The 144179-nt window shown below is 39.8% G+C and overlaps 2 protein-coding genes and 1 pseudogene across 9 annotated transcripts; all 3 read right to left on the bottom strand.

Annotated features, from left to right (window-relative positions):
- Window positions 1-344: 344 nt before the first annotated feature.
- On the bottom strand, window positions 345-56241 carry Btbd10 (BTB (POZ) domain containing 10). 7 transcript variants are annotated; one of them, NM_133700.2, is made up of 11 exons: window positions 53913-54053; window positions 53586-53672; window positions 49619-49683; window positions 36495-36652; window positions 20036-20232; window positions 17324-17609; window positions 14569-14671; window positions 13053-13173; window positions 10492-10689; window positions 7394-7504; window positions 358-1453 (listed from the first exon to the last, which is right to left on the bottom strand). In NM_133700.2, the coding sequence occupies exons 4-11, from the start codon at window positions 36593-36595 to the stop codon at window positions 1143-1145; spliced, it is 1428 nt and encodes a 475-aa protein (NP_598461.1). In that variant the 5' UTR covers window positions 36596-36652; window positions 49619-49683; window positions 53586-53672; window positions 53913-54053; the 3' UTR covers window positions 358-1142. The 7 variants fall into 7 exon arrangements, with proteins under 7 accessions (XP_006508223.1, XP_006508224.1, XP_011240192.1 ...); XM_006508160.3 differs by lacking the exon at window positions 49619-49683 and having other exon boundaries at window positions 345-1453; window positions 53913-56241; XM_006508161.3 differs by lacking the exon at window positions 36495-36652 and having other exon boundaries at window positions 345-1453; window positions 53913-56241.
- Window positions 56242-70289: 14048 nt separating this feature from the next.
- Pth (parathyroid hormone) lies at window positions 70290-73386 on the bottom strand. 2 transcript variants are annotated; one of them, XM_017322045.2, is made up of 4 exons: window positions 73312-73386; window positions 72042-72054; window positions 70909-70999; window positions 70290-70792 (listed from the first exon to the last, which is right to left on the bottom strand). In XM_017322045.2, the coding sequence occupies exons 1-4, from the start codon at window positions 73384-73386 to the stop codon at window positions 70531-70533; spliced, it is 441 nt and encodes a 146-aa protein (XP_017177534.1). In that variant the 3' UTR covers window positions 70290-70530. The 2 variants fall into 2 exon arrangements, with proteins under 2 accessions (XP_017177534.1, NP_065648.1); NM_020623.2 differs by lacking the exons at window positions 72042-72054; window positions 73312-73386 and adding an exon at window positions 73165-73287.
- Window positions 133054-133634, bottom strand: Gm18780 (predicted gene, 18780; annotated as a pseudogene).

The raw sequence follows: 144179 nt of genomic DNA on the forward strand, positions 1-144179 counted from the left end.
GAAAATCTTGATCAACTGCTTTGGATTTATAGCATTTTTCCTGAACTTATAGGAAATCTAAGTGCCTCTTGCAAATATACCAAAGCGCTTTTAAAACTGTCATTTGAGCCGGGCGTGGTGGCGCACGCCTTTAATCCCAGCACTCGGGAGGCAGAGGCAGGCGTATTTCTGAGTTCGAGGCCAGCCTGGTCTACAAAGTGAGCTCCAGGACAGCCAGGGCTATACAGAGAAACCCTGTCTCGAAAAACCAAAAAAAAAAAAAAAAAAAAAAAAAAAAACTGTCATTTGATTTCTAGTTATACATAACATATATGACACAGAATCTAGCCAAGGTGTTCATAAAGTTGGTCAGAAACATTAAAACAATGAAATTTTATTTTGATGAAAAACTCGAGTTTACAATCATTTAGTAAATGAAGAGCAAACAGTTTGTTTTTCTATCCCATAACTCTTAAGAAAAAAGCATTAGTAAATAAATATATGAACAGATTAAGGATAAGGCAGACTGGACAGTAAACCACCTCTTGACGTTCACCCTCCCTGCATGTGACTCACTCTAATAGGGCTGCAGGGCTCTGGAGATGAGTGAACCAACACTATAAGCATCAAATTTTATCCTAATTGTTTAAATAAACCCAAGATAAATATGTTTTTGCTTGATGTGGGCCAACTATACATACTGTACTGAGGAATACTCTGATAGAAGCACTTATGTTATACTGTGCATCACAGCTCTAAAATGGCTTCAACAGCTCCATTTAACCACCATCTATAAAGTGCAACTTTGTAATATTCATCTTACCTGAGGCAAGATAAATATCAATCTACACTTAAAGTACCCCAGCTGCCAAATTCCCACCACTTCTGAGAAAACCTAGATATGTGAAAAAGGACTGTCCCCATACAAAGAACCAATTTCACAAACCTACTGGTAAACAAATACATTTATAGAACTCGAACGAGGATGCTAAAGTTGTACTCATTAAAAAACCATTCAGCTACCTTTGGTCTTTAAAAAAGCCTACACTGCAGTATCCTAAACATGTGCATCTCACAATGAAGAAAAGTGGCCTCGCAGTGCAGAAGGAGGAGTACGACGTCACTGTGAAGAGTAGCATGCTATGGTTTCAGGAACATCAGCATCACAGCATTGGATTCTGTGCATCAGGATCGAGGTCATTGTTGCCCGAGGCAGGGTGGCTGGGAAGGATATCCAGCTCGTCCACCTGTGGAGTAGGGTGCATGACTACTAGCTGGTCCTGGGGAATGTCTGCAGCAGCTGCTGCCAGATTGGTAATGGATTTACTCTTTACACACTGAAAGTCTACATGCCGACTCTTTCCTTCCTCCTTCTCCCAGGACATTCGAATGAAGGGTCTTTGGACATAATTGTAAATGACTTCTGGACGGCCCCCTGGCCTTTTCTTTACTTTTTCTTTGTAGGTAGGATAGCCTGGAGGAAAGAAAGGAATTTTAAAAGGGGACACTTACAACTTCTCATTCAAGTTAGCTGTTGAGAGCTTTTAAGTTACTTAGTACTCAACCCCCACAAAACACTTTTAAGTGGGACCATGGAGGGTGGCTCTCCATTCAGTGGTGTGTAATCTGCAGTGGGTCTAGGCTTTATCCGAGTACCAGCAGCACTCATTCTCCTCACGGGATGACTGAGCAGAAAGGCCCGAAATTTCTGGCTCCATTAGTCTTCTAGCTTCCTTAAGCTCCAGCCTTATCTTTATATTGCTTTAGAATTTTTGTTAAATAATAAAGAATAATCAGCTCTCTAACAGGTTCTTAAATTCTGCAGCTAGCTTAGCAAGGGCAATATTTTAATATTACACCATTTTATTATGACTTTCGACAGTGAATTAAATTTCTATCTACAAAGAGCTTTACTTAATTATAATTTTTTTGAATCATAGTCACTAAAAGTAACAACTAGTAAAAACAACCCAAAGTTTCAGAAAGCTTTCAATTATTTATTAGTAAAGAGACTTCTCCAAACACATAGAGTCCTAGGAAAATACTATACACAAGTCTTCCCCTCCTTTCTATCAGCAAGAACTAAACTAGAGATCAGTAAACTTTTCTGTCACAGGCTACAGGACATCATCTTGTAAATGACACAGTTTCTACTGAGCCTACCTAACTTTACCACTGTGAAGTGAAATCAGCCACAGAGAACAAAGAAATGACTCTAATAAAGCTATTAAAAAAAAAAGGCAACAAGTTGGAATTTGTATCATAAAAAGGTTATCAGAAAGAGAACCGAAAAGATGATCTGTACTGTCTAAGGGCATGTGTAAGTCTATGTGTGAGGAAGCCTGGAGGGGTTTTGGTCAACAAAGCCACAGGCCTTCTTTCTCTTACACTTCCAGTCCCCAACCATTAGAAGGTGCAGCCCTGAAGGTCTGAAGGGTTCTTTGGATTCCCTTGTTCTCTTTCCTTCCTAGGCTTTTTAGAAGATTCAGCTTCCTATGTGACTGTATTCCCATCATCCAAACAGAATCACTTCTATACAAACGGAATCATAATGCGTGCTTGCTTTAAAACGGCTAATAATTTTTTTATGCTTCAAGGAGAAGGATGTGTATGCCTTAGTTCTATCAGGCTGTTTTAAAACCTGGTTCCAAATGACTCAATCTCAACTACCTTTATGCTATATATTTCTTCTCATACTATAAAGTCCCAGATGCCAGAAAAGCAAGAGGTTCCCAGGACCCAACAGGGATGATGACATTAGCTGAAATACCCAACAAAGGGGAAGGAGAACCTGTAGAGAGACCATATCCCGAGGTTAGGCACAGCCCCAGTTGAGGGATGGGGCCATCCACTCATCTCCAAAATTTTAACCCAGAATTGCTCCAGAGACTGCCCTACCTGGGGATCCATCCCATATGCAGACACCAAACTCAGACACTATTGCTGATGTCAGGAAGTGCTTGCTGACAGGAGCCTGATCAACACAGATGAGATGCTCACCATCGGACTGAGCACAGGGACCTCAATGGAGGAGTTAGTGGAAATGAAGGAGATAGAAGGGTTTGCAACCCAATAGGAAGAACAGAACCCCCAGGGCTCCCAGGGACTAAACCACCAAACAAAGAGTACACATGGAGGGACCCATGGCTTCAGCTGGCATCAATGGGAGGGGAGGCCCTTGGTCCTGTGAAGGTTTGATGTCTCAGTGAAGGAGAATATTAGGGCAGTCAGGCAGGAATGGGTGGGGGGGGGCGGTCGTACCTTCATAGAAGTAGGGGGAAGGGGATGGGGGTTTGCAGAGGAGAAACTGGGAAAGGGGATAACATTTGAAATGTAAATACATAAAATATTCAATTAAAAACCCATAAAGCTCTCAAACAGACTGATTAAAACAAACTTAACTTATTCCTGAATATGCTTTGTGTTTTTACACAATTGTTCTAGAGTTGGATTCCCTCTGGAACTTCTGTGATTCCAGTATTTTTTTCACTCCTAATGGCAAAACATTAGGAGTCCACACAGAGTTCATCTTTTGCTGCTTATTCTCCAAAGCACTCATTTTATTACAGTATCAGCAACACTAAGTGGTAATTACCTTTGTTCACTCTGACTCCCAACTAAGCAGAGTTCTCACATATATTATTTATATTTAAATATATTTAACTTTATGCTCCTCCTTTGGGGAATGTTCTCTATACCAAGGTCAATAACTCCGTGATAATCAGAGACAGCATGCATCTGGGAGGAGAGGGTGTCTAGGTCCTTAGCAAAAAATGGTAAATATGATCTTCAGTATAGCTATTAGCACTGTTATTTATATTTCAAATGTTACCCCCTTCCCGGTTTCCCCTCTGAAAACCCCCTATTCCATCTCCCATGCTTCTATGAGGATGCTCCCCTGTGGGGCAACGGGCTATGCACAGACAGGCTGGTCTCCGGTCAAGTTGAGGTCGTGAACCCCGGTGAAACCTGATGGTGGTAATTTTCACCTACAAGGGACAGAAGGCATTCCCTCATGTCTCCTAAACCCCTGGCTCCTGTCGAAGTTATTGCCCCCACAGGACCCACAGGAGAGGCTCGTGGCTAGCAGTCATTTAAAAAATGTCCCAAGCTTCTGACCTTCAGGCTAGATGCCTCCCAGTTACCTAGCAACAGCAAAATAACAAGCCCACTATAAGAGGGGCTGCTTGGCCCCACCTTGCTCTTTCCCTTTTACTTTTTCTTACTCTCTTAAGCTTTTACTTTCCTTACTCTCTAAGCTCTCTCTCTCTCTCTCTCTCCCACCCCTTTTCTCCCCCCCCCCTTTCTACAATAAAGGCCCATTGTACTTGGATAGGATACAATGGGATAGGCTTTCTTCTAACAAGCTGTTTCTAACCTCCCATCAGAAGGCCTTCCTGTGCTCCAGTCACAGACCAGACTTAGGACACTCACCTGCATGGGAACCTCTTCCTGTGCCCTCTTCCCCTATCTCAGGAGCAGAGAGTGTTGCCTCGGGGCCCCTATTCTGTTCTCAGCTCCTCTGCCGTATCCAGCATGGAATGCCAGAGACTGAGAACCTGGTACCGAGGGCTGCCCCTTGTCCACCTCCCTGCTGTGTGGGGTCAGTGGCTTCACACAGCCAGATGCCCACTCGGGGCAGTGTGGAAAGTATGCGCAGTCTTCCGTGTCCACCTGTCCCGAGCACAGGAACTCTGGCTGGACATGGGCTCTCTCCCTCCCCCCTCTTCCCCTACACTAACAGCCCAGCACTCCTCCACCCACCCACTCCCACCTCAATGTCCTAGTACTGGGAAAGAATTCTGAAAACATGAGTACAAAAATATATAATTTCTCAACTATGCAAAATATAAGGATGCAATATTAATTATGTAAGGGCTTTGTGGATCTAGAAAAACAAAAGGCACTATGAGCCAGTTTGTCAGAAAGATACAAAGATTTCTGAGTTCAAGGTCAGCCTGGGACAGAATGGTAATCTCAAAATGGGATTCCCACCCAGTTTATTGTTTGTGTTTACAAAGGAAAAGCAGATCTCTGAATTCATTTGCCAAGCTAAAAAAAAAAAAAAAAAAGTGTACTTGCTGTCTTCTAAGAATTTAGGGGCTATGGTCATAGATTGCTGATTCATGGAGTGGTCAGAAGGAGCCTGGAGTAAATGACCAAATTGATATGTAAATAGAAGACTGGAATTTTAGTAGGCATGAGATAAGCTAGTGATGGCAATTCGTTTGTTTTAATTTTTTTTTTTTTCCTAGCAAGAGCTGAGCTATCTATCTGTAGCTCTCTGGGAGAGCAAACACGGCTTGTTTACAATGTTTTCTAACAGGATTTCTTATTTTGGTTAGGAAATCTATGGAGAGTGAACACAGCTCTTTTAGAATCGTTTCTAGAAAATTCAAGAACTTTTTCTAGCAGCTTTTCTGATTTTGATCAGAAAACTCACGAGCTAATGGAGAGAGCGTTTAGATTTTTTTCTAGCACGAGAGAATGGTTTCTAGCAGAGAGAGAGAGAGAGAGAGAGAGAGAGAGAGAGAGAGAGAGGTGTCTCGAGCAGGGAGCTATCTCGAGCAAAAGGCTATCTCAAGCAAAAAGCTATCTCGAGCAGACTATAGAGCCAGGAGAGCTTTGTAGGGAGCCATCTCAAGCAGACTACAAGGCTGTCAGCTTGCACCCCATCATTTGACTTTGAGTCACTCTCAAACAGCCCTTCTCTCAGAAAACCCTTTCCAAGATGAGGCCGGTCCTTGGCAATGCTCAGCTTCTTACTTTTCCAAGAGGAAAAACTTACAGACTTGATGGGAAAGTTGAGGGTCTACAAATCAGTTAAAAGAAAGAAATGCTTCAGAATCTAGAAGCAGTTATTGAAATAAAAGCACAGGAGCATAAGGACTGTCTAACCAAAGTCAAGATTAATTTATTTAAACCTGTAATGTATCTGGACAAATATTAAATACTGTTTCCATTTAAGGAAAAAAACAAAACAAAATAAAACACTTTCAGAAGTGCTTAGATTCTGACATCACAAAGTCCGGAACCAGACCCCTGCCTTTATCACATCTTCTTAGGGAAACTTAAAAGATAAAAAGAATCAAAAAATTAAAAAGTGAGATTTTTTTTTATTTCCTAATGTGATTACTCATTCAAATAAGAACTATCCATTAGTTTTTATAACAAGGTATTGTTCAGTGGAGAGAGTGCAAAGTGACAAAGGCAAGCACTGGTGTGTCTCAATTCTACTGTCCTTCACCCAAGTCCTGTTTTGTACATTCTTTTCATAAGCTTGAGCAACCTATTCCTGGTGACCCTTCAGTACCCCAACTAGGTTCCTAGCTAGCACAATTCACTATCATCACCATAAACGTATATGCTGATACTGTTTTAAGTGCTTTTCTTCTCTTCTCCTCTCCTCTCCTCTCCTCTCCCTCTCCCTCTCCCTCTCTCTCTCTCTCTCTCTTTCTTTCTTTTTTTCTTTTTTTTGGTTTTTTCGAGACAGGGTTTCTCTGTATAGCCCTGGCTGGCCTGGAACTCACTTTGTAGACCAGGCTGGCCTCGAACTCAGAAATCCACCTGCCTCTGCCTCTCGAGTGCTGGGACTAAAGGTGTGCACCACCACACCCGGCTTTAAGTGCTTTTCTTACATTAACTCAGCTCATGCTTACAATAGCCATTTAAAGTACTTATTAACATTCCCAATTCCAGAAAAAGAAACTGGTTTAAGTGCTGTGGCCAATGTACAACAATTAATATGTAAGCAATCTGACTCCAAAGCCTTTACTCTTGACATAATCCACTACAAATATTCAAGAAGGAGATTTGGTTATGTTTTATTTTGTTTTAAGACAGGATCTCACTATGTAGCTCTAGCTGTCTTGGGACTCACTATGTAGACCAGGCTGGTCTCAAATTCAAAGAGATCAGCCTGCCTCTGCCTGCCACATATTTTAAAATAAAAGACACCCCTGTCAAGGCTATCTAAGGTACATGCATTTAAAAGATGAAACAAGTCTGTAACTTGAATATTAGCATAAAGTGAGCCAAGCATTGCTTCTACATACATTTCCAAAAGGTGCTTGTAAAACATATTAGACCTTATTGCTAAGCAAACAGCCCTGTCAACTTTTTGGGAATGTACCCACGTGAGCCAACAAATACCACATAGACTTTGCTAAAAATGAGTCAGGGGATGCCATGAGAGGGAAAAAAAAATCCCATAAAGGAATCTTATGGGATACATACTAACTCTTAATGGCTTTCATGTTACCTCTCAGAAGAAAGATTGTCTCTGTTCTTTACATGTTTATACCATCATCATCAGGTAACTGTTTGAGAGGGCTTCCCCACACAAATTATTTAAACTACATAAGGAGATCCATTTAAAACACTTTTTAAAGAAAATGAATTGAAAACATCTTACCTTCTATTCCCAATCTAATCTTCTTAAGACCCCTCTCCTTCAAAACTGATTTGGCCACATCTCTGTTTTCAATGTACTTGAAAAATCTATATAATTTTGTGCTATAAATAACTGGAATAAAAAAGACAAAAATATTTCACATTAACATCAAAGTACTTAAGAAATTTACTTCAATTTACCTTGATCATGAAATGGACCTGACATCCCTAAAAGCCCAAATAATGGATGCACTAATGCCAAAGGAAGACTAGCCAACATGACAGGACAATATTCAGTACAGTTAATGTAGAAGCAGATATCTACTTAAGTGGAAACAAGAAAAGCTTTGATAACCAGTCAGGTAACCCAATCTACAGGAGGGATCTCTTTTTCAAAGATACACATCTACTTATTTTGATGGGATCTGTTCCAACTTTCAGTAAGATAACCAAAAGATCCTGATTACACACTATTATCTAGCAGGCAAAGTAAAGAACTTGACTAAGATACCTAAATGGCCTACTCTGGAGGTGGGGAAACTGCCTTGTCAAAGAGCACTTCACACTTTATGATTCATTGATTGAACAACTATTAACAATTTCCCAAAAGGCAAAGTCCCTCCCCACAAACTGCTTTCCATTCAGGCAAAGAGCCCCAATTAATACTGATGTTAAAAATGGCAGATTCGAGCATTTTCTGCCTAGGTTAGTCTGTTTAGAGCAAACTGGCTTTGCAAAGGGCAGACAGTCCACTGACAACATGTTGAGTCTTCCAAACGTGCTGGGAACTTCAGGGAGTTAGACTGACGGGCCTTCCTCGCCTCCTCTCTTTCTGGTGGAGTTATCGCCCTTAAAAGGTGAACTGCAAGGTTTTGTCAAAAAAAGAAAAACACACTCACAAACCAAACATGCTGGTTTAAGAGTCAATAAAGGAAAATATGTATACAAATTTTACCCATGGGATCAATCTGTGCTTATTACTAAAGCTTTGAGACTACTGATATTGTAAGGTTTTCGTTTTGTTTTGTTTTCTTGAACCATTCAGAAAGGAAAGAGTAACACTTAGGAAATCAGTCTGGGTGAAAAAGGCCATCTTTGTATGCTCCTTGAATGTATCTTCTTTAGGCTGGAACAGCTTTGAAACAAAATGAATCTCATTTAGACAAACTAAGTTTAAAAAGCTTTTGCTCCCTTTAAGCTGTAAAGCTCAAGACAAAGGAAAGACAAAAAAAAAAAAAAAAAAAAAAGACCAAAAAAAAGAAGGAAGGAAAGGAAAGGAAAGGAAAAGGAAAAGGAAAAGGAAAAGGAAAAGGAAAAGGAAAAAAAGGAAAAGGAAAAGGAAGGAAAGACAGAAAGACAGAAAGAAAGGAAGGAAGGAAGGAAGGAAGGAAGGAAGGAAGGACGAACGAAACCAAGAAACAGAAATGAAACTTTAACAGTGAAAGAGGAAATGTTGGTCTAACTATAATTTAGTCACCACAGTAACGTGTGACCTCTGCCCTATAACTGCAACTCCTCTCTTGGAGCTAAACCTATTGAAAGCTAAAATAATAGCATCCCACAACCTCCTACACCTGTCCTTTCCAACTTGGGCCCAAAAGAACAGCTCTTGCAAAAAAAGATGGCGAGAAGAAAAACAGCTGTTCTGCTATCACCAAGGTTATGATGAGAATACACCATCAACATTCATGAGCACATCTATGCGTAGGCTTCAAGAAGTGTGCCCCTTGGGCACTCAAAGAAATATGAAAATCTGCCACGAAGGAGATCAGGACGCCAGATGTGAGCATTGGTACCAGGCTCAATAAAGCTATCTGGACCACAAGAATAAGGAATGTTCTATATTGCATGTGAATATGTTTGTCCAGAAAACATAATGAGGAGGAGATTCCCCAAACAAGCTCTACACACTTGTAACTTACGTGCCTGTTACCAGATTAAAAAATCTACTGATTGCCAATGTGGATGAGAACCAACCTGATGAATGTCAAATAAAGTTGTAGAACTGCCTCCAAAAACAAAAATAAATTATATATGATAAACTCTTTTTAACCAAAAATAATTTAGTATGTTTATTCTGCATTTGGGTACCTTTTTGTTTTTCCTGTATTGCTCAACTTTTTATTCTACACAATCAAGAAAAATCACCATCAGAAAAAATGTCAAAGACTGAGGAAACAGCAACAAAGACACCTACTATATCTCTACAAAAGACTCACAAAACTAGGTATGAGATATGATCAGATACACTGTATGAAGTTCTTAAAGAATTAAGTATTTTTAAAGAGAATCATAACATTCATGTAAGTCTATCATGTAAGCGCAAACCTGCCTGTTGTGGAAAGTGCTACCACAGCAAGTCAGAAAACGCTTCTGAAAATGGGTGACAAAGTGGCCATTTGCAATCTTTGCTTAGTTTTTGGAAAAAGATTCATAAAATGGAAAAACATAAGAGATTAGAGTTTTCATACTTTCTGTATTTCTACAGCTTTTACCTAAACTCAATGGAGTCTAACCCTTACCAGGTTAACAGGCTAGATTATGCTAGCTCACCTATGACACTGTTTAAAATGCTTGTATTGGGTTCATAAAACTACATAACAGATCCTTTCTAACAAAAACGAAACAAAAAATTCTAACCACAAAGTTTGGAAGTAAAAAAAGACCTCAGTGTTGCTCAAGAAAAGCTAGTTTGGTCAGAAACAACTGGAGAACTACAGTTTGGTTCAATAAAGCTTTGGAAGAGCTACTATAAAAGCACAGATGATTTCAAGAAGAAATCTTGGAACTTAAAGTTTCCTATAGTCAACAAAATTCAAAACAGTTTCTGTGCTTGACAGGCAGGGCTGGGCACTTTTCTGCACAGGCTCAAACAGTAAATACTCTGGGCTTTGCGAGCCATGCAATCTCTGTTGCAGCTACTCAGTTCTGCCATGATAGCACCAAAGCAGCCAAAGGCAATACAAAAATTTATAAAACAGGCATGGACTGGATTTAACCAAGAGCTAGTTTGGTCCCTGGGGTAGGAGAAGAGTCTCAGCCCCGCCCTTTGATTACTACTAAAAGGTAGAGATTATTTATATAATGAACCAGGAAAGAGAAGCATGACAAAACACTTACTCTGTGAATATTCTTCTCCCATCTGTGGTGGATACTCCTCATCCCAATCAACTACATCATCATCTGTAAGCACTACGATATGGCACTCTCGTTCCCCACTCTGGGCGCTTGCTACCATGAGAGGGAGGATCATTTCTTCCAGATAAAATTCAAATTGTCTACGAGCACCATCATTTGATAACTCATGCATAAGGGCACCTGAAATGAAACCCACAAAAATATCTTGACATTTTTGGATGCCTGATAAAAGCAGAAGCAAAGAATAAATAAATAGAACATCACAATAAATCAGCATCAATTTTAGAATTTCATGTTGGTTATTCTTCAGCTATTACACTTTACCTAAAAGAGTTCATATACAAAACACAGTCTGAGCAAAATATGGACAATAGTAAAGAGAAGCTGCATTTAATAGGTGAAGGACCAAGGAGCAAGGGAGAGAACGGCAGGCAGAAAAGTAAAGAAGGATGTGTATATGTATATGTATGTATGTATATGTGTGTGAGAGTGTGTGTGTGTGTGTGTGTGTGTGTGTGTATGTGTATCAGGTAGATATTTTTTATTAGATATTTTCTAGACCAAGGGCCTTTCCTCCCATTGATGGCCACCTATGACATATATATGCTACATATTCAACTAGAGACATAGAAGAAGGATATTTTAAGAGGAAGTGTTAACAGAGGTGCTCAGAAAACTTAGCAGTAAAAATGAATGCCAGAGTTACCAATACATTAATTAGCATTGCTCATAATCTTCTAGTCAGCTCAATGCTACAAAAAAAAGAAAAGACTCTGTTAAGAGTACACATGATGCATACAAACAGGGCTCTGTGAGGGTAGCTAAAAACAAATGTACAAATTCAGTAACTTACCTGTTTTAAAAAATATTTACAGGCGTGGTGGTGCACACCTTTAATCCCAGCACTTAGGAGGCAGAGGCAGGCGTATTTCTGAGTTCAAGGCCAGCCTGGTCTACAGAGTGAGTTCCAGGACAGCCAGGGCTATACAGAGAAACCTGGTCTCGAAAAAAAAAAATATTTTCTGTGTATGAGTGTTTGAGCACCATGTGTGTGCACGCATCATGCCCACAGAGACCAGAAGAAGGTGCTGGTTCCTCTGGGACTGGAATTACAGGTGTTTGTGAGCTTCCATGTACATGCTAGGAACTAAACCTGAGTTCTCAGCCAGAGAAACAAGTGCTCTTAACAGCTGAGCCATCTCTCTAACCCCAAAAAGATCTTTTAAGTTTTTTTTTTACGTTTATTTCCTTTTATTTTGAAAAAATGGGGTGTCTCAGGAAGTCCACAGTGGCCTCAAATCTACAACATAGCTGAAGACGACTTTCAACTTCTGAACCTCCTGCCTCTTCCTTTTGGTACTGGAATTGCAGGCATGTGTTCCTATTCCTAGGTTTTTGTACTTCCTATTTTTGCTCTTTTTTCTTAAATAAATCCTCACTTAATATTGCATATCAGGTACTATTTATTTAATCTTCCTAACAACTCTGCAAAATAACTGTTTCCAATTAGAGATTCTAAATATTCAGTTAAGACACCTATTTTAAGGAAAAATATTAAAGTTTAGAAAGCCTTACTATACCTATTTTATGTAATTCCATAACAAATAAAAGATCTTTAACAGTGATGATAAAAGAATGGGGCATGATCAGAGATGTGGGTAATGCCAGCACTTGGGGGATAAAGGCAGGAGAACTAGGATTTAAGGCCATCCTCAGGTATATATTGAGTTTGAGGCTACCCTGGGCTACATAAGATCCTGCTCCAATAAACACACATGCTTGTGTGTGTGTGTGCACTCGCACACACAAAGAGAAAGAGAGAGAAAGAGAGAGAGAGAGAGAGAGAGAGAGAGAGAGAGAGAGAGAGAGAGAGAGAACGAGAACCAGCAAACTATGTCTGAAGGAGAGGAGAACAAAGAATTCCAACTGTATGTATATGTGGTCTAGGGATGCAATCTTTGATTTCTAATGCCAAGTATACCTTGTAAGAATTATTTATATCTTCCATGGTGCTCAAGATACTATCTCACATAGAGATAAAAAAGATAAAAATTTTAGATGATATGATATAAAGAGTGAAAATAAGTCACACTTTAGGAAAAGGGTCAGGGTTCCCAAGCTAGGACATATTAGTAACAAATGATCCATGAAACAGTAAAAGAGAAAAATCTCTAAGAGTTCATTAAGAAAATTATTAAAGTTGAAAAAAGTTGCTGGGCAGTGGTGATGCATGCCTTTAATCCCAGCACTTGGGAGGCAGATGCAGGAGGATTTCTGAGTTCAAGACCAGGAGTAAGAGTGAGTTCTAGGACAGCCAGGGCTATACAGAGAAACCCTGTCTCAAAAAACAAGAACAAAAACAAAACAAAACAAAAAGTTGAAAAAAGTTTAGAAAATAAGAGCTATCTAGAATTCTTCAGCGTTCAATAAATATTTTTTAAAATACCAGGACGCTTTATAATTGAACTAAACCAATATCTGTAGTCTATGTAAACAACATATTCAGACTTTACAACACTATTAAACACAAACCTCATACTTACTGAGATCTCTACATTTAATTGTACTGTATTCAAAAGAGATACAAAGGTAATCACATGCTTCTCGCAGTTCAGGAATCGATATGCCATCAGGACAGCGGATGATTCCTGTCTTATAGTAATCCTGGAGGGAAAAAATTAGAGAAAAATGTATTAAGCACTTGGGTAGTCCAAACCCCATTATCAAGGCTGTGTTGGTAGCACTTTCAAAACTAACTAGTGCTCTGATTTTTTTTAATATTTTTATTAGGTATTTTCCTCATTTACATTTCCAATGCTATCCCAAAAGTCCCCCATACCCTTCCCCCCACTCCCCTACCCACCCACTCCCACTTTTTGGCCCTGGCGTTCCCCTGTACTGGGGTATATAAAGTTTGCAAGTCCAATGGGCCTCTCTTTCCAGTGATGGCCGACTAGGCCATCTTTTGATACATATGCAGGTAGAGTCAAGAGCTCCGGGGTACTGGTTAGTTCATAATGTTGTTCCACCTATAGGGTTGCAGATCCCTTTAGCTCCTTGGGTACTTTCTCTAGCTCCTCCATTGGGGGCCCTGTGATCCATCCAATAGCTGACTGAGCATCCACTTCTGTGTTTGCTAGGCCCCGGCATAGTCTCACAAGAGAGAGCTCTATCTGGGTCCTTTCAGCAAAATATTTTTAAATTATGGAACAGTAATGTTAGATGGGACCTCAGTTTACCTAACAATCTTTAAAATTTTACTTATAAAGATAATTCAGTGCCTCTGTACAGGGGAAGGCTAGGGCCAAGAAGTGGGAGTGGGTGGGTAGGGGAGTGGGGGAAGGTATGGGGGACTTTTGGGATAGCATTGGAAATGTAAATGAGGAAAATACCTAATTAAAATAAAATTAAAAAAATAATAAAAAATAGGGAGGCGAGGCCCTTGGTCTTGAAGATCATATGCCCTGGGGAATGCCAGGGCCAGGAAGCAGGAGTGGGTGGGTTGGGGAGCAGGGTGGGGGAAGGGCATAGGGGACTTTCGGGATAGCATTTGAAATGTAAATGAAGAAAATATCTAATATAAAATAGAAAAAGAAAGATAATTCAGGCCCAGAAACACAGTTCATTTCACTGAAATAAAATTACAAATATATACTCTGTAACATCTGAATAAAAAGTCCTTAAAATAAAAGGTTAAGGCTTCAAAGAAGAAAAGCATCTTTTAAAAAAGAGCTAATAAGAACAGTAACAACAAAGATCAGTAAGACAATGTTTAGATGTTTATAAATTTCCATAGTGCTAGTTTGGGACAATAAATAATGGTTCAAAATTTAAGAGAAATTATATGACTTTAGAAATGTTGGAACATAAACGCCTGAAAGAACTGCATTCAGGGCTCAGAGATGAATCTTTATATCCTATGTTCCTGAGGCCATAAACACAAATATGAATTTAAAAACATTTAAAACAAAATAATAATATATGTCCAAGAAGAGATCTAAACACTTACTGAGGAGGGAATCTTATGCCTAAGTTATTAATATAAACAAACACACTCACCAAAATAGCTCGAAACACAGTAGAACCAATTCCCTCTGCCACCTCATATTCTCCCTTCTCATTGGGACGTGTGAAATTATGTTCCCGGCCAGATCCAAACATCCTGTGATATTAAGTAATTAAGATGCTTTAAAAAAGGAATATCAGTTTCACATATAGGCATAAAATATTACTTAATCATGATATTCTTTCATTATATTAGTAATTATAAAAAATTTGGCAAATGTTATAAAGAGAACATAAAAGGTCTGATAGGAACAATAGTATGGATTACCTTTAAGCAATAATAAAACCAATAGCTAAAGATGTCACCCAGAAGTAGGGCACTTGCCTTACATGCAATAAGGACCTGGGTTCTACCACTAGCACACAAAAAATATTATCATCTGATTGAGGTACAGTAGCTCACACCCGTAACTTCATCACTCAGAAGACTGAGGCAGGAACACTGCCACAGATTCAAAGCTAACATGGGCTACACAGGAAATTCTAGGCCGCCCTGAAACTACACAGCAAGAACCATATCAACCCTCACCCGCAAATGGTAACAGAAAGTAAGCAAAACAATCATTCTAGAGAAAGGATGATTGGGAGGGGTATGTTTAATCTGTGCCCTTCCCATGAAACTACTGCTCATCATCAAGTTGTAGTATATTAACAGAACATACAGCAAACTGAATTGGAAAAAAGACAATATAAGCCAGTTAGGCTACTTAAAATTTCACAAATTCTAAATATAAGGAATCCTACTCAAAATTCTTAGCCTTGTATCCTAGAATAGAAAAATAAGCCATTATATGCGAAAATAAGAACAGTGGATGACTGGGCAACGTGGTGCACAAGTTTAATCCAAGCATTTGGATCTGCTCTACACAGTGAGTTCCAGAACAGCCAGAGCTCCACAGTGAGATCCTGTCTCCCAAAAATAAAGATAAGACAGAAAAGAAAAAAGAAAATCAACCAAGCAAGCAAACCAGTAACAGAGTCTGGAGAATGAAAGTATGGAGACTGGCTAGACATGGTGGCACATGCCTTTATTCTTATTAGCACTTGGGAGGCAGAGGCAGAGGCAGGTGAATATCTGAGTTTGAGGGTAACTTGGTCTAAAGAGAAAGTTCCTGGACAGCTAGGGCTGCACAGAGAAACCCTGTCTCAAAACATATAAACAAGCATGACCCAGAAAATTTTAATTAAATGGGTTAAAAGGAAAAAAAAACCCTCTTAACCTTTATTTTAATATAAGAAAAAGTAAAAAAACCAGGAATTTTATGTTTTTCAAGACATTATTGGCCCTACTGGTAACTAATGAGAAAAATGAAACAATTTTTAAAAAGTGTTCTTTGCAATAACGTTTCAAGCAGTACTAAGAAATATCTTAAAATTATTAATTAAAAAAAGTTGAGCCTCTGAATTTAATAATGCCACTATTTCCAGAGTAAATACAATTATTTCAATTATTTTACTCAGTAGTTTAAGTAGGTTATTCTTTGTTATAACACAGAAATCCATGAAAAACAAAGCGTTTTTTATTTTAAAGTTTCCAAAAAGAATGCCAAGTGCTTTCCAGTTCCTATGAATATTAATTTTCCTCCCCAAAGATAAGCTTCAGTCACTGCCTGAACAGAGGCGTCCACTGCCTGAACAGCATCAAGAATAAAATGTCACACATCTCCTCAAACGCTTCAACTTTTTACAAAAGGGATGCTACTCTTTTCAATGTGAACACCAACTTAAAACAGTTGAAGCAAAATTTCAAATACCTACTTTCTCCCCAATTTTTATATAAAAATAAAGTAGAACAATGTCAATAGCTTCTACTAATCATCTCATGATAGTAAAAAAAAATACATACTCATGGAAATGCATATTCAAGCCCAATGCTATTTAGAAAAATCATTTAGTTACTCAAAATGTATACAATATCACAACACCAGCATTGATTCTGTACTTGGTCTTTCTCTCTTTCCCTTTATCCCCCTCCTTCCTGGAGCCCCTATACCCATCACAAAAACAGAGTAGGAACATACTTCAATACTTCAAATTTCTGCCTCATGTAAACATCTATTTCAATGATATCCTCCATCTTAGTTATAGACAAAAATACTGATATTACAATGAAGTGTGGAACCCTCATTTTAGGCATTTTGAACAAATCCTGAGACTGTGGTTCTCATTACTGCAAACTTTAACTACTCAAGACAACTACCTACTACACATTTTCTAAGTGACAATTACCTTTACTCCCCACCTTAAATATTTACAACAAACTGACAATTAAAATTTATGTCAAAGTGACAATTCAAATTGATTTCACAGTTAATCAAACAGTTTTCTTTTAAACAAAGTTGATAGGTATTCTTCTATATCTGCTGACTGGCTTTAGGAATTCATTTGGGAAATATATCAATGCTAAGATTCATCTGGTTAGATTCAATTTACCAGATCAATCTGTAGAGATCTTTCAGTGTTCTGACTTTAACAACAAATTTGATATTACTATTTGCTATCGGTACAGGTACTGCAAAAGATCATTCAAAATAAAACCAAATTTAATGTTGGCTCTACCCACATTCTATTGTATTAACTTAGACAAATTATTTAACTTCCAAAATTCAGTTCTTTTATGTATAAAATAGGAATGTTACATCACTTTCTACAGCAGAAATTTTACTGTAAAACTTAATAACCACACACAAAAAATGACTGTGAAAAGTGCTTTAAAATTAGTAATATAATGAACAGCAATGAAACAAACCTGCCCAACATTGTATTTGGCTGTGCAGTAAAAATGGACGGGTCCACAACAAATCTGGTGTTATCCACTATCAGAGTCACTCGCTCAGATGTCCTCACATTCCGAGCCCCTTCTTTCGCATTCTCATACACAAACACCATCTCCCCAGATGTTTTACAGCTACCATCTGAGCTTGACTGGCTGCTGTTCCTGCTACTGTTCCCAGCACTGCTCATGGAGCCATTTGGGGATGCTCTTTGAGGACGAGGACTGCTTGGACGAGAAGAACTATGGTCTTTTTCTCGTTCTGAAATAAAAATATTAAAGTCATACAAATTTTCTTTAAAAAGATTTGAGCCAGGAGGTGGTGTCACACACATTTAGTCCCAGCACTAAAGAGGCAAAGGCAGGCAGACCTCCATGAGTTCCAGGCTCACCTGGTCTACAGAGCAAGTTCCAGGACAACCAGGGCTACACAGAAAAACCCTATGTTGAAAAAAAAAAATTTGAGAACTGAATCTTCTAAAATGTCTGATAAAGAAAAGTTCATTTAAATTGCAGAATTTTTCTATTTCAAATACCCTTTTCAACAAATCCACGAATAAAACCCAAAACATAAAAATGTTTTTTAAAATATTCAAGCTAATTGATGTTGACCCAGCCAAATATCAAAGTTAAGGTAAATCTTTCATTATCATTCTACTGAAAAATATGCAAAAATCAAAATATTCTTTAAGTCAAATAGATGTGAAAAATCAGTGAAAGGTTAACTAGAATATCAAATTTGACAGAGCTATTTTGGTTTCTTTTTGTTTTTGTTGTTGAGACAGGGTATTGCTACATGGCCCAGGCTGGTCTCAAACTCATGACCTCCACTTCAAGGTACTAAGCTTCCACATGCCCCCACTCTTCAGCCTGAGAGCAACAATTTAAAATAGTTCTAATTACTAAAAAGGGTTACCATTATACAGAACCTGAAGTACAACTGTAGAAATATGTTGTATTAATAACATCACACTGAAATCAGTAATTTTTCTCATAAAAAGGAGATCTGGAAAGAAAAAACTCAGCAGGGACAATAAGAAGTAGACAAACAAACAAAACCATAAAACTTTAATGACTACCAAAGAATTAAGCAACACATGGTATACTGCTTCTTTTCTGTTTGTTTTAGGCGGGGGCCTCATGAAGACAGGTTGGCCTAAGATTCACTATGTAGCTATTGATAACCTCCTTAGTACTAAGATTCACTATGTAGCTATTGATAACCTCCTTAGTACTAAGATTCACTATGTAGCTATTGATAACCTCCTTAGTACTGGGTTTACAGGACTGCACCACTCTGCTAAGCTGACACATTTTTCTTCCAAACCTCACCTTTTTAAATTATTATCTATTATCTATTATTTTTATTGACAGAAAATATTGTTAAACTTTTCTTTAGATGTTCTAATACCCTATAAAAGGGAAATAAAGATTGCATGGTAAGTTTTATTTCAAGGCTAGATTGCTAAAATTTAAAGGTGACCTAAAAATGTACCTCTGTCTCATCAGTTTTTGCCAAATTTTATGACTCAGGTTACTTAGAACACTCTGTACAGCATGCTGATTGTATAATTAGGCTGGCTATAGCTCCAGAGCTGTTCTGACACCCTCCTCCTTTAATTCCTGTTTCCACAAGGCTGGCAGCATCCTGAAAGCAAAATTTACTGGAGTGATAAAATAACTGTATTCTGTTCTCATTTCTCAGAGACTCAATGAATCATGGAAGAGACTATTAACTCTTTTTGTTACTTCCATCCAATTTTTGCATATGATTGACCTTGTTAGATATTGTCAACCTCTCTGCCTAGTAAGACCTAACTTAAATGATTCTGAGTTGCCTCAAATTATCAGATACTATCAAATATAGTTAAGTCAATTTAGGAGTGGAGCCTGCTAGGGATTCAAAGAGTCTTGCAATGCTTAATTAGTACTCTACCAGCAAACTATATATATATATATCTGCAGTCTAAATATGTTCTCACATACACAGGTGGTAGAGTCTGAACCCAGGGCCACATACATGCTAAGCACAGATGATCACAGAAGAAGCTATAAATCAACCCTAAATCAAAGTTAGTTATTTATACCTTTCCTATGAGGAAGTTAAAAAAAAAAAACTCAACATTTCCATACTGCTTAGGCACATTTATGTACTTCATAGTGATACAGTGTGTTGTCCTGGGCTAACAGTGCTGCTCATGTATGAGGAAGGAAGGAAGGAGAAGACCCAAGATGCTAACAAAGTATAACATATGCCTCTTTTGTCTATTTTTATTATTAAATTTGAAAATCTGTCAAAAATCAGAACAAATAATCCCACAATGGTTATTCTTTTACACTGTTAGAATGATTAACCAGAGAAGTCTAGCTATAATTTGCCTTAATATTTTATAATAAGCCACTGTTATTAGATAAAAATTAACTTGAGAATTTTCTCTTAAAAAAATCTGTATTATCACAGCTTCAAAAGCTTTTCATGGTATTTCTTTTATAAGATTGCTCCTAAACTTAAAACATACCTCTATGCTTGATTTATAAGCTGTCTTTTTAAGTATTAAGATTAGCTAAAATACGAATGACTGAATTACAATAAAGAAGTGAAGTGTTATGCACAACTGAATATGATCACAATTGTAAAACGACTGCTGACTGCTGACAGGACTGGTGGGGTAAGACGACCTTACATACCAATATGATGCTGCCTTGTTGGTGAAGTCACATTTCGAATACAAGGAGTAAGCTGAGACTCTGCTCTCTCATGAGATGAATCTCGTGATCTGTCACTTGACCGGCGTCTATCTCTTGATCTCTCATGGCCCCCACTAGCACCATGCAGACTCATTTTGGTGTGGTCGACTCCTCCCTTAGCAACACGTGAGGCAGAGCTGATAGGTTAGAAAAGAAAATTAATCATAAAAGCAGGGAAAAAAAAGGATAGCAAAATATTTTAAGTGAAAACATGCTTTAATATACAACTGATATTTTAAAGCACAAAAATCAAATATTACTTTTTGATTATGAAATCTGATTTACCTTGAACCTTTATGTTTGACAGATTCTGGAGTATATGCTTATAAAAAAACATATTTAATGTTTTATAGATGAAAAAAATTAAAACCCCAAAAGGTTAACTATTTTTTGTCTTGTTTTATAGAGACAGACTCTCTCTTGCCACCCAGTACTGGTACTACAGGCATTCACAATCATATACAGCACAACCTGACTTCTAAGATACAAATAAGCTTAGTAACAGGAGTTATACAGGTATTTTAAATTTATTCATAATGGGATCTTAGATGAACAGAGCACCAAATTCCAAAACACTAAATAAAATAAAATAAAAATTGAGGTTTGAGTAAAATAACTGGTCTCCTTATCAAACAAGTCTCCAAGCAAACATTTAGAAAATTTTTATAAATGTATTATTATGACTATGTTATTACAACTTTTATTTTACTTTCTGATTATAAAAAATGAGAGAATTAAAAAAATTCAGGAAATGTTACATAGATTAAATTCTACTGTGAGAGGTAACTGAAAACACTGTCCTTTAGCTAAAATAGTCTAGTAACAGAATTCACTCCCAGTATTATTAAATATGCACTCTACAGGCAAAATGATATGTTAAATGACAATAGTGTTAAGATCTAATATTAATATTAACATATGTTCTTATCAGTTTAAATACCAATAAAAAGCTTTCTTGAGCTTATCAATGTAGCAATAATACATTATTAATACATATACTGAGAAGTATAAATAATTCACTTCTAGATGCAAAATATGTACATCACAAATATATAACTACTGATTGAGTGGTAAGACAACAAATGCTTTAGAATCTCAAAAGGTGAAGACAAAGCCAATGGATAAATCAACCCTAAATCAAAGTTAGTTATTTATACCTTTCCTATGAGGAAGTTAGGGGGCTAACTTCGGCTTTTTGAATAAGAGCATTCACTGGCTTACCAAGCCTGACGCTCTGAGTCTGATCCTAGAAACTACATGGTGGAAGGAGTGAAGCATGTCCTGCAAAGCTGTTCTCTCACCTCTGCATGTGAGCACCACAAAAACAACGCATAAGGTTGATGAATGTAATTAAAAATTTAGATTAGATTTTGTCACAAGTTCCTAAAAATATGTAAAATTTTAATAATGAAAATGGAAACAAACAGTAAAAAAAAATTAACAATGAGATTACAATCTAGGTAGGTATAGAAAAGGCAATGGTAGTAGCCAGACCAGAGCCAAGGCAATCCGGAAATGTAGCATGTTAGTAAGTATATCTGACAGTTTACAGTTTAAAAACTATTTTATTGCATATTTTAGAAATAGAAGGTACTTTATGGTTTCACAGAAATAAAGAGTCAGACTCAAACTCTCTTTTAATAGTTACGTAATACTGTGAGTTACTTAATATCTGGAAACAGGTCCTCTATCTGTAAGATGTAAGTTCTAAGATCTATTTACTTTCTATAATCAAGTATAATAACCGGAAGGGCTAGCACAGCTGCTACAATGCACCTTTTAAAAGCTAGCTGTTTAGTTATAAGAGATGAGGAGAGACAAGTTCAAGCTTCCGTTAGTTATACAATACTAGCCAACATGGTAGGAACACTGTAAGCTAAGCCTTGCTTCATCCTAATGTCCTCTTTACACTCTAGTGCTTTCTTTTCACCAAAACCACACTGGTTAAATTGTAATCTTATAATTCCAAAAGCTGATTTAAATCCTGTAGTGACTCAAGGTCATCTTTTTTGTTAGCTTATTAACTATACTGCTTGTTATTTTTGTGGTTTGTTTTACTATGGAAATCAATCACCATCCTGTTATAACAGAGATTACAGGTACAGAAGATAAAGTAGATTTAGTTACTCCTAGAGAAATAAAGGCAGTCTGTTAGCCATTATCAGTCATGTGTTTTTCATAAGCCTTATGAAGAAAAGAATTTTCCACTCTCATGTTCCTTCTAGAAAGGGAGGGGGCAGTTATATTCTTAGAACATAATCATTTTCTTCAAATAGAACCAAGAAATTCTACTACTGGAATAGGAATACCAGAATTTCTGGCTGATTTCTGAAGTAGAAAAAAGGAGTGCTTATTAATAGAAGGATCAGATATGGGGGCGGCAGAACCCTCTATTATTCTCACTGCTAAGTTTTAATCATTTTGAACCACAAGAAAGCAAATTTCCTAAATGTGACCCAGTAATTTAATAGACTGTCCAATCACAACTATGGCTAAAGGCAAACACAGGCTAAATGTTCAGTTTGAATAAGGGCCAGGCAGACTAATTAATTGAAAAAGTGTTTTTACAAGACATCATTTTAATGAGAGAGAGACAGAGAGACAGAGAGACAGAGAGACAGACAGAGACACAGAGAGAGATTGCTAAGTGTTCTACTGAAATATTGCCTTCATTTCTAAACTGATTAGATTTTAAATAAATGCAAGCACTGTCATCACATACAACCATTTTTTCTTTATAAGCCAGAAAGGATGTATGCTGAATCAATCAGCCTTCAAAAATCAGATGTTATAGAAGACAAATTACATTCTCCCCTATTTGATTAAATAACTTTAGATCAGGAAAACACTCTAAAAGACAGAACAGCATGTGTAAGATAAAGAACAAGGACAAGCAAGTTCAAACTCTGCTCCAGGCTGCATCTAAACGGAAGTGCACCTTGTGAACTGATACAGGTGACAAAGAAAGTAGTCCATTCCCAGTACCTGCCTCTGGCCAGGGCAGTGGCAGGACTGCAGTTATTCTCCAGTCCAAATAGCTCCATCCAAAGACTGTAAGAAGCAATATAAATAGAGCTTGATATGATGTGGATCAAATCCAAATATGGCCTCTTGGATGGAATCCACAAAGGAAAATGAAAAGAGAAAATATGGAAGAAAAATGTCTAGCCTTCTCCCAAATTTGATGAAAATTACAAAGCCACAAATGTAATATACACAGTAAGTTGCCCATACACTTTAAAGAAAAATGCAACAATAAATACGTTCCCATTGGTTTAGAGCAAAACTCTCAAAAACAAAATGAGAATACTGACATTTTATGACAAAATGGCAAATTTATTATGAGTATACCTATTCAAAAGACAAAAGGAAGTAATTCTTAAGAAAAAAAAAGCTAAGTAACAATGTGGATCTAATGCAAGGAATGAGAGACCCTGAAAAGAGTAACTCATTGGAAAATATTTTTCTTACTGTTTTAATCTTCTTCTTCGTTTTTTAAAAAAGATTTATTTATTATTCATTGGTACACTGTAGCTGTCTTCAGATGTACCAGAAGAGGGTGTCAGATCTCATTATGGGTGGTTGTGAGCCACCATGTGGTTGCTGGGATTTGAACTCAGGACCTTTGGAAGAGCAGTCAATGCTCTTAACCACTGAGCCATCTCGCCAGCCCTGTTTTAATCCTCTTAAAAGATTAGCATGAACAATAATTCTAGCAATATGGCACATGGTTTATAGCATACATATGAGTACTACAGAACAAAATTGGGATGGAAGAAATGAGGCTTTTATACTACATAAATAGCAGCATATCACTGGACAGCAGGTTAAAGATAATATACTATACATGTTAAAGCAGCTATTCATATAATAAAGACTTTTAGTTAAAATGGTACAAACTAAAGTAAAACAACCCCTATCCCCCTCACATACACACACTTTAGTTTTGGCTAGAACAATAGCTCAGTGGATAAATGTATTTTGCTGTACAAGTATGTGACCTTAAGTTTACATCTCCAGCACACATATAAAAGGCAAGCAGAACAATGTGTCTGAGTGGGGTAGATCTCAAAGTTCCCTGGATGATCAGGTTTGGTAAAGAGATCCTTTTTCAAAAAACAAGGAAGAGAGTGATAGTCAACATCAATCTCTGGCCTCTACAGATCCATGCGTGCAAGCACACACACAATTAGTTGTGGCAAACATACACACACCAGCTAATCCAAAAGATGACAAGAAAAAAAAATGAGAAAATGGAAGGAAGAAAAGAAAATAATACCAAGGTAACAGACATATTCATACATAAATTATCTAAGTATCTTACATGTAAATAAATGATCTACACCATAAAAGACAGAGATTATTTGATAGGACACAGAGCCAAACCTAAGTATTCTGCCTACAAGAAACACACTTTAAATATGAAGGTACAGAGACAAGAATGAAGAAAGGCACTGTGTAAGCATCAGTTCAATGACAGACAACAGCTAAGAAGAAGTTCTTTGCTGATGTTCCATTAAGAACATATCACAACTCAAATGTTTTTCTGCCTCATAACCAGACTCAAATTATACAAAGCAAAAACTGATAAATGAGAAAGAGCTAACCCCACAATTATAAGAGGTTTTTAACACCCTTATGTTATTTTTATATTTACCTACTTGATTGCTTACATACTACAGAACTAAAGATTAAACTCAGCTCCACATTTAAGTGGACATTTCACCTCTGAGCTATACTCTTCCCTACTGCAATATTTAGTAGAGGAAGCAGACAGAAGTCAATTAGAGATTTTAATAACACTATCAACTGTTTTGACCTGACATAGAACACTTCACAGAAGAATATCAGGAAAATCATCGTTTTTATGTGCACACAAACATTTACAATGACAAACCATATTCTAGGCAATAAAGCAAATCTCAATAATCTTAAAAGATTATTAAAGACTTATATAAAATATTTTCTGATTACAACAGAACTAAATTAAAATTCAAAACATTTGGAAAATAAAGATTCAGAAATTAAATAAACACCTTTAGCTAAAAGAATGAAAGGAGAAATTCTAAAATTCAATACACAATAAAACTAAAACTCACCTGACATGTCACAACTCTATGCTATGGCATGATAGTACAGTGGCGCTTAGGGGGCCAGCTTCAGCCCTGACTCCCTATAGCAGTGGTTCTCAATGAGACCTCTAATAAAGAGCAAACTGAAAATGAACTAGAAAACAGAAGAAAAACCAATGAAACAAAGGCTCAGAAGATCAGTAAAGTTGAGAAATGTCCACCCTAGTCACGTGAAAAGAAAGATTCAAATGGCTACTGCCAGAAATGGTGTTCTGAGTCTACTGAAATTAAAAGAATAGTTAATAATAATTTTTAAAAATCCTTCATTCCAAAAAATTCAGCAACCTGGGAAAATTACAAATTCAAACCTGCTGCAGCTCACTCAAGAATGCAGACACACCGAAAAGTTCTATGTGTATTAAGAAAATTTGAATTTATAATTTAAAACATTCCTTCAAAAAACCCTCCAGTTCCAGATGGCTACATGATGAATACTTCAAACAGAAATAATACCAACTTTATGCAACTTTCCCATAAAACTGAAAAGGCAGAACTTTCTAACTCACTTTATAAGGTCAGAATTATTCCAACCAGACCAAAAAGTATCTCAAGAAAACTATAAACTTTACAACAGATATTCTAAGTGATTTTGATAATTATAGTAATACGATGTGAAGATATAATTATACTACCACCTAAATTCAATTTGTCTAAAAACAAAAGACTGTTGCTAGGTATTTGGTCATACTGTGAATCCTGAAATTGTGTTGTTTACTGGAAAAACATGTTTCTAGTTGTGGTGTGGCTCAGCTTTAGCACATACCTTTAATCCCTTTGGTTGAAGTACAGACATACCCTTATTACACACTTACGTAATCCCAAACAATGAAGGTAAAATTAACTTGTAGAAGGAAACACCCATGTTTGAAAATGATGTTTAACTGAGTGGCAGATAAAGCGATGAATCAGAGAAAGATTTGACAGAATGGGATATGCTCAACTCTCATAAGAATAGAGAGAAATATAGACTACTTCAACAAGCATTCAAAAGCAATAAAAGGGAAGAAGTGTATTTTATCAAATGGTTTTATAATAGATAAGCAATGGACATTTCGCTTCTAGAACTGGAAAGAACAACAGGATTCTGGTGTGGACAGTAGTAAACTCAAAATAGACCACAGACATAAACCTAAAACTATAAAACTTTTAGAAACAAAAGGAAAAATTCATATGAGTGAAGTGATGATTGACCACAGAATTAAAAAAACTTGCTCTTCAAGAATCACCATTAAAGAAAAACAAAACCCACTGATAAGAGAAAATAATTCTGAGTTCTCAAGATCATGTACATGAATTAAACTCTCAAAATAAAAACTATATATAGACAAAATGAAATATATGAAATAATATTAAACATTATCAATTATTAAAGAAATACAAATTAAAATGACAATGGATCTCAGAATGGTTAGACAAAAATCTGACCATGGGCCAGCAAAGTGACTCAGCATGTAGAAACATTGGACCTGCTGATCTGAATTTGTTCAAGGATCCCACAAGGTGGTATGAGAGAAACAACTTGAGTTGTCCTCTGACCTTCGCATGCATGCATGCATGAAATAAATATATACTAAGTACTCATTGGGCATGTATATGAAATATAACTCACATATATCTATGGAAGGACTGGTGTGGTATGAGTACATTGGAAACTGTTCTAGAAGACAACTTGTTTTTGAGAAATAAAACGTATACTGGTCATATACCCCAGATACTTAATTTTATTTTATTTTACCTCTGAAAAGATATGAAAACATATATCTATAAAACTTAACCTATATATACAAATATTCTTTTAAGTTTTATTTGTAACCACTCAAATTTGAAAAGTATCTGGGTGTCCATGGACAAGTGGATAAACTATTGTAGTATATTCCTACAGCTGACAAAATTCAATAAAATATGAATATTTTTCACAAGTTATACAAATCATAACAAAGGAAAATCTCAAAATAACTATGCCTAGTGAAAAAGGCAGACATAGTAAATATGTAAAATTCTAGGAAATACAGCAATTGGAAGGGAAGAGAAAAGGGCACTTTGGAAATTTTTGTATGTGAAATATATGGCAATAGACTCATGGTAGTTGAGGTTTTATGGGAACATAAAATATCTAGACTCATCTAACTGTACACCAAAACTGGCTTTTCAGCCACAGAACCTGCATGAGACTACTATACCATGAAGCCATGTTCATTATTCATTATGTGTACATAATCTCAATCTAGTTTTTCCTCATGGTTTTCTCATTGGTCGACATTAAAGCTTTCCCCACCAGCCTACATAGACTCTTGCATACAGCAGTATAGTTCATGGTCTCAGGAACCAAAAGTATTTATCTCAACAATCAGATTAAAGACAGCTACTAAATCAACTGATGACCATCTACAGAGCTCACAAACCACCACTATCCAATAAAGCTATGGCAAACACCCAAATCAGATTCCTCAATCATGAATCCTTCTAGATTGGTTTTTTTACCATTAACTTCTACCACCTCTCACTATTAAAATAAACCCACTTTACATAAAGTCACACTACCTGCCTACATTTACATTTTTATAACTTTAACTTATAATCTCTACTTATTTCTTTATGTAATACTAATTTATCACTTAATTTCAAAGTCATGCAGCAAACTCTTCAAAACTGTTGAAACCTAGGGCTGAGGATATGCCCTACTGGTTAGAGTGTTTACATAGTATGTAGTGAGGACCAAGGCTCAATCCCTAGATCTGGAGCATGGGGTGGGTTTAAGGATTTTACTAATATGATCACACTTAAAAAGCAAGGATCTGTTACATCAAACCTAATCAATACCAACATAGTGTAAATTTATGCACATAACTTGCAAATTTATCTAAATATTCTAATGAATTCTAGTTTATATGGAAGGCAGGTTCCTTAAAGACTGAATAGGAATTTAAGGGCTCAGTTTTGTGGGACTTATTATAGAAAGCTTGGAGTTCAGCCCTTTCAAAGGATTAGAATCTCTAACCATCATGGTGGGGAAGATGGCAGCCGGCAGGCATTCATGGTGCTGAAGCAGTATATGATAGCTTATAACTGATCCATAAGCACCAGGCAGGCAGGCAGGTGAGGGGGTTGGGGGGAAGGAAGCGAGGAGAGAAAGAAAGGGAAGGAGGGACTGACAAGATAAGGGAGAGGGAGAAAGAGAAAATGTCTGGGGTGAGAGAAACTACTGGGAATGGCATAGGCTTTTGAAACCTCATGGCCCACACCCAGTGACACACTTCCCCCAATCCATACTTCCTAATCTTTCCCTAGTTCTACCAACTGTGGACTAAGCATTTAAATACATGAGTCTATGAGGGCCATTTCCATTCAAACCATTAAAAAAAATCAAAATCACAGTCATAATAATCTTTAAAAGATTACAGCAGAACTGAAAGACAATATCTGGAGTATCCTCAAAAGAGAAAAAAAATAAGTGAAAAGAAAATCAGATATAACAAAACTTCAGAAGCTGCTGACATAATAACATTCATATCAGAAAACTGTTAACACACAAACTATATCTACAGTGTGACTGGTGTTCATTTATAGATAATGACCTTATAAAGCAGACAGACTTAGCACAAATATACATGACAGCAATAATTGTTAGTTTGAGGAGTTATCTTACCTATTTTGAATACTTCTGTCTTAGGTTTCTATTGCTATAAAAACACTATGTTCCAAGTAAGGAGAGAAGATTTTATTTGGTTTATACATTCTGATCACAGTTCATCACTAAGGAAAGTCAGGGCAGGAACTCAAGACAAAACCAAAGCAGAAAGCCAGGAAGGAATGCTGCTTACTGTCTGGCTTGCTCAGCGTGCCTTCTCTATGCAACCACAACCAGTGTTGCCTATGTGAACTCAGTCTTCCCACATCAATTACTAATTAAGAAAATGCCCTCAGAGACTTGCCTACTAGCCAACCTAATGGAGGCAATTCCTCAATTGAGGTTCTTCTTCCCAGACAACTATAGCCTTTGTCAAGTTGACAAAAATAAACAAACGATCATTCCCTGGTATATCTTAGTAAGTTTGTGGATTGTAGGTAAGATTTCAGGATATAAATAATAATCTAATCACTTTACTAGTTATCTGAAATCAGAGTCAATTAAGTCCTAGGTCTAATATATGAAGCAAAGCTCAATTTCAGAGTTCATGCTGCTAACCTCAAGTAAGTCTGACTCAAACCAAGTTTAATTTATTTACCAAATTACTCTTCTCTAAATATACAAAAGCAGTTATTATTATAAGAGTCCTTAATAACTGAGACTGGTGGTGGTGGGGTATGGGGGTGTCAGAGGCCATACTACACTGTTGTTTCGTGTCAAGTTTACTGACACTGTACTCACTCTTTCATGCTGATGTTTAAGCCACACAGAGTAATTTAACAGACCTTACATAGACTCTTGAAATTCTTTTATGTTTAGTTCTCTTACCTACTCTACATTCAAGGGTATCTTAATCAAAACTTAAAAGTTCAAATATATTCCAAGAGCACAAGTTATATTAACTATCTAAGAGAAAATTTAAAGTTGGTTTGCTTTTTAAAAACTCATTTCACATTTTCATCTGGTCTTCTTTAAGTTAGTAATCTATTATCCTTCCCATTTCTATTCCAAAATGTTGTGTCTGCAAAATTAGGCCCAGAATCTTTCAGCAGTTCTTATGCTCTTATAAATCTTCAAAGATCACAAGAATTGCCAATAATTTGAAGATCTTGACTGAATGCAGCTCCTCCTCCTATAACTTGTACCTCTACGTTTCTGTGTCCTTAACAATGCTTGCTTTATTGTTACTGTGTTTACAGTGGTCTGCTCTTCCTAAGAAGCTTCCAAGGTAGAGCTGAGGTCTCTCCCTCATTGTTATACTTCCTCCACTAACTTTTTCTCTTAATGTTACAGAAGAAACCCTTCTGAACAGTGTTCCTATTTTCTAATGTCTCAGCTCACTGAACCCCAATATTTCTGATTTTTATAAGGACCTTTAAAAATACTTTACAGCCATTTGCTTCATTTAAAATACTGTGTATATCTTTAATAAGCTCAAGGTGAAATCAGACCAAGGATCTTTTTACTGTCAGAAAATAAAATAAAATAAAAATTACTTTTTTTATTTAACTCCTTAAGACAGTCCTCTTTTTAAAGAAATTTATAGTATGAAACCATGCTAATCTTTTCTACAGCCAAGTTCCAGAACAGCTACAATTGATTAAATGACAAAGTATATATAAAATACTGTGTAGCCAAACTATGCTATAGAAGACCATCACAGAATGTCCATAATTTTTAGATAATGTATCTTATATAACAGAACATCTAACAACTCTGGGAGTCATTTTAAGTGTACATGTGAGATATATACATATGTGTGTGTGTATAAATATTTTCATATGTGCATATATACTCACATCTGGCTAAATATGAAATGCCTAAAACATTTTCTTTTAGAAAATAACATTTCATCTATATGCTTTTCTGTGCTTACCAAATTTATGTAATGAGTATGTATCACTTTCATAATAAGACAAGCAGTATTATCAGAAAAGAACCAGCAGAACTTAAGAAAAGTATTCTACAAAGTGTAAGGTAAGAAGATTAACCTTGAAGTTGTCCTTTTATAATTTTATTATAGTAACAAGCTTATAATATATATGTATCTCAAGATAATTGAATAATCATTCATATTTTTAGGGGCTAGGCAGAAAAATAAATAGAAGATGTTGAGATAAGGAAAAGATATTACAACTATTTACATTAAAATAATTTTAATATTCTGAATATATTAAAAGTCCCTACAAAATAATTGGTAATAAAGGCAGAGTAAAATTTATTAACATTTTAAATTGTGCTAAAATTTCCAAATAAAGCAAGTACTTTCACCTACGAAGAATATCATAGCAAGAGCACTTATCCTGGTTTACAAATTTTTCATCTAGGTTAACATTAAATTCACTAACCCAAAAAACGTGCCTAGCGATCTCTCTCAGCAGCAGCATTTAGTTTTTCTACTCATATCCTGTAGACTAGACAGTCACTTACCCAGTCAGGGCTTCCCTCATTCAAAACAAATTCAGTCTTGTAGAAAAATTACTACATATTAGCAGTTTCATTCTCTTTAATTCATTCCAAAGCAAAATCTCCTTAATTCTATCTTTAGGTAACTATTTCATTTTTCTATCTTGAATTTTATTTTCAATGTATGAAACTGCTTCAAAATTTGTTTCCCTAGCCAAGTTTTGCATTCATAAAATATAATACTAAATATAATGCATTCTCAAGTCACAAGAAATAACAAAGCACCAAACCCATGAAAACAATACTAACATATCCCATTTATTTTAAATGTGCCATTAAACTGAAATCAGAAGTACCATCTTTTACATTTAGAAATGCAAATGACTATTATAAAACAAAGGCCAGCATTTCACTCTCTACCTCTCATATTCATTCTTGTATATACTTATAACCCAGAGATAGCATGTAAGAAATGAATACACACCTTCCTTTAGTGTATGCCAGGGTAGACACACAAAAACAAGAGAAAAATTTTGAAATCAGAGTGTAAAGGGACTCTGCTTTTTCAAACAATGCAGCACTGAAAGCCAGGTCAGCATCCTTGGGCATTACTAGGAAACTTTAGTTCATCTGGTTTTTCCATCATCCTCAAGATTCTTCTGAACAGTCAGAAAATCTTCCAGTCTCCTCCTACCTCACCTGTCCAGACTTCCTTTAGCTTCCCTCTCTCTACTGTGTAATCCTGCTGTTGCAGATATTTAAGCTTTAAATGTTCAGAGATTCAACCCCCTCTAAATATTAATTCAGCTCATTTTCTCACAGACACTGACTCAGCCGTGTGGGTTGTGCAGCACTGACGTTTCTAACCAAACAGCATCGTGTGAGCTGTGATCATCCCACTTCTCCATCCCTGAACAGTGATTGGATATTGTAATTGATAGGCAGGTGGAAGAAAACGCAGGAGATGAGGGCTTAGAGATATGTAGACATGTTGCCAAATGCCATCTGTAAAGCTAATTCCAGCTCTGACAGCTTGCCAGGTTTTAGGAACTAGGATGCAGATAACTCCTTCCTTTCAGTATCACTGTATCCCTTGTAGACAGTAACTCTTTTAAACCACAAGGAAAATACCTGCAACCTAAGGATCCACCCAACTATTCTTTTAAGAACCAAACTTTCTTATTCTAAATTGCTGCTGGAACTATTAAAGGGAAACTGGAAAGCATGCTTTTCATGTAGTGTCCAAAAAAATGAGCATGCGTGCTTCTGGGTGGAAATGAAACCTTGCGGCAAATCTGATATTGGATGCATGTATGCATTTATCTTTAGAAACCTAAGCAGACTGCAGACAGCAGTTTTTACATAGTCATACTGTATGTATTAAATCCAAGAGCTTTTAGTGTCTTTTAGTCAGACATTTTAACATTATATATAAGAGGTGTTAAGGTTTTTTTTTTTTTTAGAATAGTAAAAGATCTCTAATTTGTAATTAAAAAAAAAAAAAGCTGTCATATTTTGGGCCAAGTATACTTCAACTAAAATCACTGTTAACAACTTCAGCAAGCTAGGAAGTTCCTCTACATACATATTAACTATACTAGTTGCATATATGTATATGACATAGAAGCAAAGCTCACTGAATTTAACCTAACTTATTTGTACACAAACTGTAGGTCCACCACAGTATATCTGCATTAAAAAAAAAAAGAACAAGGAAATTTTATATATGCTTGCAATAACAACTGGTTAAAAAAAAAAAAGCCATGGATTTGAAGGAGTCTGGGGAGAGAGATGGGGGAGAATTTCAAAGGAGGAAAAGGAAGGGAGAAAAGCTTTAATTAAATTATAATCTCAAAAATTAGAAAAAAATTGTATTACCTAGAAATGATTGCTACACCAAGCCCTTGACTATTAACAAAAGTCAGTACATTTAAGAGAATAATACTATCACTTTTATAAATCCACAGTATTTGATTATAGCCAAAGAAGGCAGGGGGCATTAAAATAAAAGTATAAAATTATTAAAATATACGTAAAACACAGTAAATTTAACAGGACAACATTTACATTACTTACTAAAATTGCATGAGGAAGACTATGCTCACTATTAATAAACTGCCAGTCTTGCTTGAGGCAACAACATACCTAAATTAAGACTGTATTTCTTTATTACCAGTCTCCCTGTTCTAGAGACAGGCATAAAAGCAGATGCCTGTTGGAAATTCGCAAAAATACTCATTTTCTCATTCCCTTTTGCCTAGAAGGTGAAGAGCAGCTAAAGCTACATAGCCAACTTCTGATTATGAGATAGGACATACCTATCAGAGGATTCTGATCCTGATATTCTTTAGCATCTAAGGTACATCAGGTATCTCTTAACTTCTGGATTTAAATACCAAAGAACAAAACAAAAACCCAACTTAAAAGATAGGGGCTTTTAATCAAATACCAAATAGTCAAGAGTGAAAGGGGGCGGGGTTGGGGGTCGGGAATAGGTAGAGACAGAGTTTAAAAATATCAGCCATGAATTAGTAACCAGTCTGGGTGATAGGAAATGAGTTTATTATACCTGGTCTCTTTGAAATGATAAATTATTAATATTTTAAAGATAAAATTAATGAGAGTCATGTCTATAAGTTAGAGCTTTGTGATTACATATGCTGGATAGTCTTGTGCAAGACTATTAACCTCAGTTGTTTTTTTTTTTTTCAGTCTTATCTAATGGAAACAGTAGTGCTATTCAAAGCTGCTTCCTCAGATCCAGGCCAGGTAATCTCCTAGACACACCCCTTATTCACTCTAATGCTTTAAGCGCCTCAGGACTAGACACCTTATTTCCCACTAACACAGGCTGACAATGACCTTTCCTCTGAACTTCATTTACAAGTCAAGGTCATGATTTATGTGTTCTACAATTTTCTAATTAGTCTTTATATGGATATTTAAGTGTTCTGTAATAATGCCCCCAATATCCTAACATATTTTGAATATTCTCCTGAAATGAAGGCAAGTTTTTTTTTGTTTTGTTTTAAAAATTATAGAATTCTTTCTTTAAAGTATCTTAAGTGAAATTCCTAAAAACACAGGACAAGAAACTTCTCAAAGTAAGCTGTTCTTACTTGGGCATATCTTACATAAATGGGGCTTAATATAAATCTACTCAAAAGGTTTCCTGGCTTTTTCCTTAACATTTAAAAAAATTGTTTATGTGTATGTATGTATGTCTGCATAAGTCTATGTACACCATGATCATGCACATGCAGGTGCCCTCAGAAGCCAAAGGACAGGAGATTTTCTGGGACTGGAGTTTAAAGCAGCTATGAGCTGCCAGATGTAGATGCTAAGAACTGAACTCAGGCAGGTCCTCTCTCGCCCACTAACATTTTGTTGTTTTAAGACAGGTTCTCATATAGCTCCACATAACCTTGATCTCTTGATCCTCTTGACTTTACCCTCCAAATGCCAGGACTACAAGCATATACTACCACATCCAGCTCAAAAGAAATTTAAACTAATTTCTTCCTCTTCCTCCTTCCCCTCTTCCCTTACCCTTGCAAAGCAGAGCCCCAGTTTATAGCTCTAAATGGCCTTGAACTTGAACTTGAAAGATCTGCCTGCTTCTGCCTCCTGGTTCTGCCACTACACTGCCCTGCCTTACAGCTTACCCCAAAATAGCACTAAGAAGTTGCTAATGAAAAGCATAGTAGCAAAGTACTTTTTTAGCATATGCAAAAAGCCCTGTGCTCAATTCCCAACATCACACACAAAAAAATTAAAAATATAGATATTGAAGATATAGAAATAAAAAAGGTTTCTGAAATGAAAACATTACTATAAAATTTTCCACTGAACGCATGAAGCCTTTCTAAAAGCAAACAATGACTCTTCTACCCTTGTCACTTCATTAAATAATGCTCTATTTAGTGCACATCAGCAGGAACAGATCAAGAGTTAGAAAGCATAATACAAAATTCACTTGAAATGTGTGAGTGTGTATATATATATATATATATATATATATATATATATATATATATATGTGTATATATATATATGCATACATACATATATATGCATACATACATATACATACAATATGGTGTAGCTAGCTATAATCCCACAGAGTAGTAAAACTCATATATCTTTAAAGCCTCCCTAATAAGGAGAAGATAATTACCTAGGAAATAAACAAGAGTTTTACTTGAAAGATACACAGAATAAAACAAACCAAAAAATATTTACACTGTGTGCCACGTACTTGTAAATTAAGAAATCAATATCAACTTAAGAGAACACATGAAATTCTACAATCATGCAAGTATCTTCTCAGGAGAGTTAGGAAGTATCAATCACTCACTCATATTTTCTAAATATTTACTTTAAGGTATTCAAATCAGTTTTCTTCTTCTTTCTTTTTTTTTAGTATTACAAAAAGGATATCAAAGTTATGGTATTATTTTCAAGAAAGCATGTATTTGTTATCAGTAGTCAAAAGAACTTTTTAATTTGAGTAAGTTACACTTTCAGTAATATCTTCTACATAATATTTATATAGCAAAATTCTCTATGAAAACATGCTTACATACCTGTGATATGTGGAATTTAATAGCTGTCAGTTAACATATTAAAATATTAGATTACAAAGTATTCTAAATGATTCATTTTACCACAGTACAAAATCAAAGTTAAAAAAAATAACAGACAAGCCTGAACTTTTGAGATCAATTTCATTTCATGCATCAAACTCAAAAAGAACCGGTAGAGGGCTGCAAAGATGAATTTTCTCATTTGATCAGTATGCCCACAGAATACATTTTGCATACTTAAAGATGTACTGAGGCAAGTCCTGACACAAACATATAAACTGTCAACTTAAACCAGCACACATAATATATCTACATAGCAAAATTTATATAGCAAAAACCCAAGAACTAACCTAACTTGCCTGAATTCCAAACTGATCACATTAATAACAGCTCATCATTGAGTCAACTAAAATGTTAACATAAACAAGAGACAAAAGTATTCAAAGAAACAAAAATGCTGAAAAATTAAAAGGAAGAAATGTTTCTCTAGAAGCTATTTCAGGAGAAACACACATGCACAGTGCTTTGTAAATGAGGCCACATCCCGACAGGACTTACCACAATCAAATGAAGCAGTGGTTTTTATAATCAGGTTGTTGAACAGAGCTTTGATATGGGAAATATATATATATATATATTCTACCTACCTTGAATGTTTATAAAGTTTACGAGGTCTACTATGCAATTTCCGATCCCAATTCTCTGGATCACTGGAGTTACTGTCATAGGGATGAGGCCGTCCTGCCATCCCACTTCAAGTTTCCTCACACTACTGCTCTGAAAGCACACATGTAGCACCCATAACCTACATAAAAGAGTAGTGTTGACCTTTAAATCTATTCCATGCAGAATAAAACAGCCATAGAATTTTATATACTAGAGATTACTGTGGTGTACTTGTGATAAAGTGGTTAAGTAGATCACAAAACACTAAACATCAAATGTCACAAATCAGATTAAAATAAACCCCAGAAATCGTTTAAATGTACTTTGCACCTGATATACCAGTAGAGGTCTACAAATTAGTAACTGCTAAATTTACTACCCCTGTGTAACAGGTTAATAATACAGCACTTACAGTGAGCAAGTATACATCACTATCTAAGTAACTCATGCTGTCAAATATCAATCAGTACCCCTAAAACAAAAACAATCCATAGAAGGACTATTTTACATAAAATTTCAGTTGGAATATGTCTTAACTGCCAAAAGTTAAGATGCTTACAAAGCAATTTTTTTTTCTTCTCCAAATTTAGGACCTCGTGGAAGCTAGTCAAGTGCTCCACCACTAAGCTCCCTCAGTGTCACAAAACATCTCAGAACCAAATAACAACGTTATTATTTCCTTAACCAAATTGATGCTGAACAGAAAGTTAATTTTTACTGACAAATGTGTGTATACAGTTATCCTTACAGTGCAATTACCACAAAATTCTGTATCAATGAAACCTATCAATATTTTTTTCTCATATATGAGGCTTATGACTACTAAATCTACCAAAGTTATAAAGAAACCCCAATAGCTTTACATAATATTTAATATTCTCAATCATGTTGCAAGAGTGGCATTATAATCTCATATATAGAACAAAACAACCTCAGAATTTTGGTAATTTTGCTTAAGTTAACAATGTTGAACAGCTGTAGGATCACAAAAACAATGAGAATTTGGTATATAGTCCTGGTCTTGAAAACAGATCAGATTTTACTTACAGGTATTGTGAAACCTCCACAGACTTCCCCACACCACCACCACCATAAAACCAAATGATAAATAAATGTAACTTTTCAAATTGTCTAGCTAAGTTATGTAAATCTGACTAGAACCAGGTTTTCTGACACTGGCTCTAGCATCCTTTCTCTAGCCTCACTTCTGAACTGGATTTGATAGAGAAGTTGTTCACAAAAGTCAAAGACTGGGCAAGATGGTTCCTTGTGTAAAGCACAGATGTAAGTCTTGCAGCCTAATGGGTAGAACTGACTCTGAAGACTGTACTCGGACCTCCACATGCATGAGATGACTCACACACACTCACACACACACACACACACACACACACACACACACACACACACACACACACACTACTACTACTACTACTACTACTACTACTACTACTACCAATAATAATGGCAATTATTATTATCATCTTTTTTCACCAAGTTAAAAAATCTGAAGTCATCCTGGACATCTCACTTTCCCCTATCAAATCTACTTCAAAACTTCTTTTTTGTTGTTGGTTTTTCGAGACAGGGTTTCTCTGTATAGCCCTGGCTGTCCTGGAATTCAATCTATAGACCAGGCTGGCCTCGAACTCAGAAATCCACCTGCCTCTGCCTCCCGAGTGCTGGGATTAAAGGCGTGCACTACCACACCCGGCTCAAAACTTTTTTGATTCCTTCTTTTCCTTTCATCCATAAAGCTGCTGCTGCCTCCATTCTGAACCAACCTTTTCGTCTATCAATAATCCTCTTGGTTAGTCTCCTTACCACCATTTAATGGAACATTTGCTTCAATGAATTTAAAAAAACAAAACTGACCAAACAAACAAACAAACAAACAAACCTTTCTAAAAAACATTTCATGGCTTTCCAATTCCTATACCTAAACTGCTTAAAGTTCCTTCAAAAATTGGCACTTGAATCCCAAATATCCAATGTCACAGCAGACAAATTAAAGTGTACTATTGTTGAAGCTTCAAAAGCAATTATTGGAGTACTGAAAAGAATTTCTACAAAATACATCCCTGTTCATATTTAAAGACAACAGAAATGGTCTATGTTCCAAATAACTTAGAAATACTCTATTACAGAGGCTGGACCTGTTGGTTAAGTCTGTACACATTTTTTAGGAGACTACCAAGAGTCAACTGGGAGAAAGGTGATTCAATGACTTTTACATTCCTATCTCTTGGATGGATACTGTTATGTAGAGAGGAGGTTAAAATGTTATAACAGAAACCTCAAAAACAACTCTAACAGTAAATATGTGTTCCCTGGGACACTATTTCCAGGTAGTATGAATTAATGACAATGACCCAAAGAAGAACATTAAAAAAAAAACAACAACAACAAAATAAAAAGTGTAAGGAGACAACTTACTGTTATCACTATCAGTGAGCTAACAAGTTCATATGTTTCCTTCTACTTAGTAAACAGCCCTACTTTATCTTGTTTGTATATTATGAAGAAATTTTAGAGCTAAGATTAAAATCCAATTTAACCAAAGCCCCATGATCTTCTCTAATGTACCCAGCTGCATATATAGGAATTAATGTTTGCTCCTTATTACCAGCAGATGTACCTTTAAACCTCAGCCCTCTTGTGTCTTATGTATTCTTTATCTCTGTAGGCTCAGTTTAGACAGGTTGCTACATGAGAGATTTTCTATTAATGTGAAATTATGGGGGGGGGGGGCGCACGTGTGCGCATAGATGCACATGTACACACATATGTAGGTGCACACGCACCTGTATGCACATGACTGTGGAAGACAGAGGTTGATGTGAATTTCCTTCAATTGTTCTCCGCCTCATCTTTAGAGACAGTTTCTCATTGTATTCACTGACAGGATAGACTGACAGGTCAGTGAACTCTGAAAATTCAGCTTCTAGTGCACTAGTGTTATAGCCACATGCTCCTATTCCTGCCATTTCACATGTATGAAAGAGATGTGAATTCAGGTCCTCATGCTTTCACAGCACGAAACTTATCAATTAGGACATCTCCCCAGTGCCTATTTTTGTCCTTCAAACTAGAAATTAAAGTGTAGTGAATATTAGAGAGAAAGATCTTTTATGCAGGAGAAAGTAATGAAGGCTGTAGGTAATGGTGCTCTGGGAGTCATGTAATGAAAGGAGGAAACTGGATTCCTGCAAGCTATCTTGACACCTACACACACACACACACACCCCAAACAGAAATCCAAAGAACAAAAACTAATTTGTTTAATAAATGTAGTTGGGTAAGCTTCTTTATAGAAAGCAACAATTTAAACCTGGAAAGACTATTTTTAAGAGCCTGTTTAAAACGGGCTGGAGAATGGCTCAGTGGTTAAGAACACTGGTTAGATTCCAGCACCAACCTGTCACCAATGGATTACAAGCATCTATAACTTCAGTTCCAGGGAATCAATGTCCTTTTCTAGCTTCCATGTCACCAGGCACCCAAGTGTTACACAAACATGCATGCAGGCAAAACATTCATACACATAAATTTTTTTAAAAAATTAAGCCTATTTAAAACTAGAAAAAAATCTCAAAATCAAATCGCAGTGAAAGAAAAGGAACAGAGCCTGAGTTCAGCTACAAGATTTTCTGCTTAGATTCTTCTATTTCACTCTCAAATAGGGTGAATAAAAACCAAGAAGCCATGCAGCTCAACATGGAAGAGAATTCTCAACACTGCAAGTGCAGGTAGAAATTTAAAGCATATATAATGAAATTGAGGGGAAAACATGAAAAGGTAAAGACCCAAAATCTGAGTATAAACTTTGTTTAGATCATTGGTTTATTGTAAATTCTACATGCAGGGGAGATAGACCTGGATAATCCCAATAATATCCCCCCCCAAAAAAATGTAGACCACAGAAGAATCTTCACTAGGAAGAATCTACCCTCCAAAGTTGCATAACACAAGATCTATGATTTGATATTTCTTAACTTGTTGTATTCCTTAATCGTATATAACACAAGCAGCAGAAAACTGACACCTTTACTGTTAGGATGTTAATGAACAGAGACCACTAGCAACTAAGCTGGAAACAAAGGGTTTATTTCCCACTCACCACCCGCTCCCCCCAAAAAGGACACAGAAAAGGTGAATTAAAAAATCTGACTATAATCTTTGTCCAAATTCTTAGCTAACATCAAATAACAATAGGTACAGGAAGAAATTTCTTCCACAGACTTGCTCCCAGATCTGAAGCCAATGAGAAAGAAACTTTAAAAGGGAAGAACTGGCCTGACAGAACTACTATACAGTACAGGGGAGGTAAGTCTGCCTGACTCCAGGCTAAATAGTTGTCATTAGAACAACAACCCTTATGAGAATACCTTAACAGCCAAATTTCAACTAAAAATTGTAGCATGCCAAGAAACATGACAATAAAGAGGATATGATAAAAACCCGACTCCATGTGGACCCAGATGCTGTGTTCCAAACTTCAAAGCACTCTTTATGACTATATTCAAACAAAGGCTCACAGACCCAAAGATCTGAGAGAAGAATCTTGATGAGTAGCAAAAGGAATCTCCGGAGATAAATGACAAGTATCAAAAGTAAAATGAAAAGTCAGCTTGAGCTAAGAAGAACACTAAAATGAGAAATTAGACAGTGTTAGAGCAGATGGCAAAGAGAAATGAGCAGTGCTGCAAAGAGCTGGGATACATCTAATAACATACATAACACATTAAGTATTTGGAGCCACTACTGTCACACATGAACTATTATTAAAAGCTTTAGAGAAGCCAGATTTAAAAGAATGTCTGGAAATATCAAGTAGAAATCAAGGGGAAATTTAGTTTCCGTTGTATTCTTTCTTATACTATTTGAATTTTCTAATAATGGTTTATATAATGATAAATTAACAACATCTGGTAAATAAAGTATTTAGAAGTGGCTTTGTCATAGAAATTTTCTTTAATAGAATTTTTCTTCTTTAATAGCTGCCTAAGTATAATCCTGTTTTGTTTATGTACAATGATTAACACATATAGACTAGCAAAATGTTTCTGCCATTTGTCCCTCAAATACTTCAAGATCCTTGAGGACAAAAACAAAGTATAATTTATGTTTGTCCCCATGGCTTAGTACAATTTACTGTAACCTGAATATAGCTTTTATAAAATGTTCTAATTAAGTAATTATGACGAAAGAACCCAAAGGGCATGTATTATGATCCACTAATGCAGAGGAAATACAAAGTATAAATATTTATAAGACTTCTTTATAGTGGCTTATCTTAAAAGAGAATTATAATACAACTGAACCTACAATTCAGTCATGGCAAAGAGCACTGATGGAAAAAAATTATAATTCAATTTAAATCTAATGACAATACCTGCACATAAGCATTATAAACCAAAAAAGGAAAAATAGGGCTTTGGATTTAGCTCATTCTTGTCTGAGTTCTATCTTCACACACACACACACACACACACACACACACACAGAGGAGCAGAGGGAGAGACAGAGGAAGAGAGATAGATATGTAGGGTGGATTTAGCTCATTCTTGTCTGAGTTCTATCTTCACACACACACACACACACACACACACACACACACACACACACACACACACACACACACACAGAGAGGAGCAGAGGGAGAGACAGAGGAAGAGAGATAGATATGTAGGGTGGAAAGTAAGTATAAATCCTCTGAAAATGTTTTTAAAGATATCAAATAGCAGCCGGGCGTGGTGGTACACACCTTTAATCCCAGCATTTGGGAGGCAGAGGCAGGCGGATTTCTGAGTTCAAGGCCAGCCTGGTCTACAGAGTGAGTTCCAGGACAGCCAGGGCTACACAGAGAAACCCTGTCTCAAACCCCCCCCCCCGACCCCCCAAAAGAAAAAACCCAAAAAAACAACAAAAAAAGATATCAAATAGCCCTAGGTTTCCCCAATATCCCTCAAAGATGGTTGCCTACTTCACACAGAAGCCCTTTCAAATATCAAATTGAGAATTTATTCAATTTCAATTCAAATAAGAAAAGTTTATTCTTTTCTGATTTGTTGCAATCAAAGTAAGAGTTTATTTTTACAGTGCAAGGGATCAAAGCTAAGGTGTGTGTGTGTGTGTGTGTGTGTGTGTGTGTGTGTGTGTGTGTGTGTGTGTGTGTTTTTCCTGGTATAAAGGGGGTTTATTTGGGGGAAGAGATGGGAGTGAGGGGCTAGAGATGGGGTAGAGGCAGACAGACGGGAGCAGAGCCATGAGGGCAGAGAAGGAGTGAAAAGGGAAAGCTAAGGTTTTATTCATGACAGGAAATGCTCTACCACTGAATTACACCCTCACCTCAGCCTCCAAGCTATATTTTTTGTGTGTGCATGCACTATGAATGTGGAAGATGGAGTTCAAACTGCCACTCCACAGGACACAGTTCCCCCTCTTTTAAGGTAATCTCTCTCAGTTAGCCTGGAACTGTATTAGGTTACACTGGATGGCCAGCAAGCCCCAGAGAGCTCCGTGTCTTCAACTTCCTTGCACTAAGATTATAAACATGTAATTTTTTTTCTTTAATGGGGCTTGGGGACTGAACTCAGACCTCAGGCCTGAATGGCAAGCACTTTGCCAGCTGAGTTTTTTCCCAACACCTAAAGTGCTGCACTTCATAGATTTTGTATTAAAATTACTTGTTCACTTATCTCTCATTCTCTGCCTCATTTCCTCCCCTGTGTCCCACTTGCATCCCCCTTCTCTCCTTTCCTTCCTTCCTCCCTTTCCCTTTATTTTGCTTTTTTTCTTGACAGGGCTTGCTATGAATCCCAGGCAAGCCTAGTCCTGGAAATCATGCCTCGATCTTCAAACTGCTAAGGCTGTATCTATTCCTTGTTGGCCAGCTTGTGTTCCTTTCTGTGTGTGTGTACCTAAGCATGAGATTCATTCATTTCTTAATCAAGATATTAATACATTTTAAAAATTGTTCTTTTCCTGTTTCGACCAGTACAATAAATATTTAAAGTTTTTTTCTGAATTCCAACTATTTCCAAACATCTGTGTATCATGTTCAACATGTTTATAACTAAATGAACAACAAATCCTATGTAGTTATTTATAAGATCTTTAACTCACGAAAAGATTCAATTTTAAGATAAAATATCACTTTGTTTTCTAAATGATTCTATTTTTTCTTCTTCTTATGTCCAAAGAGTTACACCTACAAAACCAGAAATATTTTAAAATCAAAGCAAACCAGCTTGACATAGGATTAACAGACAAAATTCCTAGAAGGTACTGAAATACTTACATTCTATTCAACTCTAAGAAGCAGCAGGCTCTAAATTACTGACATTGTTTTTCTTTCATGATGCTTTTCAAATGCTATGTATTTTTCAGTTTTTATTAATGCAGCTTCATTTTGACCTAATTATCATTTCCTTCTCAACTATCATTCCTTTTGTATTTCTTGCTTGTCTAGAAAGTGTCTCATGATGTGAGTGCTCATGATTATAGATTATAGTGCTCTACAACAGAAAGAACTATATGAAAACAAAATGTTTTAATCTATCATGTCTAAAGAGTAAGCATGGAGCTATTATGAAATTTGGCTACTACAACCTTCCTATATACTAGTAACAAATTGGGAATGAAACAGGTAAACAACCTCATTTGCAATTGCTTCAAAAAAAAAAAAAAAAGACATGCATAAATACCTTGGAATAAAACTAACCAAAAAAAAGGAAGACTTCCTTATATTAGAAACTTAAGCTAAAGAGCACACTATGTGGTAGTTTGAATGAGGTGTCTCTCATACAGGTTCAGCTGTTTGAATACTTGCTCCCCACTTGGTGATACTGTTTGGGGAGGTTTAGGTGTGAAGGAAGTATACCTCGGCTCTCCCAGCCCTGGGATGAAGGGTATGCACCACCACTGCTCAGCATGTCTGTATTTTCTTTTCACTTTGTTTTGTTTTTAAGACAGGATCTCTATGCAACTCACCATGTTGAACAGACTGGCCTTGAACTCACAAAGATCCTCTTGCCTCTGCCTCCTCAGTGATGAAATTAAAGGTATGTGGCACCACACCTGGCTCAAAAAGATAGTGTCTACTTCAACTGAATAATTTGGTTTGGTTTCTCTAGACAAAAGTATCACCATGTAATCTAGGCTAGCTTTAAACTTACTATGTAGCTCAAACTAGTATCCATCTTAGTGATTGGTCTGTCTCAGTCTCTTTGGTACTCAAAGATTCCAGACCTAGGCAACTATACCTAAATGAAGTGGATTTTTAACTCTCTCTTAAAATTAAATAGCCACATGTGCCTATGTTATAGCTATTTCTTTGGGGTTTGACATGGCATCAAGTTCTTGAAGTTGAGCAGCTGTAATGACCAGGAAGGCTGGTAGCTACTAGATTTGCCAGTACAGAAGCAAAATATTACAGCCTTTTTCATAAAAGAAGTTATGTTTTCCTCTTCATTTTAAACAATCCAAAAGTTGACTTGGGACAAAATACATGATAACAGGAAAACACTCTCTAGATATCTTCATAACTTAGGAATCTGGGCAATGTTGCATTTTGAGAATAAACAATTTTTTATACTCAAAGACATTTATTAAGATTGAGTTCAGTAAAATTTGCTTTAGCACCTATTACATACCCAATTAAAGCTATGATCCATGCCTCTACAGTCAAATTTGGTAATTTTTCAACTATACTATACCATCTCTCAGACTTAATACACAACTCATCAAAATGTCAGACTCAGCTAATACAAAGTAGTGACATTTCAAAACAGTGAGAGAGAAAAAGATGACAAATAAAATTCTAAAACAGAGCTAAGGACTTGCTTTCCTAAGATTCCAGAAATCAAAATGTTCAGAGTAGAACATTAAAAAAGGAAAAACAATGAGTAAACACTGATTTTCAGAATAAAAACCAAAACCACTAAGATTCACATTTAAAACAAACAAACAAACAAACAAACAAAAACCTTCTAAGCCTTGGGAGTTAAAGAGATGGCTCCCTGGTTAAAAGTACTTAACCATACAATCCATTTGGATCCCAGCACCCACATAAGCCAGGCATCCAACAATCACCCTTAAGTCCAGCTCAAAAGAATGGGGTGCCCTCTTCTGTCCTCCATGTGCATATATGTGTATCAGTGCACAGCCATGTATACATACACTCAAGAGACACAGAAACATGCAGACACACATAATTAAAGTAAGTCTTTAAAAAAAGCTAACAACAATCTTTCAAAGGCAAAGAATTCTTGTATAAGAAACAAGAATGTACAATCAGTACCCATATATTCAAGTTTTTAGCAAAGACCCACCAAAGAAATCAAAAACTGGAACTGAGAATACAGACTTCCAAGAATCATCTGATTAGATATCATAAAAAGATAGGTAGTAAACTATAAATTTTATAACACAAAATAAAGGGTTTATTTTAAACATACAATTTACAACCACACACCCCCCACACACCCAAAATGGCCAAAAGTGGGAAGAGAAGAAATTTTAAATCAGCTGTTTAACTTATCAATGTTTCTGTTTAACGATAACCAAAGTGTTTGAATGATAACCAATGGTAACTGAAGTATTAGAAAAATGAATACTTGAGTTTATGAGATAAACTTTTAAAGTAGTTATCATATACTTTAACACAATTATTCAAGCAAAGTTTGTAGAATAAATTTTTCATCAAAGCATTTCATAAGTTCTCATCATAAAACAATTTCAAAAGTAACAGCGATTTAAGGCTGTTAAATAGTATCATTCACTAGGGATGCATAGATATCTAAAATATAGCAGCTTTTACCTTTTAATGCGTTCTAGCTCAACTAACACAAAGCATATGTATAACTCATACATCCTATCATAGCAATAATAAATATATGGTAAGAATTTTTTTAAAAAGGAAAATGAAAAAATCATGCACTAAAAGTCCAATATAAACAGAAGTTTTAATGTCTCCTTCCTACATGATAAACATTTTTCACAAACCTCCTAAAGTAGCACATGCAGCCCACGAGAGACAGCACTGGAACAAAACACTCAGCAAACTTTCTATCTATATTATAGGCTCAGTCTTCCAATTACTAGGTACAACTTACTACCTTAATCAGCTAAGAGGTATTGATCCATGTTTGCTTCAGTTTTCTCTTCCAATTTTTTAAAGCATTAAATAATTTAAATTTTGTCTATTATAGTTTGATAGTTCCACTAGTCTTTAATAACTAAATATTGTCTTTTAAAGGAAAAACTAGCAATGTAGAAGAACTTAATACAAAGACTAAAGAGTATCCTACAGTTAACTATCATACAGGAAGTTATAGTATTCTATAAGCAGCTGTATCTATCTAGGGATGCAGCTCAGCAACTGAGGCTGCTAGCATGTCAGAGCACAAGGCCCTGGGTTTGATCTTCAGCACTGAAAAAGCACACATATATATATACAAACACACATATAGCCTCTAAATGAATAAATGAAGAGTTTAAAGAGCAGACACCACCATTTGCTTTCTAGACATTAGAAAACTAAATTCAGACCCATGCTCTGTAAAACAAACTACCTTGAATGAAATAATTACTTTAAAAATAAATCAGCACTTTGTATGCCCATCCAAAAATGAGAAAAACATAAAAATTATTTATTGTAAAAACTTTTACCTGCGATTCTTTCTTAGGTAACTGAGCTTTAAAGTTTATTTTTATGGGGGGTGGAGGACAGACAAGAGGGCTCAGTGAACAAAGGTGCTTATACTGCAAGCTTGATGACCTGAGTTCAACCCCCAGGACCCATGTGAAGGAGGAAGAAGAGTACTAATTTCACATACTACCCTCTGATCTTCACATATGCTCTGTGTATGTTCATCCTCTATAACCCATTACCACCTACCCACCCACAATAACAGCAAACTTAAAGTTACTTTTAGGTTGGCATTTAAGATAATCTGCAAACAAAAAAATCCAGAATGTTCTACTCTCTACAAGTAATAATAATCAAATATCTTAAAGTGGAAAATAAAATAATTTAATAAATGTTTTGGTTTAAAAAAAATTCTAATAGACAACTTTCAAAATACCCCTCTTCTTTTCTACCTGGCATTCAAATTATATAGACTAAAAATACCAGAAAGTGAATACCAACATTGAAAACAAGCAGGGCTTCCTACTGTTCAATGTTTATCAGAATAAAGAAAAAGGAAATTTGTATAATTACAGTAGAAGAATTATACTATCAAATGCTATAAATAAAATTTTGAGTGTGTCCTTTTTAAATATCAGCAAATATGTACATAAGTTAATTGGTGGATGTGTTTCAAGAACACTGGTAGGTAGGCAGGGGTGTAGGAGCAACAATGCCAATATGCTATCTTCTGTGCACAAATCAAAACCAAAGTGCTAAAAGTTTATATTAATATATTGTTCTATTATTTACATATTTTAGAATACTCTTCCTTTATCTTTAAATCCCTAACTATTATATTCTGTACACATTTTCATGTGAAGAAACAAATTATTAAAGAGATTAAGTAATTTTAGCATCAAAGAGCTAACAGTGAGCTTTAAACTCAAATCTAAATGATTCCAAATAGCTCAATAAAAATATGACAATTTTAAATTACCTTAGAAAATTATTATTCATAGTATCTAGTCAAGTAGTACTTTAATCAGTCATTCACTATGACAGACTCTCATACCCAGACAAATACAAAATGTTAATTTTTTTATGTCCCTAAGTATTAATATGCCATTTCTTTCATCTACAATGAGTAGTTAACCTTTTGTATTCTCATGTTCAATACTCACAGATTTAACCAACTCAAGATTGTACAGTTTTTGTCATTATTCTCTAAATATAGAACAACTATTTGCATAGAATTTACATTGAGTTAAGCATTAAATAATCTCAAGATGACTTAAAGAATATATAGGATTTATTGTGTGTAGGTTATACAGAAATATTACTCTATTTTATAGCAAGAGCTTAAGCAGCTAACGACTTTATATTCATGGGGTGGTTAGCACTAATCCTCCTGGGACTTTAAGGTCATATAATCAGGTACACTACATTTTTAAACAGAATACAATTAAATTATTAGTAAAGAAATGTATCTTTGCTTTTACTGGCAAAGATAAAGCAATGATACCTCACAATCTTCAGAAATCTGTGACATAAGGTTGTATATGTAACAAGCTCTTTCCTCTTTATGATTTACTGTTTCAAATATGAGTAAAGTAGCTATTAACCAAAATACTTGGGATAATAAATGTCCCAGATTCTGGAGTTATTCAGATTCCACAACTCGATCACAGATTCTAACTATTCTAATCTAAAAAAATCTGACATCCAAATATCCTACAGCTGTATTTAACTCACTGCATTCCCACTGCCTGTAAACTCCCACCCTTTTAATCTTTCCCTAGAGAGCATCTCTAGAGAGTTGCTTTGAGTTCTAGCTGTTGACTTTCTACCTCTGAGTTCTAGTTTGTTACCTGTTTTGCAAAGAGGTTACCAGTGTAAAGGACCACAAAGTAAACTAGGAGGAAATAGTAAGGAAACTGCAACATTAGCTTGAATCCTATTAAACATTCAACTAAAGAGAGAAAAACAAAACTCTAAAACAGGTTAAGTAATCCTTATCTGAAATGCCTGGGCCCAAAGTATTTCAGATTCCAGATTACTTGTGGATTTTTTTTCTAAAGGTCTGGGATGTTTGCATATATGAATTGAATTATCTTGGATCCAACAAAGACTAAACACAAGCTCTTTTACATTTTATAAATAGCCTACACACATCCTCTTAAGGTAATTTAATACATGAAACAAACCTTTAGATTGGTGAATAGGTGGATGCTCAGAAGGACTTAGATTTTGCAGCATTTCAGAGTTCACATTTGGGATTAGGGATGCCTAACTTGTAACTTCCTCTATAACAAACATCTGTAGCTATCTCTTTCCCCACAGCCAATGACGGCCACAATTTTACTTCAGACCAACAAAGAAACAATAAAGGAGTTAGATAGATGAGGATTAAAAATATAACCCAAACCACAGGCTAAATTGTAAACCACTTCAATTGTAAATTACACTTACCCAGTTAGAAATGTAGGTGTTCCATTTCCTTCTCCCTCACAGAGGTCCAGCCTGCTCAGATAAACCTACCATACAGATGAATATATTGAAAATGTATCTTCTAAGAAACAGGACACCCAAAAAAAAGAACCAAAGGCACTGAGGAAAGTACATTCAACCCCTTCTTCTAATCCTCATTGGAAAAATAACTTCAGAGAGTGGAAGGGGAAGGGGGATGAAAGCTACTTGCAAACAAACATTTCCTTCTTCATAAGTTACCATAGAAACATGGGGAAAAAACGACGTTCCACTCCCCTCCCCCGACAGCAAGACAATCCACACAAATATATGACAAATCCCTAAAACAAAGTTTCCTAACCTGGGCGTTTAGGAGCTCACAGAAACTGAACTGACAATCAGGGAGCCTGTATGGTCTAACCTAGGTCCTCTGTATGTTATGGTTGTACAGCTTGGTGTTCTTGTGGGACTCTTAACAGTGGGAGCAGGGGCCGTCTCTGACTCTTTTTCTTTTGCCTCATTTTGGGACCCTTTTCCTCCTACTGGGTTGCTTCATTCAGGTTAATATGAGGTATGTTCCTAGTCTTGTCTTGATATTCTATGTACAGCTGCTATCCCTGGGAGCCCTGTCCTTTTCTGAAGGGAAACAGAGGAGGAGTGGATCTGGAGGAGAGGGTAGGTTGGGGCCAAGGAGCCAGGAGAGCAGTGAGGATGTAATAAATGAAAATAATAAACAAAATAAAAAATGGTTTTAAAACTCTCAGATAGGAGTATTTTATAAATGTAACACATCTTCTCTTTTCACCTCTTGCTCTAGAGAGAAGCAGGGAACTGATGAAGAGATATTAGCCTTGCTGAACTTAAAAAGACTGGATTAAACATAAGAAAATCTAGTATATGACCCACCCCCCAAAGTCATGACTTAAAAAACAATATCCTTTGCAGACTTCATACAGTTATAATTTATAATAAACTCAGTTGTGGAAGTCAGTCCAGTGTGTACAACTGCACAGTAACAAAGGAGTATTTAGCTAGTCCTTCTTCCTTTTTGAAACTGTTCCTTACCTGGCTCTCATGACTTTACCACTAAGATAAAGACTCTTACTTTGCAAGATCGACCTCTTGGGACTTGAGTGACCTATAAACTCCCATTCCTCACAGCCCAACAGAGCTTGAGCAGATTATGTGATTAAAATACTTCCTACTAGTGCGTAAATGAATTTTAATCCACAAGGTTCAATTCCACAAATGCCACTAAGTCATACTATGACACAAAGTTTAATCAAAGTACCCATTCTTCTTACTAGAAAAAACAATTTAAATCAATGCTTTCTGTAAAGAAGAGGCACCACAAGAATGTCTGTTTCACATCACACTTTCTTTATCCCATTCCCAAGCTTCACACTCTCCCCACGCACCAGGGGATCCATATGTCCTCTGGTAAAAGTCAATACCCAGGGACAGTGTGGTAAGGTATAGCAAATACTAAGTATTCAAATCCTGAGATGGACTATAGAGGGTATCCTGGACTTAATTTTACATATTAGGTACAAGTGTAATAAAGACCTTCTAAATAAACTAATATACTCTTTTAAGATACTTATAAATCAAATAATAAGCACAAATCAATAAAGTTTCTTCAGTTATTCCCGTAGTAAAATGTTAATATAGTCCCTCTTAAAGTATATATTTCAAGGTTATCAGTATATGCTTGCAACTGTGACAAGTACCAAATGAATTCTCATGTATACATATCTATGGGAAACTTTACTGGTTAGGCACAGTAACAATAATTAACAGTAAGATAGGAAAATTGTAATATACCCTAGTAAAACATTTCTGTGACTAGAGTATACATCTTAGCAACTTTAGCATGATTTTTTTCTTTCCCTATAAAGTTAGGGATGTTCACTTTTCTCACATACAAGCAGCATATTATGGCTTCTTGTTGACATAGACGAATTAGTAACAGCACTACTTTTGTACTGTGGGCCATCATTAAATAAAATAAGGGTTCTTGACCACACTGTAAAATTATCAGTCAGTCTGATAAACAAATTACTACTAAAGTAGCAGATGGATGGGAGCATATCCTAGTCAGATTCACTGGAGAAAGGGGTGGTTTACATTCCAGGCAGGGTAGTGTGAGAAACACGATTTTATCATTGAACTTGGAATAGTATGCAATTTAAAAATTATGTGCTTCTTATTTATAGATTTTTTTTTCCATTTAATGATTTCAAACCAGCAATAAACTACAAAAAAAACAAAAGTGTAGACAGACAATGAGAGACTACTTTAGAAATTATCTGTTTAATCTGTAGCCCTATATTTAAAGGGCACTAAACTATTTTATTAAGAGCTGACATTTTTTCACAGTCTTTCTAAAAATTTGTAATTCCAAACTGACATAGTTGACTTAAGCTTGTTTCTAGTTATAAAATTAATTCTGACCTATATACAGCTTCCTAAACCAAGACATAAAACATAGCTCTAAAATACTTTTATGTTAAAATACAACTGGGTTTGGCTGGGTCACATGAAGGTATCTTTGTTTTACTTGTCAATATTTCAAATATCAGGAAGTCGCACTTAAAATTCTAGAGTTCCTATATTCTTTTAAGAAGGCTGACAACTGACTGCACATTCATACAATTAATCAGACGGACTGAATACGGCTCAGAGGAGAGAAGCTCTCTAGCGCACTGACATGCTCATTATCTGCCTAGTACCTGAAGGCATGTGAAACTTACTCATTCTTATCTCTCTGAGAGACAGAGTATCTCCAGTTCAGTTGTACACTCCATGAGACCATTTAAATGTAAATGGTCACAAAGCAGACCACAGTTCTTTGTGATTTCATTTAATGTTTAAAAAAATACACAAGTCTTTGTGAAGAACAGAACAAAATTCAGACTTGTGGGAGGATAATACAGGAGGTAAAAAGCCTACCTGGAAGTTTGAATAGTGTGAAAAAATGTCTAACAAGCAAAACATCTCGCAGAACTTTCTGAACTCCGTTGCTCTGGGTCCTAACCACCCTCATGTTCCTGAAGCTTCCTTCTTACCTTTTCTCAACCCATAAGAATAAGCGCTGAGTACTAACCTCTGTGTTAGAAAAAACGATTAAGCCTAAAATCTCCAAAATTAACTGTCCTCGAAAACTATATTAACTCATCTTTACCTCCCATTTAGTAATTTTCCAAGTACTTTCTACTGCTTTCTGCTTAATATTCAGCATCAGTCCTTGGTTCAATGCCCACGGTTGAGTTCTAGATGGACTCTCCAGCGCAGAAACTTGTTCAGTCTTTACATTCACATGTCTTATTTTATCTTTCCATCCAATTTCTACAGTCTATTTCATTCAAAATTCATCCCTAAACCCCTCTCTAAAAAGTTTGGATCAAATTGGGCTGGTGGGGCAAGAGAAGAGTGGGAGGCAGGCAAGAACAGAAAGAAACCCAACTGCCAATCAATACACTGTACTGCTTCATTCAGATTGTTAGCTGAAATAAAAAGCGTGCAGACTCTTACATGGCTATAAAATAATTTCCTATACTAAATGCACAAAGTGGAAAACTTTTTTATAGCCTGGTCGTGGACTCCAAATACCAATAAGAGGCTAAGACTCAAAATTTTAAAGAGATAAAAAAAAAAAAAAAAAAAAAAAGACATGGGAACCCGGGAAAGACCGAGGTTAGGCACAGCACACTAACCCACATTGACAAACTAAGTGAAATCTCAGGTCCCCTCCAGCCCATACCCCAAAATCAGGGGTGTCAGAGGGCTTGTGACTCACAGAGAATAAATCTGAACCTTTTCTGGGCAAGTTAGAGTGGGAAACCAAGCTTTACCCTCGTTGAAACGGTTACAGAATAAAAGCACACAGCAGCACATCACAGGTGTCTCATCCTCCATCCAAAGGGCAACTCCCCCACCACCTTATCCCCAAACTGGGAGCCTTACTCACCGCCCTATTGTGATGCGCCTTCTTCGGTTTGTCGCCGCGGTGACCCAAAGATGACAGGAAAGGGGCGGGGCACTGGGTTACTCTGCCCTGGAAAGGAGGTGTGAGAAAATAGCTTTTTTTCCCCTGGGAAAAGGCCTCCAGACTCCTAACCCAAAAAGCAGCTCCCTTCCCCGCCTCTCCGGACCCGGTGCTCAAGCGGGCAGCCCCGAGCACCGCGCCCCACGCTCCTGGAGCCGCCGCCAGCCTCCCGGAGCCCGGTTCACAGCAGCTAGCCTCGCCCTCGGCTTCCACTACAAACCCAGCCGCCCGCACCCGGCCCGCTCCAACCTGCTGGCCCCTGAGACGTCCACCGAGGGTCTTGGGGAAGAGCTCCAAGAGAGAGCGACGCTCCGCTCCCTCCGCCCACTGAACCGGACCCCTCCGGTGCTAGGTGTGAGGCGGCCGCTCCACCGGCTGCGCCTACCAGAGCCGCCCCGGCAGGTTGCAGGCCGGCTCCTTAGCTGCTTCTCGCGAGACTTCGCATTAGGAAGAGGTGAGGCGAAGCGAGTTCTCGCGCGAAGGACGGAGCTCCTCCCACAGTAGGCGTGTCACCGGGGCACTGAGAGCCTGAGTAGTGTCTCCGCGGTCTCGGTTGGCAGTGCTGTCCCGTAGCTTCCCCGCGAGCGCTTCTCTGCGCGGTGAGCCAAGAGCAGTCTCAGGCCACCTCCACACCTCTGAGCACACCCTCACTCCACGCTTCCTGTCACCGTTAGGCAAAAGCCGGACGGCGTCTCCGGGCCAGTAAAAGCAGTGCCTGGGAGTCTTCTTCTAGGAGAGCGTTTCTGTCAGCAGGGCGAACGCCCGGGTCGCCTTCCTCCGCGGGGTCCGCGAGCTGGTACGGGCAGCACGAGGCGTTGGCAGGCGGTGGTCCGGAGGTCGCCGCTTCCCCGCGGCCGCCGCTTGGTTTGCAACGCTCTGCTTGGTTTGAAACCCTCTGTTGTTGGCGGGAACCGGTGCACCAGCTGACACGCCTGCGGTGGCGCCACCTCTGGGACGCGGAGAATCAGCTGAATGGGTTGAGTTTCTGGCGGGCAAAAGCTCGCCAAAGTAGCACTCCGGTGTCACCGAACCCACCGTGTGCCTGATGGGAGGCTCTAAAAGAGATGGAAAAGTGAGGAAGTCACCTCCCCGGCGCTCAAAACTCTCCCCTCCCGGGACTCAGACCCACAGAGGAACGGATAATCCTCTTTATGCTTGCTACAGAACATACTCCCCTTAGTGAGTGAGCTGTAGGAGCTGATCTGAGACAATCCTGTTGAGAACCCCTCAGTGCAGTTGCTCGCTCCTCTGGTCTTGGGATTGCGAAGGGTGGCAGAAGCTGAAAGATTGAGTTCCAGGTGTTTCTGGGCTAACGTGAGATCTCATCTCAAAAAGCAGCCCTCCACTAGGGAGTGGCATTTGAGTCCAATTTTAAAGATCAGTAGAAGTTCCCCCATTTTGAGAAGAGAGGGAAGGGCATAAACAAAACCCAATACATGTTTCAGTATTTTGGTAAGAAAACTGTTTTGTGAAAAGAACTTTGTTTAAAATCTAGTTACTGTAAGAAAAAATTCCTTGGGTCCCATATGTGATACCACGTGTTTTTCAAACCAACATTTATGCTAAGTAAATTATCATTTGAAGTGGAAAACTGGTAGCAGGCATACTTTCCTCCTGAAAATGCTTAAATATCAGAGACCAAAGGAAGACAAAGATTATTGTTACATAGTGTACACGTTTTTTTATAGCCAACATTCTACATTCTTGGAAATTGCTGAAAATCTTAAAAACATTGTAAAAAGAGCAAGCTAATGAGGCTTGAATATGAATAATGTTCAAAGAAACCTCAAGGAAACCCTCAACAATAGCAAAGTCCTCCCCAATCTTGATACAGTTTTCTGTAATTTATCTCAAATAAAGTAACTGTAGCACAAGTTGGGGGTAAAGATCAAACTGGATTCTTCATTCCCTTATGTCTAAATTGAAGCTGTCATTTTTCTAATGAAAGGTTTTGACCAGGCCATGGTGCATGCCCTTAATCCCAGCACTCAAGAGGCAGAGGCAGGCAGTTATGTGAGTATGCAGTTGCATATGTGTGCATGCTGTGGAGGCCAGAAATTGATGTTGGCATTTCCCAGTAATCCTCCACTGTATTTTGGGAGACAGTGTCCCTCACTGAATTTGGAGCTCTTAAATTCTGCTAGGCTGGCTAGCCAGCCAGCTCCAGGGATCCTCTTGTGTCTGTTTCACCAGCACTGGTTAGGAACTCAGTTCCTAGTGCTTGTGTGGCAAGCACTTCATCAGTTGTGCAAATCTCACAACCTAAATAACCTAAGTTAATTGATTTTTTTTTTGTTGTTGTTGGTTGGTTGGTTTGATTTTTGAGGCAATCTCAAATACTTCTAGCCTAGGCTGGCCTAAAATGCACTATATAGCTTAGCTCAGGTTAGCTTCCAACTTGAAGTAGTTATTCTGCCTCAGCCCTCTTGAGTACTGGGATTATATCTATGACCAATTGAAATCTATCCCAAATCAAGGTTCTTTTATTACACTGCAATCCTAATTGCTAATATTAAATCTCTAAGTCACACTTGTCACACAGCAAAAATGAGCTACACAACAGAAAAGAAAAAAAACAAAAAACGTCCAGTGTTGTGTTTTATAAAAAAGAAAGAAGAAAGAAAGAAAGCCAGCCAGCCAGCCAGGAATATTCTTGGCCAGGGATCTATATGGTGAGGTAGAAGGGGGGTGCCTCTGTGGGCCCATGCTGAGTCATCCCTTCTCCCTGAGGTACCAGCTATAGTATAATATATATGGATATAGTATGGAATAGAGTTTATTTAGGGCATGGAGAGGGGAGTTGAGGGAGTAGAGGAAGAGAATGGAAGAGAAAGAGGAGAGGGAAAGAGGCCATCCAGGAACATGTGGAGAGAGCGAGGGAGGGACATGGGGAGAGAGGAAGAAGGGGCAGAGAAGAAGAAGATAAGAGAATGAGGAGGGGGCAAACAGCCTTTTTAATAGTGAGTTGGGCATACCAGGCTGTTGCCAGATAGCTGGGGTGGAGCCTAGAAGGAATGCTAGCACACAGAACTCTAAGGACCTTTACTGAAGGCAACCAGGCTTAAGGCTCATCCAAATGCAAAAGAGAATCATAATAGATAAAATAGTAATACAAAGAACCCAATCCCAGAGCTGTTCTGTGACAAAGCTGCCAAACCACCATTGGTTCAAGGCCTCAAAGCTGACTTAGGGCACAATGGATCCAGATGAATGGAAGTCCAACAGAGAAATAAACAATTCTGGAGACAGTCTACATTTGTTAATACTTGTTGATTCATATAGCCCAGGAATTGCAGAATTCCTTGGTCTGGTGTGTTTGATAAACTCACAAACCTGGTTTCTCTGATAATAATGATTCTTATATACCTAGGTGTCTATGTGTCCCTGGTTTATAAAGTTTAAAGGTGGTGGATTTTGAAATTTTATTTTAAAGATTTGTTTTAGTGTGATTGTTTTGCATGTTTAGCTGTTACCCACAAATATCAGAGGAAAGCATCAGATTCCCTGGAATTGGATGGTTGTGAGCTACCACATGGGTGTTAGAAATTGAACCCATGGCCTCAGCAAGAGCAACAGGTGTTTTATTTGCATTAATTTATCAGTGTAGTGCTTGTTTACTTGCACAAACAAAATGTAAAGCCTTTCTGCCTCAAAATTGAGCAAACTGCTGCTTAATAAAATTACAGGACAGAGGATGGGGGTTAGAGGTGACAGAGTCGAATGACAAATCTCAGGGAATCCTGTTCTGGAGAGTGTCACCAGCATCAGGGTGAAGATTTAAGCTTCACCAGCACATCAGCTTATATACAGTGTTTGAACCCATCCCATGCCCCTAAATACTTGACACACCATCACCATGCTCTAATGAAAGCCCTGTCTGGTAAGGTTCCTCAGAAGGTGGAGGAAGTACTGTCACCTGTTAGGACATCTGTGAAGATGGGGAAGCAGCCATCACCCTGCCTGGTTCCTCTTTGCTTTCTCTCTGGTGTTCCAGGAGCCATCTTAGATATAATACCATGAATGGCAGATCAGGACTCTTTGGAGGCATCTCAGGGGCCTGTGGAGCCTCGCTCACCATCCTACTTTTTCCTTCACAAGGTCAACTTCCATATTCCTCACAAAGCAGGACAAGGCATGGCCTGAAAGCCCAAATCTTTCTAGTATGGAGTAACTTAGGATATACCCTGATCTCCACAGTTGCCTTTATAACATCCTGCTAAGCCAAAACTGTTTCAAAGCAGAAGATAAGGCTACCTGTTTCCTTGTGTGGCAAATTAATGATAAACCATAGACTTAGAGTCTATTGTATTGTTTTTAAGTTGCTTTGGAGACAGGGTCTTCATATCCCAGGCTGCCCTTGAGCCAAGGATAATGTTGAACTTCTGTTCACCCTACCTCCATCCCACAAGCTGTGCCAACACAGCTTTATGAAATTCTAAAGATCCAACCCAAGGTTTCATGCATGTTAGTCAAGTACCCTAAAAACTGAAGTACATCCTCAGCATCCTGTTTAGATTTTAAAACCTGGGATTTGGGGTTGAGGTATAGCTTAGTGACCCTTTGTTCACTCTCTAGCATCATTTTAAAAAATTAAACATTTTAGACGAAAATCCTGAGATTTCTTTTTTTTTTTAATTTTATTTCATGTATGTGAGTACACTGTAGCTGTCTTTAGACACACCATAGGAGGGAATCAAATCACATTATAGATGATTGTGAGCCACCATGTAGTTGCTGGGAATTGAACTCAGGACCTCTGGAAGAGCAATCGGTGCTCTTAACCACTGAGCCATCACTCCAACCAGAGATTTCTTTATATTATTAATTTTGTGCACTTGACACCTAATGGCAGAGCAGAAAAATACAACAAATACAGAAGTAATTCTAACCACATTCAGCAGACATTGTGTTTTTTATTGCTCAAGCCCCTTTGTAAGAATACTAAGAGACACCAACACTACTAATACTTATAAAAGACAAGTTGGATTATATGAACAAGTAATGGCTATTGAGAGGTCAAAGCTATGAAAGATTACTTCTAGGGCTGGGGATTAGATCAGTGGAAGAGTGTTTGTGTAGCATGTACAGAATCTCAAACAAAATGGTAAGGAGGACAGAAAAAGAAGGGAAACTTACTAGATCACTGAAGAAAATTGCTTGTTCTACCTAGCAGCTATTAACTCAGTAATTTCTCATAGTCCCTCCATCCTCTGTAATAGAATGTGACAGACCACATTGTATACATGTAAACATAGCCGCTGTGAGTTCAATTCCAAAGATCTCTATGCGGAAAGATCATCCCCCTTCTAACTCCAGCCTCACAGGCCAGATCCTACTTGTTCAGTGGAGAGGAACCCCCTGTCCAGGAAAGGAAGATGGGTCTGATAAAAGGATTTGATTTCTGGGACAGAGAGAAAGAGGTGTGATGGTGAATCCTGACTGTCAACTAAAAATGACTTCTCTCTAGGCTGGTCTGAGAGGACATTTCCTGAGAGGATTAGCTGAAGAGAGAGCTGCCCGCTTGGACAGTACCTTCCTGCAGCAGGCTGGGTGTAAATGGGTCTGAGAGGAAAGCAGTGGTGTGCTCATCTTTGCTTCTTGTTGGTGTACCTATGGTGTACTTCTGTTACTGCTGCCATCCTTAATTGGCACAGGAAATTTTCAACCCTCTAACATGGATGGAAGGCCTGCAGCTCTCCAAGAATCCTATACAGCATCAGCATCATGTTGGTATTGCAGAGGCATCCAGCCTGCGATCCTGAGCAGCTAACCAGGTTTTCAGTCTTCCAGTACCCTGATAGCCATTTCTAGACTTCTTTAATGCTAAAGGGTTGTAGAATTTCCCCACAGGCACCTGCCAAGTTAAAGCGAACCGAGCTTCAATGCATGCCACTAAGGGCCTAGCTTTTAGAATTTTTGGAGGGAGCCTCACCAAGTTCCCTGTAAAAGAGATAAAAGCAGGTTTAGTTACTGTAGCAGCCCCAGTATGAACTGCCTAGTACTTATCACATAAAACAATCTAATAAATTCCTTTTCTTAATATTTATAATCAGCAGTTCAGAGAGTTGTAAAATATCTTCCATTCTCCTGTAGTAATTGTCTCTGAGGTCTACTGCCTCAGTCTGCTAACCTAGGCCTAGTCCTGGAAGTTTCTAGCCTCCATACAATCTTAACTAGGTCTAGAATGCTTTCAGTATCTGAAACTTAGTGCTGAATAAGTTTACCATTTCTTTCTTTCTTTTCTTTTTTTTTCTTTTCTTTTTTTTTTAAGTTTACCATTTCTTATTCTTTCTGGTCTCTAGCTGGTTCAACTCAGCCATTCTGGCTCAAACTCCTATTCAAGCTGACTCAGTCGGGCCTCAATTCTCTCTCTCCCTCTCCCTCTCCCTCTCCCTCTCCCTCTCCCTCTCCCTCTCCCTCTCCCTCTCCCTCTCCCTCTCTCCCTCTCTCCCTCTCTTCCTCTCCCTCTCTCCCTCTCTCCCTCTCTCCCTCTCTTCCTCTCTCCCTCTCTCCCTCTCCCTCTCCCTCTCCCTCTCCCTCTCCCACCCTCTTGAGTTACTCTGCTTTGCTTCATATTAACTTTGGCAATCTGTTCTAATCTTCTGGCTCCTTCTCATTCTCTGGCTTGTTCTGTCTTCATTTATGTCTATCTTGTTCCCTTTGTAACCTGTCTCAGTACAACTGTCCAGGTCAAACTGCCTTTTTCCTTTCTCTCTTCTCTGCCTGCATTGCTCTCTTAAGTAAGCACTTTTTCCTCTCTTCTCATGAGAATTGGACATATCTGTAGTGGCCATTCCTGGTTGTCAACTTGACTATATTTGGAATGAACTACAATCCAGAATTGGAAGGCTCACCAGTGACCCTTATCTGGAGGCTTAGAAATAGAAGTTTCTGATCTGGATCTTGGTATAGAGATCTTGAGCCATAGTGGCTATGGATTCCAGAAGATTAAATCTCCGAGTGAATTTAAGGTCATCTAGGATTAAAGGTGTGGTAGAACACACCTTTAATCTGGGCTACACCTTCTGCTGGAGACAATATAAGGACATTGGAAGAAGGGAGTCTTGCTCTTGCTCCTTTGCCTGCTTGCTGTGTGAGACTGAGTAACTGCTAGATCCTTGGACTTCCATTCACAGCTACTACTGAACCATTGTTGAGAATTGGGCTGCAAACTGTAAGTCATCAATAAATTCCTTTTTTATATAGAGACTATCCATAAGTTCTGTGACTCTAGAAAACCCTGACTAAAACAATATCCTATTCTGTCAAATTTTTCTCTGATTCATCACTTTGTCTGCCATTCTCAAACATGGGTACTTCCTTTTATAAACTAACTTCACCTTCATTGTCTAGGATTAAAGGTATGTGCTAAGGGCTCAGCTACACCACAACTAGGAACAACTTTTTTCAATAGGTAACAATCTTAGGCTGGAGAGATGGCTCAGTGGTTAAGAGCACTGGCTCTGAGTTCAGTTACCAGCAACCATATGGTAGCTCACAAACCATCTATAAAAGGGGTTTGATGCCCTCTTCTAGTGTCTCTGAAGACAGCTACAGTGTACTTATAAATAAAATAAATCCTTTTTAAAAAAATAACAATCTCAGAGTTCACAGTGTGATGGAATATCCTGCAACAGAGAGTGGTCCTTGACCTTTGAAGAAACTGTTAGGTATATTTTTATTTACATCAAATAAAGCAGTTTTTTAAAAGGCCTGCCCAATAAGCGGGAAATCACACCTGGTACTGGAAACCTAGCCAACTATCTGGGGCAAGTGTGGTCATGGGTCTTGGGGAGAACATATAACTCCCATTTTATTAAGTCGGCATAATTTTACCGTACATTCTAAATATTTATTCTTATACTCATAGAGAAGTGTGGATCTCATCTCTCCTCAAAGAAACATCTCTTTTGGACAGATGGAGATCATTACAGAAAACCACAACCAAACTGCAGAGAATAAGTGACTATATTATTGTCCATCCTCAATGGGTAGATTACAACACAATTGCAGATACATCTACAACATCTCACTCTGTAGACCAAACTGGCCTTGAAACCACAGAAATCTGCCTGGTTTTGCCTCTCAAGTGCTTGGACTGAAGGTGTGTCTCACCGAGCCCAGCTAGAAAAACTTTTTTTTTTTTTTTCAAAAAGGAACATAAGGAAAGGAAAGAGCACAAGATAAAAAACATACTTTAACAATGAAAAGAAAACATGATTAAAATTAAGGACAAAAAATAATTCTTTACAGGTTTAAAATAGCCACCCAAAGAGTACAGGTTATTGCCGTTGTTCTTGGTTACCCACTGGGACTTGATGGTAAGACCCTGTTGTTGAAGACACCACATAGTTTGCTCGTAGAACTTCGAAAAACCAAATTGATACAGATCTGGAAGCATCATCCTTGCTGGCTAGCTTCCACAGTGCTGGAATGTGTTTTGCAGGTTCCTAGGAGAGAAAAAAGTTAACAGTCTTATTCAGCCATGATTCCTCCAAGCTCCAATAATCTGTGGCCTGACAAGACATGCCCTTTGGTTCAATAATGACATGAATGTTACAGGGTAACCAAAAACTTCCTAATTGGATTTAAGTCCCACTACACAGGAAAGAACTCTTGTGTACTAAATCTGGCCAAGAACTTGTGGTTAGAGAGGGCATAGGCCCTACTCCCACAATTTTATTAAAGGGACACAGTGTCAAACTGCCCTCTAAATACTTGTACCCACAATGCAGCTCTCTCTCATCAGAGAAGCTCCTCTGTGCAGTGGTGGTTATATAGAAATTACAACAAGCCAAACTGCAGAGAATAATTGACTGTGCTGTGCTCGGCCCTGAACAGGACATTTGTATCTCATCTTCACACTTCAAAAGGCCAGGGAACCTTGCAGAAGAGGGAGGGAGAAAGGTTGGAAAAGCCAGAGGCATGGGAAGATTGTTGCAAAATGTCTTCTGAACATGACTATTCCACTCATGGATTCATAGAACCCGTGGTTGCCAGCATAGAAAATGGTACAAGAGTGAGTCAGTCAGTGCGCCAGCGTAAAGAGGGAGGAGACTCATGAGACTCCACCCCAACCCTAGATGAGGCGTGGTTGGCATTTGATGCTTCTAGAAAAGGGAGTCCCTTTTCAGTGGCATAGCCCACAGTCGTTTACCCATCCACCAGTAGATGGCACCCTCTATCCATGTGCATACCAGTAGCACTAATTAAACTTGCTGGAATAAAAGAGGAAGAGGTGGTCATGACATTGGAAAAGGGTGGGGCATGTCCCCAGAATAGTTAGGGGGAGGAAGAGGGATGAGAATGACCTAAATTCATGTGTGAAATTACAAAATAAATAAATAAATAAATATTTTATAAAATATAGCAAAAAGTCAAAAGATGAGAAAAAGAAACTAAAAAACAATGAATTGGAGAAGCCTCTGTGTGGGTCTCTTGGAATCTGCAAGGCGGAGTCCCTTGTGTTTCCTAAACCTGGCACTGTACCAGCAGAGTGCTGGGCTGGCCTCATGATTGCTTTGATACTACATTCATCTTAGAAACTTCCCTTTTTATGTGCCCCAGAAGCAAATGCTGACCACACTGAGCTTTGCAACCCGTGGAAGAGGTTTTCACTTGCATCAGAGAATTATTGATTTGTGTATGAAGGGGTGTCTATGTGTAAGCCAAGTGCTATCTCCTACATGTCTCAGAGAGCAGGTGAAGTAGAGATCTGAGCTCTTTTCTGGAGGGAAGAACAGAGAGAGAAGCTAGCACTCAAGTTTAGTAGTTTCAGATTATGCCTAGCAGTCAAACACCTCGTGGGTGGGTGGAGGCTGCAGAAATCAAGTGATCCAGTGTGCTTGGGTTCAGAGCCTTCAATGAGCAGTTTGCTGACCACAGACTTAAGCTTACAATTCTCTATTGTTATCCTCATATTACCAAGTTTGCTCCTTGGTTCAAAGAGTAGAAACATTGTGCTTTCACAGCCCAAATTCCCTTCTGTCTAAATTTCTTAGTATGTCCTCATCTGCCATGCTCTTCTCCATGACTGTCTCTTGTGGCCCTCTCCCACCCAAACACTGGTAGGATGACTCTGGAAGTTCCTCTCATGATTTTTTTTTTTTTCGAGACAGTGTTTCTCTGTATAGCCCCAGCTGTCCTGGAACTCACTTTGTAGACCAAGCTGGCTTCGAACTCAGAAATCTGCCTGCCTCTGCCTCCCAAGTGCTGGGATTAAAGGCATGCGCCACCACGCCCGGCATGACTTGTTTTTCTTAACAGTCAGAGATTCACACAGAGGCAGCTTCTAATCTACCACCATACTCTGGAAATCCTAATGCCTTGCTTCATAAGCATCCTGAGATCAAGATAATGGGTCATAACTGGAGTGTAATTCAGTATTTAGAGAGCATAATTAGCATGTTTGTGGCCCCAAGACACAGCAGTCAGTCAAGAAGCAAAAGGATGCCACAAGTGGAAAAAGGTGGCTTCCAAGTGCCTAACAGAATTTGTCCTTCAAGGGTCCACCCAAGCAGCCTCTAGTACAAGAGGGATCCAGCCTTCTCCAAAGAAGGAAGGCTGAAGCTAAGTTCGCAGAATGCAGGATTCCCTCCTGGGGATAGAGAGGGGGGTGGGGGCTAAGATACAGACAGGGTCACTATGCTGATGGAGAACATCTACCAGTGTGTGGTCCCCATTCTAGCCTGAAACTTATTCTTAGAGCAACTTATTATTCAAAATAACTCATATATATAGCTATGTTATATTGGATACTAACAAGCAAAAAAAAAATGACAAACAAAAACTTTAAAATGGAAAATATGGAGGCTTAGCAATGGTGAGTGGTGAGGAAGGGAATATGGGAAATACAGACTGTGAGTTACAAAGACAGATATTTGAAAAAAAATTAGATGTTGTAGTTTTTTAAATTCACAGATACATGGCTAACTAGGAAAAAAAAACAAGAGAGTAATGATAAACATTAAGAATATGGTAAAAAAAAAAAAAAAAAAGAAGTCAAAGATCCTACATGGAAATTCTAAAATACCGACAGCATGCTATTATATAATCTCAAGGGTGGAAAGTGGATGTTCATTTTATATTTTCTTTATTTAAAAAAAGTGGGGCTGGAAAGATAATTTAGCAGTTAAGAGCACGTGCTGCTCTTCCAGAGGACCTGAGTTCTGACCCGAGCGCCCACATCAGGCAGCTCACAACTGCTTATCACTCTAACTCTAGTCTTATATACACCCTTACACACAAATGAAGTCTTTTAAACAAGCCACATATATTTTATACAAGATTGTAATATACAATAAACTTCACTATTTATAAAGAAAAGCTATGTATTCCCCTCTCCTCCCACCACATCTCCCCCTCCTCCCCTGGTGCTTTGAGAAAGAGTTTTTCTGTATAGCCTTTGGCTTGCTTTTCTGTATAGCTCTTGAAACTTGCTCTGTAGAACAGGCTGGCCTCACAGAGATCCACCTGCTTCTGCCTCTGCCTCCTGCCTCTCTGCCTCTCTGCCTCTCTGCCTCTCTGCCTCTGCCTCCAGTGCTGGGAATAAAGGTGTGCACTGTCACCACCTGCCTAGCCATTATTTTCTCTTATTCCCCTTTCCTATAGATCTCTTCTTGCCCTCTCATTATCCATTTCTCCTCTAATGTCCTACAAATACATATTTCTACATCCTGCATATGAGATGCAGTCTAGTTTATTTTGCTTAACACGATCTCCAGTTCTATCTACTTTCCTGCAAAAGTCATGATTTCATTCTTTGCTGGCTTAAATTTTTAAAAAATGAAATATAAAATGTATATTATTTTCAAGGATTCTGTAATAAGGCAGATATAAGCTCTGTGGTGGTGGTATGCCACCTATAATCCTAGCAGAGTCAGGCAGAGTTCAAGGCCAGCCTGAGCTATAGAGTGAGTTCCAAGTACAGCTAGAGCTACACAGAGAAAACCTGTCTTAAAAGAAACAAAATAAATAAAATAAAGTTATTAAAAAATTAATTTGTGTGATGGACATTTAATTGTAGTCAGACAAAGTACATGGAATTAACATCCTGGAAGTGAAGACTATATGTGTTTATAAGGAAAGCATTTTTAAAAGTCAAGTGCTTTATATTTCCAAAGAGCCTTTTGCTGACCAGTTATGAAAGAGAATATGACAGTATATTAAGAGTCTTATTTTCTGGAGAAATTATTGACACACTGCTTTTAAGGTCAAGCATATATTAAGAAAGAACAGTAGCATCCCTCATAATTTAAAAATTAAAATATTACAGGTACTGGATAAAACTATAAGAAACAAAGATGTGTAATAAGAAGGAGAAAAGAGGTAAATGTGCCATTATTTTGCATGATCAACAGTATAAAAAGCTTTATCACAAGATAAACAATCTTACCTAATAAATGAGCCCAACAAGGTTATTAGTCTAGGAGAAAACTGAATATTATCCTGCACAAAAATATTATCAACTAGAAAAATAATAAAACCATAGTTTCCCTTCAGGATAGACACAGATCTGGATTGTATTTAGTAATTAACACGAGCTGTGTAAAATCCAGAGGGAAGTGCTGTAAGATCGAGAATTGACAAATGGGACCTAATGAAACTCCAAAGTTTCTGCAAGGCAAAAGACACCGTCAATAAGACAAAAAGACCACCAACAGATTGGGAAAGGATCTTTACCTATCCTAAATCAGATAGGGGACTGATATCCAACATATATAAAGAACTCAAGAAGGTGGACTTCAGAAAATCAAATAACCCCATTAAAAAATGGGGCTCAGAACTGAACAAAGAATTCTCACCTGAGGAATACCGAATGGCAGAGAAGCACCTGAAAAAATGTTCAACATCCTTAATCATCAGGGAAATGCAAATCAAAACAACCCTGAGATTCCACCTCACACCAGTCAGAATGGCTAAGATCAAAAATTCAGGTGACAGCAGATGCTGGCGTGGATGTGGAGAAAGAGGAACACTCCTCCATTGTTGGTGGGATTGCAGGCTTGTACAACCACTCTGGAAATCAGTCTGGCGGTTCCTCAGAAAATTGGACATAGTACTACCGGAGGATCCAGCAATACCTCTCCTGGGCATATATCCAGAAGATGCCCAACTGGTAAGAAGGACACATGCTCCACTATGTTCATAGCAGCCTTATTTATAATAGCCAGAAGCTGGAAAGAACCCAGATGCCCCTCAACAGAGGAATGGATACAGAAAATGTGGTACATCTACACAATGGAGTACTACTCAGCTATTAAAAAGAATGAATTTATGAAATTCCTAGCCAAATGGATGGACCTGGAGGGCATCATCCTGAGTGAGGTAACACATTCACAAAGGAACTCACACAATATGTACTCACTGATAAGTGGATATTATCCCAAAACCTAGGATACCCAAGATATAAGATACAATTTGCTAAACGCATGAAACTCAAGAAAAATGAAGACTGAAGTGTGGACACTATGCCCCTCCTTATAATTGGGAACAAAACACCCTTGGAAGGAGTTACAGAGACAAAGTTTGGAGCTGAGATGAAAGGATGGACCATGTAGAGACTGCCATATCCAGGGATCAACCCCATAATCAGCATCCAAACGTTGACACCATTGCATACACTAGCAAGATTTTATCGAAAGGACCCAGATGTAGCTGTCTCTTGTGAGACTATGCTGGGGCCTAGCAAACACAGAAGTGGATGCTCACAGTCAGCTAATGGATGGATCACAGGGCTCCCAATGGAGGAGCTAGAGAAAGTACCCAAGGAGCTAAAGGGATCTGCAACCCTATAGGTGGAACAACAATATGAACTAACCAGTACCCTGGAGCTCTTGACTCTAGCTGCATATGTATCAAAAGATGGCCTAGTCGGCCATCACTGGAAAGAGAGGCCCATTGGACATGCAAACTTTATATGCCCCAGTACAGGGGAACGCCAGGGCCAAAAATGGGGAGTGGGTGGGTAGGGAGTGGGGGTGGGTGGCTATGGGGGACTTTTGGTATAGCATTGGAAATGTAAATGAGCTAAATACCTAATAAAAATGGAAAAGAAAAAAAAAACAAAAAAAGAAAAACAAAAAAAAAAAAAAAACAAAAAAAACCCAACCAACCAAACAAACAAACAAAAAAAATCCAGAGGGAAATCATAGCCTATTTAAAAATCATGAAAAGAGGAGATAGTGCTTATGGACTGGATGAAACAATAAAGATAAAGACCTAATTTATCCTAAAACTAATGTATACATTTAGTATACTTCCAAAACTATTGCAGTTATGTTTTTAAAGGGGAATATCAGCTTTTCCAGATCTGGCACATCCACAATAACTTCATACTCCTGGCTAGCTGGAATGGAGTCAAATTAGGATGGTGTGGTAGAAGTGGAACTCATGACCACCCTACAAACCTGTTCACATACCCAGTAGTCATGTTCAGGTGATGTACATAAATAAATGTCTAGTTGCCAAACAAGGTATCCCACACCTTTAATCACAGCTCTTGGGAGGACAAGGCTAGGAGTATCTTTATGAGTTTGAGACCAGCCTGGTCTACATAGAGAGTTTCAGGACAGCCAGAGCTACATAGAGAGACCTGTCTCAAACAAACAAACAAACAGACAAACAAACAAAAAAACAAAAGGACTAATTAACTTCCTAGTTAATATAGGTGAAAATACCTTAAATCATTCTAATATCACAGTAGTTGCTGGGTTTTGAACTCATGACCTTTGGGAGGGCAATGAGTGCTCTTAACCACTGAGCCATTTTTCCAGGCCTAGTATTCATTCTAATAACAATTTCATTATCCAAACTAATTTAGATGCTGACTAGCAGAAAAATTAAAATGGGAATATTGGGCTTAGGCTGAAAAGACTGATTCTATGTCTTTCAAAAGAAAAATGTCTGAAAATATGACAGACTAGCCAATCTAACAAATATGTCGATATGAGGGAAGAAATAGAATGTAGGTTATGTGACCAAAGAGGAACTGACAAAGTTCACTTGCATAACCCGAACAATAAGTAGTGTGGGTCCATGATATTCTTATGAGATGCTCTTATCCTGTACTGACTGTGCCTGGAACTTGATGTATAGGCCAGGCTAGCCTCCAGGTTGCAGAGATTTACCTGCCTCTGTCTCCTGAGAGCTGGGATCAAAAGTGTGTGCCGCTATGTCCAGCCTTTTTATCTTTACTTTTAAAAGAAAGCATGCATGTGCTTTAATACAAACTCTTAAATAGTAAGTCTTTCTGTTTTAAATAGAAAAAAAACCCAGCAAATTGGTTAGCTTTTATCACAGGCATGTATAACATCTAATTTATGACTAAGTGGCTGGAAGTGAAAACCTGTAGGTATTCGAAGGACCCACAGCTTGGAAGTACAATACTGACCACAAGCTGCTACTTAATTTAAACAAAGTTTAAATTAGTTTTCACAGCTATGCTACCCATGCTTTAGATGAACATGACTGTGACTAGTATTACGGGCATCAGAGTATGGAATATTTCCATCACTGCATAATATTTTGTTGTGTATCTCTGTTGTAAATACCATAGGGTTTGTATTTTGCACCCCTGTAGTATATGTGGTTTTCATACTTAGAACTCCTCAAAGTTATTATGAACTAATGCCAAAATGTGGGTGCTACATGAAGACAAGAACCGTGTCTGTGCAAAACAAGATAAATGAGTACATTATCTGTGATGAACACTAAATAAGGATTTGTGAATAATGGATAAATACTATATTTCTATTCCTGGCAGTGTAGAGTTCAGAGTATAGATAGATATAATATATATGTGAATTTATGTAATGGCAAAGGCTTTGCAGTCAGGTCTCAGACCACTTTCTGCCCCATTTCCTGAGTATTTCATTGGGCTTCCCGAAGAGAAGTGGGGAGTAATAACCAGGTAATATGAATTTGGGGACCTAGTACTCTGGAATTAAAAACAGACAAGTGTTCAAAATATTGACTGAGGTAAATGGATTAAAGAAATTTTTTCTTGTGTTGTTTTACAAATTCATGTCAATAAAACCATTTTGGTGTGCATCATGACAAAAGGCATGGGATTTATTTTAGATTATTTTGTTATCTTAAATTCCTTATAAGTGTGTGGGTATGTCCACATGAGTGCAAGTACTGGCAGGGCCAAGGGCATTGAATCATCCTGGAATTGGTTTAAAGGTAGTTGTGGCCACCTGATGTGGGTCCTGGGGACCAAACTCAAGTCATTTGAGGCAAAAGTGTGCAATCATCATCATCATCTTCTCCTCCTCCTCCCCCTCCCCTTCTTCCTCCCCCTATTCCTCCCCCTCCTCCTCCTCCTCCTCCTCCCCCTATTCCTCCCCCTTCTCCTCCTCCTCCTTCTTCTTCTTTAAAAATGAGATGTATTTATTTATATGAGTACACTGTTGCTGTCTTCAGACACACCAGAAGAGGGCATCAGATCCCATTACAGATGATTGTGAGCCACCATGTGGTTGCTGGGAATTAAACTCAGGACCTCTGGAAGAGCGGTCAGTGCTCTTAACCGCTGAACCATCTCTCCAGCCCAACAGTTTGCAATTTTAACTTCTGAGCCAACCCTCCAACTGAGACAAAGTTTTAACAAGAAACACTGCTTACTTGATTCATGAGCATTAAAGCTTTATTTATATTTAAGGAGAGAAGTGGAAATGAGTAGTACTTTAAAAAGAAGAGCATATTGAAATGGAATCATTGAAAGAGACCTTAAATGAGCAAAAATGTAATCAAAAAAATTCCAAAGTTTCATTACAGTAGAAGTATTAGCACTTGGTGATCTTCATAAGCTTGAAAAGGTAGCAGCATATGTCAGTGCCCTGCACTGTCTAGAATAAATCAGCATTTACTGAGATTTTGATTTAACTAATACATCCACATCAGCTTTGTCTCCCTCACCAAGACTTTTTGGATTGCCATCAACAAGGACATTTTCCTCCTTCTTGGTGGGCTTCTGGTGACTGCCATCTCTGGCAGCCATTTGGACTCCAAGACTAACAAAATTGTGCATATCTTGCAGCTTCCTTCTCAGCCATTGCATCCTCTCCATGGAGGCCAGGTGTTTGCCCAGGTTGTGCATAAGCTGTATTTCACTGACAGCTCTCTTCCTAGAAAGAAGAGAAAGAGCGGACCGTTCCATTAGCTCCCCATGCCCACAACGTTAAAACCCACTACAAAGCCTCGAGTCCACACTTCCCTGTGCACAATGGGCTGCAGCACTTACCTCACGGGTTTCCCATCCGTTTGGGTAAGAAGACAGACTGCCAGCATGATGATCATCACTTTAGCCACGGTGTTTGCAGACATCATCTTTACTAAAAGAAGAAACAACCTTGAGATATTTTAAGATACTGTCAGTGTTCTAAAGTATGTAAATACAGCCTCAGTAGTTGTTATCCATAGCCACCAAAGCAAGCAATGATTAGCGGTGGTCACAGTAATTGACTGATCTATCTTTCATGAGTCTTTGGAATCTTTATATAACAGATGCATTAGTACTGTAATGCGTACACATAACTTAGAGAAGTGGCATGCATGACTTTCTTAGGTAGCTTTCTGAGATTTCTTGTACAAATTTTAACATTTGCTCTGTAAAACATACTGACTGAAGAACAGTTTTGATGATTTTCTCTCATATCTATGTTGTCTATATCTACATGCTTATAATAGCCTTGAAATTCACTAACCTCTTAATTAGGTAAACAATAACCATTCAGTGAGCAAACACTGTTTCCATGGCTAAGCTTGTTTTCAGATGCTAGCATAATAGCCATAAATGCCAAATTTGTAGGATTTTACCTTTATTTTTGAGATAAGACTTTGCTGTGTAGACCAGGCTGGCCTTGAGGTTATGATCCTCCTGCCTTGGTTTCTGGCACATTGGAAGTCCAGGCATTCATCATCATGTCTAACTATAAGGTTTAATTTTGATGCCTTTACTGAACTAATAATGTAACACCTTCTCCAACAACGACAAAAAAGTCTTAGGCTAGAAGGATGACTCAGTTAGTGAATGCTTGCTGTATAAACACAGACCTCAGTTCAAATCCCTAGCACCCCTAAAAAATGTTGGGCACAGCAGCAATGACCTGTAATCCTAGCATTGGGAAGGTTTCAAAAAAAAAAAAAAAGGTGGAGAATGATAGAGGAAGGCATCCAACAATCCAACATTGACCTCTAGTCTTTACATACACACACATACACACATATTTATTACACGTATGTATATGTGTTATAGCATTTAAAAATCAGAGCCAGGAGTGGTGGTGCACACCTTTCATCCCAGGTACTGGGAAGTGGAGACAGGGAGATCTTTATGAGTTCAAGACAAGCCTGTTCCAGGATAGCCAAGGCTACACAGAGAAACCCTGTCTCAAAAAACCAAAACAACAACAACAACAAAATCAAATTAATTTCTTATAATATTTTCTTGGAGCTTTGACCCTTAATAAAACGAGTATCTACATCTTACAGCTTCAACTTCACAGTTATAATTTAATATAACTTCTAGTTCTTCTTGCTCATAAATCAATGTGCATATTTTGGCTTAATCCATAGCTCTGTGGTTGCAGACTTTATTATTATAGTAGCATTAAAAAAAACACTTTCTCCTTCCTAAGTGACAACACAATAGGAATTATGTTTCTGTTTTAAAAGGAGATTGCATCCTTAGTTAATAAGAGACCTTACAGCCTGCACCATTTCTCTTCAGTGTGCACTGCAGAGCTATGGGTGGAGCAACAAAGGAAAGTCTTCCGGGCTGTGTCAGTCACAGGCACTGTAGCTGGCTGACAGTAGCATTGCTGTCTAATCCTAGCTCAGCTCCCGTGACCTGGTGACATCTCTGCCTTATTTCCTTGCTCTTTTGCAGAAGATGGACTTCTTACTTAGGATGAGAAGAGCTTAAATGATCATGAAGCATCTTTAAGATGCATGTATCATTTTAAAGATTAGAAAACACTGGGTTTTTTATGTAAAAGGTATGAATATTCAACACTGAAAGGAAAAATTGCAGCCTTAGTATGCAAGCTAAACTCCTGAAAGCCATAAAAAAAATAAAACCTAGATAAGGATACCCTACAAGAAAATATATATATACTCCACATGATAAATAATTGTTGACTTTTTACATTAGATTTATTGTCCCATGGCCAGCCTGATTTTTATCCCAAATTTCTGATGATGAGATCAATAAAACCAATCGTGCCAATGTTCATTGGGTCCCTGTACTTTCAGGTGGTATTAAAAATAAGATATTCAAAGAAGCATTAACCATAGAAATAGATGCTTCATGACTTTTTTTTTACCATAAATGTATTTTACCTCTACATTTTTCTGTTTAGCAAAATTCACCTTCCTTTAACATTTTCAATTTTTTAAAAATGGCATGATATTGGTAGGAGATGGTATGTATTAAAAAAACTAGCTCAATTTTCTAAACCTCACAGAATTTAAAAAGGGCAGTTGAGAGGTTCCTTACCATACAATGACTCTCAAAGGGGATCCTTCGGGGATGCACAAACTGATGCTGTAGTAAGCTGGAGTAAACCAGACAGCTGATGAACTGGACTGCAGTTCTTCAAGTCTGAGTTTCATATGCAGGCTTTTTGCTCACCAAGAGGAGTATTTTATTGTTAAGGATGATGTCACTCCTGGTTCTCTGGCTCTCAATCACAGGATCAGAACAGCCACATACCCTCATGGGGTGGTGCCCACTCCTCTAAAGTTTCAGATAACTAGATAGTAGATGAAAATGAGCAGGGTTCTGACAAAGAAAGTGCAAAAGAAGATGTAGCAAATACTAAGTGTCCACCTAGAAATTTTTGACATAATCGATAATACTGAGTTTATATTTTAAAAAAAATCTTTGAGACAAAGTCTCACTATGTAACTCTGGCTGGTCTGGAACTCAATATGTAGACCAGGATGGCTAAAACTCAAGAGATCCACCTGCCTCTGCTTCATGAATGCTAGGGTTAAAGACATTTTCCACTGTGCCTTACCATTTACAAAGTTTTGATTCCAAATATGACAAAGCTATTCTATCTACTATTTGAAATTAAAGCCTGAAGTATATTTGCTATTTGTCATAGCCACATTATAAATACACTTGCGTACTTAAGAAATCATGTAGCATGCTTTTTCTTACAAGCCATTTCCAACCAGCTCATATCACCTTTCATCAGCTTTCAAAACTAGATTTTATATATGCTTAAGGTGTATCAGGCTGGGGAGCTGGATGGGTGGCTCAGCCAGGGAAGTGCAAATGTGAGGATCTGGGTTCAGTTCCTTGAACCCATCTCCAAGCCAGACACGGTGAGGAGCACTTGTAAAACCAGTGCTTGCCATGAGGACATGGAATCTGGCAAATCCCCAGGGCTGACTAGCCAGCTTAGCCAAACAACAAGCATCAGGTTCAGTGAGATACCATATTCAAAAACAAGAGAGCAAAAATAGGGGAAGATACCCAATGTTGGCCTCTAACTCCTCACACACACACACTTGTGCACACAGAGGAAAACAATGGACATAAGAAAATATTCAGAGTGGTTTGACACATGATTTTGACATTATCCAAACAAATTATTTTTAAATTCATTGCATTTAGGTTTTCAAGGAATGGTAATAGCATTTAATAAATGCTAATTACATTTCTTAATTTGCACACATTATCCTGATCAGTATTACAGTAATTCTTCAGAGGATGTGTTCACCCCTATTTTTAAACAAGTATCTTATGCTTATAAATGCGGGTTATGGAGTTCAATAACTTTATGATCCCTCCAGTCTTCTTTAATTCTTATTACTGCAGTTTTCTCTTAAAATGTAGTCCTTTCTGCCTTAATCCTCTTTACTTGAGTTTGCCTCATGCTTTACAAACTCTCTTCCTGGGGATTCAGTCCTGAGTCTCATGTTCTGCAATGAGGGTTGAGATCCCTGCTCCCAAACCCAATAGGCACAAGATGCTGCCACTTGCCGCATGTCAGATGTTGCTCTTTGGCTGACTAGACCCTTCAATGTCCTCGATATAACAAGGGCTTATTCAGGCAGGTTGTCCCTCAGCTAGAGAGCCATTGTTGGAATTAGATCAGTTCTCTTATCTCTGGTCACACCCAGGCTATGTCCATCCTTTGGCTGCTAACCATTGCTGAGGTCCAACTGTACTCAGTATGACTTTGAACAGTATGGAGTGATGGATGAGAGGTATGTTAAACATATGTCAGTCCTGGAAAATTGTCTACAAATCCTTGGAGTATGTTTAGAGCTTCATTTTTGAAGTATTAGAGACAAATTGGAATGCATTCTGAGGTCACAATTCAGTTTGGTGGAAAAGTTGAAAAATGTAAAAAGTAGTTGAGTGAGGTTGGAAAAGCCTTGGGTTAATTATATAGCTATCCATTGTTATTTACAGAGTTCTGTAAGGAAGGGGTTGAAGCCCTAGGGTTTAAGAAGCAAAGACTGGTGGATTTCTGAGTTTAAGGCCAGCCTGATCTACAGAGTGAGTTCCAAGACAGCCAGGGGTACACAGAGAAACCCTGTCTTGAGGGATAAGAGAAAAAAAATGAAGCAAAGACTGAAATTCAAAAGAAATTAGGAACCATGTATTTAATCTTGCACTCGGGAGGCAGAGGCAAGTGGATTTCTGGGAGTTTGAGGCCAGTCTGGTCTACAAAGAGAGTTCCAGGACAACTAGAGGTGTTAGAGAAATCCTTGTCAAATCCCCACCCAAAGTATACATACATACATACATACATACATACATACATACATACATACACACACACACACACATACACACACATACATACATACACACACATACATACACACACATACATACATACATACACACACACACATACATACATACATACACATACACATACACACACATACATACATACACACACATGCATACATACACACACACATACATACATACATACACACACATACACATACATACATACACACATACATACATACATACATACATACGCACACACACATACACACACATACACATACATACATACATACACACACACATACATACATACATGTAAGGAAGATGGACAGACTCAGTTAATGGCTAATGATTTGGGCTCAATTTGGACATCATAACTGTCAGAACAGGGAATCTTCTTGAGTAATGGAAGTGATGGATGTTTCCAGTGAAAGCTAGCTGAGCATTTATCAGCCATTGTCTAGAGATTCTTACACAGTAAAGAATTGCATTAGATAACCATGAGATCCCCGTCAACTCTAAGAACCTTCTGGTTTTCTGTTGTGCTGGAGGTCAAACCAAGATCACAGCGGTGCTAGGCAAGTTGTTCCACTGCAGCCTCAACTCTCTTTTAAAATGAGCCTCCTGGGGCTCCCATGCCTGAGGGTCCTAGATTTACCCTCCCCAAGCTCTGCAAACAAGCAAAACCTCCTTTGACACAAAATGTACACGCTAATTTTTCTGTTATTCTCTGGTAACAGAAAGGAGAACTTAAAAGGCACATACTTAAGGAAACACTTTTGTTGCTAAAGCCATGCTGATTTAACATTCTGATTTTAAGATTTTTCCCCAGTTCTTTGGGTAAAATTGTGGTAACTGACATATCATGCTCTTAATCTTTCCACTATCTAGCTTATTTATAGAAAAGAAAGTCATACTAAAAGCAACAACATTATTAAGCTATTTTTACAGAAACATAAGGCAATTTTGACAGTGACTCTCAAAATGCATTGAATATATCCTCCCTTCTAGGGGCTATGCTTAGTCAAAAGATGACTAAGGCAGTAGCCCTGACTTTAAATTCACCATAGAGTTGTGACATGATGTGTGACATGTGTTCCCCTAGAGATAAGAGCAAAGCTTGTAAAAGTTCCAAGAAGAGGGTGACTAACTTCTGGAGACCGTTTTACATAGCAGTATCTTCAAGGGTGACAATGGATTTTCCCATCAGACAAGTCAAGAGAGGATAGAATGCCATGTGCAGAGAGAGGCATGGAAGCCATGGAGATGAAGACTGAGCAAATGGTAGGAGACGGAGAAAGGAAACAGACGGTGGCTCTACAGAAGTTTGCTGGGCACTGCGTGTGCTGAGTTTGGCCATTCACTGCTCTCTACACGGCAAACGTGAGCACCACAATACTTTTGTCCTTCAGATGTTTTTCAGAGGATGGCTTGATCTTCTTACAAGGGAGAGAGATGACTGCCAAGATTCGACACATAGTTTATCTAACTCATCAGGCTGTGGGATCTCAGGCAGAAGGGAGAAGGACATTACTGAGGGATTCGAAGGCTAAGGGCTATGTGGGTACCGGAAGCTAGCGGCGTGGTAGCAGAGAAAAGCTGAGCATAATGGTTTTTGGGTTTTTTTTTTTTTTTTTTTTTTTTTTTTTTTTTTTTTTTTTTTTTTTTTGCTTTGAAAACCTCAGCTTTAAAAGAAATATTCTCTGAAGTCAGGTTTACCTGGCCTAGTGTAGTCCTTACGTTTAGGAAAAGTAAAGGACCCTGTGTTGTGTTCTTCCACCATCAGGGATATCCAGGTTGGGAATGGTAGTTTTGCCTTCGCCACACTCACTAGGAATTAGTGTGGCTCTGGGACTTTGCGCAAGTAGAGCTTCCAGGACTGGAAAAACAGAGCTGCAACTTCACTAACACCGTGCTTTGTGAGTGGATTGTATCACAGCTAATTTTTGAAGAAAGAATTGGTTGGTATGAAAGAACTACTAAAAGAACTACTACATACAAAGAGCTGCATATACTAATACAGACAGTTTGATGATTTTCGACACGTGCCCACAAGCATGGTTACCACCTCAGTCTTCCCAATGTCCCCTTTGCCCCACTCTTTTCACTTGAGAGAGGCTCTTGCTATGTAGGCCAGTCTGGCCTCAAACTCACAGAAATCCATAGATGACATGCATCTGCACACAAGCTCTCCAAACCTTCATTGATGGTTATTGCCAGTATGTCTCACTAATAAATAGCATTTAATAAACCATAGATCTTTTTTTTTCCGAATTCATGAAACGTATAAATCCTGGTATCCACTACACTCAGAGTGCCATTTCAAGATAAAATATGCAAGCACCCTCATGGATAAAATACCACTGTGGCTTTCACCCATTCTGTGAGTGAGCATTCAGTTCTGTCCATGCCTTCAGCTTTCCACATACTTCTTGCACTGAAGTTTCTCTAGCAGCAGGGTCTGAGTGGCATGGTGAGAAACTGGAATGTCAGAGATGAGACGCTCCTATTCCAGCAAGGACCGTCTTTGTCTTTTCACATTTTAAACTGGGATTCACTTGGCAAAGTCTTTATTGGATGTATGAGACTCGGTTGTACAGAGACTTCTCACAACCAGAGACCAGAGAGAGAGTGGAACATACCCTCCATGCTTCCTACTTCAAAATTCTCTCAGACTTCAGGTACTCCATGTTTTCTTCAGGAGATGAAGCAACGACGTAACCTCAATTTAGACTCCTTGGTATTTTACCTGTGTGGATGGTGACCATAAAGATGTCAGAGAACAGAAGTAACCTTATTGTGAAGAAACTCTCAGGTTTTCAGTTTCTTCGAAACAAGCTGAGCAGATTACTGAGGCCATTGCTCTAGGTTGTTTGTTTGTTTGTTTGTTGAGACAGGGTCTCACTGTTTAATCCTGGCTGGCCTGGAAATCTCTGAGTAGAACAGAATGACTTCAAAGTCACAGAAGGTCTGCCTGCCCCTGCTTCCTGAGTGCTGGGATTAAAGGCGTGTGCCACCACCACACCAGGCCACTCTAGATTCTCTACAGTCCAGAGTATTTCATCTTCCTGAAATGGAGATGCAAGTGTTCCATGTGAAGTGGAGATAATGTGGCCTTCTCAGTTAATGTGCCACAGAATCTCTATGATAAATGCATCACCTTTGATAGAGTGACATAATTAAAACATGTCTTTCATATCCCTTTCCAATTATCTTTTTGTTTGTTTGGTTTGGTTTGGTTTTTTTTTGCGGGGGAGGTTGGGGAGAACTCGAGATAGGGTTCCTCTATGTAGCCCTGGCTGTCCTGGAACTCACTCTGTATACTAGTTGGCCTTGAACTTAGAGATCCACATGCCTCTGCCTCTTCCTCTACCTCCTGAGTGCTGGAATTAAAGATGGGCACCATCACCACCCAGCAACTGGTGTTAATGGGTTGTAGATTCTTCCTCTTTCTTTCATGTGCTTGAAACACTGGAAAGACAGACTTGGCTCAGAATTGCCAACAGTGCAAGTTAAATTGTGTTTTCAGGTCAGGCAGAGATTTGTTGAGCATTCAATATCAGCCAGGAATGATATAGAATATATCTACCTGCTCATATTCTTCCTGAATTTTATTTTTCAATAGGAATTTTTTAAAAGTATACCATCTTAGCTTTTTAGAATTTCAAATACTGCATCTCCAAGTAGAATACTCCATTTCCTCCTTTGAGTTATGAGCTTTCAAATACGAGTCATAAGTGTGAGTACTCCAGGGTATAACTAGCACTCAAAAATGTGTGGTAGACCTGGGAACCACAGAGATGCTTAATCAGTAAAGTGCTTACCACTCAAGCATAAGGACCTGAAGTCAAGTCCTAGAACCCTGTAAATATATATATTTAGAAGCCAGATAATGGCTTATAATTCCAGTCCTGGTGAGGTGCAGACACATGGACTAGGCTCTCTGGCCAGCCAGTCTGGCCTAATCAGCAAGCCCTGGTCAGTGAGAGACTCACTCAAAAACAAATAAACAAAACTAAGATAGATGGCTCCCTCATTATGACTCCAGATGCTCACTCCTGACCGTCATAGGCACATACACACATGCGTATATGCACACACAAGCATACCTAACAAATGCATTCTCCCAAATGTATGTTGAATCTAAATTTGAGGAAAAAAATACTATTTATCTCGGATGAGTTCACCTTGCCCTGTGGTTCCCAGCAGGGAACACAGAGAATGGAGCCCCATCTGTTCTCTGTCTACCACATTTTGTCAGCCCAGCTCCATGAACTACAAGGAATTCTGAGGCTGGCTGAGTTGTAAAACTTTGATGAAACCAAATATATCTTTGAGTTGTCAGCAGCAATATGTTCATTGTGAGAGGGGAGAGGGCTCTTCCTGAAGTTGATAGCCCTAGAAATATGTCCTCATATACACCTGACAGTACCATTCAGTGAAAACACAGAATTTGGTTGGAATGTGTGTCAACTTCAGAGCTCTGCCACTTAGTAACTGAATGTTATAGGATAAGTCAACTTACATAAATTCTTAACTTCCACTGAAGAATAGATATAAACTATCCCATAGGCTTATTGAAAGGGTCATATAAAATATTGTATATGAAAATACTTTGTGGACTGATTTAATTTTTAAAATTGCTTTATTTATTTAATTATTTATTTATTTAGATTTGGTTTTTTGAGTTGGGTTTCTTTGTGTAACATAGTTCTGGTTGTCCTATACTCTCAGAAATCAGCTTGCCCTGCCTCCTGAGTGCTGGGACTAAAGGTGTACACCACCATGCCCAGCCCTGATTTAATATTATTGATTAGAATCACAATATTGATACTCATTTTTAAAATAAGAGTAACACAACACTCCTCCTGTAAAGGTGATATTGTTCAAGATGAGAAAAATATGTTGTTTATACTCAATTGATACCTAGATTTGTGTGTTACTGTTATTGACTGCATGCCATTTCAGATATCACACAGCTATCCTAAGGCTAGCTCTAGAACACTATTGACCTCATTTTCTAAAATGAAAAGAGTCTTCAGCATCATCAGACTCAACAGAACTGTCCAGAAGATGCTTGTGGTTGGAGAAAAGAGAGCAGAAAATGAGCGTCTATAGCTCCCTGCTAGGGACATTTTCTAAACATCTAGAGCCCTACAAAATATGTGAACGTTGATGTGAACCTAATTTCAAAATGTAGTTGCTGATTGGACATTTTATGAAACCAACGAAAGGGAAGATCCAACTAAAAAGAGCAGTAGATTTGTGCTGTGGTTTGAATCCGAAATGTCCATCATAGGCTCATGTTGTGGACTCCTTTCACTAGATGACAGAGTGGTCCACTCAGGGAGGGCCTTTGGAGTTGCTTGGTCAAACCCTGCTCTTGGCTTTACTGTTTGCTTCCTAGCTCATCGTGGTGTGCATGGTCTCCAGCAGATGTTCCTTCCAGGCTGTCAGGCCATCACTACCTTGACAGACTGAAGCTCTCTAAAACAGAGAGCCACAATAGGTCTTCCTTCTCTTAATTGTGTCTGTCAGGCATCTCATCAGGGTGACACGAAAGTAATTAATACAAGTTGGAGTCAGATAGCCTTAGTTCAGATCTTGACATAAATGGGTTATCTCTAAAGAAAAAGTTCAGCGCATCTAGTCAACCTTGGATTATTTTTGAAATAGTCTATGCACATGCATACTGAGACGTAAGAAAAGTTTGGATGGGATCTATCTGTATAAATTCTGATTCTTTACCTGAAGCAAGTCATAAATATCTACACTATATGTATGCCTCTTTCAATTTTCTTAGTGCTGCTGCTCTTCCGAACAGTTCTTATTTAATAGAATTTGGTCTTACTAATCCTTATAGTTATACACTGTTTTCCAGTTGTATCATAACATGGCTTCCATAGTGGTCATAGTCAACTTATTCCTTTCCTATTTACTGAACAATCACCAATGAGAAAATAGGATCAACATTGTCTTGATGAGTTGAGCTTCTGAACTAGAACTGGTACAGAGTTAACAATGCTGAGAACTGGTCCTTACAACTGACTCAAAGAAGCATGTAGTCCCACATGTAATGATACAAACTGCCATTTGGTTTCTCAGAATTACATTTCCTCTTTTTTTAAAAAAATGGAGTTTTAATTATGCACGTGTATTTGGAGGAGACAGATATATGCGCTCTAGTGAAGGTGACTGCAGAGGCCAGAGAAGCTGGAGTTACACAGACTGTTGACGTTGCTTGATGTCAGTACTAGGAAATGACCCGAGACCCTTAGGAGCAAACCATATGAGCTTTTGAGTGCTGAGTCACCTATCTAGCCTATTTTTCATCTTTTGACCAGCAAACTCTCACATTGCTATCTGTCCTCCAACAAAAGGAATATTGTAATTTTTTCTTTCTTCTTTTTCTCCTTCCTCTTCCTCCTCATAGTTTTGGGGATCCTCCCCAGGACTTTGTATGCTAATCAGGTGCTCTGCCAATGCTCTCTGCCTCCAATCTAGCCATCAGTTTTGGTAGTTCACCTTGACACATGGAGGCCGTAGTTGTCCCCTTGCTGGATCGGCAGTTAGTAATAACCACGTGAAAGGATCAGCTTTATTAAGGGGTGGAAGACATTTGAAAAGATGGGCACAGCCATTTGTTTTGTTTTTGTTTTTTGTGACAAGGTTTTTCACTATGTAATCCTGGCTGGCCTGGATCTCACAGAGATCAGCCTGTCTCTGCCTATCGTTAAAGGAATGCACGTGCACTCATTGGTAATCTCAGCTACTGAGCAGGATTGGGAATTCAAAGCTAGCATGCATGGTCAACATAAAAGACCCTCTTTCAAAAGAGCAAATACTCAAAAAAACAAAACAAAACAAAACAAAACACAAAACAAAACAAAACAAAAAACCAACCCAAAACAAAAAGTCATGACAGTTGTCATTTATTAATTGTCCATACCAAGTCAGAATTTCTTTCCCTATTCATAAGTTTTGTTTTCTTCATTAAAAAGAGCCTCACTAGGCCTAGTGACACACACCTTTAATTTTAGCACTTGGGAGGCTGAGGAAGGAAGGTCGTGCACTTGAGGCCAGCCTGTGCAGGACTTTGACTTAGAAACAACCTGTAAGACAAATAAACTCCTTCCCCAAGCCACTTTGGGTCTTGCTACAGCAATAGAAATCAAGGTAGCACACTGCCTAAGTACACGACGACTACGCTGATGACAACTAGGATGGGGTCCTAGAATGTGAAAAAGAACGCGTGTAAAAAGTAAGATCTGAGATGATGGTCTTCAGTTAATGTGTCAATGTTGATCCCTTGGATACGATGTTAATATAGGAAGCTTCGCAGTTCTGTGATAGGGGTAGGTGTGCAGGAACTCTACATCATCACCTGCTCAGATACTCTGTAACCTAAAACTTTGAAAAAGTAAAAGGTATTTTTAGTGGTTTTTTTTTATTTGTTTGCTTATGAGGCAAGGTCTTACACAGTTTAACTGGCTTGGCACTCATGTGTAGAGTAGGCTGGCCCTCCATCTTGCAGCAGTATCCCTGCCTCTGCCTTCTGGGTGCTTGTATTTCAGGCATTCACACCCACATATAATTTTTTTTTAAATCATAGATATAACAGACAAAAAAAGAAGCAAATGAACTCTCAGCATGGAAAAAAATATTTAGAGGTGGGTGACTCATCTTCTCTGGAGTCTTTGCACACTAGTTTACATTATGCAGTGCCTATGTGGTTATCAGAGGTAATATCTTTAATGTAATATTATTCCTATCCTAGAAGTGAGAAACTTAAATGTGGACTTGAGATATTACTGAATAAAACTAGTAGTGGGAGGGCATAATTTAAATCAGTGGCTTTAGACTTATGCCACAGCTTTGTCCTAATGTCCTGCAGAGAATAAGGGTGACTAGAATAGAGGCAAAGAATTCTATCAAGGACACCTTTTCTGAGGTCATGGTCCTCTTTTGGTAGATTATGTGATTAAGGAGAAAGTTCATCATGGGCTCTGGCTTTGAGGAATGTAAACTGTAATTGGGAAGTTAGACTAGTACAATTTGTGATATTACTGGATCCATCCATTGGACTAAGAGATAGGATGAGATCTAGAATTTCTTGCATAGACTACTGTAGATGGTAAGCAGTTTCAAGGTCATACCCCTACACTTAAGTGCAGTCACTGCACATTGGAAGATTGCTTCCTTTTACCTAAGGCAACATTCACAGATACACATCTTGGTTCCTTTCCAGATGTAAAATAAGATGATGTACACAGATGATAAAGCTAACAATTTTGTATCTAGTAGAAAAAAACTCTAGTTTTTCAACTGTATTTTCCTTGTCAGTAAATAGTTCACAATTTGACTTTAAACTTTGATTCAAGAAAAATCCCATTTATTAAAATATGATTAATTATATAATGAGAGTTGCACTTGCAGAATGCTTTCCATATGCCAGATATTATTCTAAGTATTTTACAAGTCCTGTATCTTTATACAAAAACCCTAGATTAGGTTAATTTTAACTTAAAATTTACAACTAAGGGAACTGAGTGTACAGAAGTTTAAAATTTCATTTAAAAAAGTTTAAAATTTAACCAAGACTATCCAATTTGAGGTGGCAGAAACATGGTTTGACCAGAGGCAGAAAAATTCTAGAGCCCACATGTAGAACTGCTAAGTGTTCTATTCGCTTGCCTCCTAAAGTGTGTTTGCTTACACCATAATTTGTCTTGAAGGCATGTAGCTTATCTAATTTTAAAAATTATTTTCAACTTCTTAAGCATCCCAACTGCTAGTTAGCAGGGGCATTAAAAAAGTCTCTTATTTTATTTGCTTTAAAGTTAGTTCAATTAAATACAGCCATCAGTTAGTATTTGTTGCATGCATGGTTGATTCAGCACACAAAAATCAAATAATAGAATTCCCATTATTAGCTAAATAATGGTAAGAAATTGGGTAGGTATGATCATTTCAATTGATAAGGAGGAACAATTTGAAAAAGTTCATCTTTTCACTTTAAAAACATTTTAAAATACTAGGATTAGAAGAAAACTAGTTACCTTGATACAATAAAAGTCATATATCAAACCCCACCATATTCAGTGGTCAAAATTTCTAGATATTACTTCTTTTTTTCTTTGTCAAGTCTTTTTTTTTTTAAGTGATGACAAAATGAACTACATGGTAGAATTCAAATTCATGGATATTTTATGAAAGCAATTTTGACATAAATCAAAAGTTTTTTAAAAATATTTTTATAAGGTATTTTCCTCATTTACATTTCTAATGCTATCCCAAAAGTCCCCCATACCCTCCCCCCCACTCCCCTACCCACCCACTCCCACTTTTTGGCCCTGGCGTTCCCCTGTACTGGGGCATATAAAGTTTGCAAATCCAATGGGCCTCTCTTTCCAGTGATGGCCGACTAGGCCATCTTTTGATACATATGCAGCTAGAGTCAAGAGCTCCGGGGTACTGGTTAGTTCATATTGTTGTTCCATCTATAGGGCTGCGGATCCCTTTAGCTCCTCGGGTACTTTCTCTAGCTCCTCCATTGGGGGCCCTGTGATCCATCCAATAGCTGACTGTGAGCATCCACTTCTGTGTTTGCTAGGCCCCAGCCTAGCTCACAAGAGACAGCTATATCTGGGTCCTTTCAGCAAAATCTTGCTAGTGTATGCAATGGTGTCAGTGTTTGGAAGCTGATTATGGGATGAATCCCCAGATATGGCAGTCTCTAGATGGTCCATCCTTTCCTCACAGCTCCAAACTTTGTCTCTGTAACTCCTTCCATGGGTGTTTTGTTCCCAATTCTGAGAAGGGGCAAAGTGTCCACACTTTGGTCTTCGTTCTTCTTGAGTTTCATGTGTTTAGCAAATTGTATCTTATATCTTGGTATCCTAAGTTTCTGGGCTAATATCCACGTATCAGTGAGTACATATTGTGTGAGTTCCTTTGTGATTGGGTTACCTCACTCAGGATGATGCCCTCCAGGTCCATCCATTTGCCTAGGAATTTCATAAATTCATTCTTTTTAATAGCTGAGTAGTACTCCATTGTGTAAATGTACCACATTTTCTGTATCCATTCCTCTGTTGAGGGGCATCTGGGTTCTTTCCAGCTTCTGGCTATTATAAATAAGGCTGCTATGAACATAGTGGAGCATGTGTCCTTCTTACCGGTTGGGACATCTTCTGGATAGTCAAGTCTTAATCTATTCCAGGGATATGATACTGTAGTACTACTGGGCAGAATGCTATATTTTCAGAAATGTAAAACACAAACACACATTAATATCATTACAAAAGCCCCTTTGTGTCATTGATTTAAAATGTTTGAATGTCAATTCTGTCACTCACCTCGTTATAAATACTCCACATCTGGACAATGACACTAAAAAACCCTCCAGACAATCTATTCTTCACACAGCAGAGTGGTTGCTTAGAAACAGAAGCAGGAAATGTCCTCCATCTACTTTACCTCCCACCACATCTTCCTATCTACTTCAAGTAAAATCCAAAGATGTCTACTAAGCCACCTCATTTGAGAAACCACTAAAGGAAGTAACACTGCTCTTGGGAAGCTCATATAAAGTAGATATTAATGGGAAAAGGAATTTAAAGTGATTTGCCTCTACCAAAGATTGTTTCTCTCTCTCTCTCTCTCTCTCTCTCTCTCTCTCTCTCTCCCTCCCTCCCTTCCTCCCTTTCCTTCCTTCTTTCCTTTCCCCTCTCTCCCTCCCTCTCTCTTTTCTTCCTTTCTTTCTTCCTTCCTTCCTTCCCTTCCTTCCTTCCTTCCCTCCCTCCCTCCCTCCCTTCCTTTCTTCCTTTCTTTCTTTCCTTCCTTTCCTTCTTTCTGTTTCTCTGTATATATCCAGCTGTTCTGGAACTTGTTCTGTATACCAGGCTGGCCTCAAACTGGGAGATGCAACTGTCTCTGCCTCCCAAGTGCTGGGATTAAAGACATGCACCATCACTGCCCAGCCCTAAAAGCACATTTTGTATGTTGGTTGGTTGAAATTAACTGCCCTCCCTGCTTTAGGCGGGGTCTCATATAGCCAAGCTTGTCCAGAAACTGAGCTGGTTTAAATTCCTAATCCTCGTGCCTCAGTCTCCCTTGAGGTAGGATTACAAGCCAAGTGGTGTCAACAAGGTCACACATTTTGTTATTTCTAAGAGAACAAATGAGATTATTTTTATATGCAAGTGCTTTTTTTAAAAAAAAAAGAAGGAAATATAGCCTTCTAACAAAAATAAAAAATGTTCAGGAGCTGTGCATAGGGAAATCAGGAAACAGCGGTAGGTAGTTTGTGGGGGGTGTGGAACATACCAGAGAAAACCTCTCTGTATTGCTTTATTCCAACCAGGGTTCACTCTAATTGGCAGTGGGTCACTATGTTAAATCACTCACAAAACAAATTCTGTCTTAGTCATTTGTAAGAACCAAGCTCACTTTTACAATTTTTTTAGAATAATACTTCCATTTACTATTGTGGAATCCATGGCTTCCTAGATTTAGAAGCACTTTAAAGGTTATTTTTTTAAGACTCTTGTAAGACTCAGCAAGAATCTTACAACTTAATTTTCAGAAAAATCAACATGTCATGTTAAAAATTTCACACCATTAAAAAGTAGTTTATATCTACTAATGTATAATTTACATAAACCAAACCTCTAAGAGTCAAGTTTCTCTCTTGACCACCTGGCAAAATCTTAATCATTTCTATGATACAGGCCAACTAGAATCTTCTGTGTGATTCCTGGCTAGCAACAACTGATATTCCCAAAGTGCATTTTAAGTCTCTATCAAAGCACACTGATATTATCACAAAAATGTCACCCTTCATGTGTTTGTGTCATTGATTCCATATGGCTGCCATTTTTAGGTGAATGACATAACTTAAGTCCAAGGCTCTCTACATCAACCTATAAATGGCTCTCACATTAACCTCTAAGCTGTGGAACTTGCAAGTTAACTAACCAGTAAAATTTAAAACAGGAAGCTAGTAGAGGCTTAGAGATTATCTTTTCAGGGAGACACAGGACTGTCCAAAACGATTTTTAGAACTTTGGCCACGTGTATTCATATTTGAAATCTTTTATTTACCATAGGTGGTTTTATATAGTCTTAAAACTATCTGAGATACAAGAAAGTGATCAAACATATAAATGTTTGAAGCCTATGAGCATAAAGAATAGTGGACAATATTTTGTTTCCCTGAACCAAGTACTGTTTCAAAGGGCAGAGTAGCATGGGAAACCATAGAGTGAAAAATAGGACAGCTTGAAGAGGACAGTGAAACAAGAGTAACATAGCCAAGAAAGCAAATGACACAGAGTCCTGTCCATGTGGCCGTACAGCAGGGGAGACAAGCAACCACCTCTTCTCAAGGATCAGTTAGAGGCCATGGTGGAAGATCTAATGTGGACAAATCCACATTTGCCAGACTTAAATCCCCTTGGGCATTCTGATGAGAGAGTGACTCCTCTGTGTGGTGAATCAACAACCACTCCCACTTGAGTGGTTGTACTTGCCATCATCTTAAGAAGGTACACAATTTAAGCCGGAGATGTTCTTGAGACCCAGTAATAAAGAGCAACCACAAGTCAAGGAGCTGTGTGAAAATTGCCACAGTGCTGGTAAGTGACCCCTGTGTTGCTAAGTATGAGCCCGAAATGGTCAGAATGCAACTCAGAGACTTCCAAAGGATACTTCTAAAAATCATCAGTATCTTCAAAGGTGAAGCAGTCAGAAGACTGAAGGAAGGAAGCTGATTCAGGATGTAAACAGGAAAGTCAACAAGACAGAAAAGGTAGTCAGCACACATGAGAAATATAGCAAAGAGCATACATCTTAAGGAAAGGCCAAATGCAAATGTTGGAAATGAAAAAACACAAAATTTTAAAATGACTGGAAAATCTCAGTTGGGGTTTTATTGCTGTGAAGATACACCATGACCACCAGAAACTTGAGAACATTATTAAGAGACCAAGTCTGAGAAGTCATGGGGTAGAAGAAGCTGAGGTTAAACAACAGCTGAACTCAGGGGCGCTAGGAATGACTCCACAGTTAAGAGTGCTGGGTTCAGCTTCCAACACCCAAACAGCAATGCACAACTGCCTGGAACTCCAGTTCTGGGGTATCCAGTGCCCTCTTCTGCCCTCCTCAGGCACCAGGCACACACAGCATGCACAAGCATATGCAAACAAAACATTCATACACACTAAATTAATTCAAAAGTAAAATGTTGAAGTAATAAAAGGATAGAAATCTATTAAATGAAATTACAGCAGAAAATTTTTTACATCTAAGGAAAGAAAAGGCCATTCAAGCATGAGACATTTAGAAATTCAATTAGACATGGATAGGGAGAAATCTCTCCATGACACATTATAGTCAAAATGTCAAAGCACAAAATAAACACTATTTGAAGAGAAAAGAGAAAAAATACCAACACAATAACAAAAGCACATCTGTCAAAATAATATCTGACCTTGTTGCGCCTCATTTGGGAGTCTCAAAAGACCACCAAGGAGTCAACCCCAACGCAATTGCACTTAGGGTCTCTATTTTAAGCTAGGGTCACACCATCTCTGACGCAGCAGAGTGGGAGGTTGAAGCCCCAAGCTCTCAGTAGCACAAGGTTTTTATAGGTAATGGCAAGTAAGTGAGGGGATTTCTAGACTGGCACACATCTGACTGGGGGGCCATTACAGAATTTTGTTGCCCTTTAACATAATTGGCTGATGATGAGAGCCAAACCATAAACTTAACTTCTGCCTTCCTCCCGATTGGTGGTTGTTAGGAAGTGAAGTGCCAGGAGAAGGCTGGTAACCTGGAGGTACAGATTTGTTGGAGAGTAACCTAGAAACTGGTCCTAGGTACCGACTCGTCAGTTAACTTGAGTTCAAACTTAGGTCAGATTCTCTAAGATGGAGTCTGAACCCAATCACTTCCCCCTTTCTCTGGCAACTAGACGGTATAATCATGGGGCTTCCTGGAGCTCGAAGACTTCCTTGTCTAGGTTTTGGAGGGACTGATAGTGACTCCTCATGACCATAAGCTGAACGGTCCTGAGTCTTTATTTCGTGAGCTGGACCAATCTGTTCAGAATGCAGAGGCCAAAGGTGAGAAGCAGAAGTGAAATGAGCCAAGGGCCCAGTAGGTGACTATCAAGGTGGTCAGCCACAGGGAGCAGTTGAACCATGACTCAAATCAACTTTGTGCCTGTTCCTTTTCTCTTTTTCTCTTGGCCAGGCCTTCTCTAACTTTGGCCATTGATTCCTTAACTACTCCAGAGTGGTCAACATAAAAACAGCATTCTTCTTTGAGGGCTGCACATAGCCTTCCTTGTCCCATAATCAGGCCCCCTCCTATTTTAGAGTACTACCTCTGCCAGGGAGCCCAGAGAATCTTGGAGGTGAAAGATCCCTTTTTCTAATCTCTCCACATCAGTATCTATGGCTTCTCTTAGATTGTTATAATGTTTGTTTTATTACATCAAGGAAGTTACCCCCATTCCTGTGACAGCCATGGTCAATCCTATGAGAAATGCTAGGGTCACAGCTGAGATTGGTTCTTGCTTGGCTCTTCTAGGTACTAAAACCAAGGTTCCACCTAGGAAGTCTAGGACTTGCTCATCTGTGTGATAGATGATCCCAGGTAGTAACTGGACAAATACAAAGAATTCCTTGTCTTGATGTAGTATATCCCCATGGGTGCATAGTATGAGCCCTGCAGTGCATGCCCCTCAGGGTAGCAATGGGTATTTGTCATTGTCTGGATTCATTTTGTATGTCCAGTTATAGAGGTAGCTATACGCCCCAGGGACTGTCCCTATACAGGTGCCTTGACCTTCTATGGACTGTAAGGTCAGCCTAGCCTTACCTTGTTGCCATCTACACTCATTGGGGTCCTCAGTGTCAGTAAAGTTTCCAGTCAGGGCTATGCCTTAGAAGTAGGGTGGTCTTATCTCATAGCATAGCCAACATGACTCAGTTAACTTGGGTCTGGATGCATTGGTGACCTGAAAGGACTGGACCCTTATGTTCCAGAGATGGTCATAGCTGTCATTACTCAGTCTTCCTGGTGTCCTTGTGGCTTGGATTGGGGCCTTGTTAGGGGAAGAAGGGAGTGACTGGGGTTGGATTGGCATCTGAGCCCACAGAAGTGGTGTAGGTAGAGGGTCTAGCAAGCAGGACATTGGGGCTGAGAGCAATAGGGGCTGTGAGTGTATCTGAACAAGTAGTCAGAAGGTGAACAAGACTCCAGTAACATAAAGTCTCAGTCCCCAATTCTTACTGGCAATCCAGTCAGCCTCCCTATCATGATCTGTGAATCTGATAACATTTCTCCTCACAGCCCCGGCTATTGAAACTAGTCATGGTGATGAGGTCCTTTTTGAAGGGCTTCCAGTTTATCCATCACCCTTCTCTAGAACAACTTTGGGACAGCCCCCACCAGATTATGGCTGTAATGCACTTTGTGCGATGGCTGAATCTATGCTGCACTCAAGTTCCAGGAAGAACCACATAGCCTGTCTCTGGTCCATACCCAAGAGTAACTCCCCAGCTACTCCCTAGCTACAGCCAATCAGGATTAGTCTGGTAGTTCCAGAAGTACTTTCAGACTGTGATTGTTCATGATTTTGTTTCAGACCATCCATCTGTTGGCTTACAACAGTCATTCAATTAGATGCTTGCCTGGCTAGAAATCCCTTCATTTGCTCTCCATTTCCTATAAGACCTTATCCCTCAGAGGTCTCCTGTCCTGCTGTGTCAGTGGAGGTGGTGAGCCCAAGCTTGAGTTTAAATTTAGAAGCTTGAGTTTTAATAAAGACCCTAGTGTGATTGCATCAGAATCGGCTTCTTGGTGGTCTTTTGGGGTTCTCAAACACTTTCTGAATGGACACAACAGCCTCTACTCCTTCTCCAGGTCCCAAATAAACTTCCTTCTATATTAGGCCTGTCAGATGGCTTGATTGTTCAGGGGACAACTTGGTAGGGCCTGCCAAGACACCCCCTCATGCCACCATCTTATAAAACATAGCAAACATGTGGCTTTCCTCCATTTCTGCTGATGACCTTCAAGATGTAAGCAGCCACATGACTGACAGCCATCTTTACTATGGTTAAAGGGTACACCCCTGTGTCTTCATCATCTTAAGATGACCACAGAGCACAAAGCAACAATTATAAAATATCTCAGTTCTCTGGAACCCTTAGTTTATTATTGTATTCTTTTTAGACTAAGGAAGCAACAAGTATCCAAAATATTTTGGATTAGTATAGGTTGCATGATGATAAAAATTTAAGGTTATATTTGCTACAAATGCTATATATGTGATTCAACTTTGCTTTGAAATACACTGTATATGATGATAAAAATTTAAGATTATAAAGGTCTATTCAGATTGACAAAGGCTGATTTAAGATGTATGTCTCACCACTTTTGTCTATGCTGTTTAACACCAAGCAGCTAGGAAATTTAGTTAACAACATATGTTTAATAAATAAGGTATACTTGATAAAGAAGATTTATAAACTCATAAGGTCTAATTAGGTTTATAGTAATATTTGTCTAGTTTCTTTGTCTTTTCTCACTTTAAACTTTAGTTGTTAGGATAAAGCCATACCTCCCATCAAAACGAAAAAACGAAAAACCCTACATTATTCTGTAATGGTGCACTATAAAATGATCAATGAAGTTGTCAGTCTCCCTATGGATTAAAACTTTTATTTTGATTATAGAAGAGCTCTAATTTAAAAGTTGTTATTTTTAAGGCTCAAATGTAGCAGAGATAAAGCTATAAAATCCTAATCTTATAAAAGCTGTTTGGTTTCAGACCTAGGGGCAGGGACTGAGGTGCATAATTTACATATCAAAGCAGACCTGGCCTCCAGATTCTCCCTGCATCTCCACCTGGCATACCCTGCCCCCAACCCTGAACTTTCTAGCCCAGTGCCTGGGCTGCCCTTCCCCCAGAGGCTCTTCCCTATTTAATCTAAACATTTTGGTCTCCCAGGTCTCTCCCTCTCTCCTTCTCTTCTCTCTGTGTAAGCACTCTTTCTTCCTTTCTCTTCACCATCATCTCTCTCTCCCTTCCCATAGTTACTTCCCTGGCCTCCTTCCCTGGAGCCAGTGAACTTCCCAAGAGCAGCTTCCCAATAAATTTGCATTTAATATAATCTAATCTGGTTTGAACTGGCTCATTTCACCAGTGGAGAAATAATTTATCAAAAGCTATTAATTTATAAACTGTTAAAGATAATTAGGACATGCAAGTTAATAGTCACCTTATAAATGATCAATTTCTTTACTGTGTTCAGACTATACTTGCAGTCATGCTAAGAACCAATGTAATTAATTACAGGAATAAGCTTTATTTAGCTTCCTGTATATGTTTAAAAAGTGAAGGCTAAAGCAAATAACTAAATCAAATATACTCAATGGATAGATGGCCCTCAAATTCAATGGTCCTTAAAAATCAGAGATCTGCTGAATATGGCATTTAAAATATTTAATTAAAAGGAGGCGGAGGTTGACAGCTCCTGGCAGCACCTGTAAGATCTCCAAAGAAGATGGGGGCACAGAAGAACTTAATCTAGAGTTTGCTTTATATGTGGCAAAGTCAGCTACTGGGTAAAAAACTGCCATTCATCATACCTGTCACCCCAGGCAGGACATTGGGAATTTGATTGCCTGTCTTTGCCTAGACTAGATAGGCTGGCTTCCCCAAATTTTGGTAACCAAATGCTACCCTGGGACCTCTGCCTGCAATGATTATGGAGGGAATGAACCTAGGGCGATTGTCCATGTTAGTACCAGGACATTCCAAACCTATGCGTGAGTTGTGCCATTCTGGTACACCTTACAGGCCGGGTTTTCATGCTCTCATTTACTGGTTTGCTAGAATTCCCACACAGACCCCAGCATATTATTGGTAGGACTGGTCAGCTTGAGGGGTGGGGGGCTCCAGTTCCCAGAACAGAGCCTGGCCAGTTCTGTCTGGGTACTAAGGGGTTGGCGTTTTACAGCCACACCTCCAGTTGACATAGGAGTTAAGACATTGCCCATCTGTGTGCTCCTACTCTCAAAGTCGCTCTCTCCTCACTGGCTCTTGCAGCCATCTGAAATCCCTGGATCCAGGGTAGAGCACTTTCCACATTAAGCCCAGGGCTTACTGGGTAGCCACTAGAGGTCCTCGTGACGACTTGGGCATTCTAGCCTGGCTGATTTCCTTTTTGGTTTCTGGATTGTTCTTAGGACGCTGGTAAGGACACCAGCAACCTCCAAATGGGCAATAAAATGTCTTCAAATGTATCCCCAGATACACTACTGGGATGTCTCCTAGAAAATCTCAAGTCTTTGAAGCTAATGCCTCCTTTGAAGGCATCAAAATTAATACACCTTTGCAATAAGATCTGGACTCAGTACTCGCTAGATAATGGTTCTAAATGGCCACTTAATGGTACCCTAGATCCAATTGTCTTAAAGGATCTTAATACATACTGCCAGTGAACCTGAAAATGGAAAGAGGTTATCTATGTTAAATATTTCATCTGTCTTTGTTCTAATCCTTCAATGTGTTCTCCCTGCTCTCCAACCCAACTCCTGTTAGCCATGAATCCTGCACAATCCCCGCTAGATGACACCACAGTGTTAGACCCAGCTAACCAACCACCCCCTTTCCACTGTAGGCTTGTTTCTGAAAACCCAAACTGCTACCCCAGTTTCTCCTCACCAAGATACCTCAGAGCCTATTACCTCTGGCTCTCCTTCTTCTGTGCCAACCGCAGGTCCTTCCAAACATTCTACCTTGGTACCTACTTTCACACCATCTATCACTCGTTCTAAGGCCACAACCAAACCCCCAAGCTCTCCTCCCTAAGAGGAATCTGATCCAGTGACTGTCCTTCCACTAAGGGAAGTTGTGGGGGAGGGGGGTAGACGGTCTTGTCAGGGTACAATGTTCCCTTCTCACTGAGTGAACTTTCTCAGAAAGAAAAGAGGTTGGACTCCTATACTTCAATTCCTCTGCCTTTATTAAAGAATTTCAGTATATTACCCAATTGTACAGTTTGACTTTCCATGATATACACATAGAAACACTAACTAACACTCTGCTTCCCGAGGAACACAGGCAAGTTTGGGAACAAGCAAGAGCACATGCAGACGAGATTCATCAAACAGATAGAGCATACGTAATCAGAATGGAGACAGTTCCTGACCTGGATCCTCAATGGAATTATAATTCCACAGGTGGTATTCTAGCCAAGGACAGGTTTGTTACATGTCTTTTGGTGGGCCTGAGAAAGGCAGCTTTAAAGCCGGTAAATTTTGAAAAACTCCAAGAGGTTGTCCAAGATAAACAGGAAAATCCATCTCAATTTTTAAACCGCCTTAAAGCGGCTTTATTGCAGTATACCAAGCTGGATCCTGAAAACCCAGAAGGTAAACAACTCCTAATGACCTACTTCTTTTCCCAGAGCTACCCCGACATAAGAACAAAGCTTAAAAAGCTGGAGAGGGGACCCTGGACTCCATAGGCAGAAGTCTTAGCGCTAGCCTTCAAAGTGTACCATGGGAGAGATGAGGGGATCCCCAAACAAAAGTACAATATGCTGGCAAAGGCTGTGCGACCAGCTCCAGCTGCTACCCGGAGCTCATGGTCTTCTAAGACCTAGAGACCACCAGGTACCTGTTACAGGTGCAGTTGGCAAGATCACTGGGCAAAAGTCTACCCTAATCCCTGCAAGCCAAGGGGGCCATGCACTAGGTGCCATCAAGAGGGACATTGGGCTGTCGATTGCTCTCATGTTATGCAAAACAAGGGGACATCACTCCCAGATAACCCTCCAACTGATCTCCTAGACTTGGTCATGGCCCACTGACGAGGCCCAGGCTCCTCTGACCTGACCACTGCCATTACAAACAGGGAGCTTAGGGTAATATCGTGGTATGTGGGCGGCCCATCTCTTTCCTCTTGGATACTGGAGCCACTTACTTGGACCTATCGGAGTTTTGGGGGCCCACTTCTCATTTTCCTATTGTTGAGATAGGAGGACAACCTTACTTCCCTTATCAGACCCCACCTCTTAGTTGCATTTTTAGAGGTGTACCTCTCATCCATTCTTTTTTGGTAGTGTCAATGTGTCCTGTCTCCTTATTGGGAAGGGATCTCCTAGCTAGGCTGGGAGCCTCTAGTTCTTTTGCTCCCCATATTCGCCTAAACTCAAGCTCTCCATCAGTTCCTCTGCTCCTCCTTTTAGCCAGCCAACCTACTAACAATGCCATGTTTTTCCCTTTACCAGCCTCACAGGTAGATCCCTGAGTCTGGGATGTCCAGAACCCCTTTGTTGCTAAACACCATTCTCCTGTTGTCATCCAATTATTGGACCCTACCAGGTACATCACCCAAGCTTAATACCCCCCCCCTCCAGAGTCTCAGAGGACTTAAGCCAATCATTTCTGACCTCTTGAGGAAGAAAATCCTTCACCCTACTTCTACCCCCTTTAGTACCCCTATATTAGCAGTCAAGAAACCTAATGGTACCTATCAGTTCAAGACCTCAGGCGTATTAATTCCGCAGTGGTACCTTTCCATCCTGTTGTGGCTAACCCCTACACACTTCTTTCCACTATCCCCTCAGGAACTTCCCATTTCTAAGTCCTAGATCTCAAGGATGCATTCTTCTCTAGCCCTCTAGATGCCCAGTCACAAAATATATTTGCCTTTACTTGGACAGATCCCTATACCCACTTTTCTACCCAACTTACCTGGACTGTTCTACCTCAGGGATTCCAGGATAGTCCACGCCTATTTGGGCAAACCTTGGCTTCTGACTTACTATTTTTATCTCTCCCTAAATCTAAGATCATACTTTATGTAGATGATGTCCTTCTCTGTAGCCCCTCTTTAGAAAATTAGCCAAACTGACACCTCTGCTCTTCTAAATTTCCTCTCCAATCGAGGCTACAGGGTCTCACCTTCTAAAGTTCAACTATCCACTCCTCAGGTCACTTATTTGGGACTAACAATTACCCTGACCCATAAGGCTATTACATTAGATACAAAGAATCTGACCCAATCTCTAACTGTCCCTTCTACAAAAGAAGAGATTCTATCATTCCTAGGAATTGCCAGGTTTTTATGTTCGGGGGTTTCTTCCTTTTCCCTTCTTTCTAGTTCTTTAGTGTCAGGCTCCACCCACGAACCTCTCTTTTTTTTTTTTTTTTTTTTTTTTAAATTGGTTTTTTGAGACAGGGTTTCTCTGTATAGCCCTGGCTGTCCTGGAATTCACTTTGTAGACCAGGCTGGCCTCGAACCCAGAAATCTGCCTGCCTCTGCCTCCCAAGTGCTGGGATTAAAGGCGTGTGCCACCACCGCCCAGCACGAACCTCTTTTAAAACCTATTACCAAGCCTTTTCAAAGGCTCCAACAGGCCCTCCTGAAGGCCTCAGCCTTACATCTCCCTGACCTGACCCATCCTCCCCTATTCGTACTCTAGCAGCCACTAGACTCCTTATTCAAGAGTCAAAAAAAACCTAACCTTTGGGTTACATATAACTGTCGTCTCTTCTCATAACCTGTCACAACTCCTAGCATATAAAGGATTACAGACTCTACCTCTCTTCAGGGTTCTCTTTTTCCAGGTAGCTCTAATAGAAGACCCCACACTCACTTTCCAATCATGTCTGCCTTTCAATATTTCCAATCTTCTTCCTTGATCAAATACTGACCTCTCCCTATCTCACTCCTGCACTGAAACCTCAGAGGAACTATTACCTCATCCTTCACACATCCAGGAGGGCACATTGCCTCAGGCCATCTATACCTGGTATACAGATGGTAGCTCCTTTTTACATGAAGGAGCCAAAAGAGCTGGCTATGTGTATTAGACACTGAGGTGGTGGAGGCACAGGCCCTTCCTGCCCATATTACCAATCAACAGGCTGCACTAATAGCCCTCACCAGTGCTTTTTCAATTGGCACAGGGACAATCTCTCAACATCTACACAGATTCCAAATATGCTTTTCACATCCTCCTGTCTCCTGCTGCTATCTGGAAGGAGCACGGGCTACTTAACCACGAAAGGAGGATCAGTAGCTAAGGCAAACCAAATTATGGCCATGCTAGAGGTCTGCTCCTGAAGGTGGGCTCTTCTCCCTTTTCCTGTTCTTGAAACTGATTTCCCTTCCCCAGCTACCAGGACCAGAAGCTTAAAAGTTTCAAATGTACACTTAAGAAAAAACAATTTCCTAAATGCCTTAACTTTACCTTCTGCCGTGTGTGTGTGTGTGTGTGTGTGTGTGTGTGTGTGTGTGTGTGTTCCAGCAGATTTCTAATTAATTAAAGGCTGCAAACCACTCCAACTGCTGCCTGCACATCCCTAGCCCCAGATGATCCTGCAGAGGCTGGACAGCAAGTGAAACAGCCTGCTCCTCACAGACTCGCCCAACCTTTCAGCTTTTTATGTCCTCAGCAATGACTCCCCAGTGTCAGCAGAAAGTAGTCATAGATTATACCATCCCTTATAATTTATCATCAATAAAAAAGCTGGGATGTTGAGTTTCAAACCCAGGGCAAACAGCTGAGGTGTCTATTTAATATATCAAAGTAGACCTGGCCTCCAGGTTCTCTCAGCATCTCCTAGTTCCTACCTGTTAAAGGGTATTGCTGGCACACCCCACCCTCTTCTCTGAACTCTCCATTCCAGGGGCTGGGCTGCTTTTGCCTAGAAGTTCTTCCCTATATAATCCAGACATTTTGGTTACCTGCCCCCTTTGCTCCTTTGGCTTCCTGGCTGCTATACCTGGTTTTCCTCCTTCCCCTCTCCCTTCCCCTCCCCATCCCCTCTCATGGCTCAGGGTCATGTCCACTCTGGACTCTTCCAGATGTCCCTGACTCTGGCTATGCTCTCTCTCTTATCTACAATGAGTTTTCTCCACTATCCCTAGGATCAGTCTTGTTCTTTCCTTTTCTTCTTCTTTCTGTTTCATTTCTGGGTATATAAGTACATCATCTCTGTAAGGGGTGATTAGTCCTTCCACCTCTTTTGTGTGTTTTCAGATAGGTTAGCTTTCTTTGAGGAGTAGCCTCCTGAATATGTGATTGACAGGCCCAGTTGGACTAATTCTAATTAATGAATACATTAATTTGTAATGATTGAAGCAGCTTAGTTAGACTTAGTGTAGACATGTCCATATAGGGGCCAAAGTACAACGCAAATTCTGATCTTTTAACCATAAAGAAATAACTAAAGAACTTTTTCTAAATGGGCCTCAACAAAACCCTGAAAACTTTACCTTTTCATATGATAGATTTTTTGGTTTTGGGGTTGTTTTTTTTTTTTTTTTTTGTTATTTTTTGGTTTTTTTTGTTTTTGTTTTTGTTTTTTTTTGTTGTTGTTTTTTTTTGAGACATGGTTTCTCTGTGTAGCCCTGGCTATCCTGGAACTCACTTTGTAGACCAGAAATCTGCCTGCCTCTGACTCCCAAGTGCTGGGATTAAAGGTGTGCCACCACGCCCGGCTGATAGATTTTAAAAGGGGACCAAGCTGATTCTTTTCTTTTTAGCTTTACCAGAGAAACAGGACTTAGGGTCCAAAACTGATTATGAAGAAGGGTGTGATGGTTTGTATATACTTGGCTCAGGGAGTGGCACTATTCAGAGGTGTGGCCTTGTTGGAGTAGGTGTGTCACTGTGGGCATGGGCTTTAAAACCTTCATCCTAGCTTGCTGGAACCCAGTCTTCTGCGTAGAACTCTCAGCTCCTCCTATCCCATGCCTGCCTGGATGCTGTCATGCTTCTGCCTTGATGATATTGGACTGAACCTCTGCATCTTTAAGGCAGCCCCAATTAAATATTGTCCTTATGAAGCACCCCTGTATCTGCTTTCTGAATGCTGAGATTTAAATTGCACTTATCCTGGGCTGGCTGTTTTATAACTTTGAGCTAAATAAACAATTCCTGCCTTTAAAAAAAAAAAAAAAAAAAGGAGTGGCCTTGGTTATGGTGTCTGTTCACAGCAGTAAAACCCAAATAAGGCAAAGGGATTTGGCTATTTTCTGAGCCATTAATCCCATTTCTAGAATTTAAATTGTACTTATTTAGCGTGTTGTCTGTGTGTGTGTATGCCCATATCATGGTACACACGTGAAGGTCAGAGGACAACTTGAGAGTATAAATTCTCTCCTTCCACCATGTAGGGCTTAACTTGCGAGTATAAATTCTCTCCTTCCACCATGTAGGGCTTGGAAAGGAAATTCAGATCACAAAGGAAGTGCCCTTACCCGCTGAGCCATCTCACTGGCCCCATGGGAATATTTTGAGAGGACACATTGGCAAAGAACAAACTGGGCCATGCACATCATAGCATATTATTATTAATACACAGCATTATTTATAATAGCACCAAGATGTATACTAATAGAACACTGACTGATTAAATCAAAAGATATTTGGTAGCATTAACAGCAAATAAGGAAGACTCTTTACCAGTATTAAGGAAAGTCTATAACATATTGTTAAGTGAAAAAAATAAGGCATAGAACATTAAAATATAAATTTCATGGGTGAATGCATCTATATAAGGATGTACATGCATATTTTCTTATATGCTCTAAAAGACACAGGAATAAGTCAAGCTTTCAGGAAAAAAAAAAAAAAAAACAAACCAAACCTTAAAGGTCAGTTACTAAGGATAGGGAAGAAGGGGGCGGAGAGGATAAGGATAGACTCTGAAACTCTCTGAGTGTATGTTGCTATGAAGGCATCATGGTTATGTAAGACAAACCCTATATATTTTTTAAGTTGCACAATAAAGTACACAGGCATAAATTGGCAAAGGTCTAGATTTATTTTTAAATAATTAAGTATATCCTGGAGTGTAGAGGACGGGTTGATGTAAGCACCACCGAATCTTACTAATTAGTGTGTGTGTGTGTGTGTGTGTTGGATTTACTTTTACATCTGTTAATTTGTTTAATACTCCATTGAAAATAAAACATCTGTGAGATGACTTTTTAAATGCTAATTTAAAGCCTTTTGACAAGTTATACTCTCATGAAGCTCAAGTTCTGTGCATGAAACTAAATGAAAACAGTAAGACGATCATGAGCGCAAGGAATCAGAAGTGATAAGCCTGCAATAGAACCAGCTCAGACATGAAAAAGAAGGAAGGGCAGGCACACCAGCGCAGTTGACAGCATACAAGTGGGGATGTGTGGAAATAGGAAACTAGCTTCAAAAATGGAAAAGTCCCTGTGGTCCTCCTGTGGTCAGAGTCTGTGATGCCTGCGGCCTGTGCTAGCATTGAGGGTCATGAGGATGGTCATGGTCTGTGCCGCAGCATGAATTCATGGTTAGTTCCATGGCACACGCTGCAGCTGGGGACCATACCCATTTTAGTGGTCTGAGGCTGTGGCAATGTCCAAGCCTGTGTTGTCACCTAGGGCAATGTCTGGGTCCATGGTCCTTCTAGCTGAGGTCTATGTTGATGTCCATGTTCTGTGCTACAGCCTTAGGCTATGTTGATGAGTGCAGGCTATGCTGCTGCTGGGTGCCATCTTGATGTGAGTAGCCTGGATTGCCACTGCCATGAAGAAGAGACTGTGCCATCAGCCATGGTCCTACTGCTGCAGGGGTCGGTGTTCAGGGTCTGTGTTGTCACCAGAAACCATGTGGAGAACCATGTACTCCCACTGACTGTAAAGAGAAAAGCAGCTACTTTGGCAGTGATGTTGATGACTGCAGATACACAGTTAAGAAAGAGGGACATCTTTGACAACCCCTATCCCTAACCCCAAAAGTAACAGCTTCCTAAATAGGAAGCTGTCAAAGCAAACTTAAAAAGTGTGATAAGGATGCTGAAGTGCAGCTCTCCACAACTGATGGCAGGGGCAGGGAAGGGGGCAAGATGATTCAGTTCTATTTAAGGGACAGGCCATTGAGAGCCTGACCATTGTGGTGGTTTGAATATGCTTGGCTTATGGGAAGTGGCACTGTTAGGAGGTTTGGCTTAGCTGGAGTAGGTGTGGCCTTGTTGGAGGAAGTGTGTCACTGTGTAGGCGGGCTTTGAGGGCTCCAAGTACACATGCTCTACCAAGTGCAGTAGAGTCAGTTCTCTCCTGGCTACCTTCAGATCAAAATCAGGTCCTTCTCCAACACCATGTCTGCCTGGACACTGCTGTGCTTCCCACCATAATAATGGACTGAACCTCTGAAACCATGAGCCAGCCCCAGTTAAATGTTGTTCATTATAAAAGTTGCCTTAGTCATGGTGTTTCTTCATAGCAATGAAACCCTAATTAAGACAACCACACTCCAGGGAGTATATAGATAACATAAATTGGACTTATTTTTTCCTTTGTTGTTGTTTTGTTGGAGGGGTGGTTATAAGGGTGGTGGGGAGTGCAGACATGGAAGGACTGGGATATGAGTGTGATGGGATGTATGATGTGAGATTCGCAAAGAATCCATAAGAATCGTTGAAAAGAATAGAAAAATTTTATGACTATTTTAGTGAGAAATACCAAGATCACCTCAATGCTCTCAGAGAGGAGACAAGCTAGCCATCTTGAGATGACTACTAGATTAAGCAAATCAAGACTGTTATCAAGACAGTAGTATCTAAGTACCTCCATTTTTAACATTGTTTTAAATGAAAAGAAAGCTAAGTATGGGGGTACATGCTTGTGACCTAACACTTGGGAGGTTGAGGTAGGGGGATGGTGAGATGGAGGCCAGCCTGGACCACCTGTCTCAAACACACACACACACACACACACACACACACACACCTCCCAGATGACTCCATTTACCCAAGCCCTCTCTTCCAGTCCAGCTCCTCCAGCTTCTATTAGCATGCCATATGTATCAATTTTCTAGGGTGCCATAATGAAGTGCCAGAAACTTAATGGCTTTATTTTATCACAAGGCTTATACTGTCTGGTTTTGTGGGTCAACTTGACAGAAGCTAGATATAGAAGCTAGAAACAGAAGCTAGGCATTCAGAAAATGCCACCATAAGACCTATCTATAAGGCATTTTCTTAATTAACAATTGATGTGGGAGGGCCCAGCCCATTGATAGTAGGTCCATTCCTGGACTGGTGGTCCTGGGTTCTATAAGAAAGCAGGCTGAGCAAACCAATTAGCTCCATGGCCTCTGCATCAGCTACTTCCTCCAGGTTTCTGCCCTGTTTGAATTCCGGTCCTGACTTCCTTTTGTGATGATCAGTGATGTGAAAGTGTAAGCCTAATAAGCCCTTTCCTCCCAAACTTGCTTTTTGGTCATAGTGTTCATCATAGCAATAGAAACCCTAAGACAGGCTAGGAAGCTGGAAGTAAGAAGTCAAGGTAAATACAAGACTGTAGTCCTTTGGAAGTCTATCAGGAAGGATGCTTTCTTGCCACATCCTAGCTTCCAGTGGTTACAGGCAAGCTTTAATGTTCTTCGAGTTAATTGACATCACACACATCTTTGTCTGTATTTTGAGACAGGGTGTTTTTTTATATCCCTGTCTGTCCTGTAATTCATTATGTGGATCAGTCTGGTCTCAAATGCACAGACATTCATCGGGCTCTGCCTCTGAGTGCTGGGATTAAAGATGTGTGCCACCATGCCCCTTCCCCTCTTCTCATAGTGTCCAATCATATTAATTTGACTTCATCTTCATAGTTCTTTATTTTTTTTTTTAAATGATGCTCACGGTTTCTTAGGTGAGGGATTCTGCATGTCTTCCTAGAGAAAAAATTTGACCTGTTGCAGTTTCTAATAAGACTTGTATGTGAAGGGGTTAAGTAAAGAAACTGAAAAAAAAAAAAGGCCATTGCATTAGGGGAGAGAGAAATATACAGAGGCATTGGAAGAGTTCAGAACAGAGAGAAAAAGAAGCAAACTGGACATGGCCAGGGCAGGTGAAGCAGGATAACAGAGAATAGCATGTTGTAAGAAGGATGCATAGCTGCAGGGAGAGAAGCCGGGTGATCTGGAACAGACCTGGGAGTTTGAGGCAGATGTGAGGGAGTGAGAGGGCCAAGCATGCTAGCTAGCAAGGGGTATTTGAACTGTATTTTGAGCACTTGTGACTAGGGACTGTAGGTGCCTGGAGGCTAGCATGGGCTTTGATGTGCTGATAGACACCACAGATATATGTCAATGGAGAGCTACTGGTCCCTTCTGCCAGAGGCAAGGGAAGTTGTTTCTTTTGGGGGGACAGAAAACCTGTTGCCCACATTCCTGAGAACAATGGCTCTTATCTAACCACCAGAAATCCTTCTATAATCCAGTTTGAATTGAGCCCAAACTGCCATTTCAGAACATACAAACTGTCTGGGATCTAACACTTCTCACCTCTGATCCTTGAAGCCTCATCTCTCAACTTAGTCAGTTACTCTAATATGTTGCTGAATCTGATTTGTTTTTGAGATAGAGTCTTGCTATGTAACCCAATTCAGTTTAGCCTAATTTCCTCTTTTATTTCTCTCCCTTCCTGCAGCTCCAGATAAAGTAGTTCACTGTGGGTCTCCTGTCTCCTGGAGGGGGGAGAGGAGGGGAGTGTCATTGGCCACTAGCCCTCGAGGGGAGGGCAGAGCAAGCAGAAGCTGTGAGCAGATTTTTGACTATAGTGAGCATGCCGGAAGCTCTTCCAGAGACAGCTTCAGTGAGACAGCTCTAGGGGATAGGTTACTGTTCCAGGAGTAGGGTATGTAATGGATCTTAAGAATTCAGGTGGAAAGGTCTAATTGGTGATAACACAGTGACTAATTATCATATGGGTGGGAAGAGTTGATTGGTCATAACACAGCACCTAATCATCATACAGGCAGGAAGCTAGCTGAGTCATGCACTCGGTCATTCTTCAGATAAGATCAGACATCTGTGTTCAGACACACTACAAACAAGGTTAGGCAGAGAAAGAGAAGCCCCACCCCCTTGTTGGCATTCAGTCTAGGCTCCGTCCCACAGTGTGCCTGAGTCACTATAAAAGGGACTGCTTGCTCCCTCCTCTCACCCTCTTGCTCTTGTTCTCTTCTCCCCTTGCCCTCTTTCCCCTCTCTCCCCATTCCTCTCCCTGCTCTCCATGTGCTCATGGTTGGCCTCCACTCCTCTACTCCCTCCCTCTCTCTTTCTCTACCTTTGTCTCTGTTACCCCCTCAACTCCCCTCCCCATGCCCTGAATAAACTCTATTCTATACTCTACCATCATGTGACTGGTACCTCGCAGGGAAGGGATGCCTCAGCATGGGCCCACAGAGGTACTCTCTTCCTCCACGCTATACTGCGCCTCTACTAAACATACTCCTGGCATCTCTTTCTTTTTATAAAACACCACACCCACTGAAAAGGGGGGTCCGCCATTTTGCACCAAGCTTGAAGACATAGTGGACATAGTGGACTATTATATAAATAGTGGACTATTATTATAAATAGCAGGGTTCTCCAATAGTGCATAGTCATACATACAAACCAAACACTTATATACATAAAATAAATCATTTTTAAAAGAGGTTCAAGATTGTTCTTGGCTACCTAGTGAGTTTGAAGCTAGCCTTGAGGCTAGCCAGGACTACTTGGGATTAAGTCCCCCAAAAAACCCAACTTTTTAATTTTTTTGGTGAGACCTACTGTGAAATTGGCTCTGTCAAGATGAAGTTGTGTAATTCCTTCCCAGCCATCAGCTATCAGAAACTCATTGAAGTGTATGATGAATGTGAACTTTGTACTTTCTATGATAAATACACAGCCATAGAAGTAGCTGATGGTTCTCTGGGGAAGAGTGGAAGGGTTATGTGGTCCAGATCAGTGGTGGGAATGGCAAGGTTTTCCCATGAAGCAAGATGTCTTCACTTGTTGTACGGTGCACTTGCTCTTGAGTAAAAGGAAATCTTATACACCAAGGAAAACTGAAGCAAAGAAGTACAAGTCTGTTCCGATGTCAATCTGGATAGTCTTGACTTAATTAATGGAAAGAAGGAAAGGAACAGAGAGAGAGAGAGAGAGAGAGAGCAAGCCATTTCTGAACTGACAGGTACTAAGGTGCTTTGAATGTTGGAGCCCAAAAGAACTAGCAGAAGCCCAAAACTTCAGTCTCTCTAAAGAGGATAGCTGCGATCAGAAAGCCCTTAAACAAAGAAGGTGAGAGGCCTAGAACAGAACATCCAAGCAAGATTCCATGTGTTCTGCAAAAATAACACTGGCATATTGCTCTGAAGAAACAATACACTGAGAAAAATGAGGGGGCTGCAGAATAAGCTAAACTTTTGGCTGAGAGAATGAAGGAAGCCAAAGAAAAAACCAGGGACATATTGCCAAGAGACTTAGGCTGTTCTCCCTGAGAGCTTTTACTTCTAAGTCTGAGTCCAGTCAAAAATAAGTCTTTAAGAGTAACTAATAAAGGATCAGCTCTTGAAAAAAAAAAGTCATTACAAACTATGGTATGAGCCACCAAGGCATTAGATTTGGAGTTACATAGGGAAAAAAAGGCTACTTGAGAAAACCACGATGCTCTATATAGTGTATCAGGATGATTCTCTTCTAAGGGTGTGCCATTTAGGCCAATGGTGAGCGTGGGAATGGAAACAGAGTAAACAGGGAAGGGCCTGGTGTTGTGTAGAAAGCAGAAGGCAGGCCAACCTGAATGAGGCTTAATGAGAGGGAAAGTTGGGCTACTTCATGTTGGCCACTGTAAAGGCTCTAAAATAATTTGTTTAGCTTTTGTCCCCTGTCCAGTCCTGTGTCAGTCATGTACCTTTTTCTGAATCAATGAATCACTGTCATTAGGATCTCTGCCCTTGGCTGTATCTCTAGGGAACCCAACCTAACTAGCCTGTATAAGAGTGATGACTGCTAATAGCATTCTTGATCTGTATAATTTTACCATGTCTTACTTTTAATTTCTTAGGTGAATTAGTTTGTTTCTCCTGCTTGGACTTGAGCTGCTGTCAATGACATACAGGAGCCTAGATAGCCAGTGTCATTCTGTGTTTGCTGAGTCAGTATATTGATTTGTACATAGAGTGAAATGGAAATGTAAGTTGTATTGATAAATGAAATTTTATATTTATTTGCACTTATAATAAAAATAACAATAAGTAGAAAGGTGGGTAGAAGGGATGCCCTAGACCAAAGGACCCTTTATAGGAGCAAAAGCTTGATAATACAAAAGTACATAGTACTTGAGAAAATTTGAGTTGTCCTAAAAAGGGCAGTGAAGCAATGAAAAAAAAAAAATGCTGATTCTGTTGACACAGCAAGTCTATGAGATAACATGGGAGAAATACAAAGCAACCCTGGTGTACATTGCTGAGGTTTCAGGTTAATGCTGACAAGTGGCTCCTTAAGGAAGGTACAACATGTGCAGATGGTGTGGGTATGATTGGGATTCAATGGCAGAGAGATCTCAGCCAGCACAGCCAAGCAGTGGCCATTAGATTCGGACATCTAATCAGGGTAAACATCTGCTGAGACTCAGGGTTTCTGAGGAATGTTGTGTCGCCCACACCGGAGCCCAGTGAATACACGCCGCTATCCTCAGTATCATTTTGTTTTGATCAGCTTTACCTGAGCAGGGCAAGATGTGGCCTCTGCAGGAAAAACCACGCTTATTCCAAATTACTAGTAGTGCAGTTTTACATGGTACCATTCACTTGATCACTTATAGCATTCCCCAAATGTACAGTACAAACGTGCCTACACGACTTATTATATGTAGTCTTTACAACTATCTAACAAGGTTCAACCTAATCAAAGTTGCTGGATTTCAACCAATGTCTGTCTTTCTTTCTTTCTTTCTTTCTTTCTTTCTTCCTTTCTTTCTTTCCAATTACATCTTTATATTTTTAAAATAATTGTTTTTATTATTTTTCAAGTGTGTGTGTGTGTACATGTCTGCAATGCTACAGGAGTCCTACTAGTCTGATTCCCTGTGGTTTTAGTTTCGAATATCTGTGAATTGCCTGCTGGAAACCAAATTTTGGTTCTCTGCAAGGGTAGGATACCTCCTTAACCACTGAGCCAACCTTCCAGCCCCCTGATGTATGAGAATAGCCTTACATGACCCTTGCGAGCACGTAGCAAATATTTGCTGTGCGGCAGCCTTTGCTCTTGGTTCTTGTCTTTCTGTGCTCCTCCAAATAACAGCCTTCACCTGCTGCTTATTCACTCTTCTCCAGGCAGCTGTGTTTCCCTCGACAATAAGCTCTCCTCTTCAGCTGTATTACTTGCTGAAGAACCTGCCTCCTATCCCAGGTGCTAGTGATGCTGCCAATTGAATGTCCAAATTTAAGGTGTCTAATTAGTCTTCTCAATGATTTCTTTAACTGTGCATTCTCTGGTTCTCCCCCATTCTTCCATTCCTGTCAAATGGTGCCAGCAGTCAGTGAGTTATTGAAGCTAGAAACTTGACTGCCAACCTATTAATTTCACTTCCAAAAAACACATGTTCTGTTTACTTCTCTGTTTATCTCCACTGATGTCTGCCCAGCCTAAAACATCTTTCTTTGATTTGGGGGCAATAGTTCCTACATGACTTTTCTGCTACTTGATTTATTCTGCATACATCAGCCTGACTGAGTTATATGAACTATAACTTGAACCACTACACTCTTTGGTTTTAACGTCTTTCTTTTTTCTTTTTCTTATTTTTAAATTTTTTATTAGATTTTTTTCATTTACATTTCAAACGCTATCCCGAAAGTCCCCTATACCCTCCCCCTGCCATGCTCCCCAACCCACCCACTCCCACTTCCTGGCCCTGGCATCCCCCTGTACTGGGGCATATGATCTTCACAAGACCAAGGGCCTCTCCTCTCATTGTTGGCCGACTAGGCCATCCTCAGTTTTAACATCTTTTGATAGCTGCTCATAATACTTTGGATAAATCTTTTCAAATTCTGGAAGCTGGCTCTTGCTTATCTGCCCCTTCTTTCGGGACACACAGGTCATACCAGCTTTCTGTCAGATCCAGGCATAGATATACACAGTCTTTTTCTGCTTCAGGGACTTTGATTTATGCTTAGAATCCTCTTGATAAGGATTAACTTTTCATTGTTTATATCTTGATTAAACTTTACCTCTTCCAAGATGCCATCAAAGGCAGCTGTTTCTGATCACTTGGTAATGGGGCATTTTTTTCTTCTCTTTACAGCAATTACTTGTGTCTGGCATTGTAATGTGACATGTCCATCCACAAAAACAAAAAAAATGTTGGACTTAAATGCACAGTTATCTTGGGGTACATGTGACACGTGTGTGTGTGTGTGTGTGTGTGTATGGGTGTGTGTGGGTGTGTGGGTGTGCGGGTGTGCGTGTGTTTGAGAGGGGGGAGGTGGAGGGAGAACGAGAGGGAGAAAGAGAAAGAGAGAGAAATTTCTTTTCTTTTTTTTTTTTTTCCATTTTTTATTAGGTATTTAACTCATTTACATTTCCAATGCTATACCAAAAGTCCCCCATATCCACCCACCCCCACTCCCCTGCCCACCCACTCCCCCTTTTTGGCCCTGGTATTCCCCTGTACTGGGGCATATAAAGTTTGCAAGTCCAATGGGCCTCTCTTTCCAGTGATGGCCGACTAGGCCATCTTTTGATATATATGCAGCTAGAGTCAAGAGCTCCGGGGTACTGGTTAGCTCATAATGTTGTTCCACCTATAGGGTTGCAGATCCCTTTAGCTCCTTGGCTACTTTCTCTAGCTCCTCCATTGGGAGCCCTATGATCCATCCATTAGCTGACTGTGAGCATCCACTTCTGTGTTTGCTGGGCCCCGGCATAGTCTCACAAGAGACAGCTACATCTGCGTCCTTTCAATAAAATCTTGCTAGTGTATGCAATGGTGTCAGCGTTTGGATGCTGATTATGGGGTGGATCCCTGGCTATGGCAGTCTCTACATGGTCCATCCTTTCATCTCAGCTCCAAACTCCGTCTCTGTAACTCCTTCCATGGGTGTTTTGTTCCCAAATCTAAGGAGGGGCATAGTGTCCACACTTCAGTCTTCATTCTCCTTGAGTTTCATGTGTTTAGCAAATTATATCTTATATCTTGGGTATCCTAGGTTTGGGGCTAATATCCACTTATCAGTGAATACATATTGTGTGAGTTTCTTTGTGAATGTGTTACCTCACTCAGGATGATGCCCTCCAGGTCCATCCATTTGGCTAGGAATTTCATAAATTCATTCTTTTTAATAGCTGAGTAGTACTCCATTGTGTAGATGTACCACATTTTCTGTATCCACTCCTCTGTTGAGGGGCATCTAGGTTCTTTCCAGCTTCTGGCTATTATAAATAAGGCTGCTATGAACATAGTGGAGCATGTGTCCTTCTTACCTGTTGGGGCATCTTCTGGATATATGCCCAGGAGAGGTATTGCTGGATCCTCCGGTAGTACTATGTCCAGTTTTCTGAGGAACCGCCAGACTGATTTCCAGAGTGGTTGTACAAGCCTGCACTCCCACCAACAATGGAGGAGTGTTCCTCTTTCTCCACATCCTCGCCAGCATCTGCTGTCACCTGAATTTTTGATCTTAGCCATTCTGACTGGTGTGAGGTGGAATCTCAGGGTTGTTTTGATTTGCATTTCCCTGATGATTAAGGATGTTGAACATTTTTTCAAGTGCTTCTCTGCCATTCGGTATTCCTCAGGTGAGAATTCTTTATTCAGTTCTGAGCCCCATTTTTTAATGGGGTTATTTGATTTTCTGAAGTCCACCTTCTTGAGTTCTTTATATATGTTGGATATTAGTCCCCTATCTGATTTAGGATAGGTAAAGATCCTTTCCCAATCTGTTGGTGGTCTTTTTGTCTTATTGACGGTGTCTTTTGCCTTGCAGAAACTTTGGAGTTTCATTAGGTCCCATTTGTCGATTCTCGATCTTACAGCACAAGCCATTGCTGTTCTGTTCAGGAATTTTTCCCCTGTGCCCATATCTTCAAGGCTTTTCCCCACTTTCTCCTCTATAAGTTTCAGTGTCTCTGGTTTTATGTGAAGTTCCTTGATCCACTTAGATTTGACCTTAGTACAAGGAGATAAGTATGGATCAATTCCCATTCTTCTACACGATAACAACCAGTTGTGCCAGCACCAATTGTTGAAAATGCTGTCTTTCTTCCACTGGATGGTTTTAACTCCCTTGTCGAAGATCAAGTGACCATAGGTGTGTGGGTTCATTTCTGGATCTTCAATTCTATTCCATTGGTCTACTTGTCTGTCTCTATACCAGTACCATGCAGTTTTTATCACAATTGCTCTGTAGTAAAGCTTTAGGTCTGGCATGGTGATTCCGCCAGAAGTTCTTTTATCCTTGAGAAGACTTTTTGCTATCCTAGGTTTTTTGTTATTCCAGACAAATTTGCAAATTGCTCCTTCCAATTCGTTGAAGAATTGAGTTGGAATTTTGATGGGGATTGCATTGAATCTGTAGATTGCTTTTGGCAAGATAGCCATTTTTACAATGTTGATCCTGCCAATCCATGAGCATGGGAGATCTTTCCATCTTCTGAGATCTTCTTTAATTTCTTTCTTCAGAGATTTGAAGTTTTTATCATACAGATCTTTCACCTCCTTAGTTAGAGTCACGCCAAGATATTTTATATTATTTGTGACTATTGAGAAGGGTGTTGTTTCCCTAATTTCTTTCTCAGCCTGTTTATTCTTTGTATAGAGAAAGGCCATTGACTTGTTTGAGTTTATTTTATATCCAGCTACTTCACCGAAGCTGTTTATCAGGTTTAGGAGTTCTCTGGTAGAATTTTTAGGGTCACTTATATATACTATCATATCATCTGCAAAAAGTGATATTTTGACTTCCTCTTTTCCAATTTGTATCCCCTTGATCTCCTTTTGTTGTCGAATTGCTCTGGCTAATACTTCAAGTACTATGTTGAAAAGGTAGGGAGAAAGTGGGCAGCCTTGTCTAGTCCCTGATTTTAGTGGGATTGCTTCCAGCTTCTCTCCATTTACTTTGATGTTGGCTACTGGTTTGCTGTAGATTGCTTTTATCATGTTTAGGTATGGGCCTTGAATTCCTGATCTTTCCAAAACTTTTATCATGAATGGGTGTTGGATCTTGTCAAATGCTTTTTCTGCATCTAACGAGATGATCATGTGGTTTTTGTCTTTGAGTTTGTTTATATAATGGATTACATTGATGGATTTTCGTATATTAAACCATCCCTGCATCCCTGGAATAAAACCTACTTGGTCAGGATGGATGATTGCTTTAATGTGTTCTTGGATTCGGTTAGCGAGAATTTTATTGAGGATTTTTGCATCGATATTCATAAGAGAAATTGGTCTGAAGTTCTCTATCTTTGTTGGATCTTTCTGTGGTTTAGGTATCAGAGTAATAGTGGCTTCATAAAATGAGTTGGGTAGAGTACCTTCTACTTCTATTTTGTGAAATAGTTTGTGCAGAATTGGAATTAGATCTTCTTTGAAGGTCTGATAGAACTCTGCACTAAACCCATCTGGTCCTGGGCTTTTTTTGGTTGGGAGACTATTAATAACTGCTTCTATTTCTTTAGGTGATATGGGACTGTTTAGATGGTCAACTTGATCCTGATTCAACTTTGGTACCTGGTATCTGTCCAGAAATTTGTCCATTTCGTCCAGGTTTTCCAGTTTTGTTGAGTATAGCCTTTTGTAGAAGGATCTGATGGTGTTTTGGATTTCTTCAGGATCTGTTGTTATGTCTCCCTTTTCATTTCTGATTTTGTTAATTAGGATTTTGTCCCTGTGCCCTTTAGTGAGTCTAGCTAAGGGTTTATCTATCTTGTTGATTTTCTCAAAGAACCAACTCCTCGTTTGGTTAATTCTTTGAATAGTTCTTCTTGTTTCCACTTGGTTGATTTCACCCCTGAGTTTGATTATTTCCTGCCGTCTACTCCTCTTGGGTGAATTTGCTTCCTTTTTTTCTAGGGCTTTTAGATGTGTTGTCAAGCTGCTAGTATGTGCTGTCTCCCGTTTCTTCTTGGAGGCACTCAGCGCTATGAGTTTCCCTCTTAGAAATGCTTTCATTGTGTCCCATAGGTTTGGGTACGTTGTGGCTTCATTTTCATTAAACTCTAAAAAGTCTTTAATTTCTTTCTTTATTCCTTCCTTGACCAGGGTATCATTGAGAAGAGTGTTATTCAGTTTCCACGTGAATGTTGGCTTTCCATTATTTATGTTGTTATTGAAGATCAGTCTTAGGCCATGGTGGTCTGATAGGATACATGGGACAATTTCAATATTTTTGTATCTATTGAGACCTGTTTTGTGACCAATTATATGGTCAATTTTGGAGAAGGTCCCGTGAGGTGCTGAGAAGAAGGTATATTCTTTTGTTTTAGGATAAAATGTTCTGTAGATATCTGTCAGGTCCATTTGTTTCATAACTTCTGTTAGTTTCACTGTGTCCCTGTTTAGTTTCTGTTTCCACGATCTGTCCTTTGAAGAAAGTGGTGTGTTGAAGTCTCCCACTATTATTGTGTGAGGTGCAATGTATGCTTTGAGCTTTACTAAAGTGTCTCTAATGAATGTGGCTGCCCTTGCATTTGGTGCGTAGATATTCAGAATTGAGAGTTCCTCTTGGAGGATTTTACCTTTGATGAGTATGAAGTGTCCCTCCTTGTCTTTTTTGATAACTTTGGGTTGGAGGTCGATTTTATCCGATATTAAAATGGCTACTCCAGCTTGTTTCTTCAGTCCATTTGCTTGGAAAATTGTTTTCCAGCCTTTCACTCTGAGGTAGTGTCTGTCTTTTTCCCTGAGATGGGTTTCCTGTAAGCAGCAGAATGTTGGGTCCTGTTTGTGTAGCCAGTCTGTTAGTCTATGTCTTTTTATTGGGGAATTGAGTCCATTGATATTAAGAGATATTAAGGAAAAGTAATTGTTGCTCCCTTTTATTTTTGTTGTTAGAGTTGGCATTCTGTTCTTGTGGCTGTCTTCTTTTTGGTTTGTTGAATGATTACTTTCTTGGTTGTTCTAGGGCGTGATTTCCGTCCTTGTATTGCTTCTTTTCTGTTATTATCCTTTGAAGGGCTGGATTCGTGGAAAGATATTGTGTGAACTTGGTTTTGTCGTGGAATACTTTGGTTTCTCCATCTATGGTAATTGAGAGTTTGGCCGGGTATAGTAGCCTGGGCTGGCATTTGTGTTCTCTTAGTGTCTGTATAACATCTGTCCAGGCTCTTCTGGCTTTCATAGTCTCTGGTGAAAAGTCTGGTGTAATTCTGATAGGCCTTCCTTTATATGTTACTTGACCTTTCTCCCTTACTGCTTTTAATATTCTATCTTTATTTAGTGCATTTGTTGTTCTGATTATTATGTGTCGGGAGGAATTTCTTTTCTGGTCCAGTCTATTTGGAGTTCTGTATGCTTCTTGTATGATCATGGGCATCTCTTTTTTTATGTTTGGGAAGTTTTCTTCTATTATTTTGTTGAAGATATTAGCTGGCCCTTTAAGTTGAAAATCTTCATTCTCATCAATTCCTATTATCCGTAGGTTTGGTCTTCTCATTGTGTCCTGGATTACCTGGATGTTTTGAGTTAGGATCCTTTTGCATTTTGTATTTTCTTTGACTGTTGTGTCGATGTTCTCTATGGAATCTTCTGCACCTGAGATTCTCTCTTCCATTTCTTGTATTCTGTTGCTGATGCTCGCATCTATGGTTCCAGATCTCTTTCCTAGGGTTTCTATCTCCAGCGTTGCCTCGCTTTGGGTTTTCTTTATTGTGTCTACTTCCCCTTTTAGTTCTAGTATGGTTTTGTTCATTTCCATCACCTGTTTGGCTGTGTTTTCCTGCTTTTCTTTAAGAGCCTGTAACTCTTTAGCAGTGCTCTCCTGTAAATCTTTAAGTGACTTATGAAAGTCCTTCTTGATGTCCTCTATCATCATCATGAGAAATGTTTTTAAATCTGGGTCTAGATTTTCGGTTGTGTTGGGGTGCCCAGGACTAGGTGGGGTGGGAGTGCTGCGTTCTGATGATGGTGAGTGGTCTTGATTTCTGTTAGTAGGATTCTTACGTTTGCCTTTCGCCATCTGGTAATCTCTGAAGCTAGCTGTTTTAGTTGTCACTGTTAAGAGCTTGTTCTTCAGGTGACTCTGTTAGCCTCTATGAGCAGACCTGGAGGGTAGCACTCTCCTTAGTTTCAGTGGGCAGAGTATTCTCTGCAGGCAAGCTCTCTTCTTGCAAGGCAGGTACCCAGATATCTGGTGTTCGAACCAGACTCCTGGCAGAAGTTGTGTTCCACTCACTAGAGGTCTTAGGATCACGTGTGGAATCCTGTGTGGGCCCTTGCGGGTGTCAGGCGACTCAGCTGGCAAGGTAGCCGGGGCTCGAGTGGAGTGGAAGGGGTTTGTGCCCCAGATCAAGCCCGGGTAGCCTGCTTCCCTATGTACCGCAGTCTCAAGTTCCGTGCGATTGGATTGGGGCAGGCACTGTGATCCACTCACCAGAGGTCTTAGGGTCCCGTGGGGAGTCCCGTGTGGACCCTTGCGGGTGTTGGGCAAGACTCTGCTGGCAAGGTAGCCCGGGGCTCGAGTCTCGAGTCGAGCGGAAGGGACTTGTGCCCCAGATCAGGCCCGGGTAGCCTGCTTCCCTATGTACCGCAGTCTCGAGTTCCGCGCGATTGGATTGGGGCAGGCACTGTGATCCACTCACCAGAGGTCTTAGGGTCCCGTGGGGAGTCCTGTGTGGACCCTTGCGGGTGTTGGGCAAGACTCTGCTGGCAAGGTAGCCCGGGGCTCGAGTCACGAGTCGAGCGGAAGGGACTTGTGCCCCAGATCAGGCCCGGGTAGCCTGCTTCCCTATGTACCGCAGTCTCAAGTTCCACGCGATTGGATTGGGGCAGGCACTGTGGTCCACTCACCAGAGGTCTTAGGGTCCCGTGGGGAGTCCCGTGTGGGCCCTTGCGGGTGTTGGGCAAGACTCTGCTGGCAAGGTAGCCCGGGGCTCGAGTCTCGAGTCGAGCGGAAGGGACTTGTGCCCCAGATCAGGCCCGGGTAGCCTGCTTCCCTATGTACCGCAGTCTCAAGTTCCGCGCGATTGGATTGGGGCAGGCACTGTGATCCACTCACCAGAGGTCTTAGGGTCCCGTGGGGAGTCCCGTGTGGACCCTTGCGGGTGTTGGGCAAGACTCTGCTGGCAAGGTAGCCCGGGGCTCGAGTCTCGAGTCGAGCGGAAGGCGAGAGAGAAATTTCTTATTCTATGTCTTCTGTCCAAGAAGGTGAACTTCATTAAACCATAACATTGTCTAGTCTTGATTGTTGTTAACTATTGGTGCACAGTAAGCGCACTCTCTGTAAATGATTGTTTAAAGAATAAATGATGGATAGTTGGAGAGATGACTCTGCTGGTATGATCATTTAATGAATAAAACCACAACATCACCTTGGGCTTTTTGAGATGACAAAACAATATTCATGTTGCAGGATTTCCCCTGTCTAATCACATTAGGGCAGTGGGAAAGGAGGCAGAGCAAGGAGTTGAGGAGTCAGAGAGAGAGAAATCTGAGGAGGGGAGGAGAGAGAACCAGAATGGAGGTTGATGTGTTTTGTTTTGTTTTGTTTTGTTTTGTTTTTTCTTTTTGGCTGATGTGGTTTTATCAAAAGGTTAGAATAATTGTGTTAAAGCTTTATCATTATCATTTGGCTTTGAAATTATTGTATTGGCATATTGTAAATTGTGTTATTACGGATACATAAATCTGATTGACTAATTAAGCATTAATAGTCTTGATTCTACCGGGTAATTAGGTGTTGAGATGGCTAACCAGGGATGCGTGGGGCATTCTGTGAAAGCAAGAGGAATTCGGGGGCCTGTCCGAGAGATGGCCTGGTGGGAACCATGTTGCTTAGCAGGGCTGGCGAGTTGGCAGGCAGAGAGACTGAGCAAGTGAGATCACCTGGCGCAGGGGCTAGCTCTAGATATTTCCTGCAACATAATTCACAAAAAATATGGTTTTTGTTTGTTTTTTATATAGCATATGCTTGCTAAGGTTCTCCTGGAGGAACTTGCAGCCAGGCAAAACAACAGTCTCTATTCAAAGCAATGCTGGTGAAGGACAGAATTGGAGGACTTGCATTTTGTGATTCTATTACTTGTTCCAATGCTGTTAAGCATCAAGACAAGTACCGTGCTGGTAAGAAGTCGACATTCATACAACAGAAGACTGTTGAGAAGTATACCCTGGCATGGATGGTTTTTTGAAGTTGCCCAGACAGTTCAGTGGAGAGTGGGTGTTATTTGCTGTAGATGATGTTGGGATATCCATGTTCAAAAGATAAAGTGGAAGTGATGCATGATGGGACAAACCTGAAATCAGGAGCTACCAGCTGACTTGAGTCCTTGGAACCCTTTCTAGGGACAATGAAGGACTGAAGAAAGGAGAAACACATGTACAGAAAAGCTGGAGTCAGGTAGGAGTGAGCACTCTGTTGAGCCACACCTACGGCCACCAGCGATCCAGAAGCTCAGCGTTAGGTACCTACGGCCACCAGCGATCCAGAAGCTCAGCGTTAGGTACAGCACAGGAGGGGAGATTAGCTAATTTTGGTAGGAGCTGACCAGTCTCAGGCTGTGAACAAGAAGTTGTAGTTGCTAGTCTTTACCACACTGGCATTTGGACTCCTGAAGAAAGCTTTGCCATCCTTCTTGTGTCTCTCCAGGTAAGGCTTTGCCATTCTTATGGGGCAGAGGTGTTGTAGTCTCTGACCTGACCATACATGTGTTAACAACATAATTCACTCCAGACTTCATTTAGGGCTCCCTACAGGTATGAAGACTGTGAGTTTGAGGCCCACTTGAGCTACATAGCAAGACTGTTGTTTTAGAAAACTAAAAAAATAGTGTTTGGGGCAGTGATGTTGGCTTCTGAAAGATGGAAGTCTACTCATTACTTTGTTCCTTGTATTTTGAAAAGCTGCCCAAGGGGTGATTTTTGTGACTGCATCAAGGAAGAAATTGATGCACTCTCTGTTACAACTTTCATGAAGTGGGACTCGAAGGTGACAGAAAGGTGACTTGGCTCCACAGAGTGGGGAGATATCACCTGTTGACCCGTGGCTGCATTCCTGTCTGTAATTCAAGAGGTGTGAGTTGTTCCAGACTGTGCTCAAACATATAATGTACCTTGTCTGGGACAAGTCAAGGTCCCTACAGGGACCATGGTCTTCTCTAGTCACAAATAATGTCGTTAGGCAAGGGATCTTTCTGGTTGGCATTGAAGATGCAGCCATAGAAACAAAAATCATAGTAAATACCTCTGAGATGGATGTTCACACTGTACCAGCAGAGCTGAAAGTGGTTGTGCTAGCCTGTTGTCATTTAAATTCACCAAGGGCTTAAACTCACTAAGGAGAATTCAGAAGGAAGTGACCTACGATCAGTTCAACCGAGTGACCTATGATCCAGAACCAAGGTGGATAAAACAGTAACTTCACAACCTGGGGATTAAGTAGATTAAAGAATAAACCTGACTGAAAATAAAAAGAGGATATGCCCATGGCAGAAAAATAAAAATGAAGCAATCCTTCCTGTGTAAGTCAATCCAGGTAATACAAAGAATCACATGTCGAGGGTGGAAGTAGAGATCTGGCAGAGAGCACAGAAGAAAACTTTCATTATCCCAAAGTAGAAGAACATTTCTTAAAACCAGCACTGGTCATACAAAGGAGACTTCACAATGCAGAACTTCAGCAAAGGCAAATACAAAGTGAAAAGGGGCCATATCTTCAAAATATCTCATATATACCAACTGCTATGTAGCAGAGAAAACAAGCCATTAAAAGGTGGCAAACGTATTTAAACGTGTATTTTTTGAGATGAGGACATGGGGCAAGAGATAGAGCTCAGTGGAAGAGTGCCTGCTGGGCAAGGATAAAATTCCATCAGCACAAACTATCTAATGCTCAAGGAGTGGCCTTCAACTGTACTTTAAACCAAATATAAAACCAAATATAAAATTTAACTCAGTGAGTAGAGAGAGAGCCCAATGGTAGGTTGTTAGCCCGGCACACACAGGGACTCCACAGAATAATCCAGAAGGGATCCAGAACCTAAAAACCTATGCCTAGAAGTTCTTAGAAGAAAAAAATGGATGAAATATTTTGTATTTAATAATGGTACTAGTCAAAGGATTGTGTACTTCTCAGAACTTCTCAAATTCCAGTTAGTGATAGATGCTGAGGCTATCTCATTGAGGCTGACTTTTAAGTGCACCGCCCCGAACTGAACTAGAGTGAAGAAGCTGAGGTATATGGGTGAGTGATCCAACAGAGCAGGGGCTGGAAGTCCACCAGCGTTGGAACCAGTCCTTGACTCTATACCTTCAGTCCTCCACACTGGAATTTGCAGTTGATTTTCTCAGAAATGAAAGCACCAAATATACTTAAAAAAAAAAAAAACTTAGAATTTCTCTCCTCTAGTACTTTTAGGATCTTCTTAGGAACATAGTAATTACATTTTTACCTTCCCAAGTTTGTCTTCTGCTTAGCTTAACCTCTGTTATCAATAATGGATCCTCAGTTGACTGACAGGGTGTCTTCTAGTTTTAAATCTCTAGCACAAGAGAGTTGATAATTTCTTTAAAATTTAAAAAAGACTAAAAAAACGGTGAGTGATAGAAGTGAAAGATGCTCCTGGGCTTGTGACTGGTGTCACCTCTCTTTGCTCTGTTCTATAAGAGAATGAATGCTTGAATGTGAAAGTTCTTGAAGATGTCCTTTGGAAAAGTCAAGGGAGGGTCCTGGTGTGGCTTCTTGTTAGTGACTCGGGCGATGCTGCCACCAAGTGGACAAAGGAGAACCTTCTGGAAGAGATGACAAAAGGACTGTTGATGCTTTGTCCTTTTAAATGCCCCTGACTTTTTATGTTTAACACAGTGACTGGATTGTGTAATAAAGAATATGTTTGGGTTGAATGGCATTTAACAAACATTCTCGAGAGTCCATTGTTTTCTGGATGCATAAGAGCTGGTATTTGAAAACAGGTCTCTCGAATAAAAAAGTAAATGCTATGTAACTGTGAGGCTTGCAGGGGCTTTTATGCAGAATATTCAGTTTGATTTATAAGTAGATATTATTATCATCCTAAAGATGAGTAAACATAGACTCAGGAATGCAAAAATCACCCAAACTGCTTTTTATAAAACACCTTGCACTAAATTTAAAAAAAAAACAGAAATGGGGGCAGGGAAGCAGAAATGGGGCTGGAGAGATGGCTCAGTGCTTAAGATCACTGGCTGCTCTGCCAGAGGACCAGGGTCCAATTCCCAGCATCCACATGGCAGCTCAGAACTGTGTGTAACCCCAGTGCCAGAGGATCTGGCACCCTCACACAGACATACGTGTAGGCAACAGCAATGCACAGAAAATAAATAAATTTTTAAAAATCAGAGATAAAGTTGAGAATTGCACTATTCACTTTATATAAATGTCTAAAATAATGATAACACAAAGGAAGAAAGCCAAGGGAGCAATGGAAAAGGGCTAGGTTGCCCTGTCACTGTAGGATAGTAGCAATGAAGACGTCTTATTATTTGATACTAAAGAGGAACAACTAATAGACCCAAATGTCTAAAGCCAGACACCCAGTGGAATTGTTTCTCCATTTATCCTCTGCAGTCAGAGCACTTGATATCTGCCTTCTTTATGACTGTCCAGCAGTGATTTTATTACTTCTGTGGGACAATTACCTTGTCATGTGACTTTTGTCGAGTGAAGAATGTGACAAGGAAACTAATAATTGGCCTGTGTTGGTTGAATCACACTGATAAACACTGATGAAGATAGAGCCATTGAATGTTTGAGTCCAGGAAGTTTCAATAGGACGATAAAACTGTTGTAGAGCTACGTTATGAATCTTCTGTTGAATGGGGCATGGTGGTTCATGCCTTTAATCCCAGCATTCTGGAAGCAAAGGCAGGTGGATGGATCTCTGTGAGTTTGAAGCCAGCCTGGTCTAGAGTGAGTTCCAGGACAGCTAGGGCTACAGAGAGAAACTCTGTCTCAGAAAAACAAAACAGAATAAAACAGAAAGAATATTCTGTTAGGCCTTATTGCCTGTCCAGTGTTGACATGATAGCTGCCTTTATGCTTCCCTGTCCTTTTGGAGCAAAATGGTTAAGGAAATTTCCATGTGTGTGATACTGCAAGGTCCCAGCCGGTATGGTTACACCAGGTGTAAAGTGGCAGACAGGAAGAATTAATGAACATGGCTACTTCATATCTTGGAAAGGAGTTTTAAAGAAAAAGCATTGGAGAAAGTTAGAATTTGTCAACAGAAAGGCTTCTGTTCCATTGAGAAACAACCTGAGGCATTCTTTTTAAATCTGGATTTATTTTTCTTATTTTTAATTATGTGTATATATTATGTCTATGTGTGGGTGTGGACATATGAGTGCAGGTGTTTACAGAATCCAAAAGAGATTGTTGAACCCCCTGGATCCGGAGTTACAGGCTTTTTTGTGAGCCATCCAACATGAGAACTGGGAACTAAAGTTGGTCCTCTATAAGAGAAGTAGGTGCTCTTGACCACTGTCTAGCTCACTGTTCTATTGCTGTGAAGAGACAGCATGGCCAAGGCAACTCTTATAAAATAAAATATTTCATTGTGGGCTTGTTTACAATTTGAGAGGTTAGTCCATTATCACAATGGTGGGAGGATGGAGGGGGAATGGCAGCGCTCATAGTACTGAAACAGAGTTACATCCTGATTCACAGGCAGGCCGACACTGGGCCAAGTGCGGGCTTTTGAAACCACAAGACCCACCTCCAGAGGCACACTTCCAAAGCCACAACTCCCAATCTTTCTCAAACAGCGCCACTCCCTAATGACTAAGCGTTCAAATATACGGGCCTATAGGCGCCGTTCTTATTCCAACCACAGCCACTAAATGGCCTTTCCAGTCCTGCAACCCAAACATTCTTGACCGTACTTTAGCGTTCAGTCCATGTTGCAATGTTAGATTTCTTTTTCTACTTCAAAATTTTTATTTCAAAAAGAGAGAACATCTTCATATTAAATTTTATTTTTTTGTCTTCTATTTGGTGTTAGAAGCTGTATCATCACTGGGAATGTTTTCAGAAATTGTTTTATGACGCGCCTCCTTCTGCACACGGTCATGTAGCATCAAACTCACCAAATCATTGTGTCCCATTGCAAGTGGAACAGCCATCTTCATATTGACTCATGGAATGAGGGAGGATCGCTTCCTTTGGTTTATATTAATGTGTATATATTATTAATTTTTAAATCTTTCTGAGTCAGAGTCTTGCTATATAGCCATGAACTCAATGCCTAGACCAGAAGACTGGTCTGAAACTTATGTGCAATCCTCTGGTCTTAGCATCTCCTGTGCTGTGGTAACGCATGCCTGTAATCCCTGCACATTATTTTCAGAAGTAATTTTTGATATCATGGTAAGAGTGAGTACTTTGGCTTATTTAAAGCTTTAAAGAATTGTTCATTTTTAACAGGTGCTTCACGATAAAACTTCTTAAACCCTCTCAAACAAATTAAACCAGTAGTGTCAATTAGTTTCTACAACTCTGCTTCTATCTTCAGTTTTTGTGAAAGACCCAATTAATACCATGAAAATTCATAGTTACAGTTAAGAAGACAGGCAGAGATGGCTCATGTTCTTTTTATTTTGTAGGAAGATTTTTCTACAAACTAGATTTTCCCTTGGATATTCCTGGGAACTCTTTGAAATTTTGGAATACATTACTTTTCACCAGTAAATCAATACTATTCTTACATCATAATGAAACTAATGGCTCAAGTATTTGGCATAATAAGTGTGTACAAGACACCTTATTTTGTGACTGTATGCCGATATAACAGGGATACTGGAAATTCATAGTATTTATTAGGCAATATATGTGACTACAAACAAAGTCAATTTGCAAAATGTCACAGGCACCTGTAAATTCAGTTGTAGCACTATGAATTCTGTTGAAATCTACAAATCAGCAGATGTTGTGGATTTATTTTTACATTGTTGTATTTATGTATGTGATTGTTGGGTAGTGAACCCAGGACCTTGTGTATGCTAGACAATTTTCTGAATTACCTTGGAATTCACAGTAAATGTCTCCATTTTCATCTCTAACTTTATTAATTTGTGTCCTCTTTCTTTTGGTTAGTTTTACTAAGGCTTTGCCATTTTTATTAATCTTTTCAAAGGACCAACTCTTTGTTACTTTGTATTGTTTTAATTTCCACTTTATTAACTTCTGTCCTGACCTTAATTATTTCTTTCTATCAGTTGGTTTTGGATTAGACTTGATTTTGTTTTTTGAAGGCCCTAGAGTGCATCGGTTGGTTAGTTGTTTGAGAGCCCCTGATGTTTTAAACACGGGCACCTGTGGCCTTGCATATCCTTTTAGGACTTCCTTGTGTCCCACGAGTTTTAGTATGTGGTGCTTTGATTTGCATTTAATTCTAAGGATATTTTTTTTCCTTGTTGACTTCTTCTGTGATACATGCATCATCCAGTGGTGTGCTACTTAATCTCCCAGAGTTTGTATGTTTGCTGTTGCTGTTGATTTCTACAATTGGCGTTGGCTATTAAATAAAAAGCCAATGGATGGAGAAGCCAATGGAGGAATGGATGTTAAGGGGAAAGGGGTGGGAACAGAGTCTGACTATAGCCCCACCTACTTGCTGATATGAGTCTCAGCTCTCTTTGATTTTCTTTGCAGGATTTCAGATGCCTGTCACACCCTTAGGTGATTTTGCAAGACCAGGTCACAGATGCTGAACACTCACTGGGCAGTCTTATAAGAGTTTGGCCTTGTATGCTGGCCCTGTCTCAGGGAAGTACTTTACAAGGCTGGATCTCAGATACTGACCCTGTTTTCATGAATTGAAAGTTGCCAAAGTTAGCCTCAATTTTATTGTTGTCTTACACACTACTTAGAACATGAGTCTATATTTCCCTAGAGCCTGACTTTGACTACATTTTTGCCTTATTGAATATTGTGCAGTTCCAAATCAAAGTTTCTCCCTCGTAACCTAGAGATATTTTTCTGGCCAAGATTTGGTGTATAATCTAACAACACTCCCATGAATGTGGTTCATAGGGAGTCTATGGCTACTCACTTAGCAGGGAACTTTTTAAAACTCCATCTTTCTGCTGCTCCAGTCTCGTAATGGCCAGTGTGCCCTTTTTGAACCAGGTCCAGGAAACTCATTCTTTGCCAGTAGTATGGTAGATCTCTTCCAGCTGGAAGGCTCCTCCAAAGGTTTGAGAGGTGCATTTACTGTGGCAGAGAAGGTGTGTAGGAGTTCATGGAGATGAGAGTATGCAGCTCAGTCTCCTTACAACTCCCCTTCATTCTGTCTTCTTGTACCCTATCCTCACTGTGTCCGGGTGAACAGCCTCACAAGTGACTCACCTATTCCATCGTGGCTTCTTCATCAGCTCTGGAATTACCTTCTTAAAACGTTGCTTGATTTCTTTTGCAAACAATGGAACAGAGACATTAAAAAGTCAAACTTCCTGGCTGCAGAGATTGCTCAGTGGTTAAGAGCACTGGCTACTCTTCCAAAGGAGCTGGGCTCACTTCCCAGCAACCACATGGTAACTCACAACTCTCTGTAACTCCAGTTCCAGGGAATCTGACATTCTCACACACGTAGGCATAACACCAAAGCACATAAAAAATTAATAAAGTAAAAGATGTTTTTAAAAAGTTAAACTTTGGGCTGGAGAGATGGCTCAGTGGTCAAGAGCATTGACTGCTCTTCCAGAGGTCCTGAGTTCAATTCCCAGCAACCACACGGTGGCTCACAATCATCTGTAATGGGGATCCGATGCCCTCTTCTGGTGTGTCTGAAGACAGCTACAGTGTACTCACATACATGAAATAAATAAATACATCTTTAAAAAAAAGTTAAACTTCCCATATGGCACAGTGACTCTCTGCCATCTAAATTTAACTTTGTCTCCCAGGTTCAAACCTTTTGAGTTGCCGTCATCTACCTGAAGCCTTCAGTGCAATTTGACCTGTATTATCTTGACCGTATGTACTCCACATCTTTGCACTTATCCATCATCTTGATCTTATGTACTCCATATCTTCGCATTAGCTACAGTAAGCAGTGACGTGGTAGAACTGAAACAGACCCTTCCTCAGAGGAAGAAGTAGAGGGCTGATGTGATGTTCAGTTTTAATTGTCGTGGTGACAGGGCCTAAAGTCACCTGGTGTATTAGTTACTTTTTTGTTGCTGTTATGAAATACCATAACTAAAACCGACTTAGAGAAGAAAGAATTTATTTTGACTCATGGTTCCAGAGGGCGAGTCCGTGATGGCAGAGAAGTTATGGCAGCAAGTGGGATGGAACAGGAAGCTGGTTGATCACATCTTAATCACACCTAGGAAGCTGAGCAGACAAGCAGGTTGTAGGGCAATGCTATAAATCCTCAAAGCCTGCCTCCATGATGTACTTCTTCTAGCAAGTTTCTACCTCCTAAATGTTCCATAACCTCCCAAATAGCTCTGCCAACTGGGAGCCAAGTGTTCAAACACATAAGCCTATGGAAGACATTTCTCACTCCAACACATCTGTGAAAAGTCTCAGTGAGGAATTGTCTACATCAGGTCGACCTGTAGGCATGTGTGCAGATGATTATCTTGACTGCCTCATTGATGAGAAAGCAGTAAGCATTACTCCCTGTTTTGGGGACCTGGAATATATAAGAGTAGAGGATGGTAGCCAAGTAGGAAGTGTGCATACATTCACTTATCTCTGCTCCTGAGTGTGATGTAACTATATGCTTCAAGTTCCTGCCTTGAATTCCCTATAAAGATAGACTATAATCTGGAATTGTGAGCCAAAATTAAATCTTTCTTGCCCACTTTGAGCTAAAATAAACCCTACATTGCTTTGTTTGGGTTTTCTCTCACAGCAGCAGAGACTAAACATGGCTAGCTGGCAAGATCAGTGGATAAAGATGCTTGCTGCAGAAGCCAAACCTGAGTTCAGTTCTTAGAACCTGCGTAAGGTAGAAGGAAAAAACCAACTCCACAAAGCTGTTCTCTGACCTCCACATATGGGCCAGGGTCCATGTGTGCCCACTGGGTGTCCATGCACACACACACAATAATAACAAATAAAATAAGCATTCAATACTTTTAAAAGAAACAAAAAAACCCAATGTAGGATGAAAAAACTGACTCCTAACAGTTGCCCTCTGACCTTCACACTGGTGTGGCTGGTGCATGCCCACACTCACATGCCAAGTAAAAATATTAAACATTTAGTAAGCTTGATGTTTGATTATAGTTAACCTCATCCTTTAGAAATAGTGTCTTGTAAACTAGTATTTCCACGTCTCAATTCAAGTGGATCTGAGAGATGTCCCTGGCAACAACAAAAATAAAAACTAAACAGAAAGGTCTAGTTAGGAAACAGAGCAGATCTTCAGTTTGTTTAAGACAGTTTGAGGGCGAAAAAGTTCTATAAGTTATAGAGCATAGCTGTAGCTCCTTCATGATGGATTGGTGTTGTGAACACAGTGATTCATCAGATGTGCCAATCTCTGTCCATTTCCTAGTGCTCAGCATATCACTGGGCCAATCCTGGCAACAGAACATGAAAAGATACCATCTAGGGAGCTCCTGAACAATTCTGATTGTTGAAGTTGATAGGTAAACAGAATGGTCTCTTTCTTCCTTCGTCCTGCTTGCTTGGGCCCCTGGAACCACACCAGCTTCTCCATGTTTAAGGCAGTCTACTGTTGAGTAAAGAAGTAAGAGATTTGCGGAGTCCTTACCCCCACCCTCCAGGTGTGCTGCCCCAAAGGCAGAATATATTTCCCTTTGGTTTAATATAGTTTGAGTGATGTTCCCTGTCTCTTGCAGCCAGGAACATTACAAATCTTTCATTTGGAGAAGTTACTTATCTTCTTGTTTCTTTTCATCTGAAACAATCCTGGACCCTTGCATTCCAGAATTTAAATAATATCCTCTGCACACGAAAGCTATCTGTAAATTTGGTACATGGGAGAATGAGTTTGCTTAATGTAGAATACCCTGAATGTCCTCTTCTTTGCAGCCAAGAGTATTCCAGATCTCTGCTTGGATCCTCTAAATCTCTATTCTTTCATCCACAATAACACCTGCATTCCTGTGTCCTGAAATTCTACTATATGGAATTTAAGATCTCAATTCAAGTTTGTGAAGGCAGCATCTTGTTACTACAGTAAAGCTAATATTTTATTGTGTTGATAAATTATATTTACTTATTTGTTTACTTGGTGTGGGTGAGCCCATTTACCACAACAATGTGGAGTTCAGAGGACAACTTTTGAGAGTCACTTCTTTCTTTCCATAGTGTGGGTTCTCTGGACTGAACTTGGGTGGTTAGGGTTGGCAGCGGGCACCTTTACTTACTGAGCCGTCTCACCAGCCTTCCTCCACCCAGTTTAAAGTCTGTCTCACAATGAGTTTTCAGTTTGTGTGGATTCTCATAATCTGATGAATTTGACCCTGTGCAAGCTGAACTGAAGATTTTTGAATGGATATAGATTTAGCTCCATAGGTTGCTGGGCAGCATAATTTATGATTAGGAAAGTGGCCTTAGTGGTCACACTGTCCCTGTTCAACTGGAATCTTGGTTAAATTGCTCAACCTCTCTAAACTTCAAAAGCTCTCTGTATGTTACTCCCTGTGTGTGACACGCAAATGTTGTATTGGAGGCTTTAAGAAACCAAAAGGTGAACTTATTTTCTCAATTCTGAGGTGCATGTTATTTTTTTAGTATTTCAGAAATTGGGGTGTTTTCTTCAAGCCCATGTGCCAAATAAAGTTAAGATAGTAATTTATGGTGTTTGTCTGTGTTTGGTGGCTTATTACTTATTTATTTTGTTGCTGTGACAAACACACCCAAGAAAAGTAACTCAAGGGAGAAGGGGTTTATCTTAGCTCACAGTTTGAGGATGCCAACTATCATGGTGGGGAAGGGCATGGTGGAGGGAGTGACTGTCTCTAGCTATGGTGTCAGGAGAATAAGACAGCCAGCAGGCCACATCGTGTCCACAAAAAGCAAAGGGCAGATGCTGGCATCCAGTTCACTTTCTCCTTTGTCCCTTTTATGTCATGCGTCCCCACCCAGCCCATGGAATGGTGAAACCCACATTCAGAGTGAGCATTCCTCCTTCATTTAAATCTCTGTAAATACCCTTCTAGGTGTACCCAGGGGTCCTGCAGTATTGGCAATCTTGTACCTGCTGGTAAGAGTACATGACAATGCTACTGCCATGGAAAGCCACGTGGCAGTGCCTAGACTGGGGCATAAGGTGAGAGAAACTTGATTACATCCTGATTCAGTCGAGTTAACCCTAATGACTGCCCATCACAGACAGAACTTATGTAATCACTACACACAATAAGATTAAATTTCCATTTTTACGGAAAAGAACACTAAACATAAAAGAAAAATGTTAGCCTTGATAAAACTTTTTAAAAAGTCTATTATTAAGAGACCAAAAGGAAAATGATCAGGTGCATAGCACACTGAGAGAAAAATATCCATAACACAGTTCCTTGTTATGGGGCTCCTTCCAGATCCAACCCTCAAACTCTCTGGATTTTGGACTGCTAGGAGCTCAGCAGTTGAGTTCCTATCCACACAGTGTGCTTGGCCAGAGGGAGCTGCCAGGTATTGGATGCCTCAGTTGTAAGTAAAGGGTTTTGGGAAAATTCAAGTGTAGATGTCACTGTTGTCAACTGAATCTGTAGCTCTGAGTTGAATGTAGTTAGAACAAATTGTTGAAAAACAGTATGTTTACCACAGTTTTGAGGGAGATCCACTACTTAACATTCAGATAGAGAAGGGAGAAGAGGGGAAGGTGGGTAGGAAAGGATAAGGAATTATGGAGATCAACCGGTGAGTGTGTGGAAGGGAATCTGAGGTTACAAGGAAGTCAGAGGAGGAGGATGTGTCAGAAAAGATGCAACTTGCCAAATGTTGTTTAGGTATGATGAAAGAACAGCATTGTCAGATTTAGCAACACTGAGAGGTCACTGGGCCGTGAGGTAAAACAACTAGATTATGTAACACAGGCAGAAAGCTCATTGTACTGTGCCAATGAAAGGATGAGAGCAAGTGAACACAGCAAGGGAAAGAGACTAATGACGTTGAGTGTGTGGCCCAGGGGCAAGAGACAGTCAGGAATTGCTGCCTGGATCAGCAGGCAATGTTTTAACAAACTTAATGTGAGGACTTTAAAAAAAACATTTTAAAAATTATTTGTAGGTTTGTGTCCAGTGCACATGGCAGCCAGACAGGGCATTAAATCCCCTAGAGCTGGATTTACAGGTAGTTGTGAACCCCCTGATGTGGGTACTGGGAACCCAAGTGGGATCCTTGCAAACCAAAGGAGCTATTCATCTTTTTTTATTAGATATTTTCTTCATTTACATTTCAAATGCTATCCCCTTTCCTAGTTTCCCCTCTGAAAATCCCCTATACTCTCCCGCTCCTCCTGCTCCTCAACCCATGCAGTCCCTGCTTCCTGGCCCTGGCATTCCCCTATACTGGGGCATAGAACCTTCACAGGACCTAGGGCCTCTCCTCCCAGTGATGGCCGACTAGGCCATCCTCTGCTACATATGCAGCTAGAGACATGAGCTCTGAGGGTACTGGTTAGTTCATATTGTTCTTCCTATAGGGTTGCAGACCCCTTCCAAGGAGCTTTTAATCTTTAAGCCATCTCTAGTCCAAGCTTTAGTTTAAGATATCATCTCATATATTATGGGCTAGCTTCAGACTAGCTGTGTAGCTGAGCATAACCTTGAGGGTCTGCCCCTCCTGCCTCTCTCATTGAGTACCGCCATGAATCACCACATCTTGGTAATGGGGATTGAACCCAGCGCATCACGCATGCTGGGCAAACACTCTATCAACTGAGCCACATCCAAAGTCTAGCTTAATGGCCTTTGAAAAAGTAATATATTCACTTGGTTCAAAGATCTAAAAATTATACATTAAGAAGTCTGACTCAGAGCTGGGTGGTGGCTGCACATGCCTTTGATCCCAGCATTCAGGAGGCAGAGGCAGGCACATCTCTATAAGTCTGAGTCTAGCCTGGTCAACATAGTGAGTTCCAGGACAGCCAGGCCTACATAGAGAAACCCTGTCTTGAAAAAAATAAACTAAATAAACGAAAAGCAAAACAACAACCAAAAAGATCCTATTCAGATATATTTATTCCTTTCCTTCATCCTATATACAGTTACTATTTATTATTTTTTTAATATCTTTAAGCAGTTATACTAAACTGTTAATCCAAACTGTATTCTTCCTCTCCTACACAAAAGCAGCCTATAGCCTTTTCTTTCAACCCATATATATATATATAGATAGATCCTGCATCTCTTCAGATTAGGCCCTCAGAGGATCGCTGTTTCCAGTCCTTTGTTATTGTACACTGTGCTTCACTGAACCTTGTACAGATGAGAATTCATTCATGCATGGATGCATTTTTAGGGTAAAATCTTGCAGCAGATTTTGCTGTAATTCATTGATCAATTTTCCAAGTTTCTTTCCATGCTTTTTGGATCTTTGTCTGAATTTTAATTGATACTGCTGTTGGTGTATAGTTGCATAATTGTAAGTGCCCCCCCACCCTGTTTTCCTTTTTTCCCCTACGGTGCTAGGGACTGAATGAACCCTGGGATTTGTGTAAACTGGATAAGCACTCTATCACTGACCAGTCCTTTCAGCCTCCTGGAGAAGTGACTTTTCTGGATAATGTTTTGATCTTGACAGTCACAGGCAAACTGCCTTCCATAGGGTTTGTATTGCTTTGCTCTCCAAAGGGAGTTTGAGGCTGCGCTTTTCCTAAACCTAAAACGCTATTGCATCTTGGAATACTTTGGAGTCTACTAAAGAATTTTATTTTGTGCTTACCTCATTGTGAAATACGTTGAACATATTTTAAAGGGTTAAAGGCAATTTGTATTTCTTTTATATGTGGCTGAGTTTGCTATTTCTGTCTTTGTTCATCTATTACAGTGGTTACTGATTTTCTGAAATGTCTTAGAACCTCTCCATACTAGGGGTATTAACTCTTTGCTTCTATCCAGGTATTAATTAATATTTGATTCACACACACACACACATACTATATATATATATATAGTACACATACTATATATATATATATAGTATGTGTAGATCTAATGTTTATTTTATAATAAAACAATAACAAAAATGGAGGGAAGAATTAGAACCTTCACAGATCTGTACTTGACCACCTTCTATAGACAAAGTAAAATCACAACACATGACAAAATGATATATATATATTGTATATACATATAATATTTATTCTTATATAATATATATATATATATATAAGTTGAGAGTTACAAATATGGTGTATCATAATTTTCTAGATCATTTTAGTATAATTTTAACATACAGTGGATTATTTTTATTTTAAGAGTTATTTTACCTTTTGCATATATGAATTTTTTGCTTGCATGCATATATGTGCACCACATGCATGCCTGGTGCCTACATGAGTCAGAAGAGGGAGTCCTTGGAACTAGAGTTATAGATAGTTGTGAGCTGCCCTGTGAGTACTGGGACTTGAACCTACATCCCTAGGTCTTAACTAATGAGTCATCTCTCCAGCCCAGTAAATTAATTTTTTAAAAAGACATTTAATGATTTATACCTTCTAAGACTACTTGCAAACAGTAAATTTTAATAACACATTTACATTCTATATATTCTTACTTAAAAACAAAAATCAACTACAGAAAGTGGTAGATGGGAGTTCTGTTTCCTATTGCAGTCTTACTTCAGGTTACTGTTCATTTCCTTCTTTACCTGCGTCTGTTCTTCTTTATTTTCCACGATCTCTTTTTCATGGTCAACAACTTCATCCCCTTGGTACCTGTAATGTAGACATATGAGCTGCTACCTGATTTATTATTAATGAATTGATTAATTTTTTGATGAAACCCCCCATGCCACAACGTTGAAAGGACCACGACATCATTACCCTTTTGCTCAGTTGTGCACATGTTCTCTACCACCATGAAGGGTTCTTCATGGTTTGCTAACTCTCATAAAGCCTGAGCGGTTTTTGTCTCAGTGGTAAGCTTTAAATTCTTCTCCTCCCATATTTGTTCTCCATTCTTCTCCTGAATTTGAAGAAAGGGAAGTTGAAGAGGATGATGACTAAGAACAATCTTACTCTCCATTTCAGTTAAAGCATCAAACGTGTGTGCATATATGAGAAACCTAACTCTTACTTTGCAAAGCAGACAGTAGAAAAATATAAAGTGCAGATATAAGCACTTGGGATCATATTTTGTGTGGCATGAAATATACCCAAGTCAGGTAGTTTATCTGGATGTCTGAGAAGTTTAAATTTTTTAAAAATGTATTCTGAAAAAAAATCTGGCTTTCTTCATTTATGGTTACTATAATTTTTGCTGGGTTTGCATTTCTCAGATTTCATGACCCACTAGGTTGCCTGGAGACATTCCCCACAGCCTTACCTCCTTTCTTCCTTTTTTTTTTTTTTTAAATATATGACCTATGTCACAGCAGCAGAACTATACCTTTGTGTGTACGTGTGTGTGAACATGTACCAGAAGGACAGAGGTCAACTTCAGATGTCTTCTTCTATTGCTCTCTGTCCTAATTTTTGAGACAGAGTCCCTCAATGAGTCCAGAGATCACTAATTGGAAAGCCTGGCTGGCCTGTGAGTTCTAGTATCTGCCTACTTGTGTGGGGTAGTTTTATGTCAACCTGACACAACCCAGAATTATCTGAAAGGATGGAACTGCAATTGATAAAATACCTCCACAAGATCCAACTGTAAGGTGTTTTCTTAATTAGTGAGTGATGGGAGAGGGCCCAGTCCATTGTGGGTATCTGGACTGGTAGTCTGAGGTTCTAAGAAAGCAGGCTGAGCAAGCCATGGAATGCAAGCATCCATCCATGGCCTCTGCACCATCTCCTGCCTCCAGGTTCCTGCCCCAGTGGGGCTCCTATTATGAATATTTTTGATGATGAACAGCGATGTGAAAGCCAAAAAAAAAAAACCCTCTTCCTTCCCAGCTTTCATTTGGTCATGGTGTTTCATCATTGCTCCATCCCAAACACTAGGGTTAGGTGCTCCTGGCACTCTCTTGACTTCCCATAGGTGTTGGGATCTGAATTGAGGTCCTCAGGCTGGCATAGCAGCACTTTCCCACTGAGCCATCCAGCCCATGTCTTCATTTTGTGGTTGCTGCTGACTACGCCCTTTATTGTAGGTCACATGTGTCTCCGGGGCAGAGGTTCTATTGCTCTTCCGGCTTCTCTCTCTTCTGATGGAGGAGGCGGCTAGGGCAGCACAAGTGCTCCTGAGGGGGGTCCAAGCCTCCTCAGATCTCCACAGCCCATTTCTTGGTTTTGCCCAAGGAGAAATTATATTTGCTGTGCTTGCTGGTTTCAGCTTTCTTCACTGTTTTCTAGAGTGGGGTACCATAGTGGCTCCTATATTTCCTTATGACTTAGACATGCTTGGTGAATTGAACTTTGTTTCTTTGAAATATGCCTGAACTAGAGAACACACCTTGGGTTTTTGTTTTGTTTTGTTTTGTTTTGTTTTGTTTTGTTTTTTGTTTTAATCTCCCTTCTGTCTTTCTTCTTTACCTCTGCCACCCTCAACACCACTAAATTTAGCACACACTTCCCCAGTGTACTTGAGATACAAAGTCTCCTGTGTACCTCAAAGTTCTTTTGCTGGATACTGTGTAACTCAGTGGCATTCAGATATAGGGTAAGCTACTTGTTTAGGGTCATGGCAGCTGGTTTGACATATTCCTCTTAAACATGGTAGACTAAGGATACAGTCTGTTGTATAATGTATAATGTGTAATGTAACCCTGAAGTGCTTTTGCTGGCCAGAGGCAACTTAGAGATGAATCGGAATTCTTTTCCTTCTTGACAGATGGGCAAGTATGCTAGCAGGCAGCCTGAATTTAGTCAAGAGAGCAGGTTTGTTAACGTCATTAGGAGGAACAGGTATGATTTGGAGTTTGACTTCAGGATGATGACAGTTGCTGGCTGTCATTTGCAGCCTAAGTGGGCTATCCTCTCTGAAGGCAGATGTTTCTCCTAGTCAGAGAGGTCTTCGAGCTCATCACACTTTACCTGAGCAGGTGCTTGACTCTCATTCTTTACTGTTGAACTTTCAGAACTGTTGTTTTGTTGTTGTTGCTGTTCTCCTCCTCCTTCTTCTTTTGAAATTTTATTAGTTCTTTGTGAGTTTCACATCATGCGCCCCAATCCCACTCTTCTCCCCCTCATCTTGTACCTGCCCTCTACCCTTGCAACACCCCCTCCCAATAGAGAAAAAAAATCTCATTGTGAAAGCTGTAGTGTGTCACAGTGTGTCCCACAGTATACCTTTTTGTCCACATTTCTTCACTTGCAAATGTTTGCCACAATGACTCATTGGTCTGGAGGTGGGGAGGGCCTCTGGCTTCTTCTACACCATCAATACTTGCTTGTCACTGGGTCTCCTCTCAGACATCCTGTTGTTACCCTGTGCCAAGGAGATCCTGTAGTTTTGTATCTGTAAAACCAAGCCCTTTATGCACTCCTGTAGTTCATAGATGAGGTAGATGTTGGGGTGGGCCAATTCAAAGTCCTGGATCTGGGCCTAAAAGGTATTTGAGCTGGTCAGCCTGCTGGCTCTTCCACTCTCACATCCTCAGGGCTGGCTCACTGGCAGCCCCTGCAACCAGAGCCAGCTCTACATTGCTGCTCAGGGAAGGTGCTGGACCTGCTTTCCAGTGAAGAAGAAAAGAAGAGAGAGAGAGAGAGAGAGAGAGAGAGAGAGAGAGAGCCTACCCTCTTTGACATACTTCTTCCAACAAGCCACACCTCCTAATCCTTCTCAAATAGTGCCATTCCCGGGTGACGAACCATTCAAATATATAAGCCGATGGGGCTTATTCTTACTCAAATCACCACATTCCACTCCCCATAGGCTTGCATCCATATCATAATGCAAAAAATTAAAAAACAAAAATAAACAAAGCAAAAATGTGTTCAGTGTACCTTCAAAATTCCCTATAATCTATCAGTCTCAATGCTGTTTAAAAGTCCAAACTCAAAGTCTTGGAGACTCATAGCAATTTCTTAAACATAACCCCTGTAAAATCAAAACCAAAAAGCATACCACATGCTTCCAACATACAATGGCACAGGAGAGACATCACCATTCCAAAAGAGACGAGATGGAGCCTAATGAGGAAATATTGTACCAAAGCAAGACTGAAAACCAGCAAGACAAACTCCAAATTCTGCATCTCCATGTCTGATGTCAAAGTGCTCTCCAACTCCTTTCAGCTTTCTTGGCTGCAACATACTTTTCTCTCTTGGGCTGGTTCTACTTCCTTTTAGCAGCTTTCCTTGACAGGTATTCCATGTCTCTGGCATCTCCAATATCTTGATATCTCCAATCCAATCCAGGTCTCACCTTCATAGCTTCACACCATGACCTCTCTGGGTTTTCATGCAGGGACACCTCTGATACACATTTGACCTCAACCATTCTTAGTCACGAAGGGAGATTCTACAACCCCTTCTTGTATTTTTGACTCTAAGGCCAAAACCAAGTGACCAAAAATGCCAAGTTCTGCTGCTTGATGAGATTGGAACATGGTCCTCTCTTCCAATTACATTTGATTCAGCTTTCTGCTGTTGTTCTCCTTTACTATTTAAGCTGTCCTTTAGTTCCTTTTCAGGAGTTGGAAGCTTATTCTATTTAGCATCAGGCTTTCCTTTAAAGTTTTAATCTACTTGAACACTGGACTTGGCTTTATTATACTTTATTTTACTTCCAAGAGCTCCTTTCCCCAACAAACTGTACATTTTGTATTTCTCTTTATCCAACTTTCTCCTTTTCATTACAGATCTGCATAAGAGTTACCAGTAATAACCACATGACACAGTTAATACTAGGTTGTCTTGAAATTTCCTCTGACAATGTGCTGTTAATCCAAAATTCTTCAATTTAGTCTCAGGCAGATTTTTAGGACAAGGGCAAAAAGCAACCACACTTGTCACAAATATATCACAATAATTGTCTCTAGGTAATTTACTAATATTCTTCCCCTCTGAAACGTTTTACTCTAGACTCCCCACAGTTCAAATCACTCTCAGCACTGTCTTCCATGTACCCACTACAATGGCCTTTAAGCCTTGCTTAAAGGACCCAACTGCTTTTCTAGTTCAGAGTCCTAGTCATTCCATATTCCTCCAACAAGAATCATGGTCAGACCTATCACAGCAACACACTACTCCCTGGTATCATTTCTGTCTTAGTCACTGTTTTATTGCTGTGAAGAGATACCATAAGGCACCAAGGCAACTTTTATAGGAGAAACATTCAGGTATGGACTTTCTTACCATTTCAGAGGCTTAGTCCATTATCAAGGTGGGAAGTATGGCAGCAGGGATGGTGCTAAAGAACTTGTTGAATAATACAGTCTGAGACACAGAGAGAAATGAGGGGACTGAGCTTGACGTGGGCTTTCTAAAGATCAAAGCACACCCCAGTGAACTCTGTTCTCTAACAAAACCACACCTACTCCAACAAACCACACCTACAATCCTTCTCAAATAGTGCCCTGATGACTAAGCATTCAAACGATGAGCCTACAGGGGCCATTCTCATTCAAACCACTGAAAGACTCCAAGAGGAGCCCCTCGCTCAGGCCTCAGGACAATAGTGGACACCCAAGAACTCACGACAGACCGAGCTTGTTGCAAACCACATGAGGCTTTATTCGGGGAAAGCTAGAGCTCTGGGGACGACTCATATCCCATGCAGGGGTAGAGGAGTCGACCTCGAGGGGAAAGAGTTCCCAGTTTTTATAGGCCCTCAGGGGGGAAAGGAGAAGGGGGAGATTAGGGGATTTCCAGATCTAAACAATGTCTATTCTCAAGAAATGGGTATGGGAGGGGTACAAGGAAAGAGTCTAATGAAGGTGCAGCAATGGGCACACACCTGGTCAGAACATTGGCAGACACACAGGTTCAAGGAGTGGCCAGAGCATTGTGCACCTCTATTTTTCTAAATCAGTGAAGCTAGTTCTGCTAACACTGACGTCTATCTTGCCAATTTCAGGGCTTCTGTGTCCTTTTACATTCTGCCAGGATCTTTCATTCCCCACTTCTTCTAGTTACTAGTTCTAATCTTAGAACTAAACTGCAACCTCTTTTTCAAGGTTCTGCAGAGACTGGTATTGTCTTAATACTAACAGCTAGACGGCACCAATCCTCTCTCTAACAAAGGTCATTAGATTATTAAGAATCAGTGGGTCACACGTCAGCAGTAAGAGCAAACTTATTAGAGGGTCTATCAGAGTAGAAATGAGGGTGGTCAACCAAGGGGATTTATTCTTCAGGAGCTTGCTTTACATGAGAGGCATGAATCTAAGCAGAGATGCCTTCTTTTTTGACAGCAGTGGGGGTCAGTAGCACGATGCAAGGGCCTTTTAACAAGGTTTCAGATTCTCAGCTCGATGTCATCAGACGAGAACTGCATCTCCCACCTGGAACTGGTGTGGTATCATCAAGTCTCCTGGTTCGTAGGCCTCTTTGAGCTGCTCTCAGGCAGTGTTTCTGACCACTTCTAGGGCTTTTATGCATGTAAACAATGAAGGACCAGGGTTAAATTTTAAAGGATCTAACACTTTCCCCACTTCAGTGAGCAGGGGAGCCCCCCCTCCCCCATACAGGATTTCATATGGAGTAAGCTTAAATGTTCCCAGTGTGTTCTTAACGCGGAACAAGGCAAAGGGAAGGAGGACTGTCCAGTCATTCCCGCCGGTCTCTAAGATTAATTTAGTCAAGTTTTTTTTTTTCCTTTCTACCTAGCCTGAACTCTGGGGTCTATAAACACAATGTAATTTCTAATCAATCCCCAGTTGGATGGCCAGTCCCTGACTTACCTGGGCAACAAAGGTGGGTTCATTGTCAGACCCTATTACCTTAGGTATTCCAAACCGTGGAAAAATTTCTTCTAGGATTTTCTTAACCACAACATTGGCAGTTTCTTTTTTGTTGGGTAGGCCTCCACCCATCCTGAAAAGGTATCTACAAAAACTTCCACTAGGAAACTGCTTCCATCTGTGTACCAGTTTGGAACACCTGGCCACGGCTGGTCACATAGATAACTTTGCAGGCAGGGTTGAGAATAGCAGGAGGAGCAAACACGACCCGTTCAGTCAGCAGCAGACTCTGGTAGTGAGTCATCCAGGCATTTGTCATCCATCGGTCTGGGGGCTGATGGATAATGCTTTCAAGAGAGTGGGGGGCTACCACAGTTATTTGCTGTCCCAGAGTTAATTTGTCAGCATCCTTAACGAGTAGGGCTACTGTAGCAATGGCCTTTAAACATGTGGGCCATCCGCTGGCCACTGGGTCCAGCTTCTTAGACAAATATGCCACCGGCCTCTTCCACGGCCCTAGAGCCTGAGTAAAAACTCCTCTGGCCACCCCCACCCTCTCATCAACATAGAGGATGAAGGGCTTGGTTAGATCTGGCAGTGCCAAGGCTGGCGCAGTCAGCAGGGCCTCCTTAATATTTTCAAATGCTTTCTGATGTTCTGATGTCCATCTAAATTCTTCACTTTCCTTGGTCAGGGGGTACGGGGGGGCAACCAGTGTTGCAAACCCAGGTATCCAAAGTCTGCAGAACCCAGAGGTGGCCAAGAATTCTCTCACCTGTCTTGGAGTAGACAGAGTTGGTATTTGAGTCACAGTCCTTTTTCTAGCCTCTGTCAGCCACCGTTTTCCATCCCGGAGGGTATATCCCAAGTAGACCACTTCCATCTGACATAGCTGGGCTTTTTTAGCAGAGGCCCAGTAACCCAACTCACCCAGTTCTGCTAGCAATCTCTTGGTCCCCTGCCAGCATTCTCTCTCCGTGGTTGCAGCAAGGAGCAAGTCATCAACATATTGAAGCAGAGTTACCTGGGAGTTTTCAGCTCAGAAAGAGGCTAAATTTCGATGTAGAGTCTCATCAAAAAGGGTGGGGGAGTTTTTGAACCCCTGGGGTAACCGTGTCCAGGTCAATTGTCCCGTTTGTCCAGTGTCAGGATCTCTCCACTCAAAGGCGAATATGGGCTGGCTGGAGGGATGTAACTTCAGGCAAAAGAAAGCATCTTTTAAATCAAGTACTGTATACCATTTTCGCTCCGGAGGGAGTAAGCTGAAGAGGTTATAGGGATTAGGAACAGTTGGGTGAATATCTTGGACCCTCTTATTGACCTCTCTCAGGTCTTGGACTGGTCGGTAGTCACTCATGCCAGGTTTCTTTACCGACAGTAAAGGAGTATTCCAGGGTGACTGGCAAGGTACCAAAATACCTAATTGTAATAGTCTCTGAATATGTGGCCTGATTCCATCTCTTGCTTCATGGCTCATTGGATATTGTTGCACTCCTATAGGGGTTGCATCTGTCTTCAGTCCCACAACCACAGGGGGAACTCTGACAGCCATTCCCATGCCTCCAGTTTCTGCCCATGCTCTAGGGAAAGCAGTCAACCAGTCTTTTAGGTCTGGCACCTCTGTTTGCTTTATGCCTTCATGCAATCGGTATTCTTCCTCAAGCTGCAGGGCTAAGACTACGGAGGTGGGAGATTCCCAAGTTACTCTCGGCCCTTCTTAGGTAAATCTGATCTGGGCCTTTAATTTAATCAGAAGATCTCTTCCTAGAAGCGGTGTGGGACACTCAGGAATGACCAAGAAGGAATGACTCACTTGGCCTTTCCCCAGATCTACAGTGCATGCAGTGGTCCAGGGGTATTGTTTCTGACCAGTGGCTCCATCACTATGGTTCTTTTATTTTTTAATTTTCTCAGTGGATGTTTCAACACAGAATGTTCTGCCCCTGTGTCAATTAAAAAGTCCATGGGAGTCTCTTTCACCATCAGGGTTACCCTAGGCTCGGGGAGGGGGCCTGAGCCCGTCTCCCCAATTTATCATCTTTCAGAGTCAGGATCTTAGGGGCCCTTCCCTTTTTCTTTGGGCATTCTCGTGCCCAATGTCCTTTTTCCTTGCAATAGGCACATTGGTCCTTCTCTAAAATCTTCTGGACAGATCTTCTTCTTTCAGGTCTGGGTTCCTTGTTGCCCAGGTACCCTGTCTGTCTATTCTCTGGCCTGTTCCTTCCTTCACGTTCCCCTACTACTGCGGCCAAAATCCTGCTTAAATTCCTCTCCTGTATTCTCCCTCTGTTTCTCTCTTGGGATAAGCTTCTATCAATCTTTCTAGAAAAACAGATGGGGGCTCTGTAAGGCCCTGCATCACTTCTCTTACCTTAGCCAAATTGGTGGGGCGTCTCATTGCTCCCTTTAGACTAGAGCCCGGCCAGTAAACTGTCAACCTCTCCTTACCTTGCGCTGTGTTGTAGTTCTAATCTGGCCGGTCCAGAGGGAACCCAGCATTCCAATTGTACAGATCAGCCGATGAAAAAGGCCAATATTGGAGGGTCTGCAGAAACTGCCTGTCTGTGGGCAGGTTGCCCACAGCTCGCAAAGGAAAAGGCAGAAGTGGTGTCAGGAGCTTCATCTGCTGGGGGACTCTGGGCTTGTCAGCTCCAGGTCCCAGCTGTAGGTCCTCGGTCCTCAGACTGTGCCTTTAGCAATCTCAGAGCCTGGTGCAGGGACTGCTTCTTAGGGCAGAAAGCAAGGGCACTGTGCTGACCCACTCGAGTGCATGGGAGCAGCCAGGGGAGGGCTCTGAGAGGCGTGGGGGAACCCATGGTTTGATTTATGGCAGTGAATTCTGAATGAGGTAAGGCTGTTGATCCAGGTGGGACCCAGGTCCACTCTGAAAAACAATGGCTTTAACTTCAAAGATAAAGAGAAAACCAAAAGTCCCTTCCAGTGACCATTTTACATTAAAAGTCGGCCACTCGGAGGCACAGAAAGTCTGCCAAGGTCCCTTCTTAATTTCTACTGAAAGATTATGGGCCCTTGATCTAACTTCAGTCCAGTGGTCTAAAGTCAAACTTAGGGGGGTCGTTACAGTCTGTCCAGTACCACAGAAAACACAAAACAAACTCAGAAAACACACATACACACACTGACAAATACCTGAAAACAGACACAAAAAACAAATACACACTGACAGATGCCTGTTTTCCATCAAACAGACAAAACCAACTCAGAAATGCAGACGGTTGAGAGAGTACACTCCCCGCCTCAGACGGACTCCTAGAGTCCTTCCCCTCACTCAGGGCTTCAGAAATACAGATGGTCGAGGGAGTACACTCCCCGCCCCAGACGGACTCCTGGAGTCCTTCCCCTTGCTCAGGGTGTCCCCCAGAGTGAGCAGCAGCCGGTGATTCCAGCATGTCTGCTGTTCACACTCAGTGCCTCATCCCAAGGCAAAGGTCTCCGTTTCTCACGAAACGCCGCTGCAAATTTCAGCACAGAACCTAGCCGGCTTACAGAAATATTTTTGGACAAAAAAATTTCACCTCCAAGTGGGTCTTCAGAGACGTGGGTGGTCATGCCAATCCTGGGACGAGCCCCCAAATGAAAGACTCCGAGAGGAGCCCCTCGCTCAGGCCTCAGGACAATAGTGGACACCCAAGAACTCACGACAGACCGAGCTTGTTGCAAACCACATGAGGCTTTATTCGGGGAAAGCCAGAGCTCTGGGGACGATTCATATCCCACGCAGGGGTAGAGGAGTCGACCTCGAGGGGAAAGAGTTCCCAGTTTTTATAGGCCCTCAGGGGGGAAAGGAGAAGGGGGAGATTAGGGGATTTCCAGATCTAAACAATGTCTATTCTCAAGAAATGGGTATGGGAGGGGTACAAGGAAAGAGTCTAATGAAGGTGCAGCAATGGGCACACACCTGGTCAGAACATTGGCAGACACACAGGTTCAAGGAGTGGCCAGAGCATTGTGCACCTCTATTTTTCTAAATCAGTGAAGCTAGTTCTGCTAACACTGACGTCTATCTTGCCAATTTCAGGGCTTCTGTGTCCTTTTACATTCTGCCAGGATCTTTCACCACCACATACCCTCTCTCTACTCCTTCCTCTGTCTGCATAGAATCACCTCATTCATTTATTATGTCTGTAGTGTCAGTGATGATCTCTGCAATAAATATCATCCCTACTGTGAGATCTTCAGTATGCCCTACAATTAGACCTAGAACGGCATCTCTTCTTCCTAGAACCTCGATCTTGATCAAGAACTACAGTGTGAGTTACACTTTGATTTTGAAGAATGCTTCCTAGCACTGGAACAGCACTGTTGCTTCTCGCCTTGGTCTTTGTGAAGGACCCAAACGTCAGCGATGCCTCAGATAGCACAGAAAGTATCCCAAAGGTCAGTGTGGTGGCTTATGCACATAATTGCTACGCTTGGGAGGCTAAGGCAAGGAGAGTCCTATTCATTTGATTGAGGTCAGCCTGGATCACATAGTGAGTTTTAGGTCAGCAAGGTCGTCTGTACAGTAAGACCTTCTTTTAAAAAAAAAGTTTGGACAGAATTTCTGAAATATTGAACCGTAAATTCTAATTTTTGACACACTGAAACATTATTCCTGAGATTTTTTTAAAAGATTATTTTTAAGGAATTTATGTATATATGTGTATGCTTGTGTGTATGTGCCAAGTGCATACAAGTGCCTTTCGGCTGTAGGGACCAAAAGAGGGTGTTAGATCCTCTGAAACTAGTGTTACAGGTAGTTGTGGGCCACTCAGCGTGGGTGCTAGAATTAAGTTCTTAACTGCTGAAGCATCTCTGCAGTTCCTCCTGGGATTTTTTTAAACATTCTTTCAGAGATTGGGGGTGTGCTATTGCACTTATGGACGTCAGAGGCTTGTGGGAGTCGGTTCTCACCTTTCTCCTTATGAGTCCTAGGGATTGAGCAAGTCTTATTTGAAGAAGGTAGACTAACATTGAATTTTGTCACTATTAACCAGAAGGCCCTTCTTCCAACTGTTGTAGAAGACTCGGCTTTGAGAACGGTTTTGTGGAAGGCAGGTTCTCAATGTTACCACAACCCACAACTCGAGTCTCATTGTTTTAAGGCCTGAGGCACATCAAATGTCCTTTGTCTTTTGTGTTGAAACACAAATATGCACATGGTTCCAATGTGACTAGGAAAGAACAGAGGAAAAGGCAGAGGGTTTGAGAGAAAAGTCCTCAGGGAGTGGGAAAAATGGGAGATGAAGAGTCCCTAGGGTAATATAAATAGGTGACCCTTAAAACTGAGTGCTCCCTAAGCATCACACCCTATTCTAAGGACTTCTAAACATTCGTGTAAGCCTGCTGAACAACATGAACTAAGTTACATCCAAGCCACTGTACTTATCAAATGAGGAAATAATAGAAGTTAAGTAACTCTCCCATTGACAAGTCATTTTGTTCACACAGTTTACAACAGAACAGAACGGAGGGGCCCCAAGGCAACTTCAGCTCCACCAGTCATGCTGGTAACTATCCTGCCATCCCACTTCCTGCTAAGCAGCATCCAGGGCAGCCTGGCCTGGGAACTGGGTTAGCATGTCCAGGGCTTCCAGAGCTTTCTCATCACCCCTCAAAGGGAATCTAGAACAGATTGTCTTGGACTAGGCAAATAATTAAATTGGAGGGTGAGGGAGCAATCAAAGCTGTTTACAGCGCTCAGAAAATAATAGCAAGCAAAGGAGGACAGGCGTGAGGGGAAGCAGCCTTAGTGCTCTCAGCGAGGTGGGGAAGCATCCAGGCAGAGGCAGAGCAGTGGTTTTCTGGTCTCCAGGACTCTCTGTTCTGTTGCTCTCTTGGGGTTGTCTTTAGAAACTCTGTAAAGGCTATGAACACTGGAAGAATGCCTCGAGATGACTTTCATGATGCAGTTCTTAAAACCTAGTGGTTTAAGGAGACTTTATTGCTCTCAGAATTGAGCTTAAAAACCTCTGGGTTCACAGTCAGTTCTTTGGTGCCTCTAAAAGAACTCAGTCCAGGTTACTTAGGTGTTGGAAATAGCAGCAGAGTCTTTGCTGTAACTCTAATAAACCTGGTTCATAGGTTGGTTATTTTTTTAAATTGTTTTGTTTTAAACTGATTCTTCAGGACTGCAACTCACAAAACCAGAAGATTCTTCCAGAAAGTTCTGTCTTGGAATCTTTTTACTGTGCATTGGATTTCTCTTAGGGTGGGCCCGGGAGGTCAAAGGTGAGATGTCTCTTCACTCTGTGTAACGGCCAATCGCAGCTGGGTCATAGTCATGTATAACACTTTCCATTTGACTTCACCTGATTCTCTCTGATGTGTTTCTCTCTTGGATCTTCATTTCTGTAACATCGACTAGGCCTGGTCATGGTTCTCCATGCCCAACACCGTCACCTGAGACAGAGCGGGAGCATGCTGCCCTCTACACTGCACACAGCTCCATCCTCACTCTATTGCACACAGCTCCATCCTCAGTCATATCTGTAGCTTCCTGCACCAGCATCGCCCCCAGTACTGCAATTCTGTCATTTGATGCTCCTCCTCAGTCGTGCCTGGTCCCTGTTAGCCTACAATAATAGATCCCATTTTTAACTTTTAAAGGCTAGGAGACAGAGGCATATGTGCTCCACAGAGTAGAGATCAGAGGACAACCTGGGTGTTGGTTCTCACCTTCCATGACATCTCTTGTTCCTCCTCCCCTGTAGACCAGGATAGCTGGTGCATGAGCTTTTAAGGATCCTTCTGTCTCTTTCACCTCCTCTTCCTCCTC

Source organism: Mus musculus, chromosome 7, assembly GCF_000001635.26.
Source record: "Mus musculus strain C57BL/6J chromosome 7, GRCm38.p6 C57BL/6J".
NCBI classification, from domain to species: domain Eukaryota; kingdom Metazoa; phylum Chordata; class Mammalia; order Rodentia; family Muridae; genus Mus; species Mus musculus.

Excerpts from the sequence above, each read along its gene's own strand:
- Btbd10 (XM_006508159.4), bottom strand. The coding sequence starts at position 31,870 with ATGCCCAAGGATGCTGACCTGGCTTTCAGTGCTGCATTGTTTGAAAAA. Across the intron at positions 20,233-31,745 it reads CTGGCATACACTAAAGGAAG|CTCTGCCTCACGTGTTGCTA; the intron begins GTGTGTATTCAT and ends CTAACCTATCAG. Across the intron at positions 10,690-13,052 it reads AATTAAATGTAGAGATCTCA|GTGCCCTTATGCATGAGTTA; the intron begins GTAAGTATGAGG and ends GTTTCATTTCAG.
- Pth (XM_017322045.2), bottom strand. The coding sequence starts at position 73,386 with ATGAGGGTATGTGGCTGTTCTGATCCTGTGATTGAGAGCCAGAGAACC. Across the intron at positions 70,793-70,908 it reads ACGGATGGGAAACCCGTGAG|GAAGAGAGCTGTCAGTGAAA; the intron begins GTAAGTGCTGCA and ends TCTTCTTTCTAG.